General features: G+C 37.2%; 8 protein-coding genes across 11 annotated transcripts; 5 read left to right on the top strand and 3 right to left on the bottom strand.

The window, feature by feature from the left end:
* The first annotated feature begins 7006 nt into the window (after positions 1–7006).
* Positions 7007–14188, top strand: LOC134653215 (uncharacterized). Its single transcript, XM_063508543.1, has 8 exons — positions 7007–7148; positions 7746–7886; positions 8009–8226; positions 9274–9479; positions 10133–10165; positions 11506–11650; positions 13294–13405; positions 13966–14188. Exons 1-8 carry the CDS (start codon positions 7009–7011, stop codon positions 14186–14188), a joined length of 1218 nt encoding a protein of 405 aa, XP_063364613.1. The 5' UTR covers positions 7007–7008.
* Positions 14189–16070: 1882 nt separating this feature from the next.
* On the bottom strand, positions 16071–17825 carry LOC134653682 (putative nuclease HARBI1). Its single transcript, XM_063509074.1, has 4 exons — positions 17616–17825; positions 17342–17472; positions 16564–16762; positions 16071–16154 (listed from the first exon to the last, which is right to left on the bottom strand). The coding sequence occupies exons 1-4, from the start codon at positions 17823–17825 to the stop codon at positions 16071–16073; spliced, it is 624 nt and encodes a 207-aa protein (XP_063365144.1).
* Positions 17826–23863: 6038 nt separating this feature from the next.
* LOC134653681 (uncharacterized) lies at positions 23864–24700 on the bottom strand. The gene has a single exon (XM_063509073.1). The coding sequence runs from the start codon at positions 24698–24700 to the stop codon at positions 23864–23866; it is 837 nt and encodes a 278-aa protein (XP_063365143.1).
* A 504-nt stretch (positions 24701–25204) lies between these two features.
* Positions 25205–30920, top strand: LOC134653213 (pancreatic lipase-related protein 2-like). 3 transcript variants are annotated; one of them, XM_063508542.1, is made up of 7 exons: positions 25205–25272; positions 26554–26697; positions 27743–28002; positions 28414–28525; positions 29271–29513; positions 29864–29986; positions 30727–30920. In XM_063508542.1, the coding sequence occupies exons 1-7, from the start codon at positions 25266–25268 to the stop codon at positions 30885–30887; spliced, it is 1050 nt and encodes a 349-aa protein (XP_063364612.1). In that variant the 5' UTR covers positions 25205–25265; the 3' UTR covers positions 30888–30920. The 3 variants fall into 3 exon arrangements, with proteins under 3 accessions (XP_063364612.1, XP_063364609.1, XP_063364611.1); XM_063508539.1 differs by lacking the exon at positions 30727–30920 and having other exon boundaries at positions 29271–29709; XM_063508541.1 differs by lacking the exon at positions 30727–30920 and having other exon boundaries at positions 25205–25276; positions 29271–29709.
* Positions 30921–33845: 2925 nt separating this feature from the next.
* LOC134653320 (carcinine transporter-like) lies at positions 33846–35666 on the top strand. The gene has a single exon (XM_063508645.1). It carries the CDS (start codon positions 33904–33906, stop codon positions 35635–35637), a length of 1734 nt encoding a protein of 577 aa, XP_063364715.1. The 5' UTR covers positions 33846–33903; the 3' UTR covers positions 35638–35666.
* An 8434-nt stretch (positions 35667–44100) lies between these two features.
* LOC134653212 (uncharacterized) lies at positions 44101–50314 on the top strand. The gene is made up of 4 exons (XM_063508538.1): positions 44101–44206; positions 44490–44672; positions 45118–45274; positions 50212–50314. The coding sequence occupies exons 1-4, from the start codon at positions 44129–44131 to the stop codon at positions 50295–50297; spliced, it is 504 nt and encodes a 167-aa protein (XP_063364608.1). The 5' UTR covers positions 44101–44128; the 3' UTR covers positions 50298–50314.
* Positions 50315–64814: 14500 nt separating this feature from the next.
* Positions 64815–137113, top strand: LOC134653335 (parapinopsin-like). Of its 2 annotated transcripts, XM_063508668.1 has the most exons (7): positions 64815–65022; positions 96661–96820; positions 118788–118983; positions 123277–123409; positions 128394–128534; positions 132221–132310; positions 136361–137113. In XM_063508668.1, the coding sequence occupies exons 1-7, from the start codon at positions 64846–64848 to the stop codon at positions 137102–137104; spliced, it is 1641 nt and encodes a 546-aa protein (XP_063364738.1). In that variant the 5' UTR covers positions 64815–64845; the 3' UTR covers positions 137105–137113. The 2 variants fall into 2 exon arrangements, with proteins under 2 accessions (XP_063364738.1, XP_063364739.1); XM_063508669.1 differs by lacking the exons at positions 64815–65022; positions 96661–96820 and adding an exon at positions 96822–96972.
* On the bottom strand, positions 107997–110287 carry LOC134653343 (putative nuclease HARBI1). Its single transcript, XM_063508677.1, has 5 exons — positions 110064–110287; positions 109821–109951; positions 109033–109231; positions 108701–108845; positions 107997–108259 (listed from the first exon to the last, which is right to left on the bottom strand). The coding sequence occupies exons 1-5, from the start codon at positions 110250–110252 to the stop codon at positions 108009–108011; spliced, it is 915 nt and encodes a 304-aa protein (XP_063364747.1). The 5' UTR covers positions 110253–110287; the 3' UTR covers positions 107997–108008.
* Positions 137114–144179: the final 7066 nt, after the last annotated feature.

The raw sequence follows: 144179 nt of genomic DNA, 5'->3' as shown, positions 1-144179 counted from the left end.
TTTGTAGCACTATACCCTGCCTGATGGCGTACAAAAACTTGAATTATTTCCTTACATACTAACATGCGAAATAAATTTAGATATCTATACATATACCTAGTTATTATTAATATTAAATTCATATCAAATCAGAAGCATTAAAATTATACAGCAAAAATTCAGAAATAGTGTAAAAACAATTATCAATTAAAAATGTCAGTAGTTTGTGCTTAAACTGATTTATGGGTAACATTCTGAATGGGACAGGCAATTTGTTATAAATCTTACTAGCTAAGCAGAACACACTTTTGCGCATTAGGGCAGTATTTGCGGAAACAGGAAAGAGATTCTGAGGATACCTGGAATCTCTAGCAAATACCTCAGAGACCGTCCTGAATAGTGTTGGGTTTGTCTTGATGTACATCGCAATCTCAAAAATGTAGAGGCAAGGCAAAGTAAGAATTTTCAGTTCTTTAAAATGTGGCACACAGCTATGTGTTAGGTGAAGCCCTCGAATCGCTTTCACGCATTTCTTCTGTGCCATAAAGACGGCTTCCCTGTTAACTGAATTACCCCAATAAATGATTCCATAGCGTAAGGTAGAGCCAACGAAACTGTGATAAGCCATCATCACAGCCTCCGTACTGACTTGCTTGGAAAGCTTGTACAAAGCGAAAGCATATTTATTTAATTTTTTACAAACCGTCTCAGTATGAGCTGTCCAGTTTAAATGATTGTCAATCTGGACTCCTAAAAAACTTGTATTGCTTACTGATTCTATAACCGTTCCTTCATAATTGCAATCAATGGGTCTCATTACTTTTCTTTGATAAAAATGCATTATTTTTGTTTTATTTAGATTTATTGTTAAATTATTGTTCTTGAGCCATTCAATTATAGTATGTAAAGTGTAATTAATTTCATATTCATAGTCTCTATCATCTTTGCAATCAATTACTACTGTGCTGTCGTCGGCGTAGAGTACCATTGGATAGTTAATGTGACGAGGAAGGTCATTAATATACAGCAAGAATAAAAGCGGACCAAGCACGCTTCCCTGCGGCACTCCATACACTAAATCTCGTTTATCGGACCTGTAACAAACCTGTCTTTGTGATTTAAGACATATCTGTGACAGTTCAGTGTACTACTCACTACTATTATCATACAAATCTAAAAGTTTTGCTTGCAGCCTTTTCTTAAATATTTGCTTACTGCTACACTTATCTACTGTTGGACTTAATTGGTTAAGTATTTTAGGAATCATAATTATGTTTGCGCGTTCTTTGGCCATAATAGTTATTCGCTTTATGTTCTACGTATGTTTGTTGCGTGCTTACTCTGAAATTACGTAACGGTAGTCTACGCGTTTTGAATTTGTCTTGACCGTAATCATCCATACAAATTAAATGCCTAACCTTCTCATGCACTGGTAAGATTTTTAATATTTTATACAATCGCTTGTAATTATTATTGCATTTGTTTTTAGTTTTTTTATCTACTAATATACTTTTTACTATTCTAATCTGGAGATTACAAATTTTATCAAGGTAACTCTTAAACGTACGTCCGTATTCAATTAATCCATAAGTAATTACCGAGTCGGCTAGCGAGTGATACAGGATGTGCATTAATTTTCTACTTACTATGTTTTTTAAGCTAATTAGTTTTGCCAAAATTGAGCGGAGTTTATTACATACTATTTCTATATGGATCCCCCAATTTTTAGTGTCTATAGTTAAGCCTAAATATTTATATCTATCTACGACTTGTATACTACTACAGTTACAGTCTTCCTGGTTTTTATTATTATGTAGACAGTCATATCCACTCACATGATTCCAGCAACTAGAGTTTCAAGATTGCGCACCTCTAAAATGATCGTCGCAACTCGAGTTGCAAAAGGAGTGTATGCGGTTTTTTATTTATTATCTGTGAAGGGCTGCACAGATACGGTATAAACAATTTTTAAAACACAGACTACCAACGTGACAATATTTAAAAAATGTTTCAACCATATAGACACAACCACAGTATTTCTTATCTATTTTACTTTGCAAGTTGTTCAGGAAGTGCGATGTGTAAAAAGTTGCTGCGTGTTTTAAAATGCCTCAAGTATACAAATTTAGATATTTCTATTAGTAATGTATATTAAACTACTCCGCGTTTATTGGTCTATTAGTTTAAAACTATATTTTAGACCTACTTAATATTGATGACCAAATAATATCACTTCAAAACAATAGTTCTGTAGATTCTTGACGTGTTTTTTATTTGAATGCCCTACATTTCTAAGATTACTAAATATATCTTGAGCAACCAATAGACATTAAATAGTTCGATTATTAAGTTACATTAATAAACCATAGAATGTATTAAATCACTGTGTATTACACAGGATTAGCGATCAAAACATGTGACGGTAAATTGTAAGTACAAACCCGGCAACTGTGGTTGCTTAAAGCATTTCTGCATATCGTAAGGCATGTGGTGTACTAGACGCGTTGCATACGCGTTTTGGGATTTTTTTTACTACTTACTTATAATTTGTATTTACTAATATTTCTTTGCTATTTACATTGAATAAACTAAATAATTATACGATTAAATAAATAATTAATTAGGTATTACAATTTTAAAGTTCCTATTTCTGTTGAACATCTGCACCGCGCGCTGTTGTGTCTCCACCCTAAATGGGTAGCCATCTTTATTTTTGAGATGGAAGAAGTCAGTTTACCGGCTTATTTACGTTTGTAATCAGTATAATTTTATGTGTTAATAGTTATTATTGGTTTATTGTGCTTAATATGTTGTGAAGTGTGTGTTATGGTGGATGTATTAAACGTATTAGTGTAGTTATAAGTTAGTTCGGTTGTTGGTGATCGGCAATTATAAAAACACCAAAATTTAGTAGGTACGTAGATACTCTTTTGTTATTTTAAGTTATATAGCTACTATCATCGTTATAATTGCATAAGTTATGCATTTTATTTCAAGATTATTAGTGTCTTAAACTGTTTTTTACTATATTTTAGTACTTCAGTGTCTAAATTAGCCACAAAAAAATCATGAACATAATATATAGTTTCACAGCAGATTGAGCAATTCGAAAGTTTCTTATCGGAATTTGAATTAGTTTACTCGGCAATTTCATAGGTGAGCTATCAAGATGTTTAGTACCAATTAAAAGCTTATTAAGTCTTCTTTAAATTGAATACAAAAAAAAGATACGTTATCGATTTAGATTTTTAATTAAAAATAGTTTTCTACTATAACGCGGACATTATTTCATTGGGTCAACTTTGTGAATTTTTAATAATTATTTTTATTATAACAGCACAATGCTATAGTAGTAAAATAAATTCTTTGTTTCTTTATCATTAAAAAACCAAAATAATCGTTGCAAATGCTTTAGCAGAAGTAAAGTTATCGATTTTTGAAAATATCATGACACTGTGCCGTCGTATCTGCGAAATGGCAGAGCAGTTCAGGGCACCTTTTGTTAAAATCGGAATCATGTGAGTGGATATGTATGCCCCAATATACAAACATTTTTACATGGTTCCTGTAGGTATGGCAACTTAATTATCATACATTTGGTCTTTTCTATATTAAGGATTATACCATTGTCGTGCGACCATTTTATTATGCTTGTAAAATCTGTCTGTATGTTTTTAACCACAGTTTTAATGTCCCTATCAGCATACAATACACATGTATCATCGGCATAGGTACATATAAGTTGAGCAGGCCTGGACGACGTTAATCATGCTGTTTACATGCAAAATGTATACCCTAACGGCCCGAACACCGATCCGGTTGGCACCCCGTATACTACGCTAGCCTCCTCGCCGCTCAGCCCATTGATAAAAGTGGTTATTGTTCTGTTACTTAAGTTGTAGTAGTAGTAGTAAACTCTTTATTGTACAAAAAGACGTATTAAAAATAACATACAATTAGTAAGAAGTACAAAGGCGAACTTATCCCTTTGAGGGATCTCTTCCAGTTAACCTTTGAGTAGATGAGAGGAGAAAGTGAAAAGCGGGTGACAAATGCTAAATGCTTAGCGGGTGTTAAGTAGTTTCTAATCACACTTTAACACATTCACTGCCAGCGGTCGGTTAGGCGGGTTCTCTGTTCGAAGGCGCTTTTCGCTACATATGGGAGAAACGGTGTCCTCAACTACGCTGCTGCGCGCTGGCAGAAAATGTGTTAAACAATTTTTTTTCAGACGTTACATTCCGCGCTCACCTCCCAAATGTCTGGATCACCCTTGTTCGGTGATGGGTAAAGACATAAAATTATTATATATTTCACTTTATTTATTCTCCATCTTAAGTTAGGTTATTTATAATATGGATATAAAAGTAAAATATAAAAACACTTACAAAACAATAAAAAATACATTTTTTTTTATTATGGCAACATATAAACACAATTTAAAAAACCTAACCTAGGGTGCCGCCAGCAGCGGGGCAAGGCCCAAGCTGCCGGTGGTCAGGGCCGCAGAGAGAGGAACCGGCGGACTATCTGCGCCGTGTCCAAGATCACCGCCTTCTGCATCTGACCCTTGATCCAACCACCTAGCGAGAGTCTCTCAAGATGTTGGTCGAGACTCTTCGCTATTAGACCGTTCACTGAAACGACTATTATTATAATAAAATATATAATCATTACATTAATTTGCCTATAGATAATGTCAAAATAACACTAGATTTGTTAGCCATTTAATAACCTCTAAATCAAATTATCTCAGGACCAACTCAATCGTAATGATGATCACGTTAAAATGAACTCGACAATTCGAAATTTCCGGTGATTTATGTCGCGCTAATGACCATTATTACCTTAATATTACCTTCGTTTGATCATCGTACAATAGAGCTAGGCTTTTTGGCAAACATTCTCAAGGTAGCTCGCTGATGTCTGTTTTATATTAATACGTCATTAAATTACTGGATGTGGAAAATATTATAGAGAAAACAAGCTGAGCATATTTGTAGCCAGGGCTGCTAAGCCAATAGTTTTGCTGACTGTATCTGTTGCACAAAATACTAAGTATTGCTACTGTTTCATACGAAAAATAAGTTTTTGGCAAACATTTCATTTTTGGTATAAGCTTTTATCACTGACTGTACTTTTTTTTCCATAGGCAACTAATACTCATCGAGACGATTCTAACAACTCAGAACGCAATTATTTTGCGTTGTTTTATCACAGAATTCCCACGGCCCCCTCCTGTCTCCATCATCAGATCAGCTCCATTGTCATCATAATATTGCATTGTCGTCCGATTTACATATGTATGCAAAATTTCAGCTCAATCGGAAATCGGGAAGTGGGTCAAATTTAGCTTCCAAGATTTGACCCACACTAGCTAACTAACATACAACATACTAACAGGGCAAGTTAACTAAAAGCTTGTAAAAAGTCTACTGAACCACATGAGTAGTTAATACGTTTCGAGTGGGTACACAACAGTGGGCCAAGAATCCAAGATGGCAGACAATGGGAACTATAGTTTCCTGGGATCATTGACGTGGAAGAAACCTTCGACGATTATATAGGTACTGTAGTATTCATAATACTTACCGAGCTTAGGCCTCAGGCGACGGTGGTGGAGGACCCGCGCGAAATCGCCTTTACAATCAATCCATACAATCGTAGTCCTCATTTTCCTCTCTGGATCCCCGAACAGACTACTCACTGTTTTTATGTCTGTTTTTTGTGTGTCGTTGCCGTCGTTGGCGTACTTAAGTGTCGCCACTAACTCATAGTTTTAACTGTTTTAAGTCAGGTCCCCACTGAAAACCAGCGCCACGGATTGAGGGTCCTATTTTAGCGTCCAATGCTTTTTTATGTCTGCATATCTTCTTTTCCATATGCAATATGTTGTGGCGCTAAATAAATGTATTTTGTTTCTTTTTTTCTTTCTTTAAAAGTTGTAAATTATTCCCCTTGTCCTAACAAGGGTTAACACAAATATTTACGTGATTGAAACAAGATTGGTCCGCTGACATACAAAATTGCTTTAACGAAGTGTTTTAGGTTGTTTTATGCAGTGTCAATATTTTGAAGCTCCTTACACCAAAGTTTGGGAACAGATGGTGTTTCACACAACCGATAGTATAAAAACGTAGGCTACTTTTATAGTTTTATTTTATTATGGGGTTAAAGGGGAAAAACGATGAAGTTGATATATTCATGTTATAAAAATTGTTGGGGCACAACTACCCACTGGGAAGCAAAGTAGGTCAATTTTACGGTACAGATAGTACAAATAATATTAAATAGTGTAAAAATATTTCATTCAACTTACTTTTCTCTTTTTACTTTGCTTAAATCGAACGAGAACAAGTTTTATTTTACTGACTAAATTGCTTTAGTAACAGCTGTGTCGAAGTTCAAAGAAGATCCTATAAATTAAAGAGTTACTTAAATAATTGTAACAACTACTAATTAATATAAGTAAGTACCATAAAATAGTACCAGCTTTATTCAATCTCAAACCCATTTGTTAAATTAAATAGTTAATACAGATGTAGTGCATAATTATTTTCCATCGTATTTTCACGAAAACGTACGAACGTGTCTTGCTATTTCAGTCAGTCTCGGTACATACAAAAACTGCCTAGGTACCTACTGAAGTTGACTGAAGTAGCATGACAAATACGAACGTTCCCGAGAAAGTGGAACAGAATATGGAACAACTAATTTAGCTAGGGCCACAGAATAAATAATAGTACTAAGTACAGAAGGCTCACTCGCTAACAAAACGCGTCTGTTACGATCAGCACAGATATGGCCGCTAGGTGGCGACAGCGCCACGCGCGGCTTATGGCTTTCCCCAAAATTGGGGCCGAACGGATGTACTTTTAGCTACCTGTAGCAAAGCGACGAAATCGCGGAGTCAGACACGCCTGCTAGGACCCTAAATGGCAAAAATTGCAGAGCGTGATAGTACCTACCTACTTGGTCTAGCTGTTTGTAGCTCATTGCGATTATAATCACGAATACCCAGTAGGTCTGATGCAGGAAGAAACATTCACCGTGGCGTCCATACCGGACTGCATAACTGTACTTCAAGAAGACCGCAACATTCCCCTGTGGCGAGAGACGCAAGTCGGCTGCAAGGTTCTACTGCTGCTACAGGAGATTCACAAGTTCAAGTAATTATCGTATTATACCCAGCAGGTCTGATGAAGGAAACATTCACCGTGGCGTCAATACCGGACTGCATAACGGTACTTCAAGGCGAACGCAACGATGACCCCCTGTGGTGGGAGACGCAAGTCGGCTGCAAAGTTCTACTGCTACTACAGGAGATTCACAAGTTCAAGTAATTATCGTATTATACCCAGTAGTCTGATGAAGGGAACGTTCACCGTGGCGTTCACACCGGACTGCATAACGGTACTTCAAGACGATCGCAACATTCCCCTGTGGCGGGAGACGCAAGTCGGCTGCATGGTTCTACTGCTACTACAGGCGATTCACAAGCTCAATTAAATATAATACGATGAAATTCTAACCAAGATAGATAACCTGAATGATAACAAAAACACGTCATTTAGATATAGTAATTTTGATATCAAAATGTAAGTTTGAATTTGCCTCCTAGTAGTTGTGTCTAAAGCCCGTTTAAATAGCCCTCATGATAGCCAACCTCCGGTAGGAGATCAGAATCAGAATATTTTATTTGAGATGGCACTGGAAGACGAAGAAGTATTTGTGTGGTTGTAGCTCAAGGGTTTGCTTTTTTTCAGCATTACCTATACCGAAGGTCCTTACCACCACGATGAGAAGGACTTGTATGTCGACGACGTGGACATCTTCGCCAAGCCTCGGTCCCTGTGGTCTCCCGCCATGGACAACTGCACACCAATTGCGCCTGTAATGGATTGGAAGTATGATCGATTATGCTGTGTCGTTTCATGAACTATAAGTTTGGATTTTATGAACGATTTGTAACTAAGTTACTTTTTGAAAACAAGTAAACATTTTAGACAGTGTAAAAAACATCTTCCAGGTTCGGATACCTCCTCCGTCGACCTGTCCCCAACATCAAGCACTTCTACAGTCTCGCCTTCTCGACACCAACGTGGCATTTTATAGCCGCCATGATTCTGCTGGTCTCCGTGCTGTTTTATATCCTCAACCGAGCTGAACAGAAGCTGTCAGGGGAAAACCTCAAGTGCCACTTATGGAGTGAGCTGCTGATTGCGTTCGGAATAATCTGTCAGCATTGTAAGTCATTTTGTAAGTTCCAATTTTAAAATAATAGAACGGGCTTTTTTAAAACTGAATACGACCTTAAATCAGGTCTCGATAGCAATGCGTTGAGATGCCATGATAAGCTCTCATCATAGTCTTAAATTGCGTACTCTATAGCGTCTTGACAATACAGGCGTGTTCAAATATTCGTGAGCACCTTTGCCGCTTCGATATATCTGATGGCGACTGTACGAAAATTTTATAAATTAGCTCTGTTCTATTCATAACATTAAATTACAAAATAGAGCCTAAATCAGTGGAAGGTCCACGTAACTTTGGTCGATTTTACTGCTCGGCGACGGTAGGGTGTTCATCCTCACGCCCTATAATTTAAGCGGTTTAAGAGGAATTTCCTCCCGCGGACGCTCAGGCTGTGGAATTAGCTCCCTGCCGAGGTTTTCTCGTGGAACTACAGTTTGGGGTTCTAAAAGGAGTGTTTAGGTTTTTAAAGGGTCGGCATCGCGCATTTAACACCTGTGGAGAACAGTTGCTGGCGTCCGTAGGCTATTGTACGGTCGAAAGTATTACTTTATGAGTTTTATGACCCATTTCGTACCTTGTCACAGTGACAATCGACATAAAAGTCGCTAGAGACCTCATAGCCTCATACTATTGTCACTGTGACAAGGTACAAAATAAAATACAAATACAAATACAAATATCTTTATTCAGTAATAAAGGACACATAGTTGCTTACATTTATGTTCGGAACTATAATTATAGTTTGGATTAGTAACCTTAGTCACTAAGTACAAGAAATAATGTGGTAGTTACCGTGTAGGCACGGCACAGTTAAGTGACCAATCCCAGTCCCTAAGTCGTTAGAATAAGGTGTACAATTGGTCGGTTAACTGCACTCAAAAAAAAATGGGTCATAAATTAAAACTTTCGACTGTAACTGCTTACCATCATGCGGACCGTACGCTTGTTTTCCACCGACGTGGCATGAAAAAAAAAACCGGAAAATTTACACTTAATATTTAATACTTTTTGTTATATAATTAAAAAGTACTTTTCCAGACATGTCAATCAACCCAATGGAATTAACATCGCGCCGCATCGCCTTCATCAGCTTTTCCATGTTCTCCTACATAATATATTGTTACTATACATCTACCCTGCTCTCCGACTTGGTGCATGACAGAGACAACGAGATGGACTTGGATACGTTAAGCGACAGCGATTATGAACATGCTGTTTTGGATACCTTAGCTGGTATAATCAAGGTACGAACCGTGAGATTAGAGCATGAGTGCGGCCAAACGCTGCTTCAACTCAAACCCGGTACATCTCGCTTGCACCAACATTTTCGTCTGATTTTTATGGAATTAATATTAGTTAGTACAAGCTTTTTATTTAACTGTCCTGTTAGTATGTATGTTAGTCAGTGTGCGTCAAATTTTGGAAGCTGAATTACTAATTAATTAATTGACTAGTTGCCTGAAATAAAGATTTCATTTCACTTCCCGATTTCCAACTGAAATTTTGCATTCATATTTAAATCGGATGACAATACAATATTATGATAACATGGAGCTGATCTGATGATGGACACAGGAGGTGGCCATATGAACTCTGTGATAAAACAACGCAATCTAATTTTGTTTGCATTTTTAGAATTGTCTCGATGAGTATTATAGTTACGTGTTGAAAAGAAAGTACAGGGGCCTTACCATGATGTCTTTTTGCGATTCTGTTTAGGACCTAAACTGAATTGCTAAAGTTCGGAGCTACAGTCGCATAACTCCGTCCCTTAGCAATTCAGTTCAGGTCCTAAACAGAATCGCCATAAGACATCGTGGTAAGGGGGCCTTACCAGCAGGCAGCGATAAAACCTATATAAAATGAAATTAGTGACAAAAAACTTTTTTTATTTCAGGTTGTTATTGAGCAGCTCCCTAAAGATAATAAAGTAAGTGAAATCCTCGTCAACGCTTTTCCGGCTACATTCTGTGGCATTTGAGATCCGCTTTTAGCAATAATATTTCGAAAATTGGAGATAAAACAAGCAACAACGGTTGCACTCCGGGAGTGCCGATAGAAGTGAAAACTCACCTCACTATGTTACCGACGCCCGGTAACACGATACATACGTTTAGCGTATGTAGTATAGGTATTCTATTTATTTATTATAATTTATTATCATTCTCAAATAAGATCACACTTTTTCATTGACATGTTTATTTACACACTGCCATGACAACCTCAAATTATTTGAACATAGGTAAAGAGTCTTGAAAAGGAGTCCGCATCATAAATGGCAAATAACATTTAGTTATTCTTTATTGATTTAAATGCCATTTAAATTATGAGTGGCCACCTTACGGAGCTTACGGTCACGTGATCGCCTTACGCTGTCTCGAGTTTATCATTTTTTCCCCACCTCAAAAAGTGCCTAGCGCCGCTAAAGAAGTTTTCACTTCAAAAAAGTCGACCTATGCTCCTAAGGCCCAAGGTCCTACCCATAGTACTTATTAACTTTGTTATTCAGACCCAGCTCCTTCAACAATTGTGTAGTCATAGCGTACCACGGTCCTACCAGTAGGACTTAATAGAAAACCCATCATTTTGTTTTTAAATTACGCGCTTATCGAAATCGGCTTCTAAAGGACTGTTTTGTTTTGTCTGTGAGCCCTTTAACAAGTACGCAAAAAAAAAACAAAGTGCTGTAGTATGTGCTGTATAAATACAATAACATTAAAAAAAGTATTCTAAGTACTTGGGTCTGAATGACTATAAAACAATAGTACTACGGGCCGTACTGACTACATACTCAATTTTTCGTTGGGCCTTAGGAGGCTATGCCGCTGTGGCCCCGGTGGCCGAGTGGCAACAGGCTGCCGCGATAGCAGAGGACGCTGGTTCGATTCCAGCCTGGGGCACTGGAGGCCTGGGTCACTTTTACCATAGAGAAATAAATACATAGAGTGCTCACTCCATACATCAGTTTTAGTACCAAAAAGACTATTAGCATCTAGCATCGAGTAGCGGAACTATCAGTACTGCTACTTGACAATAGATGTCGCCACCGACCGGAAAGTCTTATGCTGTTGAGATAAGACTTTCCGGTCGGTGCTACATCTATTGTCAAGTAGCAGTACTGATAGTTCCGCTACTCGATGCTAGATGTAGACACTGAAATTAATAGTCTGAACTGATGTATAGAGTGAGCACTCTATGTATTTTTTTCTCTATGCTTTTACTTAGTATATGACATTTATTTCAGTTTATAAAAAAAACTATTAATTTCAGATGTCTCCTCAACGCGTGAGCTTCATCCAAAATCAGTTGATCAATCATCGTGTAGTGAATATTAGCACGGGGCTGGCCGAGGTTAAGACGAGCAAAACAGCTCTGCTATCTGACTATGTCTCCTTACATTCCGCCGTGATGCAGTGTAAGTATTATTCTTCTTCCTGCTAGACCTGTTCCCATTTACTTGGGGTCGGCCTTCCTTGTCCTCAATTTCCATCTAGCGCGGTCTTGCGCTACGTCTTTATTTAACTGAGCTTCTTTTAGGTCTTTTTCAACCGTCGTCCACCAGGTGGTAGGTGGTCTGCCTGAGTTGCGTGTAGTGGTTGGCAGTTTTAGGGCAAGCTTCACCATATGGTCTGCTGAACGCCTTTGGACGTGACCATACCATCTTAAGCGTTTCTCCTTGACTTTTTCGACAATCAGGGCAATCTTGAAACTTCCTCTGACATACTGGTTTCGGATTCTATCCAGTAGTGTGACACCGGCTGATCAGCGTAGCATACGCATTTCTGTGGTGTGCAGCTTGTTCAGATGCTGCTTATTGGTTGCCCAACATTCTGACCCATACAGAAGTGTAAGTATTATTACATAAATAAATAAAGATGGACATTATGTAGGTACTATATTAGTGTCAATTATAGTTTAACTCAACTGTAACCTCTTTTTCCACATGTTGTATTGAGTTTTGCATTTTATTTTATTTTATATTATTTGTGTTTTTAATTTAAATTGGTTGCCCTGAAAACCAGCGCCATAGGTGCCTGGGTGGCCATTAGGGTGTTTCATTTTTCCGAATTTTCGATTTTCATCTGACTTTGCTCGAATTCTGGTTCTTCCTGATTAAAAAATATTATATACCAAAAAAAATTAAAATCGGTGAATATTTAGAGGTTGCACAACATCAACAAAGTTTTCTCAAATAACCAACGACTCTACATCGGAGGGTAGAAAATGGTTTAAGCGGCTACCATCAAAGCGGTGAGTAGTGTGATACTGAACCTTCTACATATAAATCAATTTTAAAATTAGTAGTTAACATGGATTTTGGTTACTCGATAAATGTTCTAATTAAGATTTTTCAGTTTTTCCACCTGTTTCCAAAGGAAAAGTGGTTTTATCGTATTTTAGACGCAAAATTCAGTTTTTTCATTAGATTTTAGTATCAGTTCATTATATTTTGTTATTAAAAAAAATAGTTAATTTTCACGCAATGTATGGGGTTCTCCCTCCACATTTTCAATTTGTGCAACCTTTAAACGTTAATAGATTATTATGAAAATTGAAATAAATAGTTTTTAGAGTGGGGAGACTCGATCGGTGAGCAAAGTCAGGAAAAATATCACAACTTTTTTTTCTCCATACAAAAGTGAAACACCCTAGTGGCCATGGCTAAGAACAATAGTCATCGGCAGATGCTGAGTGGCATCCATTTTGGTGTCTTGTATTAGAATATGATATTTTGTATTATACCTAGGTTAAGATTTGACACCAAATAAACCATTTCTATTTCATTACACAAATCGATTAAGTCAGACAGTAAGCTTAATGGCGTCTATAGGCTACGGTGACTCCTTACCATCAGGCGGGCCATATGCCTGTTTGCCACCAACTTGGCATAAAATAAGACTTGTATTATGGGTTTCTACTTTTCACTGAGGCGATACAGAAAACTAGTTTTAACTTGGGAAAACATGATTTCACTAAAAACGGTTTTTTACGGTAACAATGGTAACGTTATACTGTACCTAAGTAGTTAATTATTTTTATTTTTTCTTTATTTTTCAGCGTTCACCAATTCTGAAGCATGTGATCTTATTAAAGTTGATATATTTTCAAACGTTCTCAAATACTTTGTTACTTCCAACAATTTCAAATACATTGAGGAATTCAAAATCAGGTAAAGAACTATTTCGTTACGATACGATTTTTCCTGTATAATTTGCAGACACGTTTTCTTATAACATTATGAGGTAATTTTAAAGCGTAAGTTATTCACTCCCGTTTAAGGTAATAATGTGCAAAAATTGGGGAAGTTTAAATCAGTGGTTTACATTATTGAAGTGCCTCCCGGAGTGCAACCCGTTGTTTTTATTAGGGTTCCGTACCCAAAGGGTAAAAACGGGACCCTATTACTAAGACTCCGCTGTCCGTCCGTCCGTCCGTCTGTCACCAGGCTGTATCTCACGAACCGTGATAGCTAGACAGTTGAAATTTTCACAGATGATGTATTTCTGTTGCCGCTGTAACAACAAATACTAAAAACAGAATAAAATAAAGATTTAAGTGGGGCTCCCATACAACAAACGTGATTTTTGACCGAAGTTAAGCAACGTCGGGCGGGGTCAGTACTTGGATGGGTGACCGTTTTTTTGCTTGTTTTGCTCTATTTTTTGTTGATGGTGCGGAACCCTCCGTGCGCGAGTCCGACTCGCACTTGGCCGGTTTTTTTTTCAACAGCACACTGCGGGCCCAGGAAGCCGGCGTGCTGCACCGTGTACTCTCACCGCACAAGGTCCAACATTTCAGTGAAGCGTGCGTGAGCTCGCACTTCCAAGCGCACATCGGGCTCGTCAGACAACCGTGCATCCTACTGGCGCTGGGATACGTGCTGTGCGGGTTCATATTGTTAGCTGAAAGAGTGCACTATAATAGGTATAAGGTTTGGCCGTATGTGAACTAGAATTTTTGAAGTGAAAACTTCTTTAGCGGCGCTGTGCACTTTTTGAGGTGGGGAAAAAATTTTAAACTCGTAACAGGTGTCGTCTTACGGTCACGTGACCTGATCGAAAAACTGTCTGTCTGCAGCACTATGTATAATTGAGGTTAACGCCATCTAGCGTTATTTCGTCGGATTACTTGAAATCCCTAAGCACATCACTGTTAGTACTCGAGTTATATTAATACCAGTTAGAGGGAAACTCACTAGATGGCATTTAAATCAATAAAGAAAAACTCAATGACATTACAATGCATTGTAACAGTTTTTCGATCAGGTCACGTGTCCGTTTCACGGTCACGTGACACCTGTTACGAGTTTAACATTTGTTCCCCATCACAAAAAGTGCACAGCGCCGCTAAAGAAGTTTTCACTTCAAAAATATCGTATCGAAGCGGAACATGAAATTAAAAATAAAATGTGTTGAATTAAATAATGTAAAAATCAATTTTTGTATTTGTTTGCATTAATTATATTAAAATACCTTTTTTTTAGTTCTTCATTTTTTTTGTTCCGAAGGCATCCTGAGTTCCTGACAAAGTGTAGTTTTTATTTATATTCATTCTAATGTACAACAGAATAAAAATAGGGACCCTTACAAGTAAACTAGAGAAAAACCAACAAAACTTAGACACAATTGAACATTTCCCAACAAGTTGAAACATTTGAAGAGTTTATTTCTATTGTAAACATTCTCGGAAGCCCTACAGCGATCGGCAAAGTATACGGCAAAGTATTTCACGATGTTTATATGTGACGTTCCACGGGAAAAGGACATGGCAGTCGGCGCTTACGTCAGGTTACGTGACGTTAGTATTGAATGAATGAATGAAATCTTTATTTCAGGCAAATAGTGGCCCATACATAAAAAAACTAGCATACATATTATAAAAATATAAACTAAACAGTAAAAAGCGGCCAAGTGCGAGTCGGGCTCGCCCATGAAGGGTTCCGTATTTCGGGGATTTATGACGTATTAAAAAATAAACTATTTACTAACTAGATCTCGTTCAAACCAATTTTCGGTGGAAGTTTGCATGGTAATGTAGATCTATATTTTTTTAGTTTTATCATTCTCTTATTTTAGAAGTTACGGGGGGGGACACAACTATTCAGTTTAGAAAAAAATGATATTAGAAACCTCATTATCATTTTTGAAGACCTATCCCACATATAGATACCCCACACGTATGGGTTTGATTAAAAAAAAATTTTTTAGTTTTAGTTCTAAGTATGGGGAACCCCCAAAAAATTTTTTTTTTCTATTTTGTATGAAAATCTTAATGCGGTTCACAGAATACATCTACTTACCAAGTTTCAACAGTATAGGTCTTATAGTTTCGGAAAAAAGTGGCTGTGACATACGGACGGACCATCCATACCATCTCTTAGAATCACGTGGCAAGTCGTCGAATTGATATAAGTAATATGCCTATTCATAAATATATATTTGCTGTCCTTTAGATTTTAGAACATCCTCCTTGTAAAGATTACCGCACCATAATATTATTTAAGCTATAGATTCATAATGATTATTATGAAATTTTAATCTAGTTGCCTAGAGAAATGTACTACGTCAACATAAGAAGGTCTGAAAACTGAAACTCTAAGTCCATGGGGTCCCAGCGCGCACAAGTTGTTTGCAGAAATCGCGAAGTGTCTGTTTGACGTAATTGGTGACCGACTCGACTTCGACAAACACAAAGCAATAGTACAAGTGTCTAAAGGGGCTCACTGATTACCAGTCCGCCGGACGATATTGGCCTCTCAGTTGTTCGGAACTGTCATCTTTTTGTTCTAACTGACAGGCCAATATCGTCCGGTGGACTGTTAATCAGTGGGCCCCTTAACTAAATGCGAAGGCTGAAGGCTGAGCTCTGCGTAGGACCGATTCGAAGGTCCGAAGCGTTCCCGTAACTTTACCAAGTACCTATTTTAAAGTACAAGTGTCTAAATCGCATGATCCAAAGGCTGAGGTCGCGTAGGGTCGAAGGCCCGAAGGATCCAGGAGGTCAGTTCTCAAACATAGATCAATAGTACAAGTGTCTAAATGCAAAGGCCGAACCATCCAGGATGTCAGTGCTTAAACACATAACTGACATTTTGAACACTTCGGGCCTTCGGCCCTACGTGGAGCTCGGCCTCCGGCCTTCGCATTTAGACACTTATATTATTGATCTGTGTTTAAGCATTGATAGCCTGGACGCTTCGGGCCTTCGACCCTACGCGAAGCTCGGCCTTCACTTTCGCATCAGCTATCCACACCAACGTCTCACGTAAACCATTGCGGCTGTGTCCCTGACACAGCATCTCTCAATTTTTATCTTGTTGAAACTCACCAATTGCACGTTGATGGTATGCTTGCCCTTACGGTTGATGAACTGCAGGCCGTGCGGTCGAGGAGGAGGAAAGATCGAGACGTGGGTGCAGTCGACAGCTCCCAACAAATCAGGCAAGCCATATTTTTGTTCAAAAGCCGCCGCGACGTCTCGTCTTTCCCCCTCGGTACCCGGGAAGCATATCCATTTAGGTTTAAGGCTGAAAACATTGCTATGAATTGGTGGAAATCAAGCGTAAAAAATAACAGAACTATAGGTAGGTAAAGGTCTTCTCTTTTGTTCTCTAACAATAGTAACGCTATTATATATACCTACATTATATACTTATTTAACCATAGCTATGCCTCCTCGTTTGATTTTCGATTGTTTAATTATTATAATAATCTAATACCTTTAAACGAACAATTCTTGTATATTAATAATAATAATATATATTAAATTAATATATATTATATATATATCTAATACCTTTAAACGAGCAATTCTTGTTTATTTATCTCGGAAACGGCTCTAACGATTTCGATGAAATTTGCTATATGGGGGTTTTCGGGGGCGAAAAATCGCTCTAGCTAGGTCTTATCTCTGGGAAAACGCGCATTTTTGAGTTTTTATATGTTTTCCGAGCAAAGCTCGGTCTCCCATATTTATTATAATAGGAGATTTAATAATTTATAAAGAATTTCTTTTTCGCTCCTACCTACATAATTCTTATATTACCTAATCATAATCAAAGACAAAATGGGGACTATCCATTACCGGCTTAAGGGTTACATCATACCTTCTGTTAATAGCAGCGACCACCTGGCTTAGGTATTTGGAGGCTGTCCTTTGTGCCACGCACAAAGTGTGGTCCTGTCCGACCTCCCGCTGGTAGCTGCCACCTGCCATGAACTTAATGGCAACCAGCACCTACGATGGTAGATATTGTTATGATTCGCGATGAAGATAAAGATTCTGAGTATAAATGTACTTAGAATCCCATTCATAATGTTCCCGTGCAGTTTTATAGCTCAAATAGAATTGCAATTATTTTGGATTACTTAAGTATATACCTTTATGTGGACAGGGAGGCCATGTTGTTGCCGGGGAGCCAACGCATCTTCCAGCTCCCGGCACAAGTACATAGCCATAGGCTTATTCATCCGGTAGTTGTGGAAAAACTCTTGTTCCGGGAGCTCGAAGGGGTTAGCTAAATCCCTGAGACGAGCCCGCTGAATCTTTCGGGCACGTATTTCCTCATTTAATATGAAGAACAAAGCCATTCTGAAAAATGTGTTCTTTGTAACATTGTACCTGTTCCTTTCTAAGATACGGAGTAGGCAATTAAATAACATTCACATAAATGAACCAAATTTTAACTTACTTTTCGAAGAGATTTTTAGTATTTTTTCCCAAAATGTCACTAACACCCTAGAGTCGCGCTCTCAAGTCGCGTAGACTTTGACTCGCGGTTTGACGTAAAGACGAGAGAACATTTTGTCTACAAATAAGGTAGTTGTGCTGCGGTTTTTAGTTCAAAGTCGCGATCTGTTGTCATTTTGTCTGTTGACATTTGATCGCGAGTTTGTCGCCTCTCCCGCGCGTGAGTTGTGCTGCCACCCCGCGACAAGGCATCGAGTCGCGCCCATCTGTCTCTTCTCGCGCCTGTCGCGGCAAGTTGTGCTAGAGGTGCTGGAGGAGACGCCACATCACCTTTACCCGTTGAACGTCACATATCTGTATTCCTGAAATAAATCAACAGTCAAGTTTTAACTGACTTTAAAACGGAGCACGAATCCTGTTTTGTGTTGCAACCGTTTGTTGCGAATAGCCACATAATAAATAGTACTAGCACAGAATAAATAATAGTACTAAGTACAGTAGATTCACTCTAACAAAACGCGTCTGTTACGATCAGGACAGATATGGCCGCTAGATGGCGACAGCGCCACGCGCGGCTTATGGCTTTCCCCAAAATTGGGGCCGAACGGATGTACCTGTAGCAAAGCGACGAAATCGCGGAGTGAGACACGCCTGGTACTAGGTACAGAAGTTTCACTCTCTAACAAAATGCGTCTTGTATTACGATAGATATGCTCGCTAGGTAACGCAAGCGCGAGCAGGCGTCCGTTCCGTAGCGGTGCGCGGCAACTCTGACTAGACACCAAAATTGGTGTCGGCCGCATGTATGTACTTGTAGGTACTTGTAGCGACGAAATCGCGGAGTGAGCCACGCCTACCATGTCCACCTCCTGTTTTCAACATCAGATCAGCTCCATGTCATCATAGTATTGCGTTGTCATTCTGTTTACATATGTATCCAAAATTTGAGCTAAATCGAAAATAGGTAAGTGGGCCTTTAGCTTCCAAGATTTGACCTACACTAACTAACAAACTTTTAACATACTAAAAGCGCTTAAATATAAGCTTGAAAAAAGAGTTAAACAAATGAAGCAAGTCTTTTATTTATGGAGGTTGCAAAATTTTTCGCAACTTTTAATGTTAGGCAAAGTCTCAATCAGGCATTTCCCAAGTTTCCCCTCAATAAAAAACTTTTAAACTGAAACAATATTGTGAACATGTAGGCTTTCTATTGGGTAGAATTTTTAACAAAGTGTCGAAACCGTTTTGCAAAATTGGCCTAAGAAAGATAAATTAATCTTTGTTGTTGAAATTTGCCTCCAACCCCTGTCAGTTTAAGGTTCATTTTGCCTTAATAGACCACAAATAGTCGTGTGCTATAAAACGTGAGACAGAAATGACACAATTTCAAAATGCTTTTCTCAATTGTGCCAAGATTTTCTCAAGAACTTTTTTGTGTGAAAAATTGAAAAAGAAATCGGGTACATATTATATTGGTTTGTTTGTTTGGTGTACTTCAACAGACTAATATAGGTAATATTGTATAATATATTAGTCTGATAAGTACAGTCAGCATCACACTGGTGCTTATATGTAGGTATGTATGTAGGAATGTATGTATGTACGAGAAACACAGTTACAGAGTCAATTGAATAGGTACAACAAAGGCGAACTTATCCCTTTATGGGATCTCTTCCAGTTAACCTTTGAGGAAACGAATAAAACAGAAGTAATGATAATAAATGCTGTGAATGACAAACAAAAACTAAAGTGTACAATCACTAAAATTTATGAAATGCTTATACAGAGAAAGTGGTCAAAGACATCACAACATATTCTTAATCCTACCTGTGATAGGATCACTACGGTATGAGTATGACTCACGTACTCAATTATTATAAGTGTAAGGCCTGAATGGACGCTCGAGTTAGGCGTGCAGCGGGGCGGGGCGTGCGGAGTGCATGTTAAACAAATGCAAACGTATCGTAGCGGCCTTAGTGCACGCTGCTCCAATCCCTTGTGAGCCCGACGCCACGCTGCACGCCCCGCCGAACGCTCCGCTTCGAGCGTCCACTCAGGCCTTAGTAGGGGTCACAAACCCGATTTCACCGAAATCGAAAAAACCGGAAAAATCGGGTTTTCAGCCAATTGCCAAAACCGGGTTTTGACTTTGATAAAACCGGCTTTTTCGAGGTTTTCGATATTACAGTTTTATAAACATAGTTTTATATTGATGAGCAACAATTACTTCAGAGTTTGTTATTATAATTATTTAGAACAACACAATACATTATACGAAGTTCGTATGTATACGTATTATATAAAAAACTGTTTAATATTTTCACTAAATATCCCTTAATTTCCTGTAATACGTATAGTTTAAATAACATTTTAGTAGGAACGCTCGTTGATCTCTAGTTAAAAATGTTGATTGTAACAAAAATAAATGTAATTATAACAAATTAAATGTACTATGTACAGTTTTCTTCTTCTTTGTTCCTTCAGGTTCCTTTGACTTTGTTAGAAATGGCTAACAAAGTGTTGTTCCTATATGTCCAGTCCATGATCGCCTTCCCCATCAGATTTCTTATATCCTCAGCTGATGTAGTGGCCGCAACCAAACGAAATCCCTTGTAACTTACCTCGTTTAGCGAGTTGGGTATTATCAGCGGTGTGTGTTTCCTGAAGGAGGACTATCTCAACCCCGTTGTCACGTAATATTTCACTTAGGCACTCCGTTTCAGAATTGCTGACTGACCATGAGGTTAAAAACTTTATTGATGGAATTTTATGGTCTTGGTAAAGATAGAGTAAATAGAAATGTCGTGGAAGACTGAATAATAAAGCATTGATCCTAAAAATACTTGCTTATTTTACAAATTATATGTAAAATCGAAATCACCGAAAAACCCGGAAACCCGGTTTTGCTGTTGCACAAAAACCGAAAAACCGGTTTTCTAGAAATACGCACGGTTTTGTGACCCCTAGGCCTTAGTGTAAGAGTGTTATAAAGCATTTGCTTTCCAAGCGCGTTACTACGCAAGTATGAAAGTCGTTAGGAAGTTTTATTAGACAACTTTAACAAGTTCACTCAGCAAGTTGCCAGTTTTTTCCCCGATGAACCGAGCGTGTGTTGGTGCGCTGAAATATTCAAAATATATAATATCCTCCTAAGGCCCAAGGTCCTACCTATAGTACTTCTTCAGTTCTAGGAAATTTAAATCTTATTCAATTGGAACAGAGTCACACTGATTTAACACACAGAACAGAACACAGAACAGAGTCGCTTTTGCTTTGTTTCGTTCAATTTTCACACAATGCAAAATCAACTCTATTTTCTACACTTTAGGTTCAAATTTAGTGGCAAATTTTAGATTTTTTACTTTTATGGCTGGGCCTTAGGAGGATATAATCACCGGGGCCAGCACCTAGAATGTGTAATGCACGTTCATTATACAGAAAGCATTATTTACTCTTAAATTTTCATAAAAAAAATGTGATTTCTTAGTTAGTCAAACCTATAGTTGGTCAAACCAAATTTGTCAGTAAATAAGAACAAAAAAACTATACTCATACTTTTGGTAGTACGAGTGTAAGACAAAGATAGTATGATTCTCTCTGTCTATGTTTGAAATGAGACAGTCCTTTGTAATTTCTACTCAGAATCACGAGCATTTCAAAGTCAACTCATTAATAAATTAGTACCTACAGCATTCAACATCATTTTGTTTTTCATTACAAAATGCATGAAAGAACACATAAATAAATCTGGTCGGCTGGGTAATTCAAATTAAAACCATAATCAACCATTCAGCCTTGAAAAATTGCCTGCGCCTTATTCCTTTCACATAACACTTCCATGAAAATTAAATGAGATCTACCGATAAGTAGCCAAAATAACCGTCATTTAAGTATAAAAATCGGCGAACTCCGAATCGCACGAAGGGTTCCGTACCATTACGCAAAAAACGGCAAAAGAATCACGTTTGTTGTATGGGAGCCCCATTTAAATATTTATTTTGTTTTTAGTATTTGTGGTTATAGCGGCAACAGAAATACATCATCTGTGAAAATTTCAACTGTCTAGCTATCACGGTTCATGAGGTACAGACGGACAGACAGACAGACGGATAGCGGAGTCTCAATAGGGACCCGTTTTTGTTTTTACCCTTTGGCTACGGAACCCTAAAAACTAAACTTTGAATGTAAACAGTTCCACGTGACATACATTTTGTACAATCACCTGCAATAATATGTTACTCTTCGAAGGCCGCAAAAATATGTGACACGCTCTTATGGCTCTACAAATAAGATCGTGTGAGATATTTTTGCGGCCTTCGTTGTGTAGCATATTATTGCAGGTGACTGTACAGATCTTTGGTAAATCGCCATGGTTTTGATACAATCTCATTGTTGTACCGGAAACAGCAGTTCCGATGGAAAGATACCATTATGATCACATCGGCGTGTGATCGAAGAACAGGGGACTATGTGGAGCCGACTTCGTTTAAAATTTATTTTGTGGTTTAAAACTTACGTCTTAGCTATGCTGAATATGTCTTAACTATGGTGGTTGAGAGAATGCCTTAAGGCATTAAGTCCGCCGTTTGTAGGTACTTATTTTTATTGTGCAAATAAGTTAAATAAATATGAACGACCTAAACAGGAAGAGACCTGCGAATCTGGAGGTCCAGGGTTCGATTCCCGTCACAAATATTTGTTCTCGAGTTATGGATCTTTCCTTTTAACTATTTGAATGCAATTTTACAGGTCCCTGTACCTACAACATAAATCATAATGAGCTTACCATGGGACTCGGTCAATTTGTATGAATCCCGTATTGTTCCTACTAATCGTAGTCATATAATAGTCATATGAGAGACCTTCACAATTTATAAAATTTACAATTTTATTAATGCTGGGACCAGATTGGGATAGGTATATTCATATGAATCATTCGTAGTGAATCAACTTTTAGAACACTGATTTCGTGTCCCTAGACTTCCTAGCAAAAAAAATCGATTTTTCAAAAACCATTTTGATTTTTTCACTTTTTTGTTTACGGGGGCATTATTAGATACGTAAATATTTAATTAACACAATAAATTAACAACTTGATGAGATAAAAGTTACATTTTGTACGGTAACGCAGTAGAAAAAGGAAAAAATAGTGTGTCCCTGATTTTTGTATGGGAGATAACTTTTTTTCTCCTGCGTTCCCGTACAAATTGTAACTTTTATCTGATCAAGTTGTTAATTTTAATGTGTTCTTAAATACTTATGGATCGAATAACGCCCGTGTAAACAAAAAAGTAAAAATATCGACATGGTTTTTGAAAAATCAATTTTTCTTTGGTCTAGGAGTCTAGGGACACGAAATTAAGTATTCTAAAAGTTGATTCACCCATTTTGTCCCCTCCTCATGTATGGCGGCGCTAACTTGGGACAGGGATAAATGGGAATACACCGAATTCAAGTTTACAAATTGTTGTGATCTCATTTTGACATCACTCGCCCGTGGATCGTGATTGTTACATTATTTATTAGTAATTAACATATTGTCTTAACCCAAAATGTAAAAAATATAACCCTCTAAATTAACTGGCAACGTAAGTATTTATTATCATAATAATTATTTCCCCGTTAATAACAAGTGTGCCCACAACAGAGGATGTGTACGATTTTAAATCGCATCATTAAATCCAAAATGCGCGAAGGTTTTTAATACGGGAACATTCACGTCACGTGCATTCAACAGCGGAAAGTATTGCCAAACAACCCTATAAAGCCCAACTGTACGTACCTTATACCATTCATTTAAAGTCTAAAACCTCTCGAAACATACGCATAAAGTGAATATTATTGTAGGTAGTGTAGGGATTACAATGAACTCTGCCCCTGGATTTTTCCGGGAAAATCGGGAAATGCGCTTTCACGGTAAAAATCCTCTTAATTTCTCTTAGTTTCCCTGCGGCGGTTGTGGTCCCTTCCAGCCGCACGGTTGAACGCACTTATACGCCTTCGCCTTGAAGCGGTAGTGATAAAAACACAACCAATCCTGGTTTTTAGAATCCTGGCTTGAAGAGCGGCTGTTGTTGCGTGAGCGACTACGTGCACGCCCTTGTCTGCGGCTATTCCTTCCAGTCCCACCTCGTCCTTGGATATTGGCAAGTTCAAGTTGATTTATCCGATTGTTGATCTTCGCCAATTCTGCCGTTATAAAATCTGTCGGCGAACTCTGGCGTGATTGACGTGAAGTACTCTGTATAGCGGCAACTTCATTCGGTTTGAAGGTCTCCATTACCTTATCAGCTATGCTTGCCAGAGTCTCAATCTTTTTTGAATCTGCGGACGCTACAACGGCCCTCACCGACGGTGGTAGATGACCTTGCCAAAAATATGTCAAGGTCTCATCAGGAATCTTATCTCTTGCGAGGTCCTTCATCTTCCTCATAAGCTGCGATGGGCGCTGGTCACCAAGCTCCATGTCCGACATTAACTGTTGCAATCGTTTTGCCTCTGTCTCCTCGTAGACACTTAATAATCTGGCTTTTAATGTTGCAAATTTATTCTCCTCCGGTGGTTTCTCCAAAATGTCGGCAACTTGCTGAATCGCCTGCTTTCCCAATTTAGCAATAACCATATTATAGTTTGATTGGTCCCCTGCTTTCTGCTGAGCTAATACCGCTTCTACCTGCAGAAACCACAGCCGCGGTTGGTCCTGCCAGAAGTCTGGTATTTTCGCTGCAAGCGATATCGCTGACAACTCGATGGTTGTCGCGGTTCCATTTTCCATTTTGCGACACAATTAAATTTGCTTCCGTTTACCCAGGTGCGCGGGGAGTTGTCCGGCCGTAATACACACACGCGTACCGAAATAATATTACGAAATAACTCAACCAGATTTTCCTTTAAAAGCCGTTTAAACAATGCACCAACACTAATTGTCACTGTTAATAGTTCACGGTTCACTAAATGTCAAATGTCGGGAAGTCACCAGTTATAGGAATTAACTATCTGGGAGTATATAAATGATAATCCGGAATACTTAATTAGAACGTGTATTTCTCAGTACACAGCCGGGGAACAACTGAGGAGCAAGTCGCGCGGCGGGCATTCCGTATAGCGCGGGGAAATGCTGACCACGTAATCTGTCCCTATACGGGCAGTTACAAGTAGTAGTTAGCAACTATCTAAAATCGGATTATCTTTTTCCGTTCGAATTTCGAACTTGTTATGTTTCAAAGGCGTTTTTTTTAAGTCTGCTCGTTAGCTGGCTTTATGCCGCTGGGACGGTTTTTTTTATGGCTAGGCGAATGTAAAAGGGTATTATATTGCGATGCTGATTACTGCTGAGCGGTATGAGTGGTGAGTTTCACTTTTTAATATAATATTCTATTACGTACGTTTGTATTTATGTTTTAGAAAAATGCAAACATGAACTCAACTCAATTTAAAGTTTGCAGTTTCATTCAGAGTAGTTGTATAACTCTAGTTCTAAGTTTTTAGCCAGTACCTATACAGTGTGTGGCCTATAACGCGGGCGAAAAATTAAAATGTAGATTAGAATCTACATTTTAATTTTTCGCCCGCGTTATAGGGAGTAGTAGGGGTTTGAGGAGTAGACTCCTCAAACAATAAAACTTTTGTTCAACAACTTTTTGAAATTATGTAGTCTTAAAATTGTCCCTTTTTCAAACAAACTAAATAATATTTTCAATGTACTTTAAATTCCGTCTAATTGACATTGCCCGTCAGTCTTGTCACCGTACAGGCATAATCAATTTCGTAATACATTGCGTGTTCGATTAAATTTTAAAGTGTTTTAAAATACAAACCACAAGTTATTTTTAAAAGTCGCTGAACAAACATTGTCTAGTTTGAGGAGCAGAATCTACGTTTTAATTTTTCTCCCGCGTTATAGGCCACACACTGTATAAAGTTCTAGTGATGTTGTTTTGAATGTATTTAGGTACAAAAACTTTACTGTTCTGGTATTTGTAATAAACCATATTTCATACTTTTCTTCATCTAAACTCAAAGGAAACGACTAACTATTTAGGTGATGAAGGACTTAGCTGGGTCGGGTAGATTTTTTCCATTAGGCAAGCTTGTTTTTTTTTTTTTTGCGGTGGTGGCCAAGTGGATTTGACGTCCGACTTTCAATGAGATTTTCGGAACTTATAAGATAATTTGATATTTACCACTAAGTAACTTTTCGGTGAAGGAAACATTGTGAGGAAATTCTTGTTAATGTGTAAGTAACCCGGTCTGGGCTGAAAAACAGCGCTGCAGTGTCACTCATGCTGAGTTGATGCTGGCAGGATTATACCCGGGGGCCGATTTTTGAATTTCGATCACTCGATTTCGTCACTCGAAAATCGGTGGAAAACGGCGAAATGTCAATTTTTGAAATACGAGTGATAGAAATTTAGAATCGAGTGGTACTGACCACTCGTTTTCAATTCTATTAGTAGAATTTATATGCTTAGTAGTGGAGATATTACTGAACGAAATACACGAAATCGAGCGGTCGAATTTCAAAAATCGGCCCCCAGATGGCTGTCCGGCCTACGGAGCCCGTGCCCGATCCACCGCCATTTCCTTTCAAGGACCTTAACGTTAATAATATGATATTAATGATTGCAGTGCAACACGCAGCCATAATCTGCTGCCTCGTAGAGAGCGTGTTCGGAGTGACGTCACCCGACGCCGCTAAGTTCAGTCTCAGCTCGCTATATGACGCGGCGTTGCCTGTACTGCATCCCATCATCGCCGCCGGCTCTGATCGATGTAAGTCATCATAACCCTCCTCTTCTCCTTTTTCTGTTTTTGTTTTTAATTATGTATATAACTATTTATATGTAGGAACTAACATCTAGTTTTTAAGTTTCGATGTAAGTAGACTGTTAACACAATATGGCTTTAAAAATCTGAAATAAACAATTTTTTTTATAAGCCGGATTCAGACGGCTGTAACGTGTACTGTAATCCATCGTGTAATATAACACGAAATCTTAGGGTTTTCTGTTTGCATCCCAGGGTCTGTTCTTGACTGGCTAATCCCAATAATTCCAAATGCTAGGTATCTACTGTGATGTTACTGCAACCTTAACGATTTTTGCGATGTTTATAGGGGTTGTCAATCTTCTATTTTTATTAGCCTTTGGTTCAACTTCTCTCCATATCATTTCCCAATTCAAATGTTAACTTATAGTTGCACGTAGCTTGTTTAAAACTGTAATATAACTTTAATCCGGAACAGAACTGAAGTACCTACCTAATTGGCTTAGTTAAATTTAACCTGTGCTTATTTGATGGGTTGGCAACTTTCCCAATTATATTCGTAAAGCTGTCCCATGGGTAGGTATCTGTTATTATGATATTTCAAGATTTTTATATTTTTAAAATTGTCTAATAGGTTAAGAATGTTATGATGAGTCAGTATTAAAATAAATATATTTTCGGAAAAGACTAACATTAATAAAAGGTAATTTTTAAATCGTGAATGAAAACCAATTTTGTCAATAAAGCTTCTTAAAAAATTTGAAGTAAAAAAACATAATTCCCGAAATAAATTTCAACCTATATATTTTCGGATATATAACAATTGATTTCCCGGTCATATTAGCCGTAGAACCGATAACCGTTGGGGTAGACGAGTTCTCGAGTCGCCCTCAAACTAGATGGAGCGATGACCTTTGCAAGGCGGCTGGCAAGAGCTCCAGCTCCTCAGAGTTGCCGCAAATCATGCTCAATGGCGTGCAATAGGAGAGGCCTATGTCCAGCAGTGGACGAGAGTAGGATGATGATGATGTTTTTTTTTTATTCATTTCAGGCGGCACATTAAAAAGCCTGCTCGGCATAACATACGAGCAAATGCAAGAGAAGAACCGGACGAACTACCAAGAGATAACCATAGACCACATCACCAAGAACGGGAACATCAAATACAACATGACGGCCGCAAAAAAGCTTAATAGGTTCATGTCCAATGCTGAAACGGTGGTTGTTCTTGTCCATGGATTTCTGGAGAGCTCCGATGGATGGATGGTGAATGCTTTAGCTCCTGAGTATTTGAAGAAAGCGGGCTATAAGGTATTCGTATGTTACCTATGTACTTGCTTTCTATTGTCTCACTTTCTTTAGACCCACGAGTACCTACCTCATTATAAAACATAATATTTCAATTCACAGTAAATTACATTATATGTATACATGTATGTTTATTACATAATATGTAACTCCGTCTAAGTAAAGTCTAAATTTTTTTGATATTTTTATACATATTCACTTTTAGTTTTAACCGTGTGTCGATAGATGGCAGTAAATTTACTGTAACTACAAAATTTACTATGACAATAACCCTTTGATTTTGAGCATAATTCGGCAAAAATTACGTGAGTGACCCGTTAAAGATATATAAGTAGCTAGGTGTTATTTTAATATCTCATTGGAGTTTTATAAGAGTAAATATCTGTATAATGACAGTATATTACACAATTCTAGGTATTAGCCCTGGATGGAAGAAGGGCGATATCTTATGAATATTTCAGTGCGTCAACACACGCTCGGTTCATCGGGGAAAAACTTGGCAACTTTCTGAGTGAGCTTGTTGAAGGTGAGTAATAATGTCAGGTAATCAAACTTCTTAACGATATTAGCTTACTTACGTAGACGCGTAAGGATAGCAAATGCTTTGTAACACTCATTTAAAGATGGGCTACCTACAATCTACATGCATGAAACATATTTTATGTTTGTTGAATAAACACGATCAACAACACGAAATTAAGCAAAAAAAATTGAGATCCGTAGGTACATTTTTTGTAAATTTTTGTTAAAATATTTGAGTTTAAAAACGTAAAATTTAACATACTTTAATTTTTTTAATTATTTTTTCCTAATGTATATTAAATCCTTTGAATATATTCTTTATAGTATAGCGAAAAAAAAAATAGTAATTAGGTATATACCTACTTGAATACATGTTTTTACGAAGTAAATAACGATAAAATATTCTTTTACATACATTTTGGCGCACAGTGTGCTGTGACATCACAGGGCGTGTTTTCGGTTTTATTTTAGTCGGCAGCATTGCTGCCGCAGTGTTGCAGAACGACATCACTGCTGACTGCATTACTGTCGTAATTATCAAAATCGATGTTGCTGCCCGGATTTTCGACATTTGCGGCAGCAGTCGGCAGTAACGTCACGCCGTATTACTACAGCAGTAATGCTGGTGGTACCTTTAGTCAACACAAACTTGGTACCTAGTGACAAATGGTCGCGGCATAGGTACTCGATACTCGTTGACGTAGGTACTCTAGAACCTCTAATTCATAACATAACATCAAACCTTACAGGCGGCCAAGACCCTTCAAAACTGATCCTAATCGGCCACAGTCTCGGCGCTCACATTGCAGGCGTCGCAGGGAAGCGTCTCCAACAGAACACAGGCCAGCAAGCGTCCCGTATAACAGGCCTGGATCCTGCTGGGCCCTGCTTCAGCAAAGTTGACGCCGGTGCGCGGTTGGACCGCAGCGATGCGGCGTACGTCGACGTCGTGCATACGAATGCTGGCGTACTAGGGATTAAAGACCCTGTAGGTAAACGAGTCCTTCTTTTCCTTTACATATCTCAAACACAATATAGGCCAGCAAGCGTCCCGTATAACAGGCCTAGATCCTGCCGGACCCTGCTTCAGCAAAGTAGATGCCGGTGCGCGGTTGGACCGCAGCGATGCGGCGTATGTCGACGGGGTGCATACGAAAGCTGGCGTGCTCGGGATTAAAGAGCCTGTAGGTAAACGATTCCCTGCTTTTCCTTTATTTTTCTCCAATACAACACAGGCCAGCAAGCGTCCCGTATAACAGGCCTGGATCCTGCCGGACAGTGCTTTAGCAAAGTGGAGTTCCCGCAAAGTTGTAAAAATGTAATTTTCGCCATTATTCTCCAGGACACAAAGACTTCTATCCTAATGGCGGCATGACGCAGCCAGGCTGCATATTAGCCACGTGTGATCACACCCGGGCTTGGGAGCTCTTAGCTGAAGCCATTAATGCGCCAGATGATTTCCCTGGTAAGCGTTAATTTCTTATATATAAAACTAAAACGGGACTTGGTCGCGTGCACAGATTGAGGGACAGAGGGAATTTTGTCTTCATAGTCTAACTAAGCGTGATAATACTTACTAAAATAATGGCGTGTTGTGTGTATGCAAAGGGAGAACCCTAGCATGAAAGTGAAAGCATACTTTAAGTAAAGTACATTATCATTTATATACTAGGTTATAGATTTCATAAACGTGTTCATTGGGAGATACATATCAGCACAATTTAAACAACAACAAATGATTAATTGCATATCATCAACATACAAGCATCAGCTTTAATGAAGTGGAAACGTTGAGTCATTAATCCCGTTTGATTCCTGATTCGGTCAATTTACGTATTTCTGAAAAACAACATTATAAAATATTGAAACTAATTACTTATGGTAGTTATACCTTTGCTAGGTATACTTATTTTTAGTCTGGTGTTAAATTTTAACTGTAAAATACAGAGTCGTCAGGTAATTAATGTATAGAGACACTTCTTTACAAACTATAACGGCTCAATTCGAACAATGCTTATAAGATGTCACAGCGATACGATACCGATCTGTCAATGTTAAAAGTGACAGTTCTTGAACCAAAAAAGCTGTGACATCTTATGAGGATTGTTCGAATTGGGCCGTAAATTTAAATACTTGTATTACCTAGATGTAAAGTTTTAGGTTACTTTTAGTTGCTAACTAAATTGAACCTTTGTCTGATTTCAGCCCGCAAATGCGAGAACCGCACTCTCTTCCAGAGCGGCTTGTGTGCCGGGAACGAGGTAGCTTACATGGGCAACAGTGCGGGCAGCCCTGGCATGTATTACTTCAACACGGCGGCTAACGCGCCTTTCGGACTGAGGGCAGCTGGCAGTGGGATCAAATGACTATGAGTTACTGTAATAAAAGCTTGTTTGTTTACATTGTGTTATTATTACTATAGAGCAACTTACTGACAGCTTAGAACCTCTTAGCCTTCGGAGAGACTTTGGCTCTCTTTGCATGTTCTACCGTCTGAACAATGGGGAATGCTCCGAAGAACTTTTTGATTTGGTGCCACGTCTTGTTTTTACCACCGCACCTCCCGCCAAAGGAGCAAAGTTCATCCTCACTTCTTAGATAGGTACATGGCACACCAAGAATATGCGGGCTTCTCGCTCGTTTCTTCCCAGAACGTGCAGAATGTGGAATGAGTTGCCTCCTGAGGTATTTCCTTTGCACTACGACATAGGATTCTTCAAGAAGCGGGTATTTAGGGTTCTCAAGGGTCGGCAACGCTTAAGTGGCTCCTGTAATGTTGCTTATGTCCATGGGCGACGATGACCGCTTCCCATCAGGCGGCTCGTCTGCTCGTTTACTGACTATTACATAAAAAAAAAACAATGAAATGGTTGCAATTGTGTGTACCACGTGACCGAAACCTCGTCAGCGCCGTGAAATTCATGGCGGACGGCCGTCAACAACTCATGGCGCAAATTACTGGTTGTCTGTGCCGCTCAATGCTTATTGATAGCTTATTTTATGTCCCACTCCCACTGCGGGACAAAGGCCTCCCCTTTCTTCCACCACTCGTCACGGTTTGATGCATGCTCCCAAACGTCTCTTTTGACAGTGACAGGCTGACAGGTCATAGACATAAAAATCCAGATCAAATTCATAACCTGTTACAACAATCAGAATGCGCCTCCAGCTTGAAGCCTTTCTCCATTTTGAATTCAGTAAAAACTTTGTTGTTGATTTATTTCAGTAAACATTTTGAAATACTTTGCCGATCCCTGTTGAGCTTCCGAAGAAAGTTAACAAAAGAAATAAACTCTCGAAATGTTTTTACTTGTCAGGAACTTTTCAATTGTGAGTATATTTAAGGTTGAAGACTTTTAAGTCTCTTGCTCTTTTCACGTTTACTTAAAACGTGCGCGGTATGTACCGTATTCGATATATACTTTCAGTTCTTATACTTAGTTAATTTTGTATTAGGGTGAAACTTCTGCAAACGAAACCACAATGCAAAGAAATATATGTAGTACCTATTTGAAGGATATGGTGAAAATATGCGCTGTCAACGGTTTAGTCTCGGTAGCTCAGTTGGTGGAACGTTGAGCTGGTATCCCGCAGTCGCGAGTTCGAGTCTCACCCGAGACAGTAAGTTTTCCCCCTTTTCCTTTAATTCTAAGCATTGTAGTAGGTACTTATAGGTACTTGAAATTACGTATTATAATGAGTATTTATGCAAATATATAATGACTTTATCTTTATTGTCGCTATTAGGATATTTACACATTAAAACATATACAGGGTGTTGCCTATAACAGCAGCAATAAATTAATCTGTAGCCAGTACTCCTCTATTCTGCGACTTTAAAAAATAACTTATGTTTTGATTTTTATTACACTTTAAAGTTTATTCTAAGACGCAATGTATTGCTAATTTTGTTATGTCTAAAGCGTGACAGGATACGTCAAAGATACTGATTACAGTTACAGCGTACATTGAAAATAATATTTAATTTGTATGAAAAAGAGAAAATCATAATTTTTAAAAGTTGTTAGTCAAAAGTTATATTGTTTGAGGAATAAAATATATGGTTTAATTAAAAAATCCCAAGCTATACTAACATTCAGACATGTGACTTTTCATTTCATTTCATTTCATTTATTTGTTGTAAAATCATGTACAGTTTACATAAAATCAAAAAGGTGTTAAATAATCAAATAATTTCGATCCATGACACCCTTAATGTTAATTATAAATACAGATAAAACATAAAAGACTCAAAGGTTAATCAGTTAATCACACTGTAAACGGAACCACAAAGCCGTGTATTGTACCATGTAGACATGTCGATAGTTCTTGTACCAGTGGTGAAATACCGAAAAATGTGCCCATTTTGCTCCCCACTGGATAATTGTGTACTACAACAGTTTTTACAGTACATATGATGCTACTTTACCGCCCTAGTGCGGTAATTACCACAATACGTGCCTATGTCAAAAATTTAAAGGGCCATATGTACTGTAACACGTTGTACAATACACGTGCGAAAAGGTAATTCGCAACTCGTGTCGATTTAAAGGACTCCCTTTGATCGTGTTTCAATTTATCGCCACCCGTTGTGAATTTCCTACTTTTCGCACTTTTATTCTAGTGTACCTACTATTATACCTACATATATTTACGTAGGTATATGAAAACTATGTATATCACAACCTCATTTATGTATTACAACACGGTCATTATATATATATATATATATATATTTTTGCACTTTTATTCTAGTGTACCTACTATTATACCTACATATATTTACGTAGGTATATGAAAACTATGTATATCACAACCTCATTTATGTATTACAACACGGTCATTATATATATATTATTTTTTTATTGAGAAACAACCAGTCTTATTATAAACATATATTTAAACATAAACATATACATTGGTACAACATATTGGTATTATATAATGCAATGCGAGTGGAAGAATGTAAAAAGGTAACACAGCGGACAATAGTGTTTTTATCTATTAGAATAATAATTACCAGGACTATAATAATGGTAGTAATGACCGCGTATTAAGTTTTTAAGATAGGATAAAAATTGAGCAATTCCAGTGTTTGATTTACGAACAAAATGCGGGCATTTCCGAGCATATTTAAATAAAAATAGATTATTCTACGTCATAAATTCATTGAGACAAGCGCCAGTCAGAAATCTAGCTTCACAAACGCAATTGCACCTACGTCACAGCTCTTGTATATTTATTAGATACCGTGAGAAGAATATATTCAAATACGCTTATCTTGGGTTTGTACTAACTTTGTAACAGATTATAATATAAAACCATTACATACTATCTCGCAGTTTACCGCTCAACGCCACAGGCGCGTCACTCGTAGAAAAAATGCAAGAGATGGAAAGTCAAAGAGACGGCAGGCGACGAAATACCCTTCCAGATATACAAGAAAAAAAAGAATCCGAAGAAGTGACCTACGATGACCTGTTGTCATCGGCTGGCGAGTTCGGCCTCTATCAAAAAATCTTATTCTTATCCACATTTCCTTTCTATGCATTCGGAGTCGTCTCTTATTTCGAGCAGCTGTTTATCACGGAAGTGTCGCCGGACCATTGGTGTAATGTTCCCGAGCTAGCGAACCTGACCGCAATGCAGCGGCGAGCGCTGGCTATCCCCGCTGACCCAGACGCCAGGTTCGGATACTCACAGTGCTCGGCGTACGTCGCCAACTGGAGCGCGGAGCTGGCCGTCGGCCGCACCACCCCAGACCCCTCATGGCGCACCGAACCCTGCCGTTACGGCTGGGAGTTCAACTCCACCGAGTTCCCCTATTCGACCATCTCCAGCGAGCTGGGGTGGGTGTGTGACAAGGACAGCTACCAAGCCTCTGCGCAGTCCATCTTCTTCGTCGGCTCTATCGTCGGGGGCTTCTTAATCGGCTGGATCGCGGACCGTTACGGCCGGCTCCCCGCCGCCGCCGTTTGCAACGTGATCGGGGGCATCTCTGGCGTCATCACTATCTTCGCAACAAACTTCGTCCAGTTTGCCGTTTGCAGATTCTTCATGGGTATGTCCTGGGACAACTCCATGATGATGGTGTACCTCTTGGTGCTGGAGTACGTCGCACCAAAATATAGGACGATGATAGCGAATCTGCCGTTTGCCATTTTCTATACTATTTCAGTTTGTGTTTATCCGTGGATAGCTCTCGCTTGCAATCATTGGAAACTATTTTCTCTGGTCACGTGTATACCGATGATGTTCGCGGTGTTGGCACCTTTTGTGATGCCAGAGAGTCCCCGATGGCTCTTGTCAGTCGGACGCGTGGATGACGCGATTAAAAAAATCCAGAGAATTGGTCAAGTTAACAAGAAAGAGGTGCCCTCGAAGCTAATCGAACAATTCAAAACAAGCCTTTCCAAACAGAAAGTAGAGGCCAAGTACAAAGCAGTTGATCTTTTAAAACGATCTCTTCTCAGGAACATGTTCATCTGCATATGTATCGGATATATGTGTTGCATGATTATAGTCGACTCTTTAATAAGAAGCATTGGGCAGCTAGAGTTTGACTTTTTTGTATCGTTTTCTGTTATTTCTTTTACCGAGTTCCCTTCCTTGGCGCTGGTCTCATTTATCTTAGACCTGACAGGGCGGAAGTGGTTGGCAGTGTCGACGTTCGCTGTCGCTTGTGTGTTTAGTGTATTGACAGCGTTCTTGGGTGGGGGATTGTCATCAGTTCTGTGCGCGGTGGTGGCCAGGTTCGCTATCAACATCACCTGCAACACGGTCATGCAATGGGCCACTGAGATGCTGCCGACGGCAGTGAGGGGCACAGGCATGTCTATTGTACATATCTGTGGTTACGTTGCGACGGTTATTTCGCCTTTCATAGTGTACTTGGAGATTTATTACACGTGGCTGCCTCTCGTGATCGTGGGCGGAGTGGCAGGGTTCGGGGTTGTGATAGTCTTAGGTCTTCCAGAAACGGCTTCCAAGGAACTTCCTCACACATTTGAAGACGCAGAGACTTTGATCAGAAATTCTAAGTTCATTGAAATACCGTGTTTGATGAAAAAGAAGAGTCAGGCAGAGGGTCATGAGAATAATTCTTTTGAAATGTAGTGTGTCAAAATTTTTTCAATGCGTTTATATGCTAATGTCGCATAAAAGATGAATTATGTATGTAAAGATAAAGATAAAAGATAAAGATAAAGATATTTTATTTGCAAGAATACTTAATTCTAAAATACATAGATGTTGTTTTGTTAAGTGGTGTACAGTATTCAGTCGCACAAAACGACATGCAAATTTTACATAAAACGCTATCTACTAATTATTGTAATAAATTAAAATTGAAACATTAAAATTCATAATAAGTAATTAATTAATTAATAATAAAAATAGTTTAAATTAAATACATGTTAATACACACTAAAAATTATACTCCAGATATTCCTTCACGCTATAGAAACAGTGTTCTAACAGAAAACTGGTTACTTTTTTCTTGTATTCCATAGCGTTTAATAGTTTTTTCTACTCCAGCACTTAAATGTGTCAATTAAATGACTGACAGTGATATCTAAAGCAATGTCATTTGAATGCTTTGTCTATAGGCTCATAAGATGACTGCTAGCAGTCATCTTATGAGTATAATACAACTGCTTTATTTTTTTTAAAGATACAAGTTCCGATCATCTTGATTGAAAGAGGTATGTTTTCATTTACAATAATAACTCTTTTTTTTTTTAAATAATAACTCAATTTTTTTTAAATAATAACTCTGTGTTTTAATAATAACTCTTTTTTTAATAATAACTTTTTTTTTTTTTTTTTTTTTTTTTTTTTTTTTTTTTTTTTTTTTTTTTGCAGCTGTCATAGAAAAAGTAATGTATGCAACAGCTCATAATTGGTTCTTAAAATTCTCGGGTCTTTTTTTACAAAACTCGACTACGTCTCGTTTTGTAACTTCGACCCTTGACTTTTAAGAACCCTTATTATATCACTGTTGCATAAACTACTATTATACTGTTGGGCAAGTTGTTGTATAGAACTATGCACATATTGTACGCATTCTTCTTATATATATCTGAGTTGCACCGAGGTTGGTGTAGAAGATTTTGGTACTGAGTTCTCTGACTTGAGTAGAATTCAGATCTCATTTTAAACAAATCGGGACGGTTTTTTACCAGTAAACATGCTTTTTTAATATACATGCATGGCAGCGGTAATATATTTAATTTCTGAAATAGTGGTTTGCAGCTATCAGTCACCCAGGCTCTCATTATTGCACGGACACATTTTTTCTGTAATAGAAATGCTCTTTCGACGTCTACCGAATTTCCCCATAGTAATAGCCCATAGTTTAGCACAGACGATACCACGCCGTGATAGGCTGTGACAGCTGCCTCAAAGTTAACAGTATATCTTAATTTTCTTAATGCAAACACGAACCTATCTAATCTACTACACACTGCATTTACATGTTCCTTCCAATTTAGATGCTGGTCAATGAATAATCCTAAAAATTTAATATTTTCACATTTTGATATAGATAAATTATTGTAATTGATATTTAAATTAATTGGAATGCTATTATATGAGTGAAATTGAATAAAAAATGTCTTTGCCATATTGATATTTAAATTATTTTTACATGTCCAATTGTTAATGTCGACCAATGCATTATTTACGATAGTCTCGTATGTATCAATTTTCTCACCCCTTATTAATAAAGTTGTGTCATCCGCAAATAGTATACACTTATGCGAGATAGCCCGAGGTAGATCGTTGATGTATACCAAAAATAATAGGGGACCTAAGTTGCTCCCTTGAGGGACACCTAGTTGTACCTCACGAAAATCTGAACGATATTTGGCTTTAACAAAACTCTTACCTACTTTTTCTATTTTCACTACTTCGGTACATTGTTTCCTTTGTGACAAGTAGCTTTTTATCCAATCAAGTGCAACTCCTCTAATCCCATAGCATTCAAGCTTTGCAAGTAGTTTGTCATGTTCAACACAGTCAAACGCCTTACTTAAGTCTAAAAATATTGATAATACTGGTATTTTGCTATTCAGGCTTTCAGATACATATTTAATTAAATCAAAGCAAGCCAATTCAGTTGAATGTCCTCTTCGAAAACCATACTGCTCTGCCTGGAATAGACCGTTTTTCTCTAAAAATCCCGTTAACCTTTCACACATTGCTTTCTCAATTATTTTGGAAATAACTGGAACAATTGTTATGGGCCTATAGTTATTGGGATCTTTACGGTCTCCTTTTTTAAATAAGGGCTTTACCACGGACAGCTTCAACTGCTCGGGAAACACCGCTTGATCAAATGAAAGGTTTATAATATGAGCAATAGGGTGACATATCCATGGGGCAATCAACTTAAGAATATATGTCGTAATATCATCATACCCAGAGCTCCTACTATTTTTAAGTGACATTATGATTTTAAAAACTTCTTTGGCATCAGCAGGTCTTAAGAATATTGAAGATAAATAATTATTTATAGTATTTGTTACATTTTTTACATTGCTATTTACATTAGATTTCGAAAGGGTGATATCAATAAAATAATCATTCATTACATTACAAATATCTTTTGCATTATTAAATGTCGTATTATTAAAATTCAAAGAATCAATCTCATTATAACTATTTGCACTTGATAAATTAGCAGATATTATGTCCCATGTCGCCTTACATTTATTTTTATTACTTGATATATAATTGATGTTATTGATTTTTTGTGATTTAATAATACATTTTTTTAGTAAATTGTTATAATGTTTGAATTGAGTCCTGTTGTATGATTTGTTTGTTTTTAATAATCTATATCTTAAGTACAAATTTCGCTTTGTGTAACAGGACTTACGTATTCCTTTTGTTAACCATTTTGATTTTTTATACCGATTATTCATCTTGACCTTTATGACCGGGAAGCATAAGTCATGAAATAAGCACACTAATTCATAAAACAATGTAAATGCTTCCGTAAGATCGCTTGAGAACAGTACCTCAGAGAACGATAGCGCTGAGATGCACTGTATGAATTTGGCAATATTACCTTTATTAAAATCTCTTTTGTTATCAAACCAAGTCAGACATTTATTTTTCCGTTTGACACTAAAAGTAATTGTCTGAGCCATGTCATGATCAGATAAGCATAGCTGATGTGTATATGCTTTAACTTTGTCTACGTTACTGGCTATCTGATCAATGCATGTATTTATCCTGGTGGGGGTACTTATGTGCATTGTAATATTATAATTTTGCAGTGTATTTTTTAAATCTTTTGCAAACTGACTATCTTTTATAACATCATTGTTCCAATCTCCGCAGATGACAATTTTCTTTTTCTTATATTTAGATGTTAATCGGAATAGCAATATATCGAGCTTGTGGATAAAGATCCCGACATGAGATTTCGTTTGTACTGGAATTCTATAGATAACAATTATTACCACATCCAATCCAATAATTTCGATTCCACAACACTCAAAATAATAATCTGTGGCTAATTTCGACTCAAGCTCTATTTGTTTGATCTGTAAATTTTTATTTACAAGAATAGCTGTGCCACCCCTACCGGCGTTTCTACTATAAAATGCTCCATGTTTGAAATTTTCAATTTTGACATTTTGTTCTGAACCTTTTTTTAGGAAAGTTTCACTGAGACAGATTATATCGATCTCCTGGCTTTTTGAGTGGAAATCGTGTAATGCAATTTGTATATGGTCGAGCTTGTTTATTAGTCCTCCTATATTTTGGTGCATTATTGTCAGCTCATTGTAACTATATGCGTCATTACATGTTTTAGTAGTAGTCACGAAAAAACTCTGAGTCTTGTGTGCTGCTGCGATATGATTGCTCAATTAAAATATTATTGTGAATGTCTATCTGAACTGATTCAATTAATATCTTTAAATCTCTAAAAATTACATTTAATCCATATTTATTAATACGACCAGAGTTCACGTGAAACATCTCATGATCATATGCCAGGTTTCTATTACTGTCCAATAAATAAACATATTCATATTTTGAATTATCTACGTGCAATAGGTGATTAAAGAATTCAACCCTCCAGTTAAACATATTATTAAAGTAGCCAATATTATAGGTTGGAGAACACACAATAATATTTGTATGTGATAATGTGGATGTCATATGTCTTATGTATAATACTAAATTGTCATAACATTGTGATTTTTTGAAGTCCTCTTCGCCTATAAAAATAATACAAAAGTCATCTTTAGTGTAATTCAACAATTTGCTTTCTAAGTTGCCAAAAAGAGTTCGAACCCCAACTCTGGGATAGAGATAGTGACAGATATTGTAAGATTCACCCAAATTATAATTTGCAATTTTTAAAATTTTATTAAACTGCTCAGAGCTTATCATACATATTTTATTGGCCTTTTTTCTACTTCTAACGTCCTCTTTACGCACGCCATCTGTTGCCAATTTTTCAACCTGCAAGTTTTCAGTGTCCGTTTTTTCTAATTCTTCTGTAGCTGCATCTGATGGTACGACGCCAGTATTTTGTGTTTGTACAGCGAGGTCTGATTGTACAGTAACACCAGATGTTTGCACACCATTACCTTGATTTTGAGTTAATGGCGCTTTTACCCCGTGTTCTAAATCCTGTACTATTTCTGTAACTGTTCGGGATTTTTCATCAGCGATCAGGTCTTCAAAACTGTCATTATGTTTAGTAGCGTTGGCATTCGGTGTGAAAACGGTGGACTTGTTAGGGCTCTTATTACGTTTCTTCGTGCTAGATTTGCAGATTTGTTCCAAATTAGTGACCTTCGATTTTAACTTTTCTATTGTACTTTTCAATGTCTTATTTTCGGCGAGGAGATTTTCAATTTCATTATCTGCGCTGGAAAGCTTATCCTGTAATTCGTCAACTTTTGTTTGTAGTGCTTCTATTTTGTCCCTAAGTCCTTCACCTATCTCTGGACAGCTTCTATTTATCTTGCTGCACTCTTCATCGGAAATAGATGATGATGATGAATTTAGGTCATCTTCATCAGGCAAAGAATCGAAAGAATTTTTTGTAGATACTTTGACGTCATATTTTATGTCTTTATTTTCGCTTCTACTTTCAGGGACTGGGGACGGGGACTGTATTGTACGTGCTATACTTTTTTTAGTGATTTCTAGATTTTCCTTAAGTTTGTGACAATGAATACACATCCAGTTATCTTTGATTTGCTTAGGCATATTTCGAAATTGTGTTTCATTAACATTAGTACAGGTAACATCGTAAGTGTTTTTACATGAGGAGCATTTTAAAAACTGCCTCGTCTTTATGGTGTTTCTGCAGTGTGCGTAATTCATAATAATTTTTTTTGGTGGCATTTTACTTGTATGTTCCAAGTTTTAATTATTTGGGATTGTTTGAGGTATGTTTGAAATCGCTCAGTTGACTGTGCGGTGTAGCAACACTGAGTTGCCAATTGTTAGGTTGGCACCACGAAACATATGTCAGCTGTCAGTGCTGCACCCAATGGTGTTGAGTGTTCATCTACAGTACCGTTATCTTTCTTGAAAATAAACAGTTATTTTCCCGTTTCGTATTCAAAATATATGTTTATGTGAAGTTCAACGATAAAATAACTTCTCACCTTGGTGATTATGGCTCTGTGTGTTCATCAAAATTTGTTTCTGGGATGTTGTAACTGCATGTAAGTTTCTTGGTTATGTTTCCTAGTACACTTTCACTAAATTAAGTCGTGTTTTCTAATATTTCGCGATTAAAAAGAATCGGTGGTCTCTCAGTACGTGTTTACATGGCTAGGGTTGCCATATCCATATGTAGTAGGCAATACGCAAAATCTCGGTACTGCTAGGTTTACCTAGATAATCCTTAGAGTGGTCAACTTGCACATCAAACACTGATGAAGCGTCTGGTTGACGTAACTGGTGACCGAAGAGCTGGCGGCTACCTCGCACAACGTATCAGCATTGCGATACAGCGAGGAAATGTCGCCAGCATCCTTGGTACAATGCCTCAAGGGCCTATTTTAGATTTAAGCTAGTTTTTAATTTCTTTTAGTAATACACTGTTTGTAAATAAATGATTAATACAAGCCTGATTGATACATTAAAATAATCATATCGGCGAGAAGAGAAACAAGCCTCTTTAAACAAAGTTTATCTACCTGTAAGTACCTACTTTTCTTTGAACTTTTTAATTATTTCAAAGAGTTCATTGTTTAAGTATTTTTATTTGATGATTTGATTCCAAATTAATTATTTATTTAAAAGATCATTGTGTATTTCATTGAATCATGTGTAACAATATACTTAAGTGAATTTTCAAAACAGAAATACAAATATATTGCTTATTTCCTTTTTTATTTTCACCTACTTATGTACCTAATACTTACTTACTAGGACTTACTCCTCTGGCGCAGCGACCCAAAGTGTGTCTTGGCCTTCAACACGAGAGCTCACCACTGATCCCAGTTGTCGCCAATCTTCAACCCGGAGCCCATCCATCCTTCCATCCATCCATCCATCCATCCATCCATCCATCCATCCATCCATCCATCCATCCATCCATCCATCCATCCATCCATCCATCCATCCATCCATCCATCCATCCATCCATCCATCCATCCATCCATCCATCCATCCATCCATCTGCCTAGGTCGACCGGCCGGTCGGCGTGCTGCCGGTTTTCCTTCGAACGCTCTTTTCACCACCCGATCGCCTTCATTCACTCTAGATGGATTATTTAAACACCTATGCAATAGAAGGTAGTATAATATTGGAATTAGAAACGTTAAACCATACTTTTACAACTTTAACAAACAAACACTCTATCGCGTCCATTCCATTTTTTTTTGACTGATTTTTTTTTATTCGACGCAAACATTTCTGAAGAAACCGTTATAATGGCAAACTATAGGAATTTTCTTCCTTCGTACTACTCACCCTAACTGATATTATATAGCGCTCCTATAGAGTTAGACCAAGATAAGCCTGCAACGATTTTGATAGCACACGCAGTGCAAGTGTTATTTTAAACGTCAAACTTCTATAAAAATTTGACGTACATATCTATAAATAATGCTTGCACTGCGTGTGCTATCAACTTTGTTGCAGACTTTACGAAAATTATAAGTAGAAAACAGGCGGCCACATCGCTGAAAAGCGATTTTTTTCCACAAAAACCATCGACCAAAATTGGTGTTAAATTACCCCACTCGCTATTAAACTAATTCAGTACGGATATGATGGTCGTTCTTGTCTACGTGACAGCGTGATAAAACGGTGTCCGTCACTTTCTTTCCCACGGTGTTAAACAGTGACAGTTATTTTATCACGTGGATAAAGATGGATAAAGCTATCCATAATAGGCTGGCAGGTAAATCTAATTAAATACAGTGCTTGTTTAACATTACTTAATTACGCGTGTAAACAAAGATAAAAGTTATTGCTATGGTTTACCGAGCGCAGAATTATATAATCCGTATCGTATTTAAAACTGCGTATTTAAAAACGTATTTTTAGAAGATTTGAAGGCTCATACTTACGGTCTTATATGGCCCACTGCCATAAAGAAAAAAATACATAGATTGCTCATCCATACATCAGTTTTGGTACCAAAAAGACCATTATTTTCATCACATCATATCTAGCATCGAGTAGCGGACAAGTAAAAATGATCGAAATGATAATTGCGACGAAAAGACACTGTAATATTTCCTAACATTAATAAAAGTTTCCATTAGCGTTTTCTATAAGAAAAACATCACTTAGTCACTCTTAAGAAATGGAGTGAGAATCGACAGTTACTCTCAAAATAAAGTAAAATTTAAAATATTCTCTCGCTCCCTATAAAGTCGAGTTTTGCCACGGTATATGATGGCTGACGGATATTTTGTAGGACAGCTATATTTCATGCACGCCCGTCAGCCGTGAGCCCGGCACTCTACCCTGTCAAGATAAATCTTTCACAGGACTTTGCTGGATTTTACATGTTTCTGAAACGTACACGAATTAAATAATCAATTATGTAGGTATGTGTAATGTACCTAACATTAAAATTTGTTTTCATTAAAATTCTTTTCTAATTAAGCAAAGATAATAGAATTTTGAATGGTTTGGTATACTAGTATATTTAGTATTTTCCTTTTTTCTTTAATATCTTGTAGACGAATAAAGAATAATAAACAAATAAGAATAGAATGTGGAATGAATTGCCTCTTGAGGTATTTCCTTTTCACTACGACATGGGATTCTTCAAGAAGCGAGTATTTAGGGTTCTCAAGGATCAGCAACGCTTAAGTGGCTCCTGTGATGTTGCTTACTTATGTCCATAGGCGACGATGACCGCTTCCCATCAGGCGGCTCGTCTGCTCGTTTGCTGACTATCAGAAAAAAAAATATATGGCGAAGGCGCTAATGTCCATTGTTTTGGTTGTTATAGTTAACAAGAATCACTGATATTGTCTGAGCAATAGAGCTCAATAATATGCCAACCAATTGCTACAAAATATTATGGCATTTGTGTTCAGTACGTTTTTAACAAATCTAGTTGGTTCCTATGCGCTGACAATTTCTACATTGATAAGATATAAAATGTTGTGCGTGCCCAAGAAATTTCTGTGTCGATTTCCTTTGAGGATAGGAGCATTAATATTTGGAGTTATTACATTAGTAAGTGGATAAGTAAACCATAGGTTTTATATTTCGTATTTTAATACCCAAGATAGAGAAATTTTACTAATTAAGAATTTAAAATGATGGGACAGCGACGCAAATTAACGTTATGTGAGAGTACTTTTTTCGATGTTACTAGGGACTAAGTAATTATTTTTTATTGACAAACATTTTTCAACATTTTCTTGTTTTTGTTCAGTTATTTTATACATATTCATCCAAACTTCAATGAGCTCTTTAGGCTACCAAACTTCTCACGTTCTTGCGTTTCCTTTTCAAGTGCCTCCTGATAATCTGCGCCATCACCATGATCATCCAAATCGTCTTCGTCAAGGACTGCCCCACCCATGAGTCATGCCATCACTTCGCTCTGATGAACTGCTACGCTTATAGCATCACTGGCTTTGTTTATGTCCTCGTCATGATTGCTATGAACTTATGCTTCTTTCACGGCATTAAAATGGTACAATTCTAATTTGAAATATTTATTATTGTCTAAGCAAGCAACATTATAAACATTAGCAAAGTGAATCATTTTAATACAAGTTTTATTGAACTTAAATCTTGGAAGCTAAAGACCCACTTTCCGATTTCCGTTTGAGCTGAAATTTTGCATACATAATATGTAAATCTGATGACAATGTAATATTATGATAACATGGAACTGATCTAATGATGGAAACAGAAGGTAGCCATGGAAACTCTGTTCAATGCATAATACAAGTAACTTAACTATAAGTTTTCGGAAAAAAATTCATGATATGCAAAATGCCGGGATAACGCGAGGAAGATGATGATTTTAATGGTGGATAACAGTATATGTATTGTCTCTAAATATGTAATTTTTATTAATTTAAGATACAATTGCATTGTTCCGCAAATAATAAATATGTATTTTTTTATTCTAGAAAAAGCCATCAGTGGTGCTAAGCTGGCTCATCGTATATTTAATGTGGCTGGTCTTAGCCTTCGTCATACTGATCATCTTAATATGTCTACATGTGTCAGAAGTTAACAATTTTACTAAGGCAATTTGTGCCTTAGTGTTTGGACTCATTGCTATTGGTAAGTCACATGATTAGTAATTTGTACCTACCTAAATATTTAATATCGATACTTAGCAGAACGTATGTGACTACATTGCATTTCACAGATGCATCATCACTGCATAGTATAAAACAAAGTCACTTCCCGCTGTCTGTCCTTATGTATGGTTAGAGCTTTAAAACTACGCAAAGGATTTCGATGCGGTTTTTTTGACGTGATAACGTCTTACAAATCGATGAACACCGGTGTTTAAGGGTATTTTAGCATAATTTTTTTTAGTTACTTTTAGAAAGATAAGAATGTACCTTAGATTTTGCTTTTTTATTTATTTACATATATGTAATTCAGATAACAAGATCCATACATTACAAATTAAATTAAACTAAAGTTAAGTTTTATTAGAGATTATAATATCAACTTTATTTAATTCAAATCAAATAGAAATAAAAACAATATTGGTCTAATGCTAGCCATTATTCATGAGTATGGAATTATTCATACCACTTGAGATGATCCAAAACATTTTCTCTAAGTTCATGCACATTTCCATATAGATCAAAGGTAATCATAATATATGTTAATCCCAAATCTTGCTAACAATATTTGTTTCGGGTTTATTATGTTTACTTATGCCAGGCAAAACATATATTCGCCATTATGGCGACTGTAGCTGAAGGTGACGTTCAAATGTCAACAGCAGCTTGTTGCGGCGTCGTTGTTGCCGCCGCTGTATCTGTCAATTTGACTTGACAAAATGAGTGCCGGAATGATCCTCATAATCGCTGCAGTAGGTAATGCCACAGATTATATAATAATTCTTACTCTTATAATACTTACGTAATGGGGCGGTAAATTGCTATGGCTCTGTCAAATTCCTTGATAAAATATCTGGCGACGCCGACGTTCGGAACCGCATTACTGTCGCGATTAGGACGTTCAGTTCGTCACTAATTTTTAGGGTTCCGTACCTCAAAAGGAAAAAAGTGGACCCTTATAGGATCACTCGAGCGTTTGTCTGTCTGTCTGTCCGACCATTCCCCCCTTTATCTCCGAAACTACTGGCTCTAAAATTTTTAAAAAATATACACAAATATTACTACTTTTTACTTACTACTTTACCTATAGATGACAGGAAAACCTATTAGAAATGTGCAATCAAGCGTGAGTCGAACTTACTGTACGGAACCCTTAGAACGCGAGTCCGAATCGCAGTTGGCCGGTTTGTATCTAGGTTATGATATTGATAATTATAGCGGCCGCGTCCATGCCGCAGCAGTAATGCTGCCGCAGTAAAGCAGCTGCAGTTGCCATCCGCATGTAACATGCAATAAACAAGGAAGGGTGGTATTGTTTTCAATTTTAATGTTTGTTTACTTATTGTTTGTCGGAACAAGACATAATTTAATACGGGTTGTGCAGTGTGATTTAATTTGAAACAGGGCAAAATTTGTTCAACCCTCGTAACGCTCAGGATTCTATTTTTCCAAATTCCACACTAGCTCCTGCCCGCGACTTTATCTGTGGAAAAGCTGTGGAATGATTAAGAGCCAACAGGAGCTAAGATTTAAATATTTTAGGTAAATATACCCGTCTCGCTAACGGAAGCGGCTCCTAAAACTAGTGCGATAAGGACAAGGCGAAAAATCCTGCGTAAAAATATCAAAAATCGAGGTTTCGTACTCGACTGTTTCCTCCTCCAAAACTTAACCAATCATAACCAAATTTGGAAATCTAAATGATTATGACATTATCCGTGTCGGCCCGTTTTGATTTTTTGACTAATTGATGTCAGTTTTGAATAGCACGCCTCTCATTGCGGCATAGTCAATTAGGCCATTTTGGCCATTTTTGAAGGGCTCTAGCGCCTAAAAAAAAACAAAAATATCAAAAAAAGCAAAACGGTCCGACACAGATATTGACAATATTAATCTGTGTTGAAAAAATTATTGCTCTAGCTTCAAAACCCACGGAGGAAACAGTCGAGTACGTTTGTATGGAGAAATGACCACTCCTGTTGGCTCTTAACGATAAAAACTATCCTATTGTTGCTCAAGCTATCTCCATACCAAATTTCATCTAAATCGGTTCAGCGGTTTAACCCTGAAGAGGTAACAGACAGACAGAGTTACTTTCACATTTATTACATTAATATTTTAACTAGGTACAATTACAATAATAAAAGTCACTAATGTAAAAATGGACAATCGTATTACTAAAGAACGACCTCTTCCAAACAACTTTTAGATTACGGAACAATTAAATAATTGGGTAGGTGTTTAAAAAATAAAATTATGTAGGCTAAGTATAGTATTTTATACAAACCTGATATAATGGAGAGCTTTTCAGTCGAGTACCTACCGTGTTTAGTCAACGAAGCTTACTGAGTTGCCTAAGTAAGGTACGAGATTGAAAAGCTTGATTATATCACTATTGTATACAATACTTTTTCTACGAGTCAACAAAAAAAATACTTAAAACTAGTAGAAGAATCATATATGTAGGTAAATAAAACCAAAAGTATACAGCTAAGATGCGCGAGCAGCCGCGATACCTTCATACTCGTACGCGACCCGGCCCCCGCGCCCCGCGCCCCCGGCCGGTTGGTCAACGACACCTTCTCGTAACTCATGAGGCCCTGGTACTTGCTCCGCGCTTTCGATTAGTCAATTTCATTATAGTTGACTAAACTGTATCGAAATGAATATTATAGTTGAGTCCGGTCCCATAGTGAAAAAAGTATGCGATTTCACTTTGGTATACGAGTAGTTTCAAGCATTGCAGTCGACGAGTAGAAAAAATATATTATGCGAAACAATCTAGACATACGAGTAATAAACTTACTCATACTCATAATGCTCATAATAAAGGAAAATGTGTAGTAAGCCTACACTATTGCATACATATATAATCATATATGAATAGATAAGATTACTAAATATAAACTAGGAGCAAATAAAATATAAGTCTTTAACCTTGTGGCTAATATTTTATTAGCAAAGCCATTTTGTAACATAAATGTAAGATATTAAAGAACTAATATTTTAGTTTGAAGTTCAGAATTCGTTATTCAAATACATTCACGAGGGATTCTCGTCATTATATATTAAAGAAGTAGGTAGGTTTTTTTTTTATACCACATAGGTGGCAAACAAGCATACGGGCCGCCTGATGGTAAGCAGTCACCGTAGCCTATGGACGCCTGCAACTCCAGAGGTGTTATATGCGCGGTAGGTAGGTAGCTTTAGAGTAAAATATGGGTTGGAAATATGTATTAATTTCATATCACAAAAATTTGGTGCAAAAGATTCTTTTCTCCTTTATTTTTAAGGTTAGAATAAATTTAAAAGTGAAAAAATTACTGTCTTGGGTGAGACTTGAACTCAGGGCCTCTGGATACATATGCCAGAGGCCGTGAGTTCAAGTCTCACCCAAGACAGTAATTTTTCCACTTTTAAATTTATTCTAAGCTTAATAGCATCGTTCGCAGACGTTTCTGCTTGTTAAAAATTAAAATTCGTTTATTTTTATTAAGATAACGCAATATAGTATATAGAATTTTATAAGCCAGCCAACCCCATCCTGAGTCCTGACTACTGTAGCGGGCCGATACGACTCACCTATAATGCGGCATTTTGAGTGTGTCGTAACCGCTACTAGGTGATAGATTAAGTTATTGCTGTCTGTGTATGTTGTAAATCGCTTTCTGTTTTTGTTCCACTAACACTTAGTTTTTAATTTTAATTGTTACTAACCATTATGGGCCATTGTTGTCTTTTAAATAAATAAATTGATTGATTGATAAGTTTGAACGCTATAATTAAGGTTGACTCACAGGTTGGCCCGTGCTGAGGCATCAGACACGTCATTTTCTATGACGGCTGATCGGTGATCAGTGTGATAGTGTGATCACCTAGTGCTTACCATAGGAAATGAAGCGCCGGAAGCTCCGGTCCGGCCCGGGCCCGGTCTGGCGTGAGTCATCAGTTATGCTCTAGTATTTAAGTTGCCTCATTGGAAAAAAATCGTAAGTTTAGATCTGATTATAGGCCGGATTTACACTTGTAAGTTTTACTTACGTAAGTAGGGACACAGCTATACACACACACTACAGCTACACTACTTTACGAAGGTCGATGATATCGTAAAGTATGTGAAAGCAAAAACCGGATTCATCCTGAGGGTCGCGAAGTTGGAATCTCGACACAATGCGAATTTTAATTCGTTTGTGGTGACCGTTCCGACTGAACATCTAGCGACCTTCACCAAGGAGGAGTTTTGGCCGAAGGGTGTCAAGTTTCGGCGGTTCCGCGGCCGGTTCCCTGACACTGCGGGGTTGCGTAATGCATCGCAATCATAATGTGTTTTTTAGTGTTTAGTTATATTTTTATAATATGTATGCTAGTTTTTAAGGTATTTATGTATGGGCCACTAGTTGCCTGAAATAAACAATTTCATTCATATACCACAGAATGAGAGATGAATATCGTTATCTCATTCTACCAAATAGCTTTGTCCCTACTTACGTAAGTAAAACTTACAGGTGTAAAGGCAGCCATATTCGAATAAGCCTGTATGTAATACTAGAGACATATCCAAACCAATCCTGTAATATTATCAATATTACAGTTCATTAAAAATGAGGCTTGTATGTATGTAAGCACTTCGTTGTACATAAGACAAGATACAATTAAAATCTATCTATCTAATACCTTTAAACGAGCAATATATATATATATATATATATTTCGGGAATCTCGGAAACGGCTCTAACGATTTCGATGAAATTTGCTATATGGGGGTTTTTGGGGGCGAAAAATCGAACTAGCTAGGTCTTATCTCTGGGAAAACGCGCATTTTCGATTTTTTTTATGTTTTCCGAGCGAAGCTCGGTCACCCAGATATTAGTAAGTATAAGTACCTACATTCCGGCTGAATTGAATGCCGGTTTGTTTCAGCTATCCTAGTGTACGGCGTGTTGGTGATAGTTGGATTCTGGATGGAATTGAAAAATACGAAACATCGGATATCAACAACTGCATAAAAAGTTTTAAGTCAAGATTATTTTCAACTATCAATCGGGTTAGCAACTGTGAAAGGTTTTACTGTGACTGTGATAGATGGTGCCAGCATAGGTTTTACCTGTCTCTTGTTCTATGGGATTCGGCCACATAATTAAAAAATACTAAACAATATTTTGACACTATGGCTGGGTTACAAAGTGTATTTAAGATTTTTCCCAAATACATTTGGTTTTACTTTAATCAATGCTTGTACCTACACTTATTTATATTATTAAAGGCATTCTCGAATAAACAGGTTACTAATAATTTCTTGAAATCGATCAAGGCATTTATGTTTTTTTTTTCAGTATTAACTTTCACGATTCACGCTTTTGTTAAATGCCTGTTGTTTTTTACGAGCAATTTTACTAAACCGGCACTTGTCGGTCTACTAGACAATTACTTTTATATGGTTACAATGAAAATTAAAGCGGTTTATCTTAAATTTTAGTAGTATCGGATTATTCTCTTGGGCAGCATACATAATTCTTACAATCTTGTGTGTATGTTAGTTAGTGTGGGTGAAATCTTTGAAGTTAATTTTGACCCACTTCCCGATTTCCGATTGAGCTGAAATTTTGCATAAGTACATAAATATATGTAAATCGAATGACACTGCAATATTATGATGACAGGAGATATCCAATGGGAACTTTGTGATAAAATAACGCAAAGTAATTGTGTTTGGGTGGTTATAATTGTCTCGATGAGTACTAGTTGCCTGTGGAGAGTGTGGAAAGAGAAGTACAGTCAGCAATAAAATCTAGTACCTACCAAAAATGAAGTTTTTGCCAAAAACTTATTGATCGTTGAAATTACAACTGTAAAAAAATCTGCCAAAGTTCAAATTTGACTTTATCAACCCTATCGGTTGGTTTATAGTCACTGTAATAAAATAAACACCATTTAAAAATATATTAACCAAACTTTTCCAAACTGTATTAAGATACGAATAATAAAATTAATGTTCACAATAAGGTTTTCATTAAAATCACAACGAAAAAAAAATAGAAATACAACGGCTATGTATATAACATCTTTTGACTCTCAAACGGCTTTGATCAAACCCTTTGATATATTACATATTACGAGCCAGTCCATTATTATAAAAACATCGACTAATTACTGAAAACAAATGGACTTCATTATCAGATATGAAAGGAAGCAAACACATAAAAAATAATATGAGGCATAAATAAAATATACACATAAATAGATGGGTCAAACACAAAACTGTGTTCGCGACTTTCCTGTAGACATACCCAAAAGTTAAGGACTATAAGAATGAATGAATGAATGAATGAATGAACGAATGAATGAATGAATGAATGAATGAATGAATGAATGAATGATGCTTTATTAGAAACACACATACACAACAACACTAAAATAGGCTTAAATCTAGGTAAATTAGTAGGTAAGTAACAGTGCTGCGAGGGGTTCCAGAAAAGGATAACACTCAGCATGTGTCGCAGCATATGAGTTGTGTTACGACGCTGATTTTCAGTGTACCCATTGACACTTAAAACAAACACAAAACAACACAGAACATAAAAACAAAACCGAAGCATAAGGGTTAATCCACATGAAAAGGTACTCCATTAATTTGGATTAGTATGATAAAATCATTAAAAAGCGCTGGTGGCCTAGCGGTAAGAGCGTGCGACTTGCAATCCGGAGGTCGCGGGTTCGAACCCCGGCTCGTACCAATGAGTTTTTCGAAACTTATGTACGATATATCATTTGATATTTACCAGTCGCTTTTCGGTGAAGGAAAACATCGTGAGGAAACCGGACTAATCCCAATACGGGCCTAGTTTACCCTCTGGGTTGGAAGGTCAGATGGCAGTCGCTTTCGTAAAAACTAGTGCCCACGCCAATTACTGGGATTAGTTGCCAAGCGGACCCCAGGCTCCCATGAGCCGTGACAAAATGCCGGGACAACGCGAGGAAGAAGAAGAAGTATGATAAAATCATTACCTACATGCCCACAAGCTGTTAACTATTGCCCACAGGTGAGAAAATTGAACAGTTCGTGCGGACACACAAGTTTCCTCTAGGTCTCTATTGTTTCCCAAATAGTTTTAAGTCATAATCAGAGATCGGACAAATTTGCATCATTGCTCGCAATAATGTGGACATGACTCCAAAATTGATTAAATAATTAATCATTTAATTAATTTCTTACCTGAGGTTTAATTTTGATTCCTAATCAATAAATAACACGAAGATTTCTTATAATGTAAAACTATTTTTTTATCAGTATTTTTTCCAAATTTTCTGTAGGTACTCATTTTTTTATATCAAAAATATATTTAAGTGCTATTTATTGACTAGGGAACAAAATTAAATCTCAGGTAAAAAATTAATTAAAATAATTAAATGATTAATTATTTAATCAAATTTGGAGTCATGTCCACATTATTGCGAGCAATGACGCCAATCTGTGCTATCTCTGGTTATAATGTAGGTATTATTTGCCCGCATTTTCGTTAGTCATAATTCATTTGGTTCAGAAAAGCGTCACTTTTCAGGATTGCCATAAAACAAACCTAACCAAACCGAACCCATCTATGTATAGGATAACCTGACGAAAATCCTGAAAAGTTAACCGTTTCAATTTTATGACTAATGATAATATGACAAACAATACATTATGACTAAAATCTTTATGGGAAACAAAGGGACCGCGTTTCCTCTTTCTTTCTTTATTTCTTTATTTAAGACAGCAATGGTCCATACATTTGTTAGTTATAGCTTATGATTTAAGTATGTTAGTAACAATGGGTAACCTAATAAAATAAAATATTTAATAATTTATAACAAAAAGTGACTTTGTCCGCTGACCCATTGCCCACAACAAAGGACAATCTAGCTTATTAGCTATCATGTTTAGAATGCTGTTGGTACTCCCGCGTACTCTGTCAAGTAGTGAGGCCGTTTTCTTGCGCCACACGGCATCAAAACCGTCCGTGCGCGCCTCGGCGAACATGGACGATGCGCTGCAGAAACGCGGCAGTCTCAACAGCATCCTAAAAGCATTATTGTATTGAATGCGCAGGGCATTGTAAGCTCGCTGAATATATTTAACCCACAGACCTGACCTGACCTGACCTGAGTATATCTACTACAACTTAAAAAAAAAGAATGGCCAAATAACAAGGTAAAACATTTAACCATAATCCACCTCGCAGCTCGTTAGCACTGTAAAGCACTTTTTAATTAAGCTTCTCCGATGCTGATTCGCTTAAGCCAATTTCCTCTTTCAAAAAATTTACATTGAAAATGGACCGAGTTACCGGCGCCCGATTCTGATGTAGCTATTTGTTACGGTTTCGATCTTGTTTTGATATGACCTTGAAGATCGCTGACGCTGAATGGTGCTCGCAAAATACTGGTTTGTATGACACGTGTCATTATGCATCTTGCTCACGCTTATTGATGCGCGTGAGATGCACACATGCATCAGCAGACGTATTATGGATGGCTTTATCACGTAATAAAATAACTGTCACTTTTAACACCGCGGGGTAGAAAGTGACGGACACCGTTTTATCACGCTGTCACGTAGACAAATCACAAGAACGACCATCATATCCGTACTGATCAAAACCGTAACCATTTTTATCAGAATCGGCCCAATTATGTATTTTTGGCTGCTGTTATGCACTTAAAAACAATAAAAACATAATATGACCCCAAACATGAAAATGATGATACTTACCAAAATGTATGAAAGCCAATTGTCAGTGATCTTTACAAAAATGACAATAGTGCTTGCTGTGCTTCATTTATTATACACCATATCTTCATTTATTATTTTTGCAGGCACGCAAATATTCAGAGCTCTTAATGAACTAAATATCTTCTTATTAAATTGTACAACGGGGTCAACGGGACTTAATCGCGTATCTAAGTTTTTAAGATTTACCTCCGACGTTTCGAGGACGGCGCTGTCCCCGTGGTCTCGGAGAGTCTTAGTCTTCTCCGAGACCACGGGGACAACGCCGTCCTCGAAACGTCGGAGTTAAATCTTAAAAACTTAGATACGCGATTAAGTCCCGTTGTACAATTTAATAATGTGTAAAAATCGTGAAAGTTTAAATCAGTGTTAAATATCTTCTGTTGCCACTGTTTTATATAACCGCAATTTTTTTTAAACTTGGTCACAATAGTGTATTTGACTGAATTTAAAATAAATTATTTTACACCATTCGTTGCATGAAATAAAGCACCAGAAGATGAATTGAGAAACGTAGTTAGCAGTTATTTTTAGACTCATTTCTATTTTAAAACCCGTATAATCTACAAATGAGCATTTTCCAAAAAAAATGTAGGTATACATTTCATTCATGTCTTCAAAATATTGACTTCTTGGGCTCATTTTACTCAGAATCATTTGTACGCCTCATACATGAAAAAATGTGTCCCAAGATTTTGTATGAAAAATATTTTTCCAGTGCGTCACGTTCATACAAATAAAAAAATTATTCATACAAAAATGTGACGATCTGGAAAGGAAATCTTGGGACACATTTTTTCATGCATGAGGCGTGAATGTACAAATGATTCTGAGTAAAATGAGCCCAAGAAGTCAATATTTTGAAGACATGAATAAAATGTACATTTTTTTGGAAAACGCTCAAATAGTAAGTAATTTGATTGTGACGTCACATGCGTGCTAGTGTTTCATATAAATTCCATGGTGGCAAAATCGTTTTGACAGTTCGAAAAGAAACAAATTTGGTTATAGTAGTCAAATACCCTATTACCGTACATTTTTACATCGTACCAAACTTCAAAAATGCGATTATAGTTACTCGAAATGTTACTAAAGTGACTAGAACATGCTCTTTCCATGTATCCTGCCAATTATCTTTGGTTGTACCAGACGCAAAACACTAAATGGAAAACGGCACTCACTGTACCTAGCTCAAACTTTTCCAATTGAACTGGAAAAACTAGATTTGTCAAAGAACTTTGTAATCATTTCAACTTTTTGCCTTTTTAAATTTTAAGCTCAGAGGCGCAATTTCACAGTGTTTTTTTATACAGTGACGTAGTATTTTTGATGAGCCAACAAATCACTAATTATTAAAACATATTACGCAATGTTTTAAAAAAGAAATGCCTTTTTAGGTTTCCGTAGCTCAAAAAAAACCGCTCGTTTATCCCGGGAACGTGTGGAGGGGAGTTATTGAGTTGAAATTAAATTATAAGTACCATTAACCTAAAGATTCTTAGGCCGCTGAGGCAGAGCAGTCCTAGACTGGAGGCCATGGATGGGTAAGCGCAGTGTCAGACGACCACAAACTAGACGGAGGAAGATTTCGTACGCGTCGCTGGGAGCCGTTGGCTGTAGCTGTGGCCGTTGGCGTTGGCGTAGCGGTCTATGGGGAGGTATGTCCAGCAGTGGATGCCCGTGGCTGATAGATAGGTAGGTATATATTTAGGTATAACACCTTGCGACGACAAAGCAACTTTGAAGTGATTTGCTTGAGATTTAATACCTTTATTGTCAACCGCAATTTACCCGGTATTCAGGGATTATGGAAAACCTCCTTTTGTGTTTTACTTTTTCACTGGCTTTATTATATTTACCTAATAAAGCGTTGTGTATTCGCTGCTTACCTTGAAACATAATAGCCACTAGGTATCTACTAAAAAATGTAAAGGATGTCTCAAGAAGCATGCAGTGCTCGGGGTAATTCCCATCCCTCAAAAAATTTTCAAAACGGAGATTAAAAAGAAATTTCTCAATGGTTACTGGTAATGAGAACTGATGTGGTAACAAGTAATGTGGTATTTTTTATATTTCCTGCAGCAATACAGTTGGCAGCAGCGAAATTACTGCATTGCTGCCGCAAATGTAAAATTCGACGACCAAAATTTTGACATTTGCAGCAGCAATGCAGTCGAAAGCAATGTAACGCCGCAATACTGCAGCAGTAATGCTGGTGCAGTCTGAATTGGCGAGTGCCATCTGATCTTCCAACCCAGAGCGGAATCTATGCCTTATAGGGATTAGTCCGGTTTCCTCACAATGTTTTCCTTCACCGAAAAGCGGCTGGTAAATATCAAATAATATATCGTACATGAGCTCCGAAAAACTCATTGGTACGAGAAGGGGTTTGAACCAGCGACCTCCGGATTGAAAGTTGCACGCTATATACCGCTAAGCTACCAGCGCTGCCCCAGCAAAACTAATTTTAAAGTGACTAACTAACAAGAATAGCCACGCGAAAGCATTATATCAGATTAACTATGTTTAATAACCCTCGTTAAGCTGCTTTGAGTCTATCCTTCGGTCCTTTTCAAGTCTTTGAAATATAATAGCGTTTAGTTACCTAGCCGTCTTACCCACTGCTTTCATCTAGAGATCTTTATTAATGGATTAAGAATCTTTTGTTAGATGTTTAGCGTAATTTTACTGCGTGATATCGAAATATTAAAAATGTACCTTATCACTAAGCAGTGGTGGCCCAGTGGATCCGACGTCCGACTGTTAAACCGATGGCCGTTTGGTTGTTGGGGCTGCCCTGGCGCTGCAGCGCGTCAGGAATGTTCGCCGCGTGGAGAACCGATGGTTTCCAAGCCGTGCTGCGCAAGCGGGTGGCGTCCCTGGGCGAGCGCGTGCGGGGCAGCGCCAACACTCTCCTGAAGGTGATAGCCGAGAGGATGGACAGCCCTATCCTCGCTCACTGGATGTCCTTGCATGTTAATTGTAATTATAATTATACTTTTTACTAATACACCTACCTTAATTTTACTAACATAATATGGATGTATTTGTATCCGAAATAAATGCTTTCATTTCATTTCATATTTCATTCAAATCAAATCCTGCCTCGTACTTACCTACCAATGAGTTTTTCCGAACTTAATATGTACGGAAAATCATTTTACCACTAGTTTTTCAAAGGATATTTGAGGCGTTAAATTAAGTATAACCTGAAATAGCTTGACCGCACAAACTTTGCTGTCAAACAAAAGTTCCAGCAACAGGTGGTACCTATATAACGGGGTACAAAGCCGACGCGACCTAGTCCCGCGCCTGCTCCCGACGGGGGAGGTTCTCGCGCGTCAACATTGCGTTTTTACGTAACCGAGCTCGCGATTTAGGATTTCATGTGATTGGATTGATGTGGTAAGTGGCTTGATAAGGATTTTTACGAGTATTTATTCAACTTGTTAATTCATTAGGGGAGACTAGGGTCGGTTGCACCAAACTGTTTGTCATCGTTAAAGAGTTCGCTAAATTTTATTGTATGGAAAGTTTCATAGTAAACCGCCGCGGCGCGCCGGGTGACGTTGATCAGTCTGTCAAGTGCGGATGGTGCAACTGGCACTTAATCCCTTAAATTAAAGTATAGTAGCTTCTACCCGCGACTTTAATGATGGTGATGATTGAAAAACTACCCTATGTTCTTTCCCGGACCTTAAAGTATATGTATGTCCATTAATTTAAAAATATATCTAAATCGGTTCAGTTGTTTAAGTGTGAAGAGCAGACAGACAGAGCTATTTTGGAAATTATATTAAATTACTTAGATCTAAAATAAATAGCAATTATAACTTTGATTATAAGATTACTATAAGATTTTGACAAATGTACCTAGTAGACATTGTCAAAATCTGATCATTATAGCGATCGGTCCAATTATTTATGGTTTTCTAATTTTGGTGACATTTTAGGTGATTTTTCCTAAGGAACAAGTCTCCCCAGTCTCCCCTACTAATATAATGTTTGTTTAGAAGCTAAATACGACAACTTCCTGAAGTTCCAAAGGGCTAAAATGTCGTATAGGTACTCTATTAAAGACCAGTGACAATGGAAAAGTTTAGTTACCAACTTCAAGCTCATCTAGTTACGGGGACCGAAGTAAAGCAGAGCTTTCCACATAATTTTTCGTATACATTGACCGGCGTGTTGCTATCTCTATTGCTCGCGCATAATTATATTGCTGTCAAGCTCGCACAGTGATATTGACAACCATCATGGGCAATATAATCTATTTTATTTTACTATTTCCTTGTTAGCATGTATGTTGTGTGCCAGGCCTATCTCTTTCTTCCAAACGTCTCGTTCTGTGGCAATATTAGGCCAATCTTTCCGAAAGACGTCAAGATCGTGCCGCCATCTCTTTCAAGGTCTGTCGTGACGCCGCACTATGTTTGGTGTCCACACAGTCGTTTTTTAGGGTTCCGTAGCCAGATGGCAAAAAACGGAACCCTTATGGATTCGTCATGTCTGTCTGTCTGTCCGTCCGTATCACCGCCACTTTTTTCCGAAACTATAAGAACTATACTGTTGAAACTTGGTAAGTAGATGTATTCTGTGAACCGCATTAAAATTTTCACACAAAAATAGAAAAAAAAAAAACAATACATTTTGGGGGTTCCCCATACTTAGAACTGAAACTCAATAAAAAAAAATTCATCAAACCCATACGTGTGGGGTATCTATGGATAGGTCTTCAAAAATGATATTGAGGTTTCTAATATCGTTTTTTTTCTAAACTGAATAGTTTGCACGAGAGACACTTCCAAAGTGGTAAAATGTGTGTGTCCCCCCTGTAACTTCTAAAATAAGAGAATGATAAAACTAAAAAAATATATGATGTCCATTACCATGCAAACTTCCACCGAAAATTGGTTTGAACGAGATTTAGTAAGTAGTTTTTTTTTAATACGTCATAAATCCCCTAAATACGGAACCCTTCATGGGCGAGTCCGACTCGCACATGGCCGCTTTTTTTTCTTGGCCCACAATTACGTGCGTGCAATAAAGATAGCCAACAGGGTCAATGTACTTACGAAAATCTCTGCTTTACTCACACACAATTAACTCAAAAGGCTTGAACTTCTCTCGAATTTAATTTACCTAAAATGTAATTGATATGTATACCTATCTAATTAATAATGTAATTGATATTTATCTTATAACTATCATTAGTTGGTATTTCTCTAAGATTCCCACGATACAGGCTGTGCCATCACTGTACTGCTTTTATTGTTACTTCTGTATTACATGAAATATATATTTGTGTTGTTTTTTTCCAATCCAACGATCCTCGGTTAGGGTAACACGTTAAAATGTCTCATTGTTAATTAAAGCAATACAATTTTGTAGATACTTGAAAGGTAAACTCGAAATTTTAATTAGCGTAAAAGCAATAATTTCAGAAATTTTGCAATCCCTACTAAGTAATACAATACAATACAAATACTCTTATTGCACACCTCAATAAAAGAAAACAATGCAAAAAGAAAACAGAAATACCAGCAGAGGTAAACAACAGGCGGTCTTATCGCTAAAAAGCGATTTCTTCCAGACAACCTTACGTTACGTAGAAAAGTTACGTTTTATGTTTATTTCTTACTGCACCCACCTCGAAGCTTTTCTGTCTTGCCCTATGGTTGACTGGTAGAGAATGCCTTTAGCGGCATTAAGTTCGCCTGCTGCTCCGGTATTGATACAATTTCCATTTCGAGAGAAAACGGTTTCCACTAACTTAGTTCAATAGGGTATTTGACAGTATTTAACATAAACTATTTTAGTTTTAGACACAATTTACATTTTAAAACCCGTATAAAACTATAAAGAGTAGGTAATTTGATTACCTCATGCTAGTGTTTCATACAAATTCCATAGTAGCAAAATCGTTTTGACAGTTCGAAAAAAGAAACTGATTTAACTAGTAGTCAAATACCCTATTGTTTAGCAGTGGACGCAAATATACTGAGAAGAAGAAGAAGACTTCCCTCACCCATCTATCACTTTCAGCTGGCAATTCAGTTCCCGTTCGTAATGCATGTGAACATCTCCTGCTGTTCTGTGTCGCATTAAATGCACTTTGCATGCATCTCGGCTAACATGATCCTAGTTACGAGACATACTAGCCTTGCGGTCGGCGGTTGTGATATATAAGACGGTAGCAAGACATTAATTAACATGGAATCGTTAAATAAATTAATGAATGATCTTAAAGGTGACACTAGGATGACGACTAAATATAGCAGCATTAGGGCTCATTTTAGACGGCGCGCGAACTCGCATGCGATGTTAGTTACATTGCGGACCATTGAGGTTACAACAATTCAGCCGACCGATCAAATAACGCAATGTCGACTCGCATGCGAGTTCTCGCACCGTCTAACTGAGCCCTTAAAGTTTTGCAAATTGCAACCTAAAGGTGACGTTCGGATGGTGAACTGTAGTTGGATTACTGCCGCGATTATGACGTTCATTTCGTTACTCATTTTATCAAGGAAATTAACAAATACTGCGGGTTTTGACGCGCGAGATGTCACTGTCAATGTTTTTGATAAAATAAATGACTGATTGAACGTTCTAATTGCAAAAGCAAAGCGGCAATGACAGCAACGCACTTTATCAAGGAAATTGACAGTGGCATGGCACGCATCAACGTTACAGCAGTAACGCTGCAACAGCAACGCTGCTGTAGTCTCTATGAATATAACCTTTACTATCGACATTGAAACGATATTGCTGATATAATGGCTATTTTGTCAATAGCTATATACTTAGCTGATCACATGTAATATAATCGAATTTAAGAATATTTATTCAACATGTACTATACTTAGTAATATTATCCGTTTTCAATTCATTAGTTCGTTCAATGAATTAGTTATCAAGAAAAATATGGGCATTTTGTCCACTGAACGTCAACAATTGAGCATATATATATCACTCATGTAGATACCCATTAATATATTGGACTACATGAACTGAATAAATAATATAAGAGATATTAACGCCTATTTGGTTTCATTGTTTGAACTAGGTAGGTACATGTTATTTGTGAGATAATGGTGCCTCGATTATTTTGATTACATGTTATGAGTTATGAATGATATGTAATATATGATGCGTATTAATTTTATTCATTTGTTGTATGGTGTCGATTGTTCGTAATACTGGCTGGACCAATGATATTATATAACCACAGATAGGTTATACTCATACTTGAGGAGCACAAAAAATACTTCCATATTTATTTCTGTTCTGTGCCTACGAAGAAATCTGTTATTTTTGATTAATTTTCTCATTCCATCCAGTTTAGTCACACTCGTTGTTAAACATAAGGTCGTCTCTTTCTCTTTCGGTGTGCGGGAGCTCGTTAGCACGTGCACATTTCTCGCTTGTCCAGCCGCGTCTAAAGGCAACTTGTCCAATTTGTCACAAGTTAAGCGCTTCAATTTTGGAACGCCTATAACCTATCTTGAGTTATAAATCATTGGGATAGGCGAACAAGTAAATTATAACACTTGGAACTTACGCGTTTTGAACACATACCTATTAAAACATAATTTTATTGGGTCTAACCCGAATTAATTTTGTTATCTTTATTCAAATTAATTCGCAACAGAGCCAATAAAACTTTGTTTTAATAATAAGTAAGTAAATAAGTAAATAGTGGGTTGTCAACCGAGGGTTGAAAGTCCTATCAATATCATCATAGACAATCAAATTAAGCTTCTTTCTTTTTTGCGTTCGCTTCAATTTAAGGTACTATTTGGATGGCAACTGCTGCTGCATTACTGTTGCGATATTCTTGCTGCAGCATTCAAGCGGGCGCTGTCATTGTCAAATTTGTTATTAAAATGAGTGACGGATTAAACGTTCTGATCGCGGCAGTAATGCTACTAACGTCACTCATTTCTTCAACGAAATTGACAGTGACGTGAGACAGTTGATCGGAGCGGTAATGCCGCTACATGCAGCTGCAGTTACCATCCGAATGTCACCTTTAAGGTGACAGTTGTCAACTGCAGCTGCATTACTGTTGCGGCATCGTTGTTGCCGACGCTGTTTCTGTCAATTTCGATGGAAGGGAGAAGTTTTGTGTGTAAAACTTCTAGTTACTCGATATTTATTTTTTTAATTGTCCGTTACCTTGATAAAATGTGTAACGGAATGTACGTCATAATCGCAGCACTCGCAACAGTAATGCCTCGGCGAACGTCAGACATTTTATCAAGGAAATTGACAACAACGACGCCGTAACAGTAATGCAGCTACAGTTGCAACCAGAATTACTGCCGCAAATGTTAAAAATCCGAGTGGCTACATCGATTTTGACATTCGCAGCAGTAATGCAAACGGCAGTAATATCGCTCGGCAATACTGCCGCAGTAGTGCAGTTGCGGTTGGAATCCGAACGTCACCTTTAGATGCTAACTGCCGCAACGAAGCTACTAGAATATTGGGTGGAATTTAAGGTTAACACGTTCACTGCGGCAAGCAAACATTCAATGCCCCCGTAACGCAGTGAACGTGTTAATTGCCAATCATGTTGTGCAGCTAACTGCGAGGACAAGATTAGAGTTCATCGAAATTTGATGAACGTCGAGCTATGAAAAAAACTTTCAAAAAGAGCGAAATGCTGAAAAATTTAATAGATAGAGCCGGATGAGAAAAAATGTATTCTTATTAAAAACTTTCAAAATGTCAAATCTCTGTTTTGACATTTTGCTGGGACATAAGAGCCCGTACCATGAGTCACTGACAGTGTCAAAACTGACATATACGCTATCGAGAACGTAATTTACTTTCTATACATCTCGTTTGCACTTATATGCGAGTACGAGCGAGATGTATAGAAAGTAAATTACGTTCTCGATGGCGTTTATGTCAGTGCCAAACTGATGGTAGCCGTACAGTTAGCCGCGACCATGACCAGTGAAACCTGTGTCGAAACGTCGGTAAATAAAGATATGTGAATAAATTTCGCGTTAGACCCGTCTATAAAATAAATGTGAGTTAATAAATGTATTCTTTGTTATTTTTAGTGATCTATCTATAGGTATTATGCTAGTTTTCTTAACGGTCTTAGCTGTATTCTTAAGCTGACTGATTAACATAATACTTTAAACTCTCACGTTTACGAAATAGTAATTAATACTTTATTCAGCAAATTTCGTTAATGGTATATTATGTATGTTACTGTAAAAGCCCAAAGTACGGTAAAACCTAGTATTTCGATGCCGTAGTTTAGTATGCCGATCGGTAAAGATTAGTTTCCTTCGGGCTTTTAACTAATGTAAAATAATGAAATTTAATCGCGTTGGACCCGTTAATGACATACGTCATATTAATTGATTCAACATGATTTTTTATTTTTTTTTTATTTTCTAGCTTAACTTTTTTTCTCTCGACCTTCATTGGAGACGCGAAGAAAATATGTATTTACAACTTATACCTACATTTTCGGCACCTCTAAATGATAACTGCATCGAAGCTATTAAAATATTGGCTGCAAACTTAGGTTGCAAACTTAAATGATGTTGTGCAGCTAACTGTGAGGACAGGATTAGAGCTCGTCCAAAATCGGATGAGCCTCGAAGCGAGCCTAAAGGTGCATAACAGCGTACCTACGTCATGCAACTAGTTGCAACGGATTTGATACCGTTAGCAAGGGAATTCCCCTAATTGGACGTATTCCTTAGTGCCCCAACACACGAGCGCTTTTTCAACGCGCGTTAAAAAAGCGCTTGAATCTGTCTGCACGCTAAATTCAATTTAATGACCAAGGCTTAAAGTCAAAAATCCAACACCGCTTGGTAAAAAGCGCCAACGCCATCGTGTGAATAAATGCACGTTTCCATTTGTGTGATTCAAACGCTTTTTTGAAAAGCGCTCGTGCGAATGGGGCCTTAAAGTATGAAATTACCAGAGGTATGTCAAGCTAAATATGTCAGTAGCAATGTAAATGACACGCCATTTTAGAACAATTCAAACGTAGTGTTACTAACCCGCGATTTTTCAAATTCGCCGCCTTTTTCTACTGACAGGTTTGCTTGACCTACTATTCGGATTCGGGATGCTAGGTCATTAGATAGTTATTTCTATTTGTAGGTACTTCATTTCGTTCTATGGGCACCAAGTGGAATTCCATTGCAGAACTGAGAGCTCGGTATTTTAGTCCAAATGTAGTCACCCATATTACCTAGGCAATAGAGTCCAATTAAGTAAATCAATGCTGCAGGGTAGATGATCGCGTTTAAACCCGCGATTTCCGCATTAAAAGTCGCAGGCTCACAAATACCGCTTGTAACTTACAGTGTTAAAAAACGAAGCAAGAAGCTTTTTCGTCACAGGGGAGATGGTGCTCTTAGCATTGGTTAGTAGGATACTCCAAAATAAAACCAGGAATGGAGTTTCCGTAAGGAGCGAGTAGAGTCCAACCTGAAAGAAGCGGCAGATTCCTGCAGCCGAGCTGTCTCCACACGTATTGGCACGCCTTTCCTGTGGGATAAGACAGTGAAGCCGAGAATGGGTAATGCTGGGCATCCCTGAGTTTCCATACTTCCGTCCGAGGCGGTGTAATGTGCACATGTCTTACACCATAAATCGTCTGCAATAGACGCTAAGGCCAATGATGATGACAGTGTTAAAAATGTTATTAAAAATAGTCTATCATTGTTTCAGATACGTGAAGTGGCCATGCGGCAACTGTCGTGTAGTGTAGTGTAGTGCTTGTGCCCAAGTGACGGTTCAAAATGACGTCGTTCCCCGTCAACTGGAACGACACGCTGGTCCAGCCGTTCGACGAAGGGTTCCCCCTCCTCATGCCGAGGTGGGGGTACGTGGCGTCGGCTTTCGTGCTGTTCCTGATCGGGTTCTTCGGGTTTTTCCTCAATCTGATGGTCATCGTGCTGATGTATAAGGATCGGCAGGTAAATGATGTAGAAGTCTGTGCGGAAAGAGAAGAGTATTGGGCCCCATACATTCCACGACTCTTCTCTTTCCGCACAGAATCTAAAATAAGTGCTTAATTGTGACGATTTCAATCAAAAGGTCACATTGTCGGTTGTCGATAAGGTTGATTTTAAATTGAAGCTATGTATATGGAAATAGCGCTTTATTAATAACCGCCGACGATAAGTACCCTTTTTGTTGAAAATGGCATAATTATTTATAGATATGTAAAGAGTAGGAGAATTTTTGGAACTTTCTAGAAAGTTGTTTTCTCAAATTAAGGCAAATTCCATTGGGAGTAGGTACGTATGCTAGTTAATTTCACGCCTTAGGTACTTAGTTATACAAAATTGATGTGATATCTGAAAGAATCTTATTTACTTTATCCAGGTAGGTACTGCTACCACTTGAATATAAGATAATTATATTATATTCACGCTATTCACGAAAGCTGGCACAGATTTTATATAAGAACTAGTGACCCGCCCCGGCTTCGCACGGGTTAGGTACCTACACAAAACCTTAGAAAATATATACTTAAACCTTCCTGTACTTTTATTTATTTTGTGGCTTTGCTGACATTGAAAGGAATATGAAATCAGACCTTGTTAAATAAATTCTGACACGTGTCTTCCAAGGCTGATACCTTCCATTAGCTCGGATTGACAGCCTTTCCATCCAAAATGTATGGCTGTGATGGGCCACCATCCTAGACTAAAAGCATTGCATTATAAATGTCAGATCGATACGATTGAAGCTTAGATTTGTAACAGAATTTCGGATTCACACTGATGCATGGTGGACTAGCATAGGTATACAGGGTGGCTAAAAAATAAGTGCATTCCCGTTGCCAGGGAGGTTTTGGGATTATACTGAGCAACTTTTACTATGGGACCAAACTCGAAATCGCAAAAAAAAAAAATTGGCAGTTTCATACATTTCGGCTGGTCCATTTGCTATGGGAGCGTACATTTTTTTTTCGCGATATCGGGGTTGGTCTCATAGTAAAAGTTGCTCAGTATAATCCCAAAACCTCCCTGGCAACGGGAATACAGTTATTTTTTAGCCACCATGCATACTATATGACTAACGTCAAAATAATATGCCCAGTGTAGCAATAAAAGCAAAGTATACATTTTCAAAAGGAATATATGCATGCGATAGCAATGTGCAAGTTGCAAACATTTCCGAAATTTCAAAAGTTTCATGAAAATAATCTTATGCAAGTTTCCACTTAGAAAGTTGACCGTTCAGATTAGGGATTATTTACCTATTCAATATTCTTAACTGTTCGTGTACCATCAGTTTGACGCTGACATATTCACTAAGCGTGTGCGTAACTTACTTTCTATGTATCCCGCTCGTACTCGCATATAGTGCGAGCGAAATATACCTATAGAAAGTAAGTTACGCAGACGGCGAATATGTCAGTTTGACACTGATAAGTCGTGGTAAGGCTACACTGTTGACGACTGTTTCATTTAACATTTACATCACTCATTAGGCTCATTAGCGTCTATTTCAAATGTCAAAGGAATCGAAACTAACTAACTACACGTGAATCTTGTATAAATAAATAGTCTCTCACTTTGATACGTATATTTGGACATGTCTGGTTGAGCTAATTTTGTCTGATGTCATTTGCTAGGTAAAAAATTCTTAGGTGAAAAAGATTTTTCTTGAATGTCATGTAATATTAAATAAACTGACTGTAGTGACTGTACCTAAATAAAATAAAATAAATATTATAGGACATTTATACACAAATTGACTAAGCCCCACAGTAAGCTCAAGAAGGCTTAAGTTGTGGGACTTGTGGGTACTCAGACAACGATAGATATAATATACAAATACTTAAATACATAGAAAACAAAACAACCATGATTCAGGAACAAATATCTGTGCTCATCACACAAATAAATGCCCTTACTGGGATTCGAACCCAGGACCGCGGCTTCAGGCAGGGTCACTACCCACTAGGCCAGACCGGTCGTTAATAACCTAAAGGTGAGACTGGTTGGGAAATAAAGTACTCTGAATAGTTGTATTTTTTTAATTGTTGATGTATTTTTTTTGCCTGCCTGTGACCTATTTGCTCAATAAATGTTGAAGTTTGAATAACAAAAAAAATACAAATATATATGAAACATATTTCACGTAAAATATACTACCGAAATATCCAAAAACCATTGAAAAACTCTCTGTTTAAGTTGCTTTTAAAATAAATTGAATTCCCCTCTGGCGATAATTATTTTATAAAGGTGATAGTAGTAGTAGAATTGAATTATACAAAAGGTGCGGCAAAAATTAAATTCACTACAATTTATTACAGCGGAATATGAATTGTTAATTCAATGTTATTTTGCATAAGGTCACAAGCCAAGGATGCATAAAGTTATTTATAAAAAAAACAACAGGTTGCACTCCGGGAGTGCCGACAGAAGTGAAAACTCAATGACATCTTACGTCTTACGCTCTCGCGAGTTTAACATTTTTTCCCACAGAACATAATTATTGTGTTTTTTCCCCATCACAAAAAGTGCACAAGTGCCGCTAAAGAAGTTTTCACTTCAAAAAACAATGAGTTTGCTTACCTACTTTAGTGCGTCTTTAAATAATTTATGATACCGGGTAACAAATTGGTGTGGCTACTAAATACATAATGTATAGTAGACGAATAATGGACTCCAATGAATAACTAGGAGTGTAAGTGGTCGCCATGGTCGAAATCGGTCAGAAGGATCATCATCATCTGATGATTCACATAATGTATTTTTGATTTGACGGAATACAATTTTTCACCGTAAACGCAAGCTCCTGATGATGCTTCTCGGTACGGAGTGAAGCATGTTGAGCGTTTTCGACCTAAAATACGTGAGTGACCCGTTTCTAATATATGTAATAATACATCTTTAATTCATTTCAAGCATGAAATAAGACTGTTAATAAATTGCAACATTGAAAACGGGTTTTCTTTATTAAATACGATTAGGTATACTTATTCAAACGGGTCACTAATAGTCATAGCAGACTAATTTTTTGGACATGTCAGAGTACCACGGAAGTTTTGGATTTAAGACTTTTAATTGTATGATTAATAAAATGAAATGAAATTTTTACTTTCAGACAATTATTGATCCATAGATAAATAGATTAAATACCTTAAAAGTAGCATAGGTACATATCGTCGGTGCGAATAAAAAAATCGCCATGTATTTTTAGCTACTTTACAGGAGACAAAAAAACTGTTTATTTTCCTGTTTGTAATATATTTGTTGCACCTGTATTTTTTTTCTGGTAGATCAATGGTTTTTACATGATACTTATGCAAAAAATAAACAGTTTTTTTCGTAAATTTTTACAATATAAATTATTTTAACCAGAATTTTGCTACATAGCGACTTAAATTTGGTTCACTTAAAATCGTCATGTGTAAAGTTTACACATATCGATTTGTTGCCAAAGTAACGTAGCACGAGAAATGATACATAGCGGATTTTAGGGTCAATAAATCGCCATGTGCAACATTATCGCCATCACCCTCGACGGAAAACAAGGCATTTAATTTCGTTATGTGCAAAAAAAATCACATAGCTATTTTTTTGTACAAATTTTGTTAGTTATTTTCAAAACTAATATAGATATAAAAGAAAGTTATTATAATATAGATATAATAGAAGCGCTGGTGGCCTAGCGGTAAGAGCGTGCGACTTGCAATCCGGAGGTCGCGGGTTCGAACCCCGGCTCGTACCAATGAGTTTTTCGGAACTTATGTACGAAATATCATTTGATATTTACCAGTCGCTTTTCGGTGAAGGAAAACATCGTGAGGAAACCGGACTAATCCCAATACGGGCCTAGTTTACCCTCTGGGTTGGAAGGTCAGATGGCAGTCGCTTTCGTAAAACTAGTGCCCACGCCAATTACTGGGATTAGTTGCCAAGCGGACCCCAGGCACCCATGAGCCGTGGCAAAATGCCGGGACAACGCGAGGAAGATGATTGATGAATATAGATATAAAAAAAATATTGATATAGGTCGACGGGAAATTGAAAAAGGAATTAGAATATGCCAAAATCAAAAAATCGTAAAAAAACATAGCGATTTTTTTATTCGCACCGACGATATGCAGCAATAATGCAAGTATCCCGCAGTGTCATGAACTTAGCCCATACCATGAGTCACTGACAGTGTCAAAACTGACATATACGCTATCGAGAACGTAATTTATTTTCTATACATCTCGTTCGCACTAATATGCGGGTACGAGCGAGATGTATAGAAAGTAAATTACGTTCTCGATGGCGTTTATGTCAGTGCCAAACTGATGGTAGCCGTACTTGACACTCTTCGGCCAAAACTCCTCCTTGGTGAAGGTCGTATAAGTAATGTATAATACACAACAAATGTATTTACATTATATTTAGCTATAGATCATTACAAAAACCACGTTGCTTCAATATTTAAAGCGAAGCACAAAGGCGAAATCAAATCATGAATAAATAATGCCTCGCGTAAAAATTGTAACGTAAAAGGCGAAACCTCAATTTTTTCGAAATTATTACATTACCTTTGTCCTCTGCAATTTTTACTTTGAATATAATAAAAAAAAAAACAATGTAATTCAAAAAAAAGTTACCGTCAATACTTAGTAGAGTAAGACCAAAGTTGTCGGTTCTCAGTACAAAATTTAATACTCAAACCGTAGCCATTTTGGTGGTGGGCATGCTGCGTATGTGTGCGTTAAAATGTGTGGGTTTATTGCACGTTTTTGTGGACTTGTCGATTTTAATCATGTTATATAATATCGATACTCTCTAGACAGTAAAACGGAACAGCGATTAATTGAAGCATCGATATCTTCACTAAAAATAAACACCTTAGAAATCCTAATGGATAATGAATACACACAGAGACTTTAGGAGGCCGATACTGATTTATCAATTTTGTATTGATGTCGTTACTCATTAGGGATCTTAACACACCAATAAGTGCTACAGAGATGCGTAATGATACTAATGATACTGCTCTGGGGACCTAAGATGGCAATAGTTTGCGCTACGACAACGAAACGCTATCTGTTTCTCTATCTCTCTTCCATGTTAGTGCGATAGAGAGAATATCTGATGGCAATTCGTCGCGCAAACGATTGTCGAAATTCTATGACCAATGGTCATACACATTGTATGGACTAACGTTTATCACCGTTGACGACCGGTCTGGCCCTGCCTGTGAAGCCGTTGTCCTGGGTTCGAATCCCAGTAAGGGCATTTACTTGTGTGATGAGCACAGATATTTGTTCCTGAGTCATGGTTGTTTTCTATGTATTTAAGTATTTGTATATTATATCTATCGTTGTCTGAGTACCCACAACACAAGCCTTCTTGAGCTTACCGTGGGGCTTAGTCAATTTGTGTAAAAATGTCCATTAATAATTATTTATTATTTATTTATCATTACGGTCCGGTTACATTCCATTAAATATGTTTGCTCATCTGATGAGGAAAGCAGAGTCGCCCAACTGCAATATCTGCGACTCTGTCGAGGATGTACATCACTTCCTAATGGAATGTGTCCGGACTCGAGACAAGAGGGCGCAACTATTTCAAGATAGGGGTTATACAGTAACGGATATTGGGGTTTTTCAATCAATATTGGCGGAACCCCTGTCTAAAACGGCGAAATTCGTGTACAGTTTTTTTATGTCTAGTTGTTTAGTAACACTTATAGAAATATATAACTTTAATATAGAGGCCCAACGGAGCCGACATGTCTCACTGATAAAGGCTTCTTTTAAATATGTAGATTAAAAAAAAAACATTACGGTACCTATACATTTGACGTGCCCCTCCCCCGCAAAAATCGGCAGACTGTTTTGTACAGAAAATTACGGACATTCGGTTATATCCTTCAAAGTCTTGGCTAGGCCCCCTGATTGCCAATTTTGATCGTCAAGGTACCAAAACAAGATCAAAACCTTAACAAGTTGCTAAGTCAGAATCGGCCACAAACACAAGACATCATGTTTCAAGGCAAATCAGATTACAACTCAATTCAACAAACAAAACGCGTTAGTTTTGCCATAGAAAGCGGGAGCCATATTTCATTTGAAATGCCAGACTTTGTGGCCTATTTGATTATTAAAAGGAACTTTAATAATTTAAATTGGGGAGTTATACCGGGTGGAACAGAACGAAGGACTTTTACGCAAACGAGGAATTGTTTAGGCTACGTGCTTTATTTTTCAGTTATTAATCACGTTAATATTTGTAACCGTTTGTGGGATACAATTTGTTAAACATTAGTGCAAAAATCTGTATGTTTCAAGTTTCAACCCTAGGAAGTAGTACATTGTAGGATTGTCACTGATAAAGTGTAATTTTATGGAACTTGCTAACTATGTAAACAAAAGTCACTAGTAAATTGACATTTAAGTAGAGACAATTTTAATAAGGCGGTTTGTTTACAAAGTTAGCATGTTCCATAGAATGACACTATATTTATTGTAATGATTTTGTTTTACATTTTAATTGATTGTAGATCACTTAGATAACACTATCCTATCAGCTCAGTCTCTAGAAATGTTCCACCCTGTATATTGCGGTTTAATCATTTTGTATTTGTATACCTAGTTCATGAATTGAGAATTGTTTGTAAATGACAATTCAAAATGGGAAATATCATTAGCCCCCCGATAGGACACTACATCTTATTTTTAACATAAGGAAAGGAAAAATAAATAACTGATTAATTAATTCATACTCCAAGAAATGGCTCTAAAAATAAAAACACCCTAATTAAAAACAATTTTTAACAAAAATGTATTCAAATTTAACAAGCGTTTATAAGTTATCAAAACTCTTTTGATTTCCCGGTCTCTTTAAGTTCATAAATGTTTACATTGTTTAGGTACCCAAATCACAAAAGATGCTTCCTGTTAAAAGTTGTCACAGTCCATGTAATATTTTCATTTTTCGTCATGTCATTCATCCTTTAAAATTGTTATTAAATATTTTCCTGCTCAATTTTCCTTATGCCGCTATCACTGAATGCGATGGAAATTCAAATATTAACAGGAAAATACGTATGTATATAATTCATACACATTAGCGTTTCATCATATCGGATATTCTGCTAATTTTGTTTGTTTATTTATTAGACGACTAGCGACCCGCCCCGGCTACGCACGGGTTAAGAAATTATACCTACATAAACCTTCCTCTTGAATTAGTCTATCTATTAAACCTATAAAACCCGCATCAAAATCCGTTGTGTAGTTTTAAAGATCTAAGGATTGGTACATAGGGACAGACAGACAGCGGGAAGCGACTTTGTTTTATACTACTTATAGGTATGTACCCAATAGTGATGAAATAGAATATTTTCTATTTGTTAATTTGAGATGAGATTATTTTCATGTTTCACTCTTTTTCGACCGTAGTTTTTCAGTAGGCGGTTTTAGTTTTAGAACTTATTTGTATTTGATTTATTTTGGGGCTACAATTTCATGATACTGTATGTATAAAATTTACCATCAGGCGATCCATCTGGTCGTTTGAAGCCTCCTATATCATTAAAAAAGAATAGTGACTTCCCTAAATCAATTACTGGTTTATGTAATGTACATCCTTGTAATTTTTCCATCTTCATCTTTGATATTCTTTGTAAAAATTATATTTAAATTCCTTTTTTGGTTCCAATATAAACCTTGCATAATTTTTGTTATATCTAAATTAAATTCAAGGTTGTGAAACTTGTGAAGATCGAGCCTGCCGTTAATTTTTGTTAGAATGTTGTGTAAAATAGAGTTTATATTTATTTCCTTTATTTCTTTTCAAACTTACGTTAGGTTATTTTATAGGATATAAAAATAAAACAAAAAAACAGTACAAAATACTTATAAACATATTATAAAAAAACGAGTTTATATTATTATTATTATGAGTAGAATAAGATAACACTACTTATAGAAATAACATTAGTGAAAGGAATACAGAGTTCGTAGAATGGTTGGTCTTGATCTCTTATTCATTCTAGCCATTCTGTTTAACAAAATTATACATTATATGGTCCTTCATCTTTAGTTTCTTGAAAGCCAGAATATTTTTTCGGTAAATCTTTCATCTCACCGCCTGATAATTTACGGCGAATTCACCAAGACTCAGGTCATCTATACGGCTGCCATCAGTTTGGCACTGACATAAACGCCATCGAGAACGTAATTTACTTTATATACATCTCGCTCGTACTATATTAGTGCGAACGAGATGTATAGAAATGTCAGTTTTGACACTGTCAGTGACTCATGGTACGGGCTGTAAAGTCAAGGGATGATTCATGAAGCGTACGAATATATTCTGACAAGAAGCCTCAACTGTATCCGAATCAAAACATATTATTCTGGACTAGCGACCCGTCCCGGCTTCGCACGGGTTAACAAATTATACATAAACTTTCCTCTTGAATCACTCTATCTATTAAAAAAAGCGGCCAAGTGCGAGTCGGACTCGCCCATGAAGGGTTCCGTATTTAGGCGATTTATGACGTATTAAAAAAAAACTACTTGCTAGATCTCGTTCAAACCAATTTTCGGTGGAAGTTTACATGGTAATGTACATCATATATTTTTTTTAGTTTTATCATTCTCTTATTTTAGAAGTTAGGGGGGGGGGGGGGACACACATTTTACCACTTTGGAAGTGTCTCTCGCGCAAACTATTCAGTTTAGAAAAAAATGATATTAGGAACCTCAATATCATTTTTGAAGACCTATCCATAGATACCCCACACGTATGGGTTTGATGAAAAAAAAAATTTTGAGTTTCAGTTCGAAGTATGGGGAACCCCAAAAATTAATTGTTTTTTTTCTATTTTTGTGTGAAAATCTTAATGCGGTTTACAGAATACATCTACTTACCAAGTTTCAACAGTATAGTTCTTATAGTTTCGGAGAAAAGTGGCTGTGACATACGGACGGACAGACAGACGGACAGACAGACGGACAGACAGACATGACGAATCTATAAGGGTTCCGTTTTTTGCCATTTGGCTATGGAACCCTAAAAAGCGGCTAAGTGCGAGTCGGACTCGCCCATGAAGGGTTCCGTATTTAGGGGATTCATGACGTATTAAAAAAAACTACTTACTAGATCTCGTTCAAACCAATTTTCGGTGGAAGTTTGCATGGTAATGTACATCATATATTTTTTTTAGTTTTATCATTCTCTTATTTTAGAAGTTACAGGGGGGGGGGACACATTTTACCACTTTGGAAGTGTCTCTCGCGCAAACTATTCAGTTTAGAAAAAAATGATATTAGAAACCTCAATATCATTTTTGAAGACCTATCCATAGATACCCCACACGTATGGGTTTAATGAAAAAAAAATTTTTGAGTTTCAGTTCACAGTATGGGGAACCCCCAAAATTTATTGTTTTTTTTTTTATTTTTGTGTGAAAATCTTAATGCGGTTCACAGTATACATCTACTTACCAACTTTCAACAGTATAGTTCTTATAGTTTCGGAAAAAAGTGGCTGTGACATACGGACGGACAGACGGACAGACGGACAGACAGACAGACAGACAGACTGACAGACATGACGAATCCATAAGGGTTCCGTTTTTTGCCATTTGGCTACGGAACCCTAAAAACGCATCAAAATCCGTTGCGTAGTTTTAAAGATCTAAGCATACATAGGGACAGACACACAGCGGGAAGCGACTTTTTTTTATATGTACTATGTAGTGATTGTTTTATACTATGTAGTGGTAGTGATATATCTTAGCTCACGTGCAAGTATTCACAAATAGAGGCTATCTAGAGATGTCTAGTAGTTTCCATTCGGTGTTCGTTCTGTCCAACTAATACAACACCAAAAATCAAACACCAAAATAAAATTTTATGGCAAACATTTAACTTGAGCACATATTCTACACCCTATGCTATACCTAGTTCGTTTTTTTAGCATTAGAAAAAAGGTAAACAATCTTGGCGTGTCTTTTTATTGATAAACGTTTTTGAAATTAAGTCACGGTAAATATTCATGTAACAATTATGAATCATAATCAGGGACCGGAACCGGTTACCTTAACCGGGGTTTTTCATAGGGTTATTTTAGAAGTGGTTATAAAAACCCCTACCATAACGGTAACCGTCTGATAAGGTAACACTTTGATTCGGTAACCGTATCAGATCGAGTTAACCCCTGTTACCGGTAACCGAAATAAAAACCCAGTCGATTCTGTTACCTCATAATAAGGTTTTGAACCAGTTCAAACGATTGTAATCTTTACGCAGACTTAAATTCAACTCATTATTGAATAACCGTGGTTGGCATGGGCGGTCTATGAAGCCTCCAGCACAAACAAGTTTTTTTGCCGGTAACTTCGCTTATTGTCAATTCAAACAATATTGCACTTTGAGTCCTTAAGCTAAAGTTGAAAACATAAGTGAGCGATTACAGTATTATTTTGGAGCGACAGCCGCAGGCAGCGTGGTTATTCCTTTGTTTATCTTTATACCTGTGTGTTCCTATTGTTGTGTTTCGGAGCAATTCTAGTTTAGAAATGTTTAGAAAAGGGGTTGCAAGTAAACAACATCCTATCCTAGTAATATCTGCTATTATTTACATAGTTATATTTTATGCTACTTAGATTATTATTTTTATTTTCGGGTTCACACTTGGTATGTACCTACAGATTAAAGACTGATTTAAAGAAAAATTTTTACCTAACTAGTAATTTTACTGGTACATAGTTAGGTATAATTTATCTTTAGATTCCAGAGAATAGAGATAGAGTGATTAAAAAAAATCACTTTGTGATAAAGATACATGCGCTAGTGGATTGTGGTAGATATTTTACCATTGTTAACAAATGACATATGTACTAGTTATTACGAGCTTATTTTATAATAAGCAATTAAAGTCTATTCTTTATCCGGTAGACTAAAATGACATTTCACAGTATGAAATGAAATGACACATGATGTTCATTCATACTATGAAATGTCATTTTAGTCTACCGAATAAAAAAATAGACTTTAGTTTAAAATGTTTTCATATGCGGTGAGTTTGTATGAGCTAAAAGCCGTAATTTACCTTGTACCGCTTAATGCAGCGATCAGAAAATATATATCTATAGCAGTGATAAATAAACTTATTTTAATACTTCAAATCTTTCATTAATACCAGAATTCATTATATTTATTGGGTATCTATAACATTGCTAGGTGAAATAGTTTTGTTTAAATTAAATAGATACATACATACTTAGTAAGCAGTGTTGGTCATTCAAGAATAAAATCATTATTTAAATAAGAATTCCTAAGAATAAAATCATGTTGATTTTATTCCCGTCAAAATTATTTAAATAAATTTGATCGGAAATAATTAATATGTGAAAAAATTGAATAACAATAATTCTTAATCAAATAAATGTAATCCCATCAAAAACATTACATGTAAAAAGGTGCAAGTCTCGCAACGCTTTTACTACAAAAAAGTTTTGAGATGTAATGTGAAACCAAGTCGGTTATTTTAATCAGTGCCAGGGGGTGTTAAAACCGTATCAATAAGATATCTTTAATTTGTAATACGTATAATGACTTGGCCATCGCACGGCTGCATAATGGCAAAAGGATCATCGTCACCTATTAAAATAATTCTAATTGAACATAACGCTAGCGCTAATTGCAGTTTGAGCATTACACATATTTACGAGTACGGTACGAGTAAAGCATTATGTGCGATTGCCAAGTCATTATATGTATTACAAATTAAAGATATCTTATTGATACGGTTTTAATACCCCCTGGCACTGATTGAAATAACCGACTTGGTTTCACATTACATCTCAAAACTTTTTTGTAGTAAAAGCGTTGCGAGACTTGCACCTTTTTACATGTAATGTTTTTTTAAGGGATCTCATCTCTTTTTGTAGGCAGTCCTTCTTTTCGGGTACTCATACCCATACTATGTATACACATATCATAACTAAATATATCTTCATTTATGAACTGCAACAGTAAATTTGTAATATCATATATTTATATGGGATTACAAACTTACTTATGCAGTTCTTAGATCTTTAAAACGTGAGTGATATTGCAATATTTTTAGGTGTACCCTTTATGTGGCCATTAAACCCTAACTCTGTACCAAATTTCAGCTCTCTGAGTTTATGGGAAGTACTAGTTCTATTCTGATGATCATGAGTGAATGAGTGTCATAAATGCGAAACTTTGCTTTCGCTTAACTTCGGAACTAAATGACCTACAGACTTGAAATTGGATTTTAAGTATGTGATTATAACTTACTGGATGACGAAAATTTCTGCGTTCTGGTCTTATCCAGAGGTTCTCAAATAGGGGCCTGAAAATGCGGCGAAATGGTTCCAGTAAAGGATGGTACGGCAGTGTTTGCTTCGCGCTCGACTTGGCGGGGGCACTGCCGTGCCCCAAGATCATGATTTTATATTCTAAATAATATTCCTAGATTAAACATGCAGTCTGGGTGCCGTATAGGCGTTACGTATAGATAGAAGTAAATTAGACAAGAAACTACTATGTTTCTTGTCTAATTTATACCTGATTTTATGCAATAAAATCTTACAAATTTAATTTACTGCCGCATAGTCTTGGTATTGGACGATACCCGTATTTCTTTTAATGTGATCTAAATCATCAGGTACAATTCAGCTGCTATGAATAAAAAAAACCGGCCATGTGCGAGTCTGACTAGCGCAGGAAGGGTTCCGCACCATTACGCAAAAACCAACAAAAAAAATAACGTTTGTTGTATGGGAGCCCCACTTAGATATTTATTATATGCTGTTTTTAGTATTTGTTGTAATAGCAACAATAGAAATTCATTATTTGTGAAAATTTCAACTGCCTAGCTATCATGGTTCATGAGATACAGCCTGGTGACAGACAGATGGACAGCGGAGTCTTAGTAATAGGGTCCCGTTTATACCCTTTGGGTACGGAACCCTAAGAAAGATGTTTTTAAAGGTAGGATAAGGAATGGCTCGATATGGTGTATTCCTATTTCTCCCCGCCGGGCACAGATGGGAATAGGCGCTTCATTTAAATCATTCCCATATGTCCCCGCCTCATGTATCGCGGCGGTCACGTTGGGCAGGAACAAATGGGGAAAATACTCATGTTTATTTTCTGTTTTCGAATTATGTTTAGTATGTGGTTTCAGTGTCCGAGTTACTACCAAGACTTATGGTGTTTTTAAAAGTTCTTCTGATATTTAAAATTTGCATTTATTATTTAGACGGAAATTAACAGATATTAATATCGTTTGACACAACGCTTGCCGCACGTGTTTAGCAAATGCTGACAAAGAATTCACCACGCCACGACTTAATCCTATTGTTATTACCAATGAGTAATAAATGACGGTCTCAAGTGGAAACACGCCTGCAACTTTCTGCAAATCTAGTGATAAGCGTAGGACTCTTTTCTTACCTGCAGTAATTTACTATCTCATTCACTTTCCGTAGGTGTGAAAGAGATAGCACACGTATGACCTCAAGGCTGATAGGAATCATAAACAAAATACATACATACTTAATACGCAAAGAAATATACATTGAACCATCATAATTATAATTTCGCAGTTTACTTTATATGTAGCTTCATTATAAAATTATCATCACCGTTTCGAAGACTTCAAAAAATGTACCTATCTATCACAATAAAATCTTTTACGCTAAAAAAAAAATTCAAATCAATCCGACCATTGAAAAGAGGGGTGAAATTGAAGTGGATTATGTATTGTATATTTAAACACGTATCATCGTTGTTTCTTATTTATTAATAAAGAATACATGTTTTTGGTGCAAATCTAAATAGAAAAAGTCACACTCTTTTAATATGTCAATGTTTTAAATGTATAAAATCAATATAACTAAACGGAGAAGGTTTTAATACCGAACATTCATTTTACTATCTATCTATAGTTAACATTCTAATTGAATAAAACGTTATTTAGAATAATCCTACACCTGGAATAAATATTCCGTTTTTTATTTTTCATTTAATAAAATAAAAGTGACATGATTTATTAACTTTTATTTTATTCTAAAATAACGAGTGTAAGAATTATTCTTATTCAAATCGATTGGAATAAGAATAAAATGTATGTTCTTATTCTTCTTCTTATTCAAGTTATTTTTAGTCCAACTCTGAGACTTGAGACTTAGTATGCTTTTTACATTCCAACAAAACTTTCTTCTCCAATTCACGGGATTTTTTTAAACCCGAAAGAGTAAAAGGAATTAAGTAGTAATGTATGTAGTATAAAAATGCAAGCTATATCAATATAAGCCAGAAACCCAGAACGCCTGAATTAAAACTTGGGAATATTTAACTATATACCTAAAGGAAAATACGTCAGGTCTTCTAAATGTTTAATAGAGTAAAAAAAAATGTTTAACAATAAAATTAAATAAATAAATGCTTATGACAAAAATTAATGAACAATGGTTAGGTTATGTTTAATAAACAAAATTAATAAAATTAAAAAAATAAATAAAATAAATAAAATAAATAAAATAAATAAAATAAATAAAATAAATAAAATAAATAAAATAAATAAAATAAATAAAATAAATAAAATAAATAAAATAAATAAAATTAATAAAATTAATAAAATTAATAAAATTAATAAAATTAATAAAATTAATAAAATAAATAAAATAAATAAAATTAATAAAATTAATAAAATTAATAAAATTAATAAAATAAATAAAATAAATAAAGTAAATAAAGTAAATAAAGTAAATAAAGTAAATAAAGTAAATAAAGTAAATAAAGTAAATAAAGTAAATAAAGTAAATAAAGTAAATAAAGTAAATAAAGTAAATAAAGTAAATAAAGTAAATAAAGTAAATAAAGTAAATAAAGTAAATAAAGTAAATAAAGTAAATAAAGTAAATAAAGTAAATAAAGTAAATAAAGTAAATAAAGTAAATAAAGTAAATAAAGTAAATAAAGTAAATAAAGTAAATAAAGTAAATAAAGTAAATAAAGTAAATAAAGTAAATAAAGTAAATAAAGTAAATAAAGTAAATAAAGTAAATAAAGTAAATAAAGTAAATAAAGTAAATCAAGTAAATCAAGTAAATCAAGTAAATCAAGTAAATCAAGTAAATCAAGTAAATAAAGTAAAAAAAGTAAAAAAAGTAAAAAAGGTAAATAAAGTAAATAAAGTAAATAAAGTAAATAAAGTAAATAAAGTAAATAAAGTAAATAAAGTAAATAAAGTAAATAAAGTAAATAAAGTAAATAAAGTAAATAAAGTAAATAAAGTAAATAAAGTAAATAAAGTAAATAAAGTAAATAAAGTAAATAAAGTAAATAAAGTAAATAAAGTAAATAAAGTAAATAAAGTAAATAAAGTAAATAAAGTAAATAAAGTAAATAAAGTAAATAAAGTAAATAAAGTAAATAAAGTAAATAAAGTAAATAAAGTAAATAAAGTAAATAAAGTAAATAAAGTAAATAAAGTAAATAAAGTAAATAAAGTAAATAAAGTAAATAAAATAAATAAAGTAAATAAACTAAAATTAATACAATAAATACAATAAATAAAATTAATAAAATTAACAAAATTAATAACAAATAAAATAAATGAAATAAGTAAAATAAACAAAATAAAAAAATAAACAAAATAAGTAAAATAAACAAAAACATTAAAATAAGCAAAATTAAGAAAATTGACAAAAATAACAAAATAAACTATTATAAAATATGTAGTTAATTTATTATTAACAATTTTTCTTAGTATTTGACTGACGGCACATCACTAAATACGAATGTAGCAAACCAATAAGCAACCGATAATAAAGGTTACCATAACTGAATAAAAACCGGTTAAAAACCCCTAACAAAAACCCTAACGCGATGGGGTTTTGAGATTAACTCGGTTAACGGTTAAGGTTACCGTTTCAATAAGCTTACCGTTACAATCAGGTAACAGTATGATAGGGTTACCGAATGATAAGGTAACCGAATTGATTGGGTTACCGAATGGATAGGATTAAGCGTAAAGAGGGGTTTTCCGGTCCTTGATCATAATATGCGATTATTTACATTCTTTTGCTTTCATAAGTAATAGTTACTGATTTTTTTAAAGCGTTTTTCAATTAAAAGACACGTCAAGATCGCGTAGTCTTTTTCTAATGCTAAAAAAAACGAACTATAATATGACACCAAAAATCAAACACCAAAAAATGATTTTATGGAAAAAAACATTAAATTAGAGCTCATATTCTACACCCTATGCTAAACCCACAAGTCACGCATCGATAATCGCACTTCCAACCCCCTTTTCACCTTATTAAGGGTTGATTTCTGGTATAGAAAGTATTCTGTTACCTTAATCAAGAGTCAAACTATCTCCATATCAAATTTCATTTTAATTATTACAGCGGCTTTAGCGTGAGTAGGGATCAGACAGACAGTCATAATTACTTTCGCATTTATAATGTAAGTATAGATAAGAGTAAAGTAATGAAAAACTTAAATAGTCAGGGCAATAAACTGTAACCAGACAACCTTTCAACTAATTTTCTTTTTGCACCAGCTGTGTGTCGAGCTTTTTATTTGCTGTCAAGCAATCAGCCTTTGATCGTCGGGTACCTACATATTAAGTCGACACGGCTGCGTATTTTCTCTGATACTATATTTCTAGAAATATAAATTGTTTATTAGTTTATGAAAAAAAAAAAAAAAAAAAATTAAAAAATTCTGTGGAAAACTTTGTTTATAAAATGTTTGCCCTCCATGTCATTTACAGTTAGTGTAAGGCCTGAGTGGACGCTAGAGTTGGGCGTGCAGCGGGGCGGTGCGTGCGGCGTGCATGTTAAACAAATGCAAGCGTACAGGAGCGGCCTTAGTGCACGCAGGGTTGGGCAGTATTTCAATTACATGTATTTGAAATACGTATTTGAAATACAAATTAGTATTTTGTATTTGTATTTCAAATACTACCTCAAAAGTATTTTGTATTTGGTATTTCAAATACTGCACTCACATGTATTTAGTATTTTGTATTTCAAATACTTCAAGCTTCAAAATACATTTCTATAAATACATTTTATTAAATTCTATAATCCTAAAATGTCTAATCTCTCGCACAAGCTGTGAGCCGACCGCGAACCTCCGATCCAGCCGAGATACAATTTTCATTGGCTGGATACTGGATCTATATTAGGTCAACTTCTGCGGGGAACTTTTCGTTTAAATCTAGGGGATAGAGTCATTGCAGTAGTTTCCGTCCATGCACTAGTTTTCGACGACTTGACGGATTATCAAATATATATTTCATTTTTAATTTACTACTTTTTGCGAAATCTTCATCTTCCTCGCGTTGTCCCGGCATTTTGCCACGGCTCATGGGAGCCTGGGGTCCGCTTGGAAACTAATCCCAGTAATTGGCGTTGGCACTAGTTTTTACGATAGCGACTGCCATCTGACCTTCCAACCCAGAGGGTAAACTAGGGCCGTAATTGGAATTAGTCCGGTTTCCTCACGATGTTTTCCTTCACCGAAAAGCGACTGGTAAATATCAAATGATATTTCGTACATAGTTCCGAAAAACTCATTGGTTCGAGCCGGGGTTCGAACTCGCGACCTCCGGATTGCAAGTCGCACGCTCTTACCGCTAGGCCACCAGCGCTTCCTTTTTGCGAAATATCATTGTTATATGTAGACAGATATATTGCTTAGACGCCTTAGACATAAGGATTGAAATCAGTCCAAATTTGTGCAGGAATGTAGGTATATATTCAAATTTCGTCAAGTGGACGTAAACTAGAGCTGGACGAAATATAGAAATATATTTATTTGCCATTAAATGTGGTATACAATGGTGTTACATTATTATTTATAGAGCCATACACATTTAGGCTTTAAAAAGCCATGCAAAGTGAAATTATACTCAATTTAAGTTTAATTTACATTATTATTTTTAAACAAAAACATGCATTATTAAACTAGTTATAAAAAACTATTAAAAGTCTTAAAATTCTAAAATTATGAAGATACAGTTTTATCTAAAAATTCATTCAGACTGTAGTAACACTTGTCAACAAGGAAAGAGTACAGTTTGTTTTTAAATTTTTTAAGCGGTAGCTGTTTAAGCTCATCAGGCAGTCTGTTAAATATTTTAACGCACATTGCGTAACAGCTTTTATTTTTCATGACTGTATGCATATTAGGGAGTACTAGTCTGTCAGGATATCTAGTGTTAAAATGTGTTATATCTCTTTTCATGACGAACATATCGGGGTGCAATTTAACAAATACACAAACTTCATATATATAAATCGAGTGCACCGTTAACAATTTCAACTTAATAAAAGAACTTACACATGATGTTCTTTGAGGCCAGTTTTGAGGGATGTTAAATAATGCTCTAATGCATTGTTTTTGTGCTATAAAGGCCTGATTTATACATGATGAATTGCCCCAAATCAATATACCGTACCTTAAATTGGATACAACATAAGCATGATATGCCATTATAGCAGTTTTCATATCAGTTATGCGTGTCAATCGCCATAAAACATATACAAATCTATTAATTTTTGAGCATACCTTATCCACATGCGTTTTCCAAGTACATCGATCATCTAAAGCAAACCCTAAAAACGTAGTGGTATCACATTCTATGAGAGTGTGTCCATTATAGGCTATATGCAGTTTATCCTTCTTTCCTTTTCTATTAATAAATTGAATGTACTTTGTTTTATCAATATTAACTTGTAAATTATTATTATTTAACCATTTAATTATGTCAGCAATAGCAGTATTAATAATATTCTCATAATTTTCATTATCCCTATCGCAAATAACGATTGAGATATCGTCCGCAAATAAGGTACAACTGTGACTTGTAATTAGAGGCAGATCGTTAATGTATAAAAGGAACAATAAAGGTCCAAGTATAGTCCCTTGAGGGACGCCAACCCTATTACATAACATGTTTGATCTATAATTCTGTTGCATTTTCTCATCGTCTACACCTACTATTTCTACTATTTGGCGTCGATTGCTGAGATAGCTCTCAATCCACGAGTTTATCAGTCCTCTCATGCCATAGGCTTCACATTTCCTTCCCAAAACTAGCGCAATGACCCTATAAGTTTATATGAAAGGATATTCGTTAACGTTAAAACTAAATGCTAAACAAAAAAATAAATAAAGGTATATTTTGTAATTGAAATACATTATTTTAAACACTGTAATTTGTATTTTGTATTTCAAATACCCGTCACCAAAGTAGTTTGTATTTTGTATTTCAAATACTTTTAAAAATGTATTTTGTAATTTGTATTTCAAATACGTGGAACCAGTATTTTGCCCAACCCTGAGTGCACGCTGTTCACATCACGCGTGAGCCCACAGCCACGCTGCACGCCCCGCCGAACGCTCCGCTCCGAGCGTCCACTCAGGACTTACACTTATATTTCCATAGAAACGATATATTCTACGTCGTTTTGTGTAAGATTGTCCCAAAAACATTAACATCATAAATGGAAATGTCGCCAGCATCCTTGGTACAATGCCTCAAGGGCCTATTTTAGATTTAATCTAGTTTTAAATTTCTTTTAGTAATACCAATGTATATATCATGTTTGTAAATAAATGATTAATATTTTACATCAGTTAAGTGTCTTGAGAGAACGGAGGTCTTCTTATAAAACACCGATGAGGAGGTATTTACTTTATTTGATTTTACAATTACGAGTTTAATTCAATATAGTTTAGAAGCGCGAGGGTGTACCGGTACACCGAGCGATTCGGAGCTCACGTGTAGCCTGGTCGCTGGATGCGAACTAGATGAGGACTCGATGAGAACTGTCTTCCGCTGGTCGGGATGGCCGCTTATATTCATCCCGAAACCGTGGGGATGCGTTGTCTGGAGTCACGTAGGCCATGAGAAGTTTCTGGAGCGTTTATGCTGTCGCTGCCATTAAGATAATGAAGAGTCGATCCCGTGGGAGCGGTATTAATTGACAACCGCCATAAAATAGGTGATGCATTACATACGCCTGTACTTGTATCAAAGGGTGCGTTTGTTTATCCCATTAGGTGCGTCTGCATTCCTTCTATCGACGCTGAAGATAATCTTTAATGTCTTGCCGTCGGTGTGTTGCTGGAGGTCGGGGATACGTGGGAAGCGTTCCTTAACTCCTCCCCCCTTAAGAGAGAACTAAGGGTGTAGCTTGTTACGCCCGTGTTCTCGATGCTGCTGCGGCGTTGGGTGCACTTGAGGTATATGGCGCACCCGATGAGGCACATAAATATGCTTATGCTCCACACGCTGGGTATCCAAATATGTTGATGTATGTTTGATTTGATTGTTGATTCTAATGGCTTCAGGTGTATTTGTAAATCTTCATCCGTATATTGGATCTTATCTGTTTTTTGTTCTAAGTGCATCTGTATCTGCTGGACTTCTTCTTTGAATAGATTGTTGGTTTTCGAGATCACTTTAGTATATAGGTTCGCCATCTGTAGTTCACAGCCGGGATTAAGGTGTAGTTTATATGGCCCTTGGATGACTTCGTAAAACGTTTCATTGCAATTGATGGTTACTCGTTGTGGTCCTCTTGAGTATAACAGGAAATTGCCGTCGTTTATTGTTGTGATAGCTTCCTCTTCTTCTAGTTTTGTCGTAAGGCACGTGTGATTGTTTTTGAGAAGCAGAGCTTGATGGATGCAGTCAGGTGTTTTATTGGAGTCCTTCCACCAAACGTGTTTGCAGACCATCATGGTTTTCTTAGCTTTGCATTGTTCAGCACTTGGGTAGGCGTACCATGAGTTTTTAATGAGGATTGAAGGTTTTTGGATTTCGAGGATTAGACCATCATGAGTCGGGAAAGGGATGAGGTTGTATGCATTACCACTTTTGGCTTTAATTTCCGCTATTTTTGCAACAAAGTGTATGACATTACTAACAGTGTAAACCATAATACGATCGACTTCTACATTGTTTGCCTCCTCAAAAATGTCTTTACAAGGTATTCCTGGCTTAGCTAATGTTATGCCTAACTCTAAGATATTAATTATATCTTCCATTAATATAAAAGTAGTTAAAATATCAATATTTGCCTTATTAGTAAAACTTATGTTGTACATAGTGTTTAAACGCTTCGTAATGCTTTTAAGCCTTAAGTCAACTTTGTTAATAGTTTCGTTTAAGTTGTTAAGTAATGTTTCTTGGTTATTTGTAAGGGTTTGAATGTTGTTATTAATTTCTTTTAAATCATTCGCATCAGGGTTTCCAGCTATAAATTTAACTATTGTTCCAAGACCATCAATGAGGCCGCGTTTGGATCGACCAACGTTTTGGTTCATTAATCCTTTTAATCTTCCTAATAAATGGGTATAAAGACTGTTAATGTGGTAATTATCAGTTTGAACTCTATTAGACATTAATTTGTTAAGGATGTTAAGGATTTCGGTTAGATTACATCTTTTGGTTAGATATCTGTAGCCTTCTATTTCTGCAATTGGTCCTATTTTTTCGAGGTATACGCCATTGGGATTTTCTAACTTCTTGATTAGGTAGGGTTGACTACCCTGGACTTGGAGGAACCTGTAACAACAACAGGCCTCAATTTATTTGCTGCTCGTCGTTTACCTCGACTATCCAAATATATTTTTGGGGCTTTTGTGTCGCGAATGTAGGTTTTTCGGCGAGTACAAAATACGTTAGCTTGTTTATTAGTGGTTGGGAGTTTTTCGTGAGTTTCGACTATTGGGGCTGGTAATTCGGTATTCTTATTATATTCGTCTGTTCTTTTTATTTGAGCATCCCGTTTTATTTTGTATATATAATCGTAAACCGTTTTTAAATGTTCTCTATGTTTTTCCAATAGAGTATTTAACAACTGTGAATTATGGAGAAAGTTAAACAAAGGTTCCGTTTCAATATGTCCAAATAAGATTTCATGTGGAGTTAATTTTGTGTCTGATTGTATCGAGCTGTTGTATGCTATTAATGCGAGTTTCATTTTGTCATCGTGCGGTAGTTTATTTTTATATTGTTCACTAAGCAATCGACAATGTTCTCTCAAAGTTGAGTGGAATCTTTCGACGATTCCGTGTGATGCTGGATTATAAGGCGTAGTGAAATTAATCTTAATGTGATATAAATTAACTAATTCCTTAAGTAGTGCGAATTCTTTTCCTGCGTCAGTCGTTATTTCTGCAGGGACACCATAGTGTGCAAAGTAAGAAAGAAGTTTTGACATAACTGTTGAGCTATTTTTATCTTTTAATCTTTTAACTACTGCGAAACGAGAGAATCCGTCTACTATAGATAAGTAAAGCTTGCCTTCAATATCAACAACATCGCAAAAAATATGATTAAGTGGTCGCAAAGCTATTGGTGGCAATAACATTGGTGGACGCATTGGATGCCGTTCGTATTTGCCTGCCTTACAAATAGAGCAGTTATTAATATATTCGCGGATATCGGACATAATATTTTTCCACCAATATTTCCTACTAATATGCATTAAAGTTTCGGTAATACCGCGATGATTCGTTTTTCCTTCGTGATAACTTTTTATGATATCGATTCGCTTTTCCTTTTCAACTACGGTTTCCACTATTTCAGTACAACGAGTTATACGAATTTGAGGATTATGTTCTTTAGTGAGGATCTTTACCATTTCTTGATATAATTCATCTACGTAAAAGAAAGCGTAATAGTGAATACCTGGTTTTAAATACTCGCGTACAAGTTTCCTGAGTGCTTCTCCTGGTCGTTTAGATGTATACAGGCTAACTTCTATGATTTCGTTACCGTCTTCCTTTCGCACGTTTATATTATCTAATTTATTGTGTAGTTTAAAATAAATTTGATGTGGCTTTTTATTTATGACATCATTCATAATAGGGATTCCCTGGTGTATGTTGTCATCTTGTGAGTGCTGTGTTTGGATTTCTTCGCGGTTATCATTGTAGTTAATTTGTTCATCCATGTCGCTACCGTTCTGAGCTAATATTGATTCATTATCGTTAAAATTAATTTTTACCCGTGACAAAGCATCTGCGTTCGAGTTAATAGAGCCTTGTTTGTATTTTATTTCGAAGTCGAATTCAGCTAGTCGAAGTCTCCACCTAGTTAACCTAGAATTGGGGTCTTTTAAAGACATTAACCAAGTTAAAGGTTTATGATCGGTGTAAATGATGAACTTACGACCATATAAGTACGGTCTAAAGTGTTTGCAAGCCCAAACTATCGCAAGTAGCTCTTTTTCAGTTGTAGAATATTTAGATTCTGTATCAGATAAAGTTCTAGATGCATAAGCGATTGGTTTTTCGACATTATCTTCTTTCTGAGACAAAACCGCTCCTAACGCTATGTCACTAGCGTCTGTGGTAACAATAAATTGTTGATCAAAATCTGGATACTTTAAAATAGGTTCGTTGGTAATTAATTCTTTTAGCTTCTGTACCGACTTTAAAAACTCATCATCTATTATAATCTTGGCGCGTTTTTTTAAACATTTAGTCAATGGTTTTGTTATTTGAGCATAGTTATTAATGAATCTCCTATAATAGCCTGTCAATCCCAAAAAGGATCGTATTTCTTTTTCGGTTTTTGGTACTGGGAAATTAACTATGTCTTGTACTTTGCGTTGGTTAGGTGTTAGACCGTTAGGTGTTAACTCGTGTCCTAAGTACTCTACATGTTTTTGAAGAAACTCAGATTTATCTGGTTGTATTTTTAAATTATGTTGTCGCAAGCGTTCAAATACTTTTCGTAATTTTTGTATGTGCTCGTCCAACGAAGTTGAGTAAATGATTATATCGTCTAGATATACGAGGCATGTATTATATAAGAGGTCGCGTAATATTAAATCCATTAATCGTTGAAATGTAGCCGGAGCGTTTTTTAAACCAAAAGGCATGCGTAAAAATTCCCAATGTCCGTGATTAGTTGAAAACGCAGTTTTTTTCGATATCTTCCTCGTGCATTTCTATCTGATGGTACCCACTCGCGAGGTCTAGCGTAGTGAAGTACTGAGCTCTACCTAATTTATCCAATATTTCCTCTATATTTGGCAGAGGATATTTATCTTCGATTGTCTTTGCATTTAATTGCCTATAGTCTATGACCATGCGCCATTTAACCTTACCGGATGCGTCAGGTTTTTTAGGTACAATGTGAACAGGACAACTCCAAGGGGAATTAGACTCACGAATAATGCCATTTTTAAGTAACTCGTTAACTTGTTTGTCTATTTCCTCTTGTTGTTTTGGTGGTTTCCTGTAATTGCGCACATAAATGGGTGTATCATCTGTCAAACGTAATTTATGTTTAACTGTATGGGTAAAGGTAAGTGGCTCTTGACCCGTATGAAACACGTCTTTAAATTCGTGTACTAACTTGGTAATTTTAGCTTTTTCTTCCATATTCATGTGATCCGTTCGAATCGTTAATTTACTAGCTTCCGTTTTGTTTATTTTAACATTGTCTAATACTTCCGATACAGATTTTAATCCATTCGGTATTGGTTGTAAGAAATTATCAAAATTATTTTTGAATTTTTGGGGCCTAGGACTTAGGTTTGTGACACCTAATCTATATTTGCCATCTATCACTGACACTAATGCACAATTAATGAGGACGGTGTTTGTCCCGATTTCAGGGATAAAGTATTCGCCGTCCGGTTTGTTAGATACACATGTAATTAGATTATCCGAGAGCGGATCGATTTTTGAGATTTTCTCCGGATAGTCTATGCTAATTGGAATTATTTTGTTTGGCATGATAAGTTCACACTTTTTTGGATGAATTATTGCGTTAAGCTTTAAAATCAGGTCCCATCCTATCATTCCCGCATATTTGGGGTCAAAGTCATAGATCAAAAATTCATGTTCTATGTCTTCGCCTAACGGGTATAATTTTAAATTAATAGCTCCTCGATGTTTTGTTTTACTATGAGCAGTCGTAATTGTAAACTCTTTATCGATAACTTTATTATTAAAATTCCTATTAGACTTCAATATTGATGATCCAATAAGGCACCTATTACTACCAGAATCTATTAAGATTTTTCCTCCCCATTCATCTATAGTGATATATGGGAGATGATCTTTATCTAAATAATTTAATTTTACGTCAATTCGTTTTGTGGTCCTGTTTCTTGAAAAAAATCATCGCCATCATACGTGTTGGGGTCATAATTATGTTCGTAATTACCATTATGTTCATTGGTATTTATTTGTGTATTAAAAACTTCTACCGGTCGCGGTCTTGGCGGACGATTTACAGGTCGCCTACTAGTCGCGGTTCTCATTGAAATATCACTATCTAAATGGTCAGTTAATCTTTGAGGTTGGTGTTTTGGCGGGTATGTTTGTCGCCATTGTTCCGGAGTTGGTCGCGGTTGGTTGGCCCAATGCATTTGATTGTTGTTGTTATTTAACTGCAGATTAGGATAAGATATTTGTGCGAATTGGTTAGATTGGTGTTGATTTACGCGGTTTTGATTGAAATTCGGTTTTAGTATAGTATGTTGATTATAGTTTTTATTATTATAGTTAAATCTTGGATTAGATTTAAATGATTTTTCTTGTTTTCTCTGGAAGTACTCGGGGTGGACTTCTAACTCGTGTTTTAATTGATTATACGCGTCATCAAAAGTGGTGTGTTGCGCGGAACGGATTAATCGATCAGTCGCGATATCCAAGTGTTTACATAATTGGTCGATGCAAACGTTCTCCAAAATGGCTGTTGCTTGCGGTGAATCCGCTTTATTTTTCGCTGCGTACAAAAGTTCTTTTATTTTATCAGCAAATCCTAGAGCACTTTCGTTAGGGAACCGTTTAATGCGAGTGATTTCAGAAAGAATTTGTTCTATACTTCTAGTGTCACCAAATTTAGACCTTAAGGAATTTACAATTTCTTCTACCGTGTTGTTTGGCATGTGAGCAATTGCTTTAATTGCTTCCCCGCGTAACTTGCTTTTTAATATAATTGGAAACAGGGCCCTTGCGTCAGCGTCTGCTGCTCTAGCTAACATAGTAACTTGATTTAAAAAGAAATCTAAAGTTTGTCTATCACCTTCATATTTGGGCAAATATTTTTCGATCGTAGTATGATTCAGAGCCATTTTGATATTAAATTAATTAAATCCTATCACAGAATAGAACTGTCTCTTTTTTTTTTTTAAAGAAAATAAAATGGTGGAAATGCGTACAAAATAATTAGGAAAATGAAAGGAAAATGTAGGAAAACTCACAGGGTAGCCGCCAGTGCGATGAGTACTGTGGTCTTCATAAGGCAGTGGTCGAATCTCTTCAGGTTGAAACCTTCCAGTTCGCGCCGACGATGTGTAGCCGCTGCTCGCTGGGAGACTCGCCCGTCGCTGTCACCAGTTAAGTGTCTTGAGAGAACGGAGGTCTTCTTATAAAACACCGATGAGGAGGTATTTACTTTATTTGATTTTACAATTACGAGTTTAATTCAATATAGTTTAGAAGCGCGAGGGTGTACCGGTACACCGAGCGATTCGGAGCTCACGTGTAGCCTGGTCGCTGGATGCGAACTAGATGAGGACTCGATGAGAACTGTCTTCCGCTGGTCGGGATGGCCGCTTATATTCATCCCGAAACCGTGGGGATGCGTTGTCTGGAGTCACGTAGGCCATGAGAAGTTTCTGGAGCGTTTATGCTGTCGCTGCCATTAAGATAATGAAGAGTCGATCCCGTGGGAGCGGTATTAATTGACAACCGCCATAAAATAGGTGATGCATTACATACGCCTGTACTTGTATCAAAGGGTGCGTTTGTTTATCCCATTAGGTGCGTCTGCATTCCTTCTATCGACGCTGAAGATAATCTTTAATGTCTTGCCGTCGGTGTGTTGCTGGAGGTCGGGGATACGTGGGAAGCGTTCCTTAACTCATCATAAAATGTTTGATATTAAGCTGTAGTCTGTGAGTCTTAATTACGCCTGGTAAACCAGGATACGACTTAAGATACAACCGTAAATTTCTACACCTTGCTGGTATTTTGGTTTTATAATAGAAATTATAAACCTTAAACTCTAGTTGCCAAGTCTGACGGCAAGTAATTTTTTGGGTAATTTTACTTACCGTAAAATGGGGTGAGTAGGGTTCGCGGGGAGAGTTGGGTTATGAATGGGGAGAGAAGGGAAGAAAGGGGGGTGATATGGGATTTTAAGGCTACTGCTACAAAAATAATGTGTTTCAATTTAAAATGGAGCTATAGTAATACTCATACTAAAAAAAAATCGATCCAAAAATCTTCCAAAATCACCTTTGTATGAAATCCCATCTCACCCCAATTACGAGGGACTACGGGGTGAGGTGGGATTTCCTGTTTATCGTCAAAGTTATGAAATGGAACTACCCAAAATACAAACGTCCGGAACACTTATTATATACACCATTCAGTTTGCATATGTAAAAATAAAATGTTATCGAGGTTTGAATGTCAGTTTTGCCCCTACTCACCCCATTTTACGGTACCTAAGACCACATAAGTACTTTTATAAGTATTACTTACGTAAGTAGAGACAGCTATACTACAGAATGAGAGATTAATATCATTATCTTATTCTAGCAAATAGCTTTGTCTCTCTCTCTACGTAAAACTTACAAGTGTATCTTAGGTCTAATACTCATAAATCATAAAAGGCTTTGTTTCCGTTCAGGGTGGTGTGGATGTTTATTAGAATGTTAAGACATGTTCAAATGTACCATTCATGTGATGTTAAAAAAATAAAGTTTTTCTATGTCTATGTCTATGACAGCATATAAAAATTCACAACGGTATCTCTGCCTAAACGGAACCCCGCTTCAATCTTCAAAGTAGAGTTCAGCTTTAGACGCCCCACGCATGACTGCTTCGGCAAAGCGAGCCACACAATTACAGACCCAGCTGACTGCTACATGAACGAATGTGTACTCTGAATAGGATTCTTGAAGGTTAGTAGATTATTTGACTATTGAAACAGATAGAAAAGCATAACAGTTTTGGATGAACGACCGACGAAGCGAAGCAGCTGACGCGCACGAATGAGGGTAGACCGGAGTGCGGTTTACACAACTTTGACACCCGCCCGCTATCTTCAGTTACCCGTGAACAAGATGCATGTAACTGCGTCGAAATATCGGGAGCTCGAATATAATACAAAAGGTAATCGCGGTTCATATCCCGGTCGATATAAGTCAGACAGAAAAGAATTTCGCTTCACTCTATAGTTCGTTTTTTTAGCATTAGAAAAAGGCTACGCAATCTTGACGCTTGTTAAAAATCAGTAACTATTACTTATGAAAGCGAAAGAATGTACATATTATAATCGTATAATTATGATTCATAATTGTTACATATTTGCCGTGACTTCTTTTTCAATAAAAAGACACGCCAAGATTTATTACCTTTTTTCTAATGCTAAAAAAAACGAACAGTAGAAAGAGCTCAGCTCTGCAAACGGCGGCACGAATTTGCGCGACCGGCGGCGGCGGCGGGCGGCAACCATATTTCATGATCTAGCTGTTACCATCGGCCGTAAAACGTCGGCTTTGTTAGGCAGTACGTTATCTACGTTAGTTGTTATCCATTCTCTGTTTCATTTCAACCGCACTGCGGGGAAACAATACTCTAAAGGTTGGATAGCTTGGATGGGAAGTTGGCGGAACAATCTAGACTCAATTTGCGAATATCTTGGACCGAGAGCGAGAGCCCCAAAATAGGTACCTATACAATTGACTCCAACGAAACTTCGTTTGTTAGTTTGCTAGGCGCACCTAGCAACTAGTGAAACTCATCAGAACAGCACCCCCTTTTTTTTAGGGTTCCGTACCCAAAGGGTAAAAACGGGACCCTATTACTAAGACTCCGCTGTCCGTCCGTCCGTCTCTCACCAGGCTGTATATCACGAACCGTGATAGCTAGACAGTTGAAATTTTCACAGATGATGTAATTCTGTTGCCGCTATAACAACAAATACTAAAGATTTAAGTGGGGCTCCCATACAACAAACGAGATTTTTGACCGAATTTAAGCAACGTCGGGCGGGGTCAGTACTTGGATGGGTGACCGTTTTTTTGCTTGTTTTTTTGCTTGTTTTGCTCTATTTTTTGTTGATGGTGCGGAACCCTCCGTGCGCGAGTCCGACTCGCACTTGGCCGGTTTTTTATTTTATTTATTGATATTTAGGACCACAACACCGCCTTGCTTAAGCACGCCCATCACGTTTTGCAGCCTATTATTATCAACGTAATAATGACATTATTATGTACCTACGCATGTTTGAGAAAAGGAGTTTCGTTCTTAAAATTATATCGTTTTTCGAGGGCTACCTCTTAGTCTTTCTGTATCTTGAGATTATCGAGTTGCAAACTACTCGTATACTCGTACATCCCGTCTTGAGAATTGAGACTGACGAACTTACTGAATGTAGTTAATTTGGCGTTCCAGATTTGGCTTGATTACTTTGTACCAAAGAGTTATTGTTTAGCAGAAGTGTAAAGTGTAATCTGTGTCGAATTTAACCGCTGAACTTGATGGCGTGATACATCGTTTAAAAAAATATATATATCTTTATTTCGGAAAATTAAAAATTCCATACAATATTGTTAGTAATACATTACAGCTACATGTTAGTAAGTATAATAAAATTAATCATTAACATAACACAACATTTTGACAATGAGATCAAGATTTATAATAAAATTAAAATTAATTGGAATCATGAATATGTAATAAATAAGTAAAATAAAATTGACTAGAATTGAATTTAAGGATGTCACAACATGTGTTTTGTGGTAAAGCAATCGACAACCGTCAACTTTTGGACAGCCAGAAAAAGAAAGAGAATTATGTTCGGAAAGAGAATCTATTTGCAATAACAGAGTGTGGCACAGTAGTAGTAGGTACTTAGTAGTAATCACTTTACTGTACAAAAATAAAGGCGAACTTATCCCTATAAGGGATCATCATCATCATCAAGTTAAGTTATGTAAGAACTGCGACCTCAACAAAATTGGACATGTGCCAGAAAAGAAGGTTAGGTTATGTTGGAATTGCGACCTCCTACAAAAACGAATGGCTGTCAGAAAAATAGGTTAGGTTAGGTTAGAGCTGCGACCTCCTACAAAAACGAATGGCTGTCAGAAAATTAGGTTAGGTTAGGTTAGAGCTGCGCCCCCCGCAGGTTGCTCACCTTGTCGTGGTGGAGGGGCTTAGTAACCGTGGCTTGGTCACCCACGGTGAAGCGAAGAGGCAACCAGGGCCGGCCTGTTTGAGGTGCGGGTTGGCCCGAGGAGGACGCTCCAAGTGGGCTTGTTAAGCCCGCTTGTGACGCGTTGGAGGTGGACCGTCGAGGAAGAGGAGTGTCGGTATTGAGGTGAGCCGTTCTCCCTATCTTCGGCGGCCGAGGTGGGATCGCAGGGGAAGAGGCGTGATGGTATTACGATACGCCACTCTCCCTGTCCCCTGCGAACTTGGCGGGGCCGTTTCGCTGTAGCGGCGTTGGTGGGGCTGCAGAGGAAGAGGAGTGTCGGTGTTACGATGTGCCGTTCTCCCTATCCTCTGCAGCCGAGTTGTGGTATTGCGGCAGGACCATAGACCTGATCTGTCGCCGGGCGCCGGGGAATTTTCTGGCGTCCGTGGCTTCCTTGTGGCGGGCTCGGGGGGGTCCGCTACAGTGCAGAACGGAGGCCGAGGAGGAAGGCGCGCCGAACCATCTGGCGCGCCTAACGTGAAGGGCCTTCGGGCATTCGCGAAGGAGCCGCTCGTAGGCGGCTGCCGCCGGTGGGGTCGCGGATGAGCACGCAAGCGTTCCCGTAGCCCCACCAATAGGGCGGCGAGGCGGCATATTGGGGGTTTTTAGTGGGTATACCGTGGGCCTCATTAGCCTAGACGGGAGTCCCACATAACCACTCGGGTCACCCCTCGCACCCGTGTGGTATGCGGAATGCATTTTCCCCCCTTAGCTGCGACCTCCTACAAAAACGAACGGCTACCAGAAAAGTAAGATCAACTGCCATAAAAACAGTTTATGTTAGAGCATACTAGATACTGCAGCACATTGGTAAGTCAATTAAAACCATTTATAACATCACCTTTAATTAAACTTGATAGCTTTATGCCACCAAAATAGTATGCAATACATTTATCTGCGAAATCAATATTCGTTTAAAATACTATTATGATCATCAACAGTATGCCAAAATATGGTTCTGGATTATAAAACTCTGCGAAGTGATTGTATGCTAAATGATACTATGCGGAAGGTAATTCTGCCAAACGACATTTCTGCCAAGTAACATTATGCAATACAAATATATGTCAAAAAACTTTCTGCAACACATTAGTAACTCCTCTTTTATCACTACATAGTGTAAAACAAAGTCGCTTTCCTCTGTCTGTCTGTCTCTATGTATGCTTAGATCTTAAAAACTACGCAACGGATTATGATGCAGATTTTTTAATAGATAGAGTGATTCAAGAGGAAGGTTTATGTAAAATTTGTTAACCCGTGCAAAGCCGGGGAAGGTCGCTAGTTATCTATAACCTAGTAACTTCCCATATTTTGTTCCAGCTGTGGACGCCGCTCAACATCATCCTCTTCAACCTGGTGTGCTCTGACTTCTCAGTCTCCGTGCTGGGGAACCCCTTCACCCTCATCTCCTCACTCTTCCACCGCTGGATCTTCGGGCACACCATGTGTGTTCTCTACGGGTTCTTCATGGCGTTGCTCGGTAAGTTATCAACATAATTTTCAACCTGGTGTGCTCCGACTTCTCAGTATCCGTGCTGGGGAACCCCTTCACCCTCGTCTCCTCGCGCTTCCACCGCTGGATCTTCGGGCACACAATGTGTGTTCTCTACGGGTTCTTTATGGCACTGCTTGGTAATTTATCAATTTAAACTTTCGCGTTTTGAACACATACTTATTAAATCATTTTACTTCATTTACTGACCGAACGAAAGCGAAGTACTTCAGCTTGAAAAAATTGTTCTACTTTTTCCTTATCACAACACGAAACTGAATATGCCATATTTTATGAAACAAAGCGGGGACGTCTAACACTGAGTGAATTATTTTGAAAAGTGCGATATTTCACTTGAGTGAACTGAAGTGGGGCAAACGGAGTTCCCTACGATGACTGACTTTTGCCAACCCTGATTTTCAATTAATTGCAACATTGATAACGGGCTTTGCTTTTTATTCACTGCTTCGTCCTCGAGTTGTGAATATGTGCGTATCGCGCATAAAATGAGGAAATCGGTATGTTATCAAAACAAACTTTTGTCTTATCGACCCTATTCTTAGCCTATCTTTCAACTCTGTAATTGTGTGTTCATGGAATTGATGTTCTCCGTTTGAAATCTCAGACGACATTCTTAATCTCCTCTAATCTACTTTAATTACTTCAGAAAATACAATTTAGATTCGAGGTTTCGCGTAATCAATCTGAGGGTTTCGGTCGAAGTTCAAGTACGTTTGAAATTCGAAATTCTAAATCTGCCTTAATACGAGTATTTTGCCTAAAACTTCTCTACAACAGCGACATCGACAGAGGTAGGTAGGAGTAGGCCTTCGTCAATCTATCGAAAAACAGACTTCGCTTTATTATTTATGTTATTTAGAAGCGCTATACAAGACATACATGAATAATAAGTTTTTGGCAAAAATTTAATTTATGGTACAAGCTTTTATCGCTGACTGTAATTTTCTTATGACAGACAACTAATACTCATCGAGACAATTCTAAAAACCCCTAAAACAATTAGGTTGCGTTGTTTCATCACCGAGTTGCTATGGCCACCTCCTGTCTCCATCATCAGATCAGTTCGACAGTACCATATTATTGTATTGTCACCAGAACTACGTAGTTCAAGGATCGTAGCGTCATGAAAATTGGCAGCTGTACGTACAGCTGCCAATTTTTATGACGCTACGATCCTTGGAAGATGGTTGAATCAGTTACCTTAGATTCCATTACATGTTAGTTACATACAGGTCGAGAGTTCCACCTCCTGTCTCCATCATCAGATCAGTTCGACAGTACCATATTATTGTATTGTCATCAGAACTATGGTTAAATTAGTTACCTTAGATTCCATTACATAGTTAGTTACATACAGGAGGGCTATGATGCTTTGTCACCAAATCATTAATCATTTATTGCGTGATATGTGAAATACCTGATAAGTGATTAAATTTGGTAAAAAAGACGCGAGGATAAAGTACAAGTGACTAATGATAGCGTGACATGATTTGAGCTTTTGAAAAATCAATTTTAATCTCGATGACTTAAGGCCTATTTTAAAGAATAGATTACTTAATCACATTCCACCACTTATCTACTTTTGCCATTGATCATAAACATCATCCGTGGTTTGAGCTTTTGAAAAATCAATTCTAAACAAGTTTACTTAAAGCGTATTTTAATTAATGACATCCTATCACCACTTATCCACATGTGACATTTATAGTTAAAAGTTATCCATGGTTAAAGCTTTTGAAATATAAATTCTAATGGCGTTTATTTAAGGTGATTTTTAAAGTGAAACCGATTAAGGTAGACCCGGCTGCAATACTTAATTAACGAAGGCTGATATTTGCTTGTAAATTCATACAAAGTTTTAAGGATAGTAGATCTTATTAACCTCAAATACGGTGAATTGTATACGTCAAACCAAAGAGTAAAGTAAGTACATATATAGGTAAGTATATTCGCCCGTGTTGGATTTACATGGGATTTACACACTGTATAAGATTACAATAGGGAATATTACGCAAAACTCTGCGTAGAGGACGTCACTAGCACAATCACTAGGCCTACTGAGAAACACGAAAATCGAAATTTTTGTTTCTGCCTCTCTATCACACTTATTGGATCGATAGAGAGGCAGATAAAGAAATTTCGATTTTCGCGTTTCGCGGTAGGCCACCTGTCAAACAAACCGCCTTGTTGCATCAATGTCATAGTGAAAACTTGTCAAAAAACTGTTTAAGGCATATAGTATGTATAAATTACTCCATGGTTTAGGAGCTGCACTCTGGCGACAGAACATTGCAGTAATATTCCCTATATTCCTTCACAATGGTCATTTTTTTAGTGTACCGCACAAACTTTGTTCGCGGTACACTCATTTTGTGGCTGAAGTTATTATGACTCACGAGTCTCACGACAGTATCAATTCGAAAAAAAGCAGAGGCAATGTCTATGAAGGTAAGTACTTAAAAATGTATACTACTGACACTGGTACTCGGTTGATTTTCTTTGTCAATATTGACATTCGTTCATGTTAATTCGTGTATGTACAACTATATTAGCAGAAAATTTGGTATACTTATTATACTACTATATAAGCATGCCTCCGAAAATGTAAGTGCACGACATTAATTATTTACGATACAAGTGCGGAAAAGAGGAAATACGAAACGAGTGGCGATAAAATAAAACACGACCGAAGCGAATGTTTTAAATCGACACGAGTTGCGAATTACCTATTCGCACGTGTATCGTACAACGTTTTACAGTACGTATGGCACTTAAACTTTCGACATACGCACGGAAAGTGCTCTTTCTCGCACTAGTTCGAGAAGTGACATTTTCTTCACATGTGAGGCAAAGCAATCAAATGCAAATTTTGAGTTGTTTTCTTATGTTTGCTGGTAGAATGTACTAAATTTTGAATGATTTTAATTTTGTCGAATCGAAGATAGTGCGACGTGCCTGTACCTAGGGCGTGCTCTGCCACTGCGGAGATGCTGCAGTCCATCTTCTTTACACTCCGTATGTGTTCTACGAGTCTAGTGGACACGTTGCATCCGGTTTCTCCGATGTAGGACACCGCAATCGCATGGTATCTCGAAGATGCCCGGGTTACCCAGCGGATCCTTGTCCTTTGGAGAGCGCAGCACACTTCTAATTTTTATGAGGACGGAACATTGTCCTAATGCTAAACCTCCGGCGTAATAGGCGTCCAATTTCATCCGTCACTCCCTTAATGTACGGTAGGTAAGCAGGTGCGTAGGTAAGCAGGTGCTCTCTCCGCTGTATGCTTCTTTCGAACCGATGACGAACCTGCTGCCCGCTGGCTCTGTCTCCAACCATACCCATTCCTCTCTAACGCCTGTCGTACATGCCGCAGCTCGCCTTGTATATATTGCGGATCACAGAGACGTAGAGCTCTGTTAATCGGTGCACGTGGGACTGACGACAGTGTGCGGTTCAATGTTAGTATGTCTCACAACAGTTTAAATTCGATGATTCTATTTTGTTTGATATTTTACAGTTAGTATTTCCCTTGTATTGGTATGACGAAAAATTTTGTTTCACTCGGTGGTAAAATTTGTTTAACCCTCGTGCCTTGAAACCGTCGCAACGCTCAAGATTACATTTTCTTTTTTAATTTTTGAATCTTTCGCTTGCTCGGGTATTTTGCCCCCTTGTAAAACAAATAGGTAACGAGGGATTAAAAAAAATAATTGATCGATCTTTTAAGTGTATGAACATAGGGGGGGAGTATATTGAAAAATAAAAATATCAAACTTTTCGTACTTGTTTGTTTTCATTCTCATACCGAGAATATTTTGAATACCCCTCGTACTACGGGTACTAGGCGACGATATACATACTTATATAGATAAATACATACTTATATACATAGAAAACATCCATGACTCCGGAACAAATATTGGTGTTCATCACACAAATAAATGCCCTTACCGGGATTCGACCCCGGGACCATCGGCTTCGCAGGCAGGGTCACTACCCACTAGGCCAGACCTCAACTAATAATAATAATCCAGTAACTTTAGTTATAATTTTCAAATAAATAATAATAAATAATAAATAAATAAATCTTTATTGTTCAAAACATACATGCTACATAAATAATTTAGGGATTCCTTATTCTATAAAGTATCACTTCAAAGGATTGAGTGGCGATTTCCATAGATATGTAAAATTATGGCCTAAGCCAATGATTACAAATGTAAAAAAACAACTCTGCGTTTTAAAAGTATGAATATAATGTTTTCAGCCCTAAATTATATGAAAATGATAAACGAAACGACACAACCATTATTTGTTTGTAACCTATATAAAACTGTTTCTTTTTTGTTAGGTTTTAATAATTATCTTTTAAACTTGCATGTGCTGATGACCCCAGTTGACAGACTGCCTGCACTTTATCGCTGCTGGGTGCAGTGATACTACCTTAAATAGCATGGACTTCTTTGCGCCCTCGTCCACACCCATCGCCACTACTACGCATTCCTACGTCTCGCCGGCCAGCCCTGCATATTCCTTCCCTACTCTATCCGCACCTTTCATTTCCGCTCACCCTCCCACTCAGCCTATACGCCTTCCCCCTGCACGTGCAGCTCACGCTTCTTCATATGTTGCCCCCCGAGCCGCCACCCCTCCCCAGCTGGCTGTCCCACAACATCACGCACTCCCACGCACAGCTCAACCAGAGCAGCCCGCCCGTCCTTCCGTCCGCAACCGTGCAGAGCCTGCTACAACCACAAATTTCGTGGAGATGCAGAAAGAACAAAACGGAATTTTAAAAGTAATTACACCCTTATACAGAATAAGCACTGACCGGAAACTGACGGTTGTCCCCTTTCATCTTAATGACTTTATTTTCACAGGACATACTACAACAGTTGGTCAAAAGGAACACTATTGAGGAACAAAAACTTCTAGCTTTAAGAGAACGCAATCGGATTTTGGCGAACAGGTAAGAGTTTTGACATAAACGCGAACTAATTTCTATAAGAAGATCTTTTTTTACTTCCAATATGATTTAAGTAAAGGTTACAGTTAATTTTGAAACAATGTCAAGTAATGCATAAAATTGTAAAAAAGATCCCATATAATTGATCTTAAGTTATAGTTTTCCCCTAATTTTCATTTTACTATTGACTGCTTGTTTAAGTAGATTCAAAAAGTCTATGACAATCTTCTTCACTGCTATTATATTGCACACAACTGTACTTATATATAGACAGGATGTTTGGTGCATTAGGCTAAGCTATCATCATCTTCCTCGCGTTGTCCCTGCATTTTGCCACGGCTCATGGGAGCCTGGGGTCCGCTTGGCAACTAATCCCAGGAATTGGCATAGGCACGTTTTTACGAAAGCGACTGCCATCTGACCTTTCAACCCAGAAGGTAAACTAGGCCCGTATTGGGATTAGTTCGGTTTCCTCACGATGTTTTCCTTCACCGAAAAGCGCCTGGTAAATATCAAATGATATTTCGTACATAAGTTCCGAAAAACTCATTGGTAAGTACGAGGCGGGGGTGGCCGGGGTTTGAACCCGCAACCTCGGGATTGCAAGTCGCACGCTCTTACCGCTATAGTCCCTGGCGCACACGACAAAAAAGTGCGATTTACGGCAAATGATGATGATGGAATTCCCTTTTGCAGAGTTGCTCCTTTTGACTCACAGATTGATTTAGTAAGGGGAGCCAATCGAATTTTTGATGCAAATTTTTGACTTCAAGGGGGTGCCCCCCGAAATTTGTAAAAAATAGTTTTGCTATTTGGTCAAGTTTGGTATCATTTTCGTGTAACTCAAGGATGCTAAATTCATTTCTGATATTTAATTTATATAATTTCATATAAATAATTTGAAAAAAATAAAAAATTGCTATTTTATTTTTTTCCGAATAAATGCCAAAATTTTTCTTATTTTAATATATACACAAAAAATAAAAAAATCATGAAATAGCCCTACTATTCCTCGTTATAAAAAGTTTACACATGGTATATTTATTTCTAAAAAATGTGAAGAAAAAAAATGTAGACCTTTCGACCACAAGCTCACCGAATAGTATACAACGATGTGTGTTATAGCATTTTCTTATTTTTTATTTTTTTCAAATTATTTATATGAAACCATTTAAATTAACTATCAGAAATGAATTTAGCATCCTTGAGTTACACGAAAATGGTACCAAACTTGACCAAATAGCAAAACTTGATTTTTTACAAATTTCGGGGGGCACCGCCCCTGAAGTCAAAATTTTGCATGAAAAATTCGATTGGCTCCCCTTCCTAAATCAATCTGTGAGTCAAAAGGAGCAACTCTGCAAAAGGAAATTCCATCATCATCATTTGCCGTAAGTCTGCACCATGGACTACTAGCCCACCAGCGCTTATTATATATATATATTATATATGTATATAAATAATATATTCTTTTCTTCTTCCCTCTTCCCTCGATTTCAAATTAATGAAGATTGGCTTAGAAGGGTCATTTTTGACAAACTTTTTTGATGCCAATCGATCCCATTCCTATTGAGGATCAAAAACTTGTATGGAACAGAAAAAAAAATTCCGGCTAGAAAAGCCACAAATCGAGGATAACTTTTCCCATACAATTTGTATGAAAATGAAAACTCTTATTTTTCACATGATATTTTTGTATGCCAATCGATTCCATTCCTATCAGGTATCAATAGTTTCCTAGGGGTCGGTAGCCTAGCCTTAGGCACTTTCCTAAAGCCATAATATATATATATATATATATATATATATATATATATATATATATATATATATATAGCTAGGGGATTAGGGCTAGGGACTTATAACTTCGTTTTTTTTTATTTTCGCGTTTTTTGTTTCAGGCAAACGACAGGACTAGACGACACGGAAATTTTGGTAGAAAATTACTTGCAATAATTTTAGTAGACACTAACACTAAAAGCTATACCAATTATCATTTTTATTCATGACACTAATAAGATTCTGACTTTTGACAAATGTCATCATTGCCGCACATTTTTGAACAAATTGTCAAAAGCACTGTCAATGATTATGTAGTCGGTTTTCGTTTTCTTGTAAAAAGTGTTTATTTTCATACAGTTTTTGAATTACCTACACTAGTAAGTACTAGCACCCAAAAGAAAGGGATGTGTATAGTTTTCCTGAAGCTTACTGACTGACAAAGTGTTTATTTTAAGTTTTAATAAATTATTTTTTTAAATACTTGTACATTTATTTATTCAAGCGAATTGGCGTCTACAACTCTATGGCCGCTACTCGACGCAACGTCGACACAACTGCACAGCGACGTCATTTTCCATAGCGCTGACCAGACGCCGACGCTCGAAAGACGCTAAATGTGGGGTGGCCCTAAGACACAAACATACACATACAGACAGAGAGAGAAGGACAGAGGTTTGATCCTGACGGCCCGATTCGAATTTTGGTTATTGGACAGATCAGGAGCATATTGGAAACGGATCGAATTACTAAAATTCGAATCGGGCTGTAATAAGTCCAACACAGTGGCGTGGCTAGGCGTGGGCGAACGGGGGCTTCGCCCACGGCCTCGCACTTAGGGGGGGCTCTCAAAGCCAACCTTTTTAATACCTTGGGAAAACACGTTGAAAAGGGTTTCGCAGTAGTGGTTTTCGCCCACGGTTAGATTGGTTTACGCGAAGCCACTGGTCCAATATTCTGCCACGTTTCACTTGAGAAGGCACAGGCAGTCTTACATAAGCTACCATCTGACCTTCTTACTCAGGGAGAAACTTTACTTGGGCATAGCCCGGTTTCCTTAGAATGTTTTCAGGAAGGCAGTGTTAACATAACAAAACAAAATAGTACTAGATAAGATAAGATAAAGATAAAAGATAGTTTATTCAAGTAGGCATAATTACAATGCGCTTATGAACGTCAAATAAAGCTAGGTAGACCGGCTCCAACCCTACACCTCTGCCCCGAGAAGATTTAAATCCCCCCTCAGTTGGAGGAGGGTATCCCAATATGGGACCGGCAACAAAACTATACATCTTATAATTAACATGCATTACGAGAAAATAAGTAAAAAAAAACAATTTAAATTACTAAAGAATTCATGCAATTATACACATAAGGTGTAATAGAAATCGAGAAAAGGATGGTACGGCCGTGCCTCTTTGTTTTGCTCGACTTGGCGGGGGTACTACCGTGCCCCCAGATTTATATATGTACATGGAATCATACAAATACGTAGCTTTTTCAGAAAACATATCAAATTCTTACAAAAGGAAAAGAAAATAAAGTTATTAAAAATAAATGGGAAAACATATATAAATCTGATTGATTGTTATGAATTACCAACATAAAATATTTGATGTGCTTTCTTAACTGAGCTGTGTCACCCTTGGAGGATACAACTAAACGGAGTAGCTATTAACAAGCTTTCCCCTCTGTCGAAAATAGGCGGCCAACGGTCATACACAATGTATGGACTGACGTTTATCTGACATGGCTATTTTTACGTTACGCATACATTTGACGTTCCCCTCCCCCGCAAAAATCGGCAGACTGTTTTGTACAGAAAATTACAGACAAGGCGTCTCCGTTTGATTATATCCTCTAAGGTGTCACCTATAACTCTATACATAATACAATGTTTTAATTGCTACTAGTTTTTATTAATTTCTGGTTTGGACCATGCACGTTTGTCTGTCAAGTACTTAGTCCTCGACTCTGTAATAAGCCTTCAACATCAATGACTTTTTAGGGTTCCGTAGCCAAATGGCAAAAAACGGAACCCTTATGGATTCGTCATGTCTGTCTGTCTGTCCGTCCGTATGTCACAGATACTTTTTTCCGAAACTATAAGAACTATAACTAACTGTTAAAACTTGGTACGTAGATGTATTCTGTGAACCGCATTAAGATTTTCACACGAAAATAGAAAAAAAAACAATAAATTTTGGGGGTTCCCCCAGGGTTCCCCATACTTAGAACTGAAACTCAAATTTTTTTTTTCATCAAACCCATACGTATGGGGTATCTACGGACACGAAACTTTCTGATAGCAAGCTTATTTTTATTTCTAGTGTTAAAGTTATGGACATCAGAATTCTTAGTGAAGCAGTCTAGATTCTTAATAACATAAATAATACTATCATATATGTATTGGGAAGCTACAGTTAAAATATTAATTTCTTTGAAATGTTCTCTTAATGATTAACGCGCTTTTAAGTTATATATAGAACGAATGGCTCTCTTTTGTAAGACAAATATAGTCTGTATATCAGCTGCTTTGCCCCAAATCAGAATACCATATGACATTACACTATGAAAATAACTATAATAAACAAGGCGAGCTGTTTCAACATTAGTCAATTGTCTAATTCTCCTCACGGCGTAAGCGGCAAGAGTGCTATTACATTTCGGGGATGAGCGAGTTTAGGTATTTTACGCGCTGCGGCAGGCCCCGCGAGCTCAGTACGCCGATCCGTTCCACCGCATTTTCCCTCGGTCGCACTACAATGATGGATTAAACATTCTTGATCCGATCGTGAAGCATATTGAAATCAACCATAACAACACTAACTGTACTTTAATATCAAAGTCCTAAAAATGTTATTTGGTACGAAAATACTAAATCCAGTGCAAATATACATACTTATGTAGGTCATTATTGTCTAATTCTCCTCACGGCGTAAGCGGCCGAACTTAATTTGTTAGCCAGTGTTCCTACATGAGGACTCCATTGTAGATTTTTGTCCAATGTTAAACCAAGAAACAGTGCTTGATCTACCATCTCTAAGCATTCATTATTCAAAAGTATTTTAGTATCGACTGGTTTAACATTCGGCATAGAAAATCTAATACATTTGGTTTTCTTAGCATTAAGAAGCAAATTATTCACAGTAAACCAGTTAACTACATCAACGAGTGTGCTGTTAATTACACTGTAATCGGAAGATTTACGATCAACCTTAAAAAGTAATGATGTGTCATCAGCAAAAAGGACTATTTCACAAAGATTTTCTACTATACATGGCAAATCATTTATATAAACCAAAAACAGGAATGGACCCAAAATAGAACCTTCTGGTACTCCTAATTGGACTACAGCTCCGCTAGACTGGGTTTTGTTTACAACAACTGTTTGTGTTCTATTGCTAAGGTAAGAAGACATAAAGTTTAGGGCATTTTCTGACAGATCATAGTGTTCTAATTTCAAAATGAGCGTTCCATGATCCACACAATCAAATGCTTTAGAAAGATCACAAAATATGCCAATTGCATCACAAGAATTTCCCAAATATTATAAATATGTTTAATGAGTACCGAAGCAGCATCGGTCGTGGAACGGCCCTAGGCCCCGTGGAACGGAACTAGGCGAAATAATCGTTTATTAATTGGGCACGTTTTTCCTGTGCCACCCTTAACAGAAGTCCGTTTTGCGGATAATGCATCCCACCTTGAGCAGCGTCTTCTTCAAATACTGCCTCTGGTTCTATTACTGGCAGAATTCTGGAACAAGGAAATACCTATATCAAAGAGAATTTAGTAAAGAGGCGTATTGTCAAAGTAAATTTTGTAGTCACAGTAAATTTACTGCCATCTTTAGACACATGATTAAAACTTGTAGAACGCCATTTGACTTTGAACCTTGTTCTTTCACTGATATGTGTTAAATTTGTGAAATTTCAAACACCTTTAAATGTTTTTTGCGGATGTATGCTGGTTTCCTCACGATGTTTTCCTTCATAGCTAACTGTAAAAATAAAATAGTTACAGGCCATCAAACAATAAATGTTTCAATTTACCCCCGTCTACCCTAGTCTAATTGTTGAGTAATTTTAATGTTTTTATAAAGTGTTATCCTCCTAAATCTTAAATGGGTCATTCTCATAAAAATATGTCAGTGGTTTAATTACGCGACAACCGGACGGATAGAAAGATTCGAGTGATCATACAAGGGTTACTATATAGGTATTAGGTTCTTTAGTTTTGAGCAGCGGAGCCAAACCTTATTATTTGCGGTAGGCAAACCTTATTTTTTCTTGAACCTTTGTTTTAGTTCATTATGTGTACCTACCTACTACCTAGGTACAAGTACTGTATTTTAAAACATTTTTGTAACATATCTACTTGATTCTCTATGTAAATGCTAGAGCTCACTTACTTGTAATGCTCCATTATGTTATATAGTGTACAGCAAGCATAAATAATAGCCGAAGCCTTAGCCGGGCTATAATGGAGCACACGGTCGTGCCCCAGACAGCGGAATATATTTTTTAAGTATCCATTTGTTCTTTCTATTGTGTTTCGCACGCGGCAGTGCCAGGCCGTGAACCTTTGTTCCGGACTATTCGGGGCAGCGTTCATCACGGGCGTCATGAGCCATGGCTCAAGAGCGTACCCCGAATCACCTGAAATGTTTATATTTATATTTTATTTTGGTGTTCTACGTTTTCGGACATACCTATATATATTTTAGCACGCTAAGTTTACACCAACTAGTCAGTCTTGGCCGTGGCAATCGATGTAACCCTGCCGAAATATTACATGGTCACTTTACGAATTTAATTAATTAATTCATTCATTTACAATTTTTATTTATTTACAATTTATGTTTAGTATAAACTAAAACATTATAACAATGGTTATATTATATGTAATATCTTAATTATCTTCAAAATAACAAAATACTCGACCACCTATTTATATCCTAATTTAGTTGAATGAATATTAGGTGTTTTTTTATTAAATAACAGTAAGAACAGAAAGATAAAGGCTTTTATAAAAGATTAAACTTATGAAAAAATACTTATTTCCATGATAATACGAGTATATTATAACTTGCTGCTTACCCAGAAGAAAGTATTCTCCAATATGCTCGTTATGCAATCTTCGTAACTCGTCTTTTATTGAAGAATTATTGAAAATGAACGAGTCATGTACCCGGCCCGGAAACCTCGCATTCACCGACAGTATTTTGCAGTTAACGTCCGCAATCTAAAAACGTGTACTTAATTAAATAAGATGTTTACCAGTTATTTGTAACAAAACGTACCAGTCTGTGGTGAAGCAACGCTAATAGGGATTACTTTACTTTGGCGATCTTATGGTTTACAAGCAAACAAAATGCATTAGATTTATTCAAAATTATCAAATTATGATTTTGAAGTTATTATTTACATACCAACTGAACGTTGAGTGCATGATTTCCTTTTCTGTTTAAATACTGTACACCGTGTGGTAACGGAGGTGGAAATATTTTTACTTGGGTGCAGTCTACTGTACCCAAGATGTTAGCAACCCCATATGCCTCCTGAAAACCTCTGGCGATGGATTGCCGGGACTGCTCGTCTCCTGGGAAGAGTATCCATTTGTCCTTGAGTCTGTAAACAATCCACCACTTTAATGATTTGGTACCTTAGCTACATGTAGCTAATATTGAATAATACTTACATAAATATGGAAGTAATAACAAAAGTTAGGTATGATTATTATGCAATTAAATATTTTGAAACAATTCAAATTCCCTATAAAAGTACAAAATTAAAAAAAAAAATTATAACACATTCAAGCCTAATAAATTTCTATTTCATACCTATACGGCTACCATCAGTTTGGCACTGACATAAACGCCGTCGAGAACGTAATTTACGTTCTATACATCTCGTTTGCACTAATATGCGAGTACGAGCGAGATGTATAGAAAGTAAATTACGTTCTCGATAGCGTAAATGTCAGTTTTGACACTGTCAGAGACTCATGGTACGGGCTCTAGTCCCCAAAATTCTGCGTAAGAAAAAAGATTTAATATGATGTTACTGACTGAGTCATTTTTGCGTTCCAATGTATCTGATTGTAGTGATTACGCCGTATAAAAGGAACATCATTATAGAAAAAATATCTCACTGCACTCTTATATTTTTACCTTGTTACCCCCTGTTTCAGTGGTGTTAAGTACCAAAATAGACATACCTTCTATTGACTGCAGTAACAAATTGGTCCAGGTACTTGCTGACAGTGGACTGAGCAATAGACAAGCCATGGTCTTGACCAGTTCCCCTTTGGTAACTACCGTCAGCCAATAGGTGCAGTGATGTTAGAACCTAAAACAAAGAGTTGTAAGTTGGTATGTCATTATTAAATAAGTATTATGATCAAGGTGGTGGTAAAAGTGACAATAATGATTTGAGGAATAGTGCAACATTATATCTTTACTTTAAGATGTGCCGGCAATCCATCGTCATGGTTAGGTTTGAGGTCGGCGTCGAGTTCGGCACACAAATAGAGTGCCAACTCTTTGCGCACTCTATATATGTGCCGAAACTCTTCGTTGGGCATATCAAAGGGGTTGCATATGTCCCTTATGGCCCGTCGCTGGATTTTCCTTTGTTGCTTTTCTTCCATGACAGCCGCGGCCAAGAAGAAGTGATATCTTGCCATTCCTACAAATAATGTAATGATATTGTTATATGGAAACAAATGGAGTTCAAATTGTACCTATATATTATATTGAAAAAAAAAACAGATACTTACTGATATTTAAGTAATTCCAAAAATAAATATTTTTCACCACTTTTAAAACACGAGAGCACCTTATCGTGACCCAGTGAGCACTACGATAAATTAATCAAAGGCTAGCCGTCAAAAATCGACTATATGTCTAATTATCCAACAAACGTAGCCATTTACCGTCTATCGCTGTCAAAGTGGACAAAACGGTATGAATGTTATAAAAATGTATAAATCTAGATAAGTGTCTTTTATATCATTTAACTTATCCACTTATCAACTAAGTTTAAGTTGGAAAAGTAGACAAATGACATATTATCCAACGACCATGTTATGCAGTTAATCATTTAACGACTATCGCTGTCAAAAGTGGAAAAGACGACAAATCAATAAAAACTGGATAAAATGTCAGTTTTATCACCATTTATACAGCTATATCATTTATACAGTCGACCATCATAGCCCTACAGGTCGACCTAATAAAAGCTTGTTAAAAACGTCTGAAAGTATTGGTTTGGCCGAAGGTACGGTTCATTGAGCAATATATCGTAATAAACGATCTTGACTTTTACTTCTGTCGCAAAAGAAAATGTTCGAGTGGGCGACATTGCCCCAACGTAATTTGACTTTATCGCATTAAATTTCCTGCGTCCGAAAAAATTCAATTTTTCCAAAAAAATATATACATTTGTAGTGCCTATCGCTTAGTACAGACTGCTGATTGAAAAAAAAACTGTTTCTCGCAATACTTTTGAAAAACAAATAATATTAATGTTCTATGAGTTCTATCTGGGTCTCTATTGTTTCCCAGTTTTAAGTCATAATGTATTGTTTGTCCGCATTTTCGTTAGGTCATAATTTGGTTTTTCTCAGACACGCGTAATTTTTCAGGATTGCCATAAAATAAACCTAACCTAACCGAACCTATCTATAAGATAATCTTACGAAAATCTTGAAAATTTTCAGAATTATGACTAATGATAATCTGACAATCATTACATTATGACTTTCAATAATTATGTCAAACAAAGATATCCGCTTCTATATCTACATGAACCAAACCCGACAAAGACAAAAGTGTGTTGCTCCTTAAACTGACATACTGGGTCACCACCTTACAGCCTCACTTTGCCAAATCCAGAGATCTATCAAATCACCTTCACTTGAGACGTGGCTCGGAATTTTACAGGAAGCAATCACTTCTGAGATGGAAGGATCTGGTAAAGGATGAAAATTCCGAATTACGAGTGGACGGGTCAACATTCTTTTCGTTGTAGGAAATAGAGTTGATTTTGCGTTGAATAATTTTACGGTTTAGACTCACTTGTTTTAAGTCACTCGCGCGACATGTTTCGGAGAGCCTAGGTATTATTCAATGTTAGTATGTCTCACAACAGTTTAAATTCGATGATTTTGCGTTGTTTGAAAATATAACGAAACAAAGCAAAAGCGACTCTGTTCCAATTGAACATGGTTTAAATTAGGCATCGAACTGAATAGGTATTATAGGTACGACCTTGGGCCTTAAGAGGCTATTACAATTTAGGTATAAAAGTTTAAGCCAGCATATCTTTGGCGTCGACTGTACGAAATACCGTTTAACATTTACCAGTGGTTTTTCTTTATAAGAAAATATTACGAGGAAAGTAGATACCTGCCAAGATATTCAAATCTGTCTGAACCCCCCATTCAATGGACTAGCAGAGAGATTACATCCTAAACCCTCTCGTACAACAAAAGAACAGGAAATGTCGGTGTAAATGTAAACTACAAGTTACACCCTAGTAAAACCTGCCCATATAATGCCATATAGTACAAAGCTCCCAACTTTAACTGTATTTTTTTCGTTCAGGTGTGTCTTTTACTGTATTTTTTGTAGTTCTAAGTATGTATGTTTATAAATGGAAGAAAAAAACTCGGAGTAAACCAAAAGGAACATTGGTATCGATACTTAATTTCCTTTTGATCTTGTGGACCATAGTTGCAGTATAGTATAGTTGGGGGGTTTTACGGTAAAGGTTTTACGAAAAGCTGGGTGTTACCTATAGGTACAACCAAACAAATAAAGTGATTTGTGACCATTTTATTCAACGTAATGGCAATAACGTAAGAGTAAATGTGAATCGGAATTAAATACGACGAAACGTGCCGAGAAAAGATATGCACTGCCTTTTCCCTTTGTCTCGTCTTGGCGGGGGCACGGCCGTGCCCCCAGATACGTTTCACAGTCGCCAGGAATCAAGTTGTTCGATAGTACCATGTACATTTGTATGTTTGAGTCTGGTACAATAGCTTCCAAACGGATAAACCGATTTGATAGCGTTCTTTATAACGAAAGTCTTGCCTGTCTGGATTGGAAAACGAAGCGCCGGAAGCTCCGGCCCGGGCACGGCCCGGTACTAAAGATACATATAGATAAATATTTTTTATTTATCCTACTATCCCACTACTCACCTACTATTTTAGAAATCACCCCATACCCACCGCACTTATACCACACCAAACACCTAAGTAACATTTGTGTAGGTACACTTAAACGAAAAACCTAAAATATTACATACAATCGTTTGCTTTGGGAATAAAAAAACAATATAAAATCTTATTTTTCCTCTGCAAAATTTAATATTTTATTTAGTTTGTTTGTTTGTATGTTCTAAAATAAAACTAAGTTTTACAGTTCACATCGTAGTCATCAATATACTTAATGATGTTTTAGGATGAATAAAATTAACAAGGGCTATTTGTATTTATTGTATCCAATCGTGGCTCCAATTAGAACATTTACCATCGCCACATTGTTAACTGACAGTTCGTAAACCTTATTACAAAGGCATAAGGTCCACAGATGGACAGTTAATAGTGTTGCTGTTTATACTCGCATCGTTTTTCGCTAATAGCTGAGACCACGCTGAGACTCTCTCGAGCGACACCTCGTTATGATATAAAAGCTTGCATGAATAAGTTGAATGGATGAAACTGGTAACTTTTTTGAAGTGAAAACTTCTTTAGCGGCGCTGGGCACTTTTTGAGGTGGGAAAAAATGATAAACTCGAGACAGCGTAAGGCGATCACGTGACCGTAAGCCACTTAAGGTGGCCACTGATAATTTAGATGGCATTTAAATCAATAAAGAAAAACTCAATGTTACCTGACATTTATGTTGCGGACTTCTTTTCAAGACTCTTTACCTATGTTAAAATAATTTGACGTTGTCATGGCAGTATGTAAATAAACATGTCAATGAAAAAGTGTGATCTTATTTGAGAATGATAATAATATATAATAAATAAATAGAATACGTCCGCTAAACGTATGTATCGTGTTACCGGGCGTCGGTAACATAGTGAGGTGAGTTTTCACTTCTATCGGCACTCCCGGACTGCAACCGTTGTTGCTTGTTTTTAATATCGGACTACGAGATGGGTAATTACCTAATGATTTTAGCAGATGAGAAGCTTTACCAGCAGCCCGGTCGTCATTTTGGTTTGCGGATAGTATGTCAATTAATCGGTTTAAAAACGCGTAGCCAACGTGCCAATCGCTACTGTCACTGTCGCACTAATATGGAAAAGTGATAGAGAGACACAAAGCGATTTGATGGCGAAGTGCAAGCGATTGTCACCTTGGCTAGGCCGCCGTTGTTTTAATCAAGTTCTAAATCGGATGCCAATGCAGCAATCCCCATAATATTAATATGTCTAAGATTAGAAAACCAGATCTAATCTGTACTTTATTGCGCAATAATACGGGATAAAATGGAATGAATATTCCAACGTAGTGAACGTACCTAACATTATGCTTGTAGCAACTTCAACGTAGCGAAACTGTTCAGGTACCTAATATGAAAGTTTCAATAGGCAGTAGAGAAGCAAATTGGCTTAGTTCGCGGCACAAGTGTTTTAACACCTATCGTACACTTGTTTAAATACTTTGGTCTGAAAGTTGTACCTGTATCTGCTCATAAAAAAAACTAAATGGAATCCTTTCGTGTCATAACTTTTGAACGTAGGTATTTATTTAACCCTTAATTTTGCAATGTTCGTCCTGGCGCACATAACTTTTGGCCCTCTTTTTATATTTTTCCAACCAGAACAACTAGAACTATTGTAAAACAGCAGACATTTTTAATTTTGTTAGGACGTCAGAAACGAAAATATAAGACAAAACCTAATTTTAAAACAATTACAATTTCAGAAATCTGTTGGAAAACTTAAATTAGACTTAAGTTTTCCAACAGATTTAAATTAGATTTAAGTTTTCCAACAGATTTCTGTTAACATACCTCGAAGGATCGAGTTACCTTCTCCAATAGTCTGATTAAGCATGGTATGCTATTATTTGTTGTAGCTTTATTTGACGTTCATATTAAGCGCATTGTAAGATGCCTACTTGAATAATAAACTATCTTTATCTTTGTAGGTCAAGATTTCTAATTTCGAAAAAATCTTTCTTCGACGAGACTTTTCCGAATCTTAAAGGCTTTTTAAATACCCCCAAAGTCGCTACATTGAAGCGTCTACCCCTCGTCCATCAAGCACTCTTTTGTACCCATTTCCTCAAGTATTGTTTGTATTCAACTTTAGGCAGAATTCGAAGTTAAATACTTGTAACATAAATCGATATTGAGCGCGCCTGTCAATTGCAGGCATTAAGACTGATTTAAATAAGCTCCATTTTCTTTTCAAATTGGAAAATATCGGGTTTGACAGTAAGTACTTGAAACATTTTCAAATAATCCGCAGAGAAAAAACTTTTGGTTGACGTACTTAGTGTCAAAATTACCAAACGAATCGGATTGCATTATACTCGTTACATTTATTTTCGAACTTAAACTAATGAAAAATGAAAATGAAAAAAGTTTATTAATACATGATACAATTTGAAAACAATTGGATTTGAGTCCTCCTTGTAAGTATATAATTATGTATATACCTATATCAGGAGAACCCGCTCTTTCTTAATGTATTAAAATTAGGTACATAATATTCATTAAACTTAATCTTCAAGTGCTTGTTTCTAGGCCTACATGAATAAAGTATATTTTGACTATTGACTTAAGCTAATGAATGTATTGATAATGTATTCCACGACTCTTCTCTTTCCGCACAGACACAGACGGTGTCAACATTATTTCAAAAATATTATTATATCTTAGGTACGTATGCCTTATGTCTTATCTAATCTATCTATCGAATACCTTTAAACGAGCAATTCTTGTTTGTTTATATATTTATTTATATATATGTATATTTCGGCGATCTCGGAAACGGCTCTAACGATTTCGATGAAATTTGGTATATGGGGGTTTTGGGGGGCAAAAAATCGATCTAGCTAGGTCTTATCTCTGGGAAAACGCTCATTTTTGAGTTTTTATATGCTTACCGAGCTCTCCCAGATTTTTTTTTAACTGCAATACGGATAGGAACAAGGGGGGCAATGTACTAAGTTCTTCGTACTTAGCGTCCTTACTTCAGTTCCGTGAACAAATCACTACATAGTATAAAACAAAGCCGCTTCCCGCTGTCTGTCTGTCCCTATCTATGCTTAGATCTTTAAAACTACGCAACGGATTTTGGTGCGGTTTTTTTAATAGATAGAGTGATTCAAGAGGAAGGTTTATGTATAACTTGTTAACCCGTGCGAAGCCGGGGCGGGTCGCTAGTACGCAATAAAGCACTAAATGATATCCTGCCCGTGACAGCAACAAGAGCCCTCGAGTACTCTTGTCTGTCGGTTTCTAAGGACAGCTATTTATTTGTTCCATATTTGTGTTTCTAAGCACACAATTCAATGGACTAACATTGTTTATTGAAAAACAGAAAATACAGGACTATTCTCGACTTCCTGAAAAACGTAGGAGAACGTATATTTTTAAACTGAAATATATAATAACATTTATAACTAGCTGTTGCCCATGGCTTCGTTCGCGTGGATTGTTATATTGATTTTTGAATTATACATAAACATTTTGCAATTTTGACGACCGGCCTGACCTAGTGGGTAGTGATCCTGCCTGTGAAGCCGATGATCCTAGGTTCGAATCCCGGTAAGGGCATTTATTTGTGTGATGAACACATTTGTTCCTGAGTCATGGGTGTTTTCTATATAAGTATGTATATCGTCGCCTAGCAGCCATAGTACAAGCTTTGCTTAGTTTGGGGCTACGTTGGTTTGTGTAAGATGTCCCCTGATATTTATTTATTTAAAAATAGCAGATTGATGAGTTAAAAATGTTCGTTCACATGCAGTCTACGGATGTCATTAGGGCATATTCAATCGTTGGACATTGGCACAGGGCGAACACGCCATACATCAAAAATGATTTGCGTTTATATGTGTGCGCGGCACCTGTACACGCGTCATTGAGTTTCTGACGGAATCCTGACGGAATCTCAGTAGAGCGACTTACCTTACTTTACTTACATTCAAAGTTAGTAAAGCGGCCTGTCGCGGGCGAGGTAATCCGAATCGGGGCGGGGCGGTGCGTGTCCGTTCTGTATGATAATACTATTACTTATTCTGTGACATTGGTATAAGGAAACATAACTCTCTTCCGTATAATAGACTTAGCTGTACCCCTAGTGTAAATTTCATTCGATAGCTCGACGTGACGTACGCGTTTGCGTTAAGTGTCATTTTGTATGGGATTATGAGTTTCCAAAACGTCCCGCTTGGCGTGCTGTTCAAAATCCCATATAAAAATAGACAAAACGCAAACGCGAACGCTCGTCACGCTTTCCCCATTCTTTTTTGTGTAATAATATATGTATGTTTATCCTATAAATTTTGTACTTATTTATATCCTTTATCTTTCTGGTACCTTGTTGTACATTTTGCTGCTTTTGTCACCCTCTTTTCACTCTCTCCTTTCATCTACTCAAAGGTTAACTGGAAGAGATCCCTCAAAGGGATAAGTTCGCCTTTGTACTTCTTACTATTTTTTGTTATTTTTAACATGTCTTTTTGTACAATAAAGAGTTTACTACTACTACTACTACTATCGAATGAAATTTACACTACGGGTTCTTTTGTACGGAATGTTTTCAAAATGGCGGGCGTTTTTCCGACCCTTGATAATTAGACTTTTATAGTTTTATGGCGTCTCGGAAGATTAGAACTTTGTACACGTCTCCCGCCTTCATTAGCTCAATAGGCAAACTTTGATTAAGAATAAAATAGTCGAGGCAAAAACACATGAACACGTAGGTACTAAGACCGTAATTTTAGGTGCCTGTTAACTGGAGGAGTTAGATAACCTAAGTGCCTACGTCATATTTTAATTACATTTACCACGTCAAACAAGTATACGACAATCAAGCATACGCCCTGCCTGATAATAAGCGTTCACCGTGGCCTATAGAAGCCTGCAGCTCCAGGGGTGTTTTATTTTTAATTTATCACTAGTAGTTCGCCCCGAACTGAGAACTCGCGGTTCGCCAAAAATATCAATTGAATGCAGTCGTCAAAGGATCGAAAACCGCGTACGATTTATTGCAAGGTCCGTGGAGCCCTTAACTGATACTTTATCTGTGGTAAGCCGAAATATTTCCTGTCAAATGTCAAATACCTATATTATGTTTATTTTATTTTATTTTTATCTTGCTAATTATTTCAAAATGGTAAATTTAAAAACGATATTATAAAAGTGTAAGCCGAGCACTTTCATTTGATACCAAACTCGACCATACTTTCTTGCAAATAAAATGACCAGAATAGCAAGACACCTCACAAACAGGTTATTGGCCTTCTAAGCTCTTCTAGCTCAATAACCCCTTGATCGAGCCTGCTCATAATTTAATGACTAAAATATAATGCCCTCGACTACACGTTTACCCAATTTCATTTAAATTAGAACAAATTTACTTAAGTTATTGTGTATCAAACTATCTTCTGATAGTTCAGCTTAAAAACATCGAAATGCCGGGACGTGCCGCTAGCCAGCCGCGTGTTCAAAGTTGAATGTAAGAACTTCGCTTCGCTTCGCTCGCTCGTTCGATTATCCAAAAATATATGTTTAATTGTAAATATATATTTTATTCAAAAATGTACTACCTTACAATATTTATATTTTGTAAAACTGTTAAAGACACATTGGACAGTTTTCTTCAGTAAGTGTAGACACCTATCTAATTCTAGAAGTGTTACATTAGCAAAACTGTATTACGAGATTACGAGCGCCACCGACATTTACATTTAGGTATCATTAATTTAGGTATCATTAATTTCCATTTCATTTACATTCCCTGCCTAGGGCACGAACATTACGGCTACAAAAAAGCAAAAAGTTGCCTTTTTATACATTGAATAATTTTTTGATGTTCAAAATTAAATGCAAAAATGAAAGGAGTTGATGCCATAAAACATTTACTAATAGCTGTGTTTCTCCCAATATCATGCGACATCTACTCTAACTAGAAACCCTTGTTCCAGGAATAGCATCAATAACAACCCTCACCGTCCTCTCCTTCGAGCGCTACATGCTGGTGACCCGGCCCTTCAGCTCTCACCACCTGAGCTCTAAGGGCGCCGTCGTGGCCATCGTCTTCATCTGGAGCTACTCGCTGGCGCTCACCACGCCTCCGCTCATGGGTTGGGGGAACTACGTCAACGAAGCCGCCAATATCAGGTATTGTCACTTTAATTCCAAGGGAACTTTCGTCACTTCAAGTTTATTTTATATGGCGTCGGTAGCACAGCCCAGTGATTACATTAAAGTTACAACTGTTACAAGCATAAGTACGGGCCGCCTGATGGGAAGCAGTCGCCATAGCCTCAGTAGCCTGCAACTCCAGAGGTGTGCGCGCTAATTCTCCGCACCTTCGTTGAGCTATGTTAACCTTAACTCACCGGCAGGAACACAACGCTATAAGGGTCTAGTGTTATTTGGCTGCGGTTTTCTGTACAGTGGAAGCACTTCCAGTTGGGTTCTGTTCTAGATCTGGACTAACATCCGTTGTCCTGTGTCCTGTGCCCATACAAAGTTACACATTATTCTAAGTAAGAGAAGTTTGAAGAACGAATTTATTTTTTCTATTTTTTTTTTGAATTTCCTATTTATCGTACTTATATTATTGTAGAAACCTAGGTAACTATTAAAAATGATGCCTAGTTACTCGCTAGTAAGATACTGTACAATAAGAACATTAAGAACCTCAATAAACTGATACTCTTATTGATATAGGTACGTACTCAAATATTACTTAAAATCTAAATGAAATACTTACGGCTAAAACTAGCGTGTGTACACGCAGTATAGGTTATAAATAAGAACTTCGCTTAATGAAAACAGCTACCTATTGCTATTCCCTGAGGTATTTATTTTATCAAGAAGTAGCATGTTAGGCTTGCGTATGACGAAGGTTTGCACGCGAACTTTAATTAATAGAAGAGATAGTGTACCTTGTCTAGGAACTCATGAAATAATAGTTAGAACTGGAATTCTATTACTGATTGTCTTTATAAATATAACTTGAGTTAAAATACAATACAATCTTTATTCAATAGACACATGAACACTTCAGAACTAACAGTGGGCCTTTTTTAATACCACGTCGGTGGCAAACAAGCATACGGCCCGCCTGGTGGTAAGCAGTCATCGCTGACGCTGGCAACTCCAGCGATATATGCGCGTTGCCGACCCTTTAAAAATCTACACTCCTTTTTTGAAGAACCTCATACTGGAGCCCCTCGAGAAAACGCATTTTCAGAAGCAATTTTCATATTTTAAGCGTTTATGCACAAATTACCTACCTACCTGACCTGACCTTAGAGCATATAATCAAACGGAGCATATAACGAAACGGAGACGCCTTGTCTGTAATTTTCTGTACAAGACAGTCTGCCGATTTTTGCAGGGGAGGGGCACGTCAAATGTTTGCGTTACGTCAAAATAGCCATGTCAGATAAACGTCAGTCCATACATTGTGTATGACCATTGGCCGCCTATTTTCGACAAACGAAAACGCCTGGTAATGGCTACTCCGTTTGGTTATATCCTCTAAGAACCTGACCTACTTTCGTGATTTTTTTCTATCGAGCGAAAGTCAAAAACTCAGGATTCGAATCGCTGAAGTCCCTATATAGAGAAAGGCCTCATGATTGCTAAATTTTTTAGCAATCATAATAATCTAAATAAAAAAGCGCTACGACTTTTTAAAAACTTATTATACTTAGTAGGTATTATTTCTGTTTTTATATTTTTATGTTTGTAAATACCATCTAGAATATTATACTCAATTTAATATTAACTCCGTTCTCTGAGCCTACTGTACCTTAAAAAACTTCACTCACTTAAGCCTACGCACCAGCATTATTTATTTATTATTTGTAAAAAGCACTTTAGTAGGTATATTTGAAGATATTTTGGTTACAATCCATTAATGCAATATAGAATATCAGTTTCATATAAACCCTGAAAGGATAAATGGATGGCTCCCGAGAAATTTCCAATACTGATGCTTTAAAACCTTTTTGGTTTCCATAGAAACAGCCCATTCCATTCCATTAGGATTGTATTTACAGAGGATAGTAATATACTTATGGTCACTTGTTAATGTAAATAAAAAAACCGGCCAAGTGCGAGTCAGACTCGCGCACGGAGGGTTCCGCACCATCAACAAAAAATAGAGCAAAACAAGCAAAAAAACGGTCACCCATCCGACGTTGCTTAACTTCGGTCAAAAATAACGTTTGTTGTATGGGAGCCCCACTTAAATCTTTATTTTATTCTGTTTTTAGTATTTGTTGTTATAGCGGCAACAGAAATACATCATCTGTGAAAATTTCAACTGTCTAGCTATCACGGTTCGTGAGATACAGCCTGGTGACGGACGGACGAACGGACGGACGGACAGCGGAGTCTTAGTAATAGGGTCCCGTTTTTTACCCTTTGGGTACGGAACCCCTAAAAACTAAATGGGTAAGGCATTTAAAGTGTCAAATAAATATATTTAACTGGCTGATAATGATGCTTTCCATAGAAAACGAAGTACCGGAAGCTCCGGCCCGGCCCCGGCCCGGTCTAGCATTTAATCATCCCTTAATAGTCCGTTGGAATCAAAAGATGTATTTCTGTTATCAAAATATTACATTACACAACCATCATCATCTTCCTCGCGTTGTCCCGGCATTTTGCCACGGCTCATGGGAGCCTGGGGTCCGCTTGGCAACTAATCCCAGGAATTGGCGTGGGCACTAGTTTCTACGAAAGCGACTGCCATCTGACCTTCCAACCCAGAGGGTAAATTAGGCCCTTATTTTGATTAGTCCGGTTGCCTCACGATGTTTTCCTTCATCGTTAAGCGACTGGTAAATATCAAATGATATTTCGTACATAAGTTCCGAAAATCTCATTGGTAAGAGCCTGGGTTTGAACCCGCGACCTCCGGATTGCAAGTTGCACGCTCTTACCGCTAGGCCACCAGCGCTTACATTACACAACCAAGAGGAAAATAAATGTCTGGTGATTCTTAGGGTAACAAGCAAATTACAATTAGAAGATAACTAGAAATAAAATAAAAAACACAAACTACCTATAAAATAAAACACAAACTACCTACTTACCTACCTATATACCAATTATAAAAAGAACACCCCATCCAACAAATCTGACTGCGGCATGGTCCCCATGACACTGGCGGCGTTACCTCTCTGTATCGCAAGTGAAATGCATTGAGAGAGGTACGCGCCAGCCCTGGGGTTCCCTGTGCAGGCGTGTCTCACTCCGCGATTTCGTCGCTTTGCTACAGGTAGCTAAAAGTACATCCGTTCGGCCCCAATTTTGGGGAAAGCCATAAGCCGCGCGTGGCGCTGTCGCAACCTAGCGGCCATATCTGTGCTGATCGTAACAGACGCGTTTTGTTAGAGAGTGAGTTCTCTGTACTTAGTACTATTATTTATTCTGTGCCTGTGGTTTCAACCAGCCGCGCCGACATTGCCCCGATGAATGTTTTCAAGCTGACCAGGTAATTCTTGGCTAGTTGACCGAAGTTTATTGCTATTAGTCCCCGCTTTTCCCACAGGACGCCATACTCGTACCACCTTTGACATAACAAGTTTAGCTAACTCTGTTCCGTGTTATCCAAGTTTAGGAGTGCTTCCTCAACTTGAACCACGTACGCCTTTGTATTGACGGAATGCCGACTTCGGTCAAATAATTTAACTATTGGCAATTTGAACTTCGCCGCAAAATGATATTGATTTGAAACTCATTGCGGCTTACCGATTGTTACTGTGACAAGTTTCAAAGTGAATTATTAAGTTTGACCGTATTTTAGAGTGCCGCAGAATGGGATTAAGTACTTTGATAAATTTCAAAATTTGAGAGGGTAACCTTCTCATAGAAAATTTGAATTCCGCGCCTTCTTTTACTGACAAATTTGTTTGACCGGCTATAGTATGGTATGTTGATGGTATGTGGCTTCTCTACATTAATATTATTCTACATTACTATTCTACATTATTATTATTATATTATTATCTATATTATTGGGGTGGTACTGGGCCTTTGAGTGCCCCGTCGACCAAGTATTGATCTATTGTGACGGCCCTTTAAATTTAAGTTCATTACTAATGCCCGTTGCATCCAGAAAATTACAGATTCTTTGGGCCGTAACGTTCTGTACCTCATAGGGTTGCAATACGTGCCGCCCTAAGTAGGTACTTCTTTTTGACATTAGTGGTCCACAGGAACAGAGAATGTGCATTGTAGTCTCTACATATATGAAGTAGGTAATAAAAGACAACGGGTTGCACTCCGGGAGTGCCGGCAGAAGTGAAAAATCAATGACATTCTTACGTCTTACGAATCTTACGGTCACGTGACCTGTCGCGAGTTTAACATTTTTTCCCCGTCACAAAAAGTGCACAGCGCCGCTAAAGAAGTTTCCACTTCAAAAACTCAATGTTTCTTCGTCCACAGCTGTTCCGTGAACTGGCATGAGCAGAGCATGAACACGCTGACATACATACTGTTCCTGTTCGCCATGGGCCAGATCGTTCCTTCCATCATCATCACATTCAGCTACGTGAATATCGTCCGGACTCTCAAGAACGTAAGTATATCCTTCCTATTTGCTGAAAACTACATATTCAAGTCGTATTTCGAACTACAATGGAATAAAAATCACATGTATTTTACTTTCCTCGTATTCGAAATGAAAAGTAGTGTTTAACTCATCTCTGCCGAGGTCGTTTGGTGCTCGAACGCAGTGAGACAGGCTCGGCAGAGATGAGTGCCTTTCACCCCTTGGCATAGAGAAAAAAATACATAGAGTGCTCACTCCATACATCAGTTTTAGTACCAAAAAGACTATTAGCATCTAGCATCGAGTAGCGGAACTATCAGTACTGCTACATCTATTGTCAAGTAGCAGTACTGATAGTTCCGCTACTCGATGCTAGATGTAGACACTGAAATTAATAGTCTGAACTGATGTATGGAGTGAGCACTCTTGTCTTTATTTCTCTATGCCCTTGGTTAAAAATCTACTATTACCTAATTAGTGTTAGCGAGAGACTCGTATAAACATGTCATTAACACAGTGTTTGAAGTTCGAATCCCGCTTCTGGGTATACTTATAAAGCCAACTTTTCCATGTGTATTCCGCTTTTCCAGCAATACTCATGAGTCTACATTACAGTCATCAATCAATCAATCATTCAGTCTACTGTCAGAAAATAATAAAGGTGGTTTTACAGTCATCTTCCTAAGACTCTTGAGACCCTAATGTATTGTTTGTCATACAAGTATGTATTATCATTAGTTCTAAAAGTGAAAACGTTAACTTTTCAGGATTTTCGTAAAGTTATCCTATAGATAGGTTAGGGTTGTTTTATGGCAATCCTGAAAACTGAAACGTTTCTTAACCAAATGAATTATGGCTGACGAAAATGCGGGCAAACAATACATTATAACTTAAAATTTTTTGGGAAACAATAGAGACCCGTCCTAATGCTCTAGAACTTTTCTTATCCAGAGCTATAAACTAAAGGCGCGCCTTTACGCCTAGGCGTAGAATCGTACATACCTACAGATGGCGCGATTTACGCGCGAATAGACCCGCATGTTTTCTAACGCCCGCGTTGTTCCGGCAGGTGGCGCATTCATCGCATGTGTGGCGTATAACGGTTTTAGTTTTGTTTAAAATAAGTTTTTAAAAATAAAATTTTTGATACAAACTTTTTATCGCTGAGTTCGCTGACTGTACTTTACTTTCAACAGGCAACTAATAAACATCGAGACAATATTAATAAACCCAAACACATTAGGGTTGCGTTGGTTTATCATAGAGTTCCTATACTTAAGTTAATTTCTGATGTCAGTGTATAATGTACATGTACTTCGAATTGGCCTGTCAGTCTCGAGTTATATTAAAATGTGTGCGTACTGCGTTACCACATTTCACCCGTGTGCAAAAAGTTCACATATTCATATAAAAGAAAACTGGCGGCAATGCACTGGTTGACCAAGTTTAGAGTTTGCCAAGTTAAGTCTCATAGGGTTGAAAGCTTCTACGTGATCAGATAAATTTTAAACAGTAAATAAACGCTGTATGTGCTTGTTAGGTTAGTCTTGGCAACACATTGAATAAAATTTAAGGCCAGCCAAATAATTTACCCATATATTACTAAACTTATTCTGTGATGTAACCATGTCTAAAGACTGCGTCATATTTGTTTTTGCAGGGTATATTTCATTTAGCTTTATCTGTGGGCACACCGGTCTAAAGTGTCACTCAACGCGAAACCTGCAGTACGGCTACCATCAGTTTGGCACTGACATAAACGCCGTCGAGAACGTAATTTACTTTCTGTACATCTCGCTCGTACTCGCATATTAGTGCAAACGAGATGTATAGAAAGTAAATTACGTTTTCGAAAGCGTAAATGTCAGTTTTGACACTGTCAGTGACTCATGGTACGAGCTCTGGGAACAGTACGGCTACCATCAGTTTGGCACTGACATAAACTCCGTCGAGAACGTAATTTACTTTCTATACATCTCGCTCGTACTCGCATATTAGTGCAAACGAGATGACGTATAGAAAGTAAGTTACGTTCTCGATAGCGTAAATGTCAGTTTTGAGTTTTGAGTTAGTCAGTGACTCATGGTACGGGCTCTGTACGGTTACCATCAGTTTGGCACTGACATAAACGCCGTCGAGAACGTAATTTACTTTCTATACATCTCGCTCGCACTCGCATATTAGTGCAAACGGGATGTAAATTACGTTATCGACGGCGTTTATGTCAGTGACAAACTGATGGTAACCGTACAGGTAGCGAATCACGTTTGCGTCGTTATTTATGTTTTCCCTTTTCACGGCGAGCTGAATTTATAATGGCGTCGGCGCACTGCGGTTTTCAGGGCCGACGTTATTATATATATATTCAACCTATATAATATATGCACGTGTCCTGACTGACTGACTCATCAACGCAGAGCCGAAACTCCAAAAGCTGGAAAGTTGAAATTTGCACACCAGCCAGCCTATTATGGATAGCTTTATCCATCTTTATCCACGTGATAAAATAACTGTCACTGTTTAACACCGTGGGAAAGAAAGTGACGGACACCGTTTTATCACGCTGTCACGTAGACAAGAATGACCATCATATCCGTACAGTACGGATATGATGGTCGTTCTTGTCTACGTGACAGCGTGATAAAACGGTGTCCGTCACTTTCTTTCCCACGGTGTTAAACAGTGACAGTTATTTTATCACGTGGATAAAGATGGATAAAGCTATCCATAATAGGCTGGCAGGTTACATTTATAGTATGTACAAGAGGTAAGAAGCGATTTTGAGAAATTCAACCCCTAAGGGGGTTAAAAAGTTTGTATGAGGTTCAAGTTTTATTTTAAGCTAGGAATTTCAAACTTCGTTAGAAGATATTACTTATTTAAATACAAGAAAACTTTTTTCAACGTTTTTGAAAATTCCCCTAAGGTGGCGAATAAGGGGGTGAAAGTTTGTATGAAGATTAAAATTGATTTTGAGGGCGGGACTTGAAACTTTGTATAAAGGCATATTATTAGAATAAAAGAAAAGTAATTTCAGCGTTTTTAAGAATTCATCCGTTAAAAGGGTAAAAGGGGTTGAAAGTTTGTATGGGGTTCAAAATTTATTTAAAGCTAGGAACTTGAAACTTCGTAAAAAGGTATTTTATTCAAAGATAAGAAAATAAGCAATTCATAGGATTATCTGACTAACTAACTAACCGACAGTTGTTAGCTATAAAACCTAAACATAATTTTGCTTCGCTAAGGTACATTCTCAAGCCTCCGCCGAACACTTGAAAATGACGAGCTTGCATAAAAAGTGACATGAATATTGTATGATGCAAACAAAAATGCCGTAAAAAAAGAATACGTAATGTTTAGTGTATGGTCAGGTATGTTCAGAAATTTCAGGTGATTTACCTTTTACTGTAAATAATTATTTTCAACCGTCTTTAGATTCGGGCCACGCCAAGTTTTGACGCCAAGTGCTACGTCAAGTATGGATCTAATAGGGATATCCTTATGCATACGAGGGGCGGCTGAAAAGTTCGCGGCCTTAGAAAAAAATGAAATCTCTTTCATTCTCTCGTATTAAAGTAAATGTTAATTCATCATCTTCCTCGCGTTGTCCCGGCATTTTACCATGGCTCATGGGAGCCTGGGGTCCGCTTGGCAACTAATCCCAGTAATTGGCGTGGGCACTAGTTTTTATGAAAGCGACTGCCATCTGACCTTCCAACCCACAGAGGGTAAACTAGGCCCTTATTGGGATTAGTCCGGTTTTTTCACGATGTTTTCCTTCACCGAAAAGCGACTGGTAAATATCAAATTTTAAAGTAAATGTTAATTATTAATCGTTAATAATCGTTAGTGGTCGCAATATTTAAACTGCCAAAGAGGTGGGGGAAAAGTAGCATAGGTAGTTTTTTTTTCTTTTTTTACTAGCTTGGGCCGCGAATATATCAGCCGGGGGGTCGTACATGTACTTATGTCCTTTTGACCGTCACTATCTATTTGATGCTGGCTGTACATACTATTGTAGTGCGTCGCCAATAGCAAGAAACAAAATAAGTTGAATTAAATGTTTAAAAGAATTAGGTATAAAGAGTTCGACTAACTTATTAACGAGCTAGGCTGAAGATAAGATTTCCTGTAAAAGTATTAATTAACATAAAGCTTGATACTTAAGCCTGATAGTCTGTCACAAAATCATCCAAACTTTTTTTGAATCTCGTTAACTAAGTTCGCAAGATATCCTGTGACACCATAATGACTAAATTACGTTACCGTTAGGCAAATAATTTTGAGAAATCTAATATCAATCAGAATCATTATGAGTATTATGACTTAGAATTTTACGGCTAGTTTTATTACGGCATACGGCAAGGAAACCCTAAGGGCCACTTGCACCATCCCGCTGACCCGGGGATAACCGGTTAAACCGTTAACTCAGTGTCAAATTGTACTGGTGACCATGGTAACTCCAGGTTTAACCGGTTAACCCAGGGTTAGTGGAATGGTGCAAGTAGCGTTAAAAATAATAAAATCGTAGTAAACCACAATGCTCGGATATTTCCCATTGAAGAACTTTATTGTATGACGGCTGTCCTTCAAATGAGGGTCTTTTTACAACAAAGGCTGTTACATTTTTACGATTTTAGTTGGAGCTTAAAAATCGTATTTCGCCAAATTCAATTTGGGTTGGTGGGTCGTTAGATAAGACAATTCATTGCACAAATCACGCGAGGTTCGATAGGGTGGGGGGGGGGGGTCATGAAAATCACGACGGATCACGTTCCGGGAGGGGGGTATAAGGAGACCTCGCGTATATTTTTCTACCTAACACACAAGTAGATACTTTTTTGACGCGAAAATTTCTGACTTTGGAGGGATGGCTGACTTGGACGACCTGCCCCATAGAAAAAACAATTATTCTTTTTCTTTTTCCTAATTTACATAATTTTGTGATACAGTAAAAAAATAGACATACGTTCCTAAGCTTACAATATTAAACAATAGTCGTTTATTACAGAACTCGCAGCGGCTCGGGCGCGTAAGCCGCGCGGAGACGAAGGTCACGGGCATGGTGTTCGTGATGATCATCGCTTTCACCATCGCGTGGACACCCTACTCCGTGTTCGCTTTGATGGAACAGTTTGCTACTAACGGCATTGTAAGTGTCACTATGTAACAACTAGTATAATGTGATGTGTTCGCTTTGATGGAACAGCCCTAGTAGCACGGTAGCATTTTTATCGTTTATCACCATGTCTGTCACGTTCTAACAAGTATGTAAGGGCGAAAGTGACTGGCATAGTGATAGTCGATAAAAATGGAACCGTGCTGAGCCCGCTGTTCGCTACTAACGGCATAGTGTCACTATGTAACAACTAGTATAATATCCGCTCTTTCACCATCGCCTGGACACCCTACTCTGTGTTCGCTTTGATGGAACAGTTCGCTGCTAACGGCATTGTGAGTGTCACTATGTTACAACTAGTATAATGTCCGCTCTTTCACCATCGCGTGGACACCCTACTCCGTGTTCGCTTTGATGGAACAGTTCGCTACTAACGGCATTGTAAGTGTCACTATGTAACAACTAGTATAATGTCCTCTCTTTCACCATCGCGTGGACACCCTACTCCGTGTTCGCTTTGATGGAACAGTTCGCTACTAACGGCATTGTAAGTGTCACTTTGTAACAATACAATACAAATTGCGCTTCACATTTTTTTGAGTAATATATTGTACGTATCGAATAAGTACCTACTGGGCTGTAACCGCGAAAATCGAAGTTCGCAAATTGAGGGCATTTTTGTCTGCCACTCTATTCTTTTACATTGGAGTAAAAGAGAGCGAATTTCGTTTTTCGCGGTAGCCCCTCTGGTTTTTAGCGTAATAGCGAGAACAGCGAAAGATGCACGTAACTATGTTATCACTAGATCGATCGAACTCTCCAAAATAAGCGTATTATAGACAACACAGCTGATACGCTCAAAATGTACTCTAATTTCCCAAAGCCTTCTGCAGAAAGTGCATTATTCAGCCGAAGCCTCTACAAAGGCTGGCTAAGCCCATTAGTTAGCTGCCAAATACGCAACAGAAGTCATACTTACTATTACTTGAACCAAGACCTTTTAGTACTCGCACAAGGTAAAGATAAAGATAAAATATATATTTTTTTTTAATTAAAAATGGGCTTACTCATGGCCACAGACTAGCCGGGGCGAAGACGTGGCCTACGATGGAGCGAGTCTGCCCAGAAGGTGCCTGTTCACCCTTGATTTGAAGGTTGCCGGGTTATATGAGCTCGGAAATATAGTTTATTCAAGTAGGCATAATTACAATGCGCTTATGAACGTCAAATAAAGCTAGGTAGACCGGCTCCAACCCTACACCTCTGCCCCGAGAAGATTTAAGTCCCCCTCAATTGGAGGAGGGTATCCCAATATGGGACCGGCAACAAACTCGGCGGGACACATCTTTTCAAAAAAAATTACATCTTATAATTCTGGGCTGTGCCGCCAGCATGGAAGCCTGTGATTCCTCAGCAGAATACCAGTGAGTGTTGTGACAGTGTAGTGGACATAGTGAGTTCGTGCTGTGTATCGCTACAAGTGTTAGGTGACCAAAGCCCAAAGACACCACTATGCCCGCCTACAATGACAGCGGAAGACCTCCCCCAACCGGTTTTCTCGGCGCGCGCGCAGCGTGCGACGCGGCGTGCCGCAGTACGCGATACACGGCCGTCGTGAACGCTGCTCGCACTGTTAGTGCTTGAGAAAGGAGACCTAGGCTCTCCGAAACATGTCGCGCGAGTGACTTAAAACAAGTGAGTCTAAACCGTAAAATTATTCAATGTTAGCATGTCTCACAACAGTTTAAATTCGATTATCTTATAATTAACATGCATTACGAGAAAATAAGTAAAAAAAAATACAATTTAAATTACTATAGAATTTATTATACCCATAAGGTGTAATACAATTTGTATGGAATCATACAAATACGTAGCTCTTTCAGAAAACATATCAAATTCTTACAAAAGGAAAAGAAAATAAAGTTATTAAAATAAATGGGAAAAGAATAAATCTGATTGAATTATGAATTAGGTACCAACATAACATATTTGATGTGAGGTCTATTCGAACACGCTTCGTTGCTTCGAGTAATGTAGTAAATTCGCCACAAACTTGTTTGTATATTATGTATCCCAATTATGCTCAAATATAGATAAAGACAACAAATTTATAGGTGTAACAGATTGTGTCTACCATTAATAAAAGTAGTTGCAAGCCTGAATATCAAGCGGTTTTTACTATCGTAAAGGAACCACAAAGTTATTTAGGTATTTAAACCTTTATCAATTTTGTATTTCCATCACCAAGAATTTTTTATTTACTGCTTACCTCGGCATTGTAAATCGGACTTTTCTGACAGCTTTAGTCCAAACTTCCCCTACTTAGATATTTACAAAATATAAGTACCAACACGGCGAGTAACAAAATACTGAAATGGACTGAACGGATTTATTAGAGCGTACCTAACTTCCTAGCCTAGACTTTAAAACAATATTTGAAATGAAATTGCGGTTTGGTTTAACCACTCGGTATTATACCTAAGTTCTCCTGACATTTAGAATACGATCATAAACAAAAACATACCACCAGTCTTATTTTTAACAAGCAGAAACGTCTGCGATCGATGCTATTAAGCTTAGAATAAATTTAAAAGTGGAAAAATTACTGTCTTGAGTGAGACTTGAACTCACGGCCTCTGGATCGATACTCCAGCGCTCTGCCATCTGAGCCACAAAGACCTCATCCATAGCCAGCAAATCATTCCACGGGTCAAGGGGACCCGAGCGACATCTACCGTAAGAGCGTTACACTTCTAGTGAGTTTCGATCTAACTGGTATTAATATAACTCGAGTACTAACAGTGATGTGCTTAGGGGTTTCAAGTAATGCGACGAAATAACGCTAGATGGCGTTAACATAAATTATACATAGTGCTGCAGACATTTTGCAATAGTGATTGAGTTTTCACTTCTGCCGGCACTCCCTGAGTGCCACCCTATAGAGACTTTATACATCTCTATATTCTCTATGTAATACTTTAGTTTGATTTAATATTTGCGGCTTAGATTTATTTTATAATTGCTGCGTTTTTTTTTTGCTTGTACCTATGTAAATTCCATGTTGACGAGTAAAAGTGCCCTTGTGGCCTATTTGCTGAATAAATGTGATGTTAGATGTTCAGTATGACCTATAAAGTCACTACGAAGAGTATGGCGCTGGTAGTTAAACTTTCACTATTGGTATTTAATTATAGTAGGTAAAATTTTCTATAGGCGTACTTTACTCGTCTTTTACTCTTTGAAGATCCTGGCAACCGCTACCCTTATTACGAGCAGGTAGACGTGTACCCAAGTATTACCCTTCCAACGGTAAGGGGCTTACATTTGCGACGATTTAGGTTACACAGTTGTAGGGAAGCGCGATTATAATTGCATCCTTATGGCAGTAGGTAAGGCCTTTTCACGACGTTTTGCTTGAAAATGTTGTCCTGAGAAGACGCGTTGATTATCCCAAAATCATTGTTACAAAGATAACCATGAAATTTCATTAGTTCACATTGAAATGGAAATGGAAAACGTCAAATCACAGAGGGATTATGAACTTGTCCGAAATTCTAGTCTGAATATTTGTGAAAGTTTCACTGTAGACTATAACTTTGGGCATGTCAGCGATATTATTTAAGCTCCATAAACAACAAACAAAAATTCATCGAAGATTCCGAAGCATTGTTGTGGCTGTTAAAAGTGGCACTCACTAAAGGCTATTTTCCTTTCAGATTTCGCCGGGAGTGGGGGTCATACCGGCACTCGTCGCTAAAAGTTCCATTTGCTACGACCCTCTAATCTACGTCGGAATGAATACTCAGGTAACAATAACCTCACTCGACCCCTGCTAATATATATATGTCGGAGCGAGACACCAGAAAGACGTATTGCAGCATTACAGTTCATAGTTAGACTCCTGTAAAAGTCGATTAGCAATGTTTGGCTGCGTATTGTTTGCTTGTGACGAAATAGTAAAGTTGCGTAGTGAGTGGCGCCACCGTCTATTGGCGTATTATTGAACTAAGATGACAGGTAGAAGGCTTTGGAACGTCAAGAGGAGTATCTTGAGTGAACGTAGGCACGAGCAGGCATTTTTGTCGTTATGTTGGTAGACTGGTCAGGCAGGTTTACCAACTTGAATTGGAGGCGGGAGCGGTTGGCTCCGCCGCTGGAACTGGCTTCCTTCTTCTTGATCGGACCGCGCTAGAGATCGGACGTTAGCCAAGCTCGTGCCTAATTCGCTACGTTCCTGAAGGCTTACACCTGAAGGATTATTCTGAAAGCTTATAGATTCTCACGTTGTTTAACCGTTTAGCTAAGTGTTTTATTCCAAGTGTTATTTTGGTTTCTTATGTGCCATTAGAAGCTTACTTTTGTAAAATAAAGATTTGAACGGTTTCATGTGATCTTTTTATTTTGATTCAAATAATTTTGGAATAGTGATTGGTCGTTTTGATAATTTAGTACTAAAATATAGTAGGCACTAGTATGGGTAACGAGTCTGAATGTTTATTTCATGCGTTGGTAGCATACCTACTATTTTGGCTGTGAAGTAATACATCTAGGTACTACCCCCACGCGCCCACCGCCATCGGGACCATCCGTCGCCGACATCAGCAAGTGGGATAGATGCGGAGTTTCATGTATTGCTTACACAGCCACCTGGGAGCGTGGTGTATTTCTGGTGACCTACATTCCATAATCTGGACACTTTGTAATGGTAAGCTCACGTGTCTAACCTTGATTGAATGGTGAGTGTAATTCATTGTTATTTGGTGAGAATTATTGTGAAATTGTGAATTATGATTGAGGCAGTCGAGCATAGCGGTCGTTACGTGACGTCATCTCTGGTATCGCCGCGTTTCTTTACAATTAATTTTTGTAATCCATTTAGATCGAGGCGATCTCGAGTTATTTTGATTTGAAATCCATACTGTTAATTAAAACCAAGTATTAGCTATCACGACGTGATATTATTTCATCGCTCACTTGTGAATCTACCCTCAATAATTGATTTGAAAATACAATTAATTTTTAAAATCCGTTGAAATCTAAGTGATCTTAAGTTATTTTGATGTGAAATCCATATTGTTAATTAAAATCAAATATTGGCTGTCGCGACGTGATATTATTTCATCGCTCACTTGTGCATCTACCCTCAAAAAATATTTTTTTTTTTCATAAAAATACAATGCACCGTTAGAAATTGATCCTGCTGATTTGCCAATGCAAGCATTATGTAATCTTTACCCTGTAATGTTTAGTAATTAATAAAATTGCGACAAATTATTGCTCGTAATGCCGTGATAGATCACAAATCGTGTATACTATGGAAACATGAGCTACGCATATGAAAATTAATGTTACAGTGTCCTGCAGCCGGAGCCGAGCGAGCTTGCGGACGCCATTGCGCCCGTGATACAGAGGCGGCTGTGCAGTATCTTCTGTGCTGGAGATTTGGAAATAAAAGGACAGGTTTCGTTCTAATTGTTTATTAGTGAATTTTATTTTGAGTGTAATGGCGAAGCATAACAGTCGAACGTAACTAATAAGCTGTCACTTTTCGTATTGGCCCATTTTTACCTTGTTACTTATTTTTGGAACACGTGTTTGTTTGTTCATAGAATGAAAGAAAACGCACTCATTGAAGTTTAAATTTTATTCTGAGATTTTTGAAGTCCCGTATACATTGGAAACATGTTTTTTTGTGTCCGCTACCTTGCATTTCCTAAACCTTTTGAGTTTAGCCTGCATACATGATAAACCTGATACCGTGCAAATGATGATTTCAGTGGCAGCCGGCTGTGTTGAGCCGCATAGTGTCTCTTGCAGTCTGCCGCAGCGGCGGCAGCGGCGGGCGGAAGGGATCGGCCTCCGTGCATGGGTTGGACCTCACCACCACCACCTTTGACTTGGTCGCGTGCATCATACTTTATTAAGCTGGTGAGCAGTTCCCATTTCGTTGGGATTATTTTGAGATGTTTTACTTCTGCATAGAAGTCTTGAGCGAGTTTCTGTTGTTAAAGCTAAGGAAGAAAGCTATCTTTAGTGATTTTGATCAGTAATGTTCAGTTTCAGTTGATCAGTTGACGCTGATAGTACCAATGGTTCTGAGTAACATGATTTAAAGACCTGTTCTTGTTTTCTTTTTTTGGAATTCACTGTTAACATTGTTTTGCTTTCGACGGACTGAAAGCTTGTACTTTCGAAGGACTGAGAGTACGCCCGATGGACTGGGTACTACTGTTTTGCTTTCGATGGACTGAAGGCACGCCCGATGTACTGGGCAATACTGTTTTGCTTTCGATGGACTGAAAGTATGCCCGATGGACTGGGTATTGTTTAGTGACCGCATCAGAAGTGCCGGAGCATGTAAGAGGTGCACGTGGTCTGCTTTTTATGTGCAGAATGCTCTTTGCGAGGAGTAGCACTTACGCAGCTGAGATGGTTACTTCTGACGAGGGTCTGGTATCTGCCGAAGGACTGGCAATGCACCGAAGGACTGGTGTTGTTTTGTTAAAAAATGAATTCCCGTTTATGTACTGTGTTCATATGAGTAAAATTGGAAGTATCAATTCAGAATCTTATTTATTTTAAGATGTCTTACAAAAATTTAGATTACATAGGACCAATTTTTTTTATGCCAGATAATTTCCCCGTAAATTGATATTTACGACAATAGTAGTGATACTGTCGAGCTATGAATTAGAGCTGTTGTGATTTGTGTTTTTGATGTTTGGGATTGTTCTGTTTTCACATAAATTTGAGAGTATCCGCCAGATGGAGGCGATGATTATTGGAGTGTATCCATTAGATAGTGGCGATGATTACTGATGATTATTTTTATTTAGTCGTTGCTCGATTTTTGATTATAGAATTGAGGATTGTTAAAGTAATTTTGAACAATTTTTTTTTTTCTGGTTTGATTGATAACAAAGTTTGATTTTAATAGTAATTTGAGTGAGACCCAAATTGTTGGTCAGGAATGACCGAGCGATGAGATACTGTGCTGAGTATTTTGTTTCAGTATCAAATGCATACACCCACACACGAGGACGTGTGTAGCGCAGGACGGCCGTGTCGGAGCGAGACACCAGAAAGACGTATTGCAGCATTACAGTTCATAGTTAGACTCCTGTAAAAGTCGATTAGCAATGTTTGGCTGCGTATTGTTTGCTTGTGACGAAATAGTAAAGTTGCGTAGTGAGTGGCGCCACCGTCTATTGGCGTATTATTGAACTAAGATGACAGGTAGAAGGCTTTGGAACGTCAAGAGGAGTATCTTGAGTGAACGTAGGCACGAGCAGGCATTTTTGTCGTTATGTTGGTAGACTGGTCAGGCAGGTTTACCAACTTGAATTGGAGGCGGGAGCGGTTGGCTCCGCCGCTGGAACTGGCTTCCTTCTTCTTGATCGGACCGCGCTAGAGATCGGACGTTAGCCAAGCTCGTGCCTAATTCGCTACGTTCCTGAAGGCTTACACCTGAAGGATTATTCTGAAAGCTTATAGATTCTCACGTTGTTTAACCGTTTAGCTAAGTGTTTTATTCCAAGTGTTATTTTGGTTTCTTATGTGCCATTAGAAGCTTACTTTTGTAAAATAAAGATTTGAACGGTTTCATGTGATCTTTTTATTTTGATTCAAATAATTTTGGAATAGTGATTGGTCGTTTTGATAATTTAGTACTAAAATATAGTAGGCACTAGTATGGGTAACGAGTCTGAATGTTTATTTCATGCGTTGGTAGCATACCTACTATTTTGGCTGTGAAGTAATATATCTAGGTACTACCCCCACGCGCCCACCGCCATCGGGACCATCCGTCGCCGACATATATTTTCCGTTGTTTCACAAATCTTTTTTGTTTACAGTTCCGTCAGTCCATCAAACGTTTCTTCGGCCATCATAGCAAAGGAGGACTCTCTCAAACGGAAAAAGGATACGACAATACTCTAATGTCCCCCGCCCACAGAATGTCCTGCCTAAACGATTCTTCCCGGCAATGCTCAGAGATCAACGTGTCAATCATCCTAAAAAAGCCTAAAAATAGAAAAGTAGTTATCGCCGAAGAGGCCTCAGAAGTCACAAATAACGGGACCACGCGGAATTTGCTAAAGGAAACAGAGCTGTGTACGATTAAAGAAAACAGAACTTGTTCAGATGCGGAAAGATCTGTCGAGACTACGAACGAAGACGACAGCAGCAGCAGGAAACAGGAGTACTACGGATCTTCGAGACTGTTCGAAGACAGCGAGACGACGGGCAAGCTCGACGACGTCACCTGCATGATGAAAAACGTTTACGGCAATCTAGCCTTCGAGGAACATATTACAGACTCTCCAGACGACAACAACCTCACAGAGTTCCGAGTCACTAAGAAGCCGAAACTGATCAAACATAGCTACTCCCTCGACTTCAGCGGTGTTTCTAACCAGAGCAAGAAGAGAAAACTCTCTATAGAAAGTAAACTAGAGTCACTGAATCAATCTAAAACATTGTTTAAGAATACTGTAGTAAGTAAGTTCATCGGTCACAATCCTAAACTCGGTCAAGATAACTTCAAGAGCTATCTGTGTCGTTTCGATAAAAACGAAAGTGAAAAAGACGATTTGTAGCTGAAGGAGTAACGACTAGTCTAGTGAATTCGGAGAAGTTAGTTTCAATTATGTATTTATATTTTATAATGCGTGATCGAAGGAAAGTGAAGTATATTTATTATTCTGTGATCCTGTCTTATTGGAAGGATTATTAGGTGCTGTGCCGCTGCCGGTTGGCAGTTTTTAAGAAGAGCTATCGTCAAGTGTCTGTGATATAGATTCGAGTGCCAAATGAAAGTGAACAGGTATTGAAAATGTTTGGAATACAGTATTTGCTAAAGACATTAGGGAGATTAAATCGAGTAACCTTCGAGTGTTCATTCTAACCTACGTGTCTCTAAGAAGAAGATTACTGTAAGGAAGTTGCCAATTACATATTATAATTATAGTATTAAAATTAATATTTAGACTAGCGTAAGATCATGGCTTGAGTTTGTGTAGTTTGATGTTCGAGTTTTTAATACGATTTTTAGCGTTTCATGAGAAGCGTGTACGAAATTTTGTAATGTTTAATTATATATTACTACGATTGTATTTGTAGTCAATACTTTGTCGTTTTAATAAATTCGAGATGTCAGACGAACGAAGTCGACCGCGATAGTAAATGCACAACGACTATTATATGTTTTTAATAAATCATAATCATAAATCATTTATTTTCATTAATGAATTCATTTGTTTGAATGTTTACATCGTTGGTCCTAAGGGCAAGCCTTGAGGTAACCTACAGACTGGTTTAAAAAGGCTATACTTACTCCAGTGGGGCATCAGTAGGAATCCCTTTAGGGGGAAATTAAAAAAGGTAATTCGTTGAAATTTTACTAAATTAACATTATTACTTCACGCTCTTAAACGTATCTTCTAGTAGCAACGCACAATTGCATAAGTCGAATGATCTAATGATAACTGACAAACTGTTGGAAATGTTGCCTTCAAAAAATGTAGGTACTTATATTTTTTTAGATTTCGTAAAATTTATGGCCAATTTGCGTTTGCGTCCGGGCATGATGAATGATTTTAGAGCGGACACCGCGTCTCCTGTTTCAGTGGGAACTTGTAATTATACCTAGCTGCAAAACGCTTGTTGTTACACACAGCCTTATTTATTAGGTATGACATCACTCAAGATCGTGAAATACATGGCATCTAAGTGTAAAAATACTAGGATGACATCTAAGCATTAAAATACTCGGGAAATACACATATTTTTCCGGAAAATTTAGCCAAAAATCTAGCTGTTTGTGTAAAACTAAATGAAACTATGAAACTTAACGATTTTCGTGCATATTTACGATCAAAAGCCACATTTATCTAAGAAATTGGACAGATGCGAACAAATTTTGTATTACATGTTCCGGGAGACATAATAGTATTTTATGCAACCGTTGTTTAAGAGAGGCCAAAAAAGGCGAGTGGCGTGAGTAACAATTTGAGGCGAAGCCGAAAATTGATAATAAAGACGCCACGAGTATTTTTTGACTCAGTTAAACAACGTTGCCTACAATATTTTTTCTACGATCAAGCACTTTGAAATGAAATTGTAAATTTAACAAATATTTTTCATGTCATCTAGTGGAATTAAATGAATGAAGTTAAAAAAAAACATGTCTATGGTTCACTTATTTGTGAGTGTAAGAGATGACATTTAAAATAAGGTTGGCAACAATGTATTTCATAGAATATTTTTTAAGTGGTCTACGAAGTATCGAAAAAGTGCCAAAAAGATACTGCGTGTATGTACAAATGCTTTTTTGGGGAATAGACTAAATACTTGTCTTGACAACTACAAGGTAGGGTTTTAAAGATGTGTGCACAACCCTTTAAATGAAAAATAAAAGTATATACGGGCGTAGAAAAATTCTATAACAATTCTTACTTAGACAAAGGACACTAATGTTTAGCAAAAGTTTTTATGAGCGTAACTTTCATAATTTCGTTTTTAGCACCAAATCATTCTATATCCTGGGCATGAAGTTAGTGACATTGTTCAACGTTATTATGTAAATAGGTACAATAATTTAGCTTTAAACATATTTTTATGTAACTTCTCAGAGAGTCTATAAGAGTCTTAAATGTTTAAATAAATTATCTTTTATGAAATATTGAAGATTCATTTAATAACCCCTACTTACTAGAGTCAAACCAAAGAAAGTCTGCAGCGCAATAATTTGACATCGAATTAAAAAACTACATATGGCAATGTTTTTTAGCAGTCAGTAAACGTCATGCACTATGGTATGTGTTTGTCAAAATCGTTTAAATATTCGTTGTGTTTTGTGATGAACGGAATAAACATGGTGAAACCTTACAAAACCGGCGTGCGGGAGTTACTTTGCCGCATGACGAATAATTTTACACTTGTAAAAAGTCAGCACGAGGCGATTCAAGCTGAAAAACGACAATGTTTACAAAATTTGGAGTTGATGACGGGTAAGTGGAATGAAACATCTTAATACTTCACCATATGTACCTACTTAGATAATATAATATTGGTTTAGACTAAGGTTTCACAGCAAATTGAACACACCTAATAGGTATAGGCATACTTATGAACTTCCTCTAACATTTCGAGAAACTCGTTGGTACTAGCCGGGTTTTGAGCTCGAACCCACAACCTCCATGCTTATGCTCACGGCATGGGTACCTACTAGTTAAAGTTAAAATTTATTTTTAATATATGTTTAGGTATTGTTTTAATGGTTTATTTCGTTTTTCCGAAAACTTTAGTTCGCAAATTGCGGGCAATTTCTCTGTCAATCTAATTACGCCTTAATGTGAGTAAAAGAGAAAGATGCTCGCATATTGAGAACTTCGGTGTTCGCGGTAGGCCCTCTGTACCTATTTACCGCCGTCGCGGATATTACAAAAGCTTATTAATTTTCATGAAGCCAAATGTCACATTCTCCCAATATTATTTATCAATATTAGTATATGTCTACATATTAATAGTTACATCTAAAGTGTCATTCTATAGAACTTGCTAACTATGTAAACAAACCGCCATACTAAAATTGACAGTGAATGTCAATTTACTAGTAACTTTTGTTTACATAGCAAGTTCTATTGAATGACACTTTATTGTTGGAATGAAATTTATTTTACCATAAAAATTAATTTTTTCATAGACGGTAAATATGGTAGAAATTTCACAAGTATCAAGACTATTTAATCCATTTTCTGTGGTGTTGTCGTATACTGATTTAAAAAAAACTACTTTTAATCTAGCGCTGCAGACTTTCTTTGGTCTTACTCTACACAGATGTCTATTTATCACTAAAATGTAGCAGCGATCGAGACTGTGTCACAAAAATGTATACATTAAAAGCGAAAGTTATACTTAGGAATATGACTATACCTGCATAATTTTATTTCGGTTTCTGCCGGGGGACCTTTTGAATGGGAAAAGTCAATACTTACATAAGTAAAGGTCCCCCGACTGCAATTGAAATAAAATATGCAGGTACAGTCAAATAATATTTTTTTTAGCCTACCTTTTTAGTGTACCTTGTCACAGTGACAACCAAACTTCAATAGGAGACCTCATACTTGTCACTCTGACAAAGTATAAAAAGGGTAGGAAATTAAATTATCTGACTGTACAGTGTTGGCTGTTTATGAGTTTTATGACCCTAACCGTAACCGCACACTTATATTCACACTTATGTAAAAAATATTTATAGTATTTCAGCTCGCTTTTAAACTGCAGTCGTGTTTTTTTTAATAAAATATAATATTTAAATTATTTTATGACTAATGGCAACGAACCCTCTCGGTCGTTTACGTAACTGGACTAGAATAATCTCGATGAAGGCTTTTCGTTTACTTTTACGTAAGTAACTGGTTTAATCCTTATATTCCCTTTGGCGAAACATGTAACCGTAGTTTCAAAACTAGTTTTGAATGGTTTTGAACCAATATTCTATGTGTTAGTGAGGATAGCACGATTGTAGTTGATGTAGAATTGTAGATGACGTATATATACATAATATTCGACGAATAATAATTGTACGGTGAGTCTAAGATGTATTTAATCTAAAAATCAGTAAAAACTACTCTGAATCTAATTTAGTATAGGATGTTTCTTTGAACGAATATTCGAAGAAATAAAATTCATTGTAACAAAAATGTGAAAACAAAGTTTACCAAAAATTTTCGGTTAAATATACGGGAATAACAGTTTGGGCTTGTGCACAAATCACGCGAGGTTACTTTTTTTATTAAATTATTTGTACATATTTGTATTTTTGAATTAGTATTCTGAAAGAAATATCAAGTTATATTTTGTATTAGTTTATTAGATCTATTTGCAATTGGCAAAGATTCGATATAAGAACAAAAACTCTCTTGGAATCGGTTCAAAAGATTAAAAACAGATTTCTCATTGTGATGAAGCAGTGGCTTATTCCTGACATCCGACTGCGGTAGCTCTCGCACCAATAAAGAACGAGATTGGAAATTCGCTGAAACAATTCCGTTCACATCTTTAAGAAAGCCATTCCATATCTGTTTTTTTAACACGGACATCTGGTGATTGTATTTTGTCCCAACAATCCCAACATGCAGTCATTGAAATGAAACCAGAATATTTGGTATTTATGTTGTTGTTGTTGTAAAAAAAGGTAGGTAAGTAATCGATGAGTTCCCTCAAAATAAAATTGCGCATATATTTAAACAATTTTCATGTTAAGTACAAATTTTAAAAGTGCGTTTTAGACCTGAACTGTTCGTGAATTTTTTCAAAAACTCCACTCTTTGAACCTACGGCACCTTAAACAATCGAATGAATTTTCTAACGTAACAGAACTTATCTTTTATTAAGCTGAAATATCTGCAAACGGTGCTAAAAATTTTAGACATAAAAGAAAAGTAGAAAATCTCACTGTCTCGGACGAAACCCGAACTCTCGACTCCGGGATACCAGCCCGCCGCTCTACCAACTGAGCTACCGAGGGCTGCTCGTTGACAGCGAAACAAACACAGTGAGTTTTTCCACTTTTCCTTTGTTTCCAAGATTCAAACGTAATATACTGTTGTTATGCGTGTTAGGGCAGATGTACCTACCGTGTAACAGAAATTATTCATGGTCATGAAGATAGAGTAAAGAATGACTCACGTTAAACCGGGCCGACCGGGCCGTGTCCGGGCCGGAGCTTCCGGCGCTTACTTTTCTATGGCAGGTGATTACGTGATGCTTTCCACAGAAAATGAAGCGCCGGAAGCTCCGGCCCGGACACGGCCCGGTCTAACGTGAATCATCCTTAAGGCACACGACGCGTCAAGTATGCCGTTACTTAGGACTAATGATACAATAATTATGACAAACAATACACTATGACATGACTTAAAATTTTATGAGAAACAAAGGCACTCCATATTTTTAATTTACTTTATTGGTTTGTTATTTTTTGAATATTGAATTCATTTTCCTAATAAGCTTATTAAAATATTTAATTATAAAAAGAGGAAACAATTTCAATGCTTCCCCAATTATCAGTTTCATTTCAGTCATAATATTAAAATTCCGTTGGAACATGGCTTGTCATTCCAATGTCAATATTTTTCGGCTCAAGATTATTTAATCTTAACAACAACAAACAACATTTATTCATCACACACATCAAACAACACAACACATCATCATCACACATCAACACAACATTCATTGCAAACAACAAAACGACAACATACATCATCAATTACAACATCATCATTCATTCATCACACTCACAAACACACATCATCATCAAACAACATCATTGCAAACAACATTTATTGCAAAAACATAAATATAAATACAAACTAAAAATATAAAAAATAACTATACTTACTAAAACCCATCCCGGGGTGTCCCTGACGCAAAGGTGCCCATCACGCGCCGCGTTGTATTGCGATGGACAGCCTTTGCATCAGGAAAAACCCGGAGCGGGGGTCAAGGCCCCTTTCACTCAGGCGGCGACCCAGCTCGCGAAGGAAGGTCTTACCCTCCGCGCACCAGCAACCTGAAGTCTCCACAGCGAGGGGGACGTTTATTCGCCCTGTTCGGAAGCTACCGGACCTATAAACATTTCATAATGAAAATATCAATATTGGTTGCCATCCGGGAAGGAAGTTTCATTTTCCCAATTAGGTAAGTAGTTTCCGATATTCGTTATGAAAACACCGTCATTCATAATTCATTTCGGGCCATTGTTGTCCATAAATTGAATTGAATTGAATAGGTAATCATGATTTGTTAAGTCATAAGCCAAGAACCGCTCGCTTAAGGGCAGGGCCGGATTAACCCTAAGGCAGAGTAGGCAACTGCCTATGGGCCCCGCCTCGGCTAGGGGGCCCCGGCGGCCCCGCGCGCGCCAAAAAAAAAGTGTGTTTGCCAAGTTTGGCATATGGCCAAAATTCATCAATATCAGTTTCTCAGGCACACAATTATTATTATTTATTATTTAAACTTTATTGCACAGTAAAAATATACAGTGACAAAAGGCGGACTTAATGCTACACGGCATTCTCTACCAGTCAACCTTTAGGCCAAACAGAGAAACATAGTTGGTGCGGGGTATGTAAAGAACACTAAAACTTGATGCTTAAAATTAATAGGCACAAATATAAATGTAATGTGAAAATATAATAAATATATATACAACAATAATATATACGTATATGTATACAATAAATATATATAAATATATATACATATATATATATATATATATAAACCTGCTACTAAATTTACTATGAAGATACTTAATCTTTAGACTTTTCAAAAAGATACTTGCGGAGCTTGCGCTTGAACGTCAACTTAGTCTCGGCTTGTCGTAAGCTGAGAGGCAAATCATTCCAGAGACGGATGGCTTGCACGGTGAATGAATTGGACATAGCACTAGAACGATGATGCGGGACAGCTAAAACAAGTTTGCGAGCAGTGCGAAGTTCGCATCCTGTACGGATATGATGGTCGTTCTTGTCTACGTGACAGCGTGATAAAACGGTGTCCGTCACTTTCTTTCCCACGGTGTTAAACAGTGACAGTTATTTTATCACGTGGATAAAGATGGATAAAGCTATCCATAATAGGCTGGCTGGTCGGGCAGTTACA

This window comes from Cydia amplana, chromosome 13 (assembly GCF_948474715.1).
Source record: "Cydia amplana chromosome 13, ilCydAmpl1.1, whole genome shotgun sequence".
In the NCBI taxonomy this organism is placed as follows: domain Eukaryota; kingdom Metazoa; phylum Arthropoda; class Insecta; order Lepidoptera; family Tortricidae; genus Cydia; species Cydia amplana.
Note: the sequence above shows the minus strand (reverse complement) of the source record. Positions and strands in the feature narration are given on the sequence as shown.

Coding starts and splice junctions, on each gene's coding strand:
- LOC134653335 (XM_063508668.1), top strand. CDS start 64,846: ATGACGTCGTTCCCCGTCAACTGGAACGACACGCTGGTCCAGCCGTTC. Junction 65,023..96,660: donor TGATGTATAAGGATCGGCAG/GTAAATGATGTA, acceptor ATTTTGTTCCAG/CTGTGGACGCCGCTCAACAT. Junction 96,821..118,787: donor GTTCTTCATGGCGTTGCTCG/GTAAGTTATCAA, acceptor CCCTTGTTCCAG/GAATAGCATCAATAACAACC.
- LOC134653343 (XM_063508677.1), bottom strand. CDS start 110,252: ATGGAAGAAAAGCAACAAAGGAAAATCCAGCGACGGGCCATAAGGGAC. Junction 109,952..110,063: donor GATTGCCGGCACATCTTAAA/GTAAAGATATAA, acceptor TCTTTGTTTTAG/GTTCTAACATCACTGCACCT. Junction 108,260..108,700: donor TGGAGAATACTTTCTTCTGG/GTAAGCAGCAAG, acceptor TAAACATTTCAG/GTGATTCGGGGTACGCTCTT.
- LOC134653681 (XM_063509073.1), bottom strand. CDS start 24,700: ATGGAAAATGGAACCGCGACAACCATCGAGTTGTCAGCGATATCGCTT.
- LOC134653682 (XM_063509074.1), bottom strand. CDS start 17,825: ATGGCTTTGTTCTTCATATTAAATGAGGAAATACGTGCCCGAAAGATT. Junction 16,763..17,341: donor GTCGCTGCTATTAACAGAAG/GTATGATGTAAC, acceptor CAATGTTTTCAG/CCTTAAACCTAAATGGATAT. Junction 16,155..16,563: donor ATACCATCAACGTGCAATTG/GTGAGTTTCAAC, acceptor ACTTTAAAATAG/GTACTTGGTAAAGTTACGGG.
- LOC134653215 (XM_063508543.1), top strand. CDS start 7,009: ATGCAGGAAGAAACATTCACCGTGGCGTCCATACCGGACTGCATAACT. Junction 8,227..9,273: donor CGGAATAATCTGTCAGCATT/GTAAGTCATTTT, acceptor GTACTTTTCCAG/ACATGTCAATCAACCCAATG. Junction 11,651..13,293: donor ACATTCCGCCGTGATGCAGT/GTAAGTATTATT, acceptor TTTATTTTTCAG/CGTTCACCAATTCTGAAGCA.
- LOC134653320 (XM_063508645.1), top strand. CDS start 33,904: ATGCAAGAGATGGAAAGTCAAAGAGACGGCAGGCGACGAAATACCCTT.
- LOC134653212 (XM_063508538.1), top strand. CDS start 44,129: ATGTTGTGCGTGCCCAAGAAATTTCTGTGTCGATTTCCTTTGAGGATA. Junction 44,207..44,489: donor TATTTGGAGTTATTACATTA/GTAAGTGGATAA, acceptor TTCCTTTTCAAG/TGCCTCCTGATAATCTGCGC. Junction 44,673..45,117: donor TCTTTCACGGCATTAAAATG/GTACAATTCTAA, acceptor TTTTTATTCTAG/AAAAAGCCATCAGTGGTGCT.
- LOC134653213 (XM_063508542.1), top strand. Junction 28,003..28,413: donor TGAAGAAAGCGGGCTATAAG/GTATTCGTATGT, acceptor ACACAATTCTAG/GTATTAGCCCTGGATGGAAG. Junction 29,514..29,863: donor AGGGATTAAAGACCCTGTAG/GTAAACGAGTCC, acceptor ATTATTCTCCAG/GACACAAAGACTTCTATCCT.